The 140,315-nt window shown below is 39.6% G+C and overlaps 16 protein-coding genes and 1 long non-coding RNA gene across 30 annotated transcripts in view; 10 read left to right on the forward strand and 7 right to left on the reverse strand.

Annotated features, from left to right (window-relative positions):
• The first annotated feature begins 2,468 nt into the window (after positions 1-2,468).
• LOC108659659 (very long chain fatty acid elongase AAEL008004) lies at positions 2,469-37,336 on the forward strand. 7 transcript variants are annotated; one of them, XM_089256309.1, is made up of 12 exons: positions 2,469-2,625; positions 2,718-2,852; positions 26,320-26,505; positions 29,478-29,560; positions 30,611-30,718; positions 31,012-31,092; positions 32,880-32,963; positions 34,011-34,067; positions 34,132-34,237; positions 34,309-34,445; positions 34,522-34,677; positions 35,691-37,336. In XM_089256309.1, exons 3-12 carry the CDS (start codon positions 26,448-26,450, stop codon positions 36,063-36,065), a joined length of 1,245 nt encoding a protein of 414 aa, XP_089112435.1. In that variant the 5' UTR covers positions 2,469-2,625; positions 2,718-2,852; positions 26,320-26,447; the 3' UTR covers positions 36,066-37,336. The 7 variants fall into 7 exon arrangements, with proteins under 7 accessions (XP_089112435.1, XP_089112434.1, XP_089112437.1 ...); XM_089256310.1 differs by lacking the exons at positions 2,469-2,625; positions 2,718-2,852 and adding exons at positions 16,444-16,642; positions 19,833-19,984; XM_089256308.1 differs by having other exon boundaries at positions 2,489-2,852.
• A 337-nt stretch (positions 37,337-37,673) lies between these two features.
• Positions 37,674-42,457, reverse strand: LOC108659658 (uncharacterized). 2 transcript variants are annotated; one of them, XM_089256304.1, is made up of 7 exons: positions 40,522-42,457; positions 39,319-40,340; positions 39,105-39,258; positions 38,918-39,042; positions 38,750-38,852; positions 38,389-38,687; positions 37,674-38,330 (listed from the first exon to the last, which is right to left on the reverse strand). In XM_089256304.1, the coding sequence occupies exons 1-7, from the start codon at positions 42,040-42,042 to the stop codon at positions 38,219-38,221; spliced, it is 3,336 nt and encodes a 1,111-aa protein (XP_089112430.1). In that variant the 5' UTR covers positions 42,043-42,457; the 3' UTR covers positions 37,674-38,218. The 2 variants fall into 2 exon arrangements, with proteins under 2 accessions (XP_089112430.1, XP_017968173.2); XM_018112684.3 differs by having other exon boundaries at positions 39,319-40,358; positions 40,522-42,455.
• Positions 42,458-42,736: 279 nt separating this feature from the next.
• Lipt2 (Lipoyl(octanoyl) transferase 2) lies at positions 42,737-43,626 on the forward strand. Its single transcript, XM_018112946.3, has one exon. It carries the CDS (start codon positions 42,886-42,888, stop codon positions 43,570-43,572), a length of 687 nt encoding a protein of 228 aa, XP_017968435.1. The 5' UTR covers positions 42,737-42,885; the 3' UTR covers positions 43,573-43,626.
• Positions 43,586-45,331, reverse strand: LOC108659831 (tRNA (guanine(10)-N(2))-methyltransferase TRMT11). The gene is made up of 4 exons (XM_018112943.3): positions 45,150-45,331; positions 44,299-45,091; positions 44,036-44,234; positions 43,586-43,978 (listed from the first exon to the last, which is right to left on the reverse strand). The coding sequence occupies exons 1-4, from the start codon at positions 45,276-45,278 to the stop codon at positions 43,618-43,620; spliced, it is 1,482 nt and encodes a 493-aa protein (XP_017968432.1). The 5' UTR covers positions 45,279-45,331; the 3' UTR covers positions 43,586-43,617.
• Positions 45,332-45,333: 2 nt separating this feature from the next.
• Positions 45,334-49,545, forward strand: eIF3a (eukaryotic translation initiation factor 3 subunit a). Its single transcript, XM_030391170.2, has 4 exons — positions 45,334-45,615; positions 45,761-46,845; positions 46,908-49,155; positions 49,225-49,545. The coding sequence occupies exons 1-4, from the start codon at positions 45,567-45,569 to the stop codon at positions 49,272-49,274; spliced, it is 3,432 nt and encodes a 1,143-aa protein (XP_030247030.1). The 5' UTR covers positions 45,334-45,566; the 3' UTR covers positions 49,275-49,545.
• Positions 49,546-49,962: 417 nt separating this feature from the next.
• On the forward strand, positions 49,963-57,359 carry srl (PGC-1 family member spargel). The gene is made up of 7 exons (XM_030391136.2): positions 49,963-50,319; positions 53,159-53,281; positions 53,348-53,456; positions 53,529-54,350; positions 54,423-56,413; positions 56,485-56,630; positions 56,690-57,359. Exons 2-7 carry the CDS (start codon positions 53,184-53,186, stop codon positions 56,911-56,913), a joined length of 3,390 nt encoding a protein of 1,129 aa, XP_030246996.2. The 5' UTR covers positions 49,963-50,319; positions 53,159-53,183; the 3' UTR covers positions 56,914-57,359.
• A 5,496-nt stretch (positions 57,360-62,855) lies between these two features.
• LOC108659168 (serine/threonine-protein kinase 32A) lies at positions 62,856-96,917 on the forward strand. Of its 3 annotated transcripts, none has more exons than XM_089265521.1 (9): positions 62,856-63,141; positions 89,693-90,071; positions 91,682-91,737; positions 91,797-91,962; positions 92,258-92,328; positions 92,426-92,552; positions 93,819-93,944; positions 94,604-94,785; positions 94,848-96,917. In XM_089265521.1, exons 2-9 carry the CDS (start codon positions 90,017-90,019, stop codon positions 95,442-95,444), a joined length of 1,380 nt encoding a protein of 459 aa, XP_089121647.1. In that variant the 5' UTR covers positions 62,856-63,141; positions 89,693-90,016; the 3' UTR covers positions 95,445-96,917. The 3 variants fall into 3 exon arrangements, with proteins under 3 accessions (XP_089121647.1, XP_089121648.1, XP_017967456.1); XM_089265522.1 differs by lacking the exon at positions 62,856-63,141 and adding an exon at positions 63,574-63,717; XM_018111967.3 differs by lacking the exon at positions 62,856-63,141 and adding an exon at positions 76,987-77,361.
• Positions 87,171-88,687, reverse strand: LOC108658927 (ubiquilin-1). Its single transcript, XM_018111608.3, has one exon. The coding sequence runs from the start codon at positions 88,523-88,525 to the stop codon at positions 87,311-87,313; it is 1,215 nt and encodes a 404-aa protein (XP_017967097.1). The 5' UTR covers positions 88,526-88,687; the 3' UTR covers positions 87,171-87,310.
• Positions 90,640-91,262, forward strand: LOC149092042 (uncharacterized). Its single transcript, XM_089265523.1, has one exon. The coding sequence runs from the start codon at positions 90,757-90,759 to the stop codon at positions 91,198-91,200; it is 444 nt and encodes a 147-aa protein (XP_089121649.1). The 5' UTR covers positions 90,640-90,756; the 3' UTR covers positions 91,201-91,262.
• On the reverse strand, positions 96,903-100,994 carry lost (methenyltetrahydrofolate synthase domain-containing protein lost). Of its 2 annotated transcripts, none has more exons than XM_030386140.2 (6): positions 100,719-100,994; positions 98,865-99,050; positions 98,081-98,796; positions 97,950-98,018; positions 97,674-97,890; positions 96,903-97,605 (listed from the first exon to the last, which is right to left on the reverse strand). In XM_030386140.2, the coding sequence occupies exons 1-6, from the start codon at positions 100,780-100,782 to the stop codon at positions 97,241-97,243; spliced, it is 1,617 nt and encodes a 538-aa protein (XP_030242000.1). In that variant the 5' UTR covers positions 100,783-100,994; the 3' UTR covers positions 96,903-97,240. The 2 variants fall into 2 exon arrangements, with proteins under 2 accessions (XP_030242000.1, XP_017967453.1); XM_018111964.3 differs by having other exon boundaries at positions 98,865-99,035; positions 100,719-100,988.
• Positions 100,995-101,111: 117 nt separating this feature from the next.
• On the forward strand, positions 101,112-104,385 carry Suv3 (Suv3 RNA helicase). The gene is made up of 7 exons (XM_018111962.3): positions 101,112-101,345; positions 101,628-101,957; positions 102,018-102,521; positions 102,576-102,885; positions 102,949-103,083; positions 103,141-103,770; positions 103,831-104,385. Exons 1-7 carry the CDS (start codon positions 101,315-101,317, stop codon positions 104,243-104,245), a joined length of 2,355 nt encoding a protein of 784 aa, XP_017967451.2. The 5' UTR covers positions 101,112-101,314; the 3' UTR covers positions 104,246-104,385.
• A 548-nt stretch (positions 104,386-104,933) lies between these two features.
• Positions 104,934-110,097, reverse strand: Syt14 (Synaptotagmin 14). Of its 2 annotated transcripts, none has more exons than XM_089265520.1 (6): positions 109,500-110,097; positions 108,777-108,938; positions 108,383-108,712; positions 108,062-108,315; positions 107,317-107,517; positions 104,934-107,259 (listed from the first exon to the last, which is right to left on the reverse strand). In XM_089265520.1, exons 1-6 carry the CDS (start codon positions 109,537-109,539, stop codon positions 106,489-106,491), a joined length of 1,758 nt encoding a protein of 585 aa, XP_089121646.1. In that variant the 5' UTR covers positions 109,540-110,097; the 3' UTR covers positions 104,934-106,488. The 2 variants fall into 2 exon arrangements, with proteins under 2 accessions (XP_089121646.1, XP_089121645.1); XM_089265519.1 differs by having other exon boundaries at positions 107,317-107,520.
• Positions 110,098-110,317: 220 nt separating this feature from the next.
• trus (programmed cell death 2 like trus) lies at positions 110,318-112,421 on the forward strand. The gene is made up of 3 exons (XM_018111966.2): positions 110,318-110,512; positions 110,817-111,889; positions 111,947-112,421. Exons 1-3 carry the CDS (start codon positions 110,405-110,407, stop codon positions 112,200-112,202), a joined length of 1,437 nt encoding a protein of 478 aa, XP_017967455.1. The 5' UTR covers positions 110,318-110,404; the 3' UTR covers positions 112,203-112,421.
• On the reverse strand, positions 112,404-114,175 carry LOC108659169 (F-box only protein 9). Its single transcript, XM_018111968.3, has 3 exons — positions 113,889-114,175; positions 113,160-113,829; positions 112,404-113,097 (listed from the first exon to the last, which is right to left on the reverse strand). The coding sequence occupies exons 2-3, from the start codon at positions 113,819-113,821 to the stop codon at positions 112,455-112,457; spliced, it is 1,305 nt and encodes a 434-aa protein (XP_017967457.1). The 5' UTR covers positions 113,822-113,829; positions 113,889-114,175; the 3' UTR covers positions 112,404-112,454.
• Positions 114,176-114,424: 249 nt separating this feature from the next.
• On the forward strand, positions 114,425-116,413 carry Polr3C (RNA polymerase III subunit C). The gene is made up of 6 exons (XM_018111965.3): positions 114,425-114,816; positions 114,881-115,382; positions 115,437-115,542; positions 115,597-115,946; positions 116,001-116,168; positions 116,225-116,413. The coding sequence occupies exons 1-6, from the start codon at positions 114,542-114,544 to the stop codon at positions 116,390-116,392; spliced, it is 1,569 nt and encodes a 522-aa protein (XP_017967454.1). The 5' UTR covers positions 114,425-114,541; the 3' UTR covers positions 116,393-116,413.
• A 7,659-nt stretch (positions 116,414-124,072) lies between these two features.
• Positions 124,073-131,219, forward strand: LOC149092043 (uncharacterized). The gene is made up of 3 exons (XR_016197662.1): positions 124,073-124,807; positions 127,626-130,175; positions 130,259-131,219. It is a non-coding gene; the product is annotated as an uncharacterized LOC149092043 (long non-coding RNA).
• The window catches only part of side-IV (sidestep IV transmembrane protein), a 16,658-nt gene continuing 4,929 nt past the window's right edge, over positions 128,587-140,315 (reverse strand). Inside the window, exons 3-17 of one of the 3 annotated variants that reach the window (XM_018111961.3) lie at positions 136,901-137,427; positions 136,482-136,801; positions 136,183-136,386; positions 135,937-136,088; positions 133,780-133,924; positions 133,508-133,638; positions 133,259-133,418; positions 132,497-132,666; positions 132,212-132,335; positions 131,986-132,146; positions 131,260-131,401; positions 131,059-131,182; positions 130,574-130,995; positions 130,267-130,496; positions 128,587-129,073 (exon numbers count right to left, since the gene is read on the reverse strand). In XM_018111961.3, coding sequence (XP_017967450.1) covers positions 129,023-129,073; positions 130,267-130,496; positions 130,574-130,995; positions 131,059-131,182; positions 131,260-131,401; positions 131,986-132,146; positions 132,212-132,335; positions 132,497-132,666; positions 133,259-133,418; positions 133,508-133,638; positions 133,780-133,924; positions 135,937-136,088; positions 136,183-136,386; positions 136,482-136,801; positions 136,901-137,301 — 2,937 coding nt within the window. In that variant the 5' untranslated portion in view covers positions 137,302-137,427 and the 3' untranslated portion in view covers positions 128,587-129,022. Of the gene's footprint in view, positions 130,187-130,262; positions 130,497-130,573; positions 130,996-131,058; positions 131,183-131,259; positions 131,402-131,985; positions 132,147-132,211; positions 132,336-132,496; positions 132,667-133,258; positions 133,419-133,507; positions 133,639-133,779; positions 133,925-135,936; positions 136,089-136,182; positions 136,387-136,481; positions 136,802-136,900; positions 137,428-140,315 lie in introns of all 3 variants that reach the window. The other 2 variants (XM_030386132.2, XM_089265518.1) reach the window with 2 other exon arrangements.

Genomic DNA, 140,315 nt, shown 5'->3' on the forward strand with positions numbered 1-140,315 from the left:
TACCCACTCATATACACATATGTATACACATGCTAGGCATTAACTTTTATATGACCATTTTGGATAACATAATGAGACGTCAACCTAACGATAAAAAATATTACAAAAAACTATGCTCTTAAGCCTGCTTTAAACTTAAACGTTAAACTATTTGTAGCTTGTTTTTGTATATTGAGAGTTGGAGAAAACATTTGTTGCAATATTTTGTAAATGGTCTAATGATAAAAAAGAAACCCCTATATATAGTGCGATGTTGTAGTTAGCTAGCAAAACGAAGAAAAACCAAACAAGAAACATTTAAGGAACGTAGCACAAAATGCAAATGCTGCGAAAAAAAAAGCAACAAAACATTATGGAAGAATAGCTTTAGACTTTAAGTTCGAAAAAGCTAAAGGAGCAGACAATCGGTTCGGCGTTGAACCCCATTTAAAATTTAATGAAACAAACTAAAATTTAATGCAAACTCTTAACGATAACAGCAAAATCATTGATACATCATTGTTTAAGTTCATGATTCATATATTGTTTTTAAAAAAGAATATTTCAATTCTCGGTGTGGCTTATGTGCGTATATCCATATATATATATTAATATTTTTGTATATTTGTTAATCTATGTATTTTGGTTTTGTAAATGTTTAAAACAATTTTTAGAAGTTATTTGTACTACAGTCTGTTAATCTGTGCGTTGGTTTCTTTGTTAAGTTGTGGTTTAAGCTGACAAGTTCAAAAACTATGGAAAACATGAGAAAAAAGCTTATTAATTTATATTAAAGAAATATGAACGGAAAATGTGTTTTTATTATGATGAGTGGCGGAAAAGGATTTCAGAACTTTCAAGTACTTAAAATAGGCATTTATATTGAATTATATTTCAAGAAGTTAGTTAAATGTTGGATGTGCATAACTGAATTCCTAGATATTTTCTTACCCAACTTCAACTAGATTTATTTTGCTAAGGCTCTTTGGATTCCATTCATATTTTCTATATGTCTTAATTGGATAACTTTTGTCATCTTATAGATGGCTTATAGAATATGAGAAATATATATAGTCCATGTTATATAAATTATTATTAATTTAATGCATAGTTTTAGGCATTAAATATAATTGCTAAACGAAGGGAAAACCCAAACTAATTTAGTTTATAATTTGGTCTGGGTATTTCATGCGTCGAGCATACCCTACTTATCAGTCAAATCACTATCATTAAACAATTATCATTGTAAAAATCTATTCACACTACGTTTCAGCTAAACCCAAACGTCAAGCTATGAAAGTGCCAAGTTTTAAGTACAATTACCCAAGTTTGAAGATGATTCGATTGCCTGCAGCGCGACAAGCAACACCAAGTGGGTGATATCAAGTGCACCTTTGTGCGGGGGCTGACTTGCTGCGGACTTGCTGACTTGCAGTAAATAAACAAATACAAACAAATCTATTAACACGTCAATATCAAGTCAATAAAAATCGGAAATGTGCATATATTGTTGAATTTTCACAATGCTGCCGTTTTCACAGCTCGTGGCGTCTAGCTGGGGGACTGCACGGGGATGTACATTGCACCAAAGTGCAATCGGGATGGGCTAGTAGCTAAGTAGGTAGACAGCGTAGGTTATTCAACGTGCTTGACTGGCCGCGCGACTGATGGAACTGAATTAAGTAAAAGTTGGTCGAAAAATAAAAAACATTAATTTGTTGGCTTAACATAAAAATTAATGATTACTTCATATACTAATTATTGGCAAACACAAGTGTAATTGTTGGCGGCAGCTGGCAAATATTTAACTCCCTATTTGACCTTGACGACGCAACTTGTCAAGCGACGCGTCGCTCTGGCCGCAGTTTGCCCAGTTAACATTTGCGGCACGAGAGCGGGTGGAGTAGCTGCGGCGAATGCTAATGCTAATGCTAATGCAGCATTACACTGCGTCATACTCCAAGTCAATTAGATAATCGCTAGAGGCTGACCTGCTGGCTGGTGAAGCTCCATAGCCTGGGTTGATTGGTCTGATCAAACACTTGACAGGCGTTACGTCGTGCGCCACCTGTTGTTGTTCACTTGAACTTTAGTTGCCAGTTCGGTCGAGAACAGGAGCGAACCCTGGGCCAAAGCAATTAGCGTGTATTTACACTGTCCCATGTGCACTTAAGCGGGGGCTGCTGGGGCTGGCTGCGGGGTGGGACAACTAACTTAACTGGTAGTTGCATTACGGAAAGTTTTCAGTGTTTTTGCACTATGCATTTATGCATTTTGTTGTTGTTGTTGTTGCTGTTGTTGTTGTGTCGTACGTTTCCACATCCAGAAGCTTTTCAAAAGTTTTCGGCTTAAGTTCTGCGCCTGCTCGCCAGCTGTTGCTGCTGCTGTTGCCGCTATGCAGCTTTGGCAGCGCTGCCAACGCTGGCGTCACAAATCGCAAGTCTCGACGTCGCCGTCGCAGTGACTGCGCAGTGTCGTCCGTCGCATTGCGCGTTTAACAGCCGAACCGCTCAATTTTTGCTCAGTTTGATTCAGAAGTTTAGCTTCAGCACGTCTCGGACGCTCGGTCAACAGTCCCGCTTAGCAGCTCATTAGCCAATTGCGAAAGAATTTGCGATTTTAAAAAAGTTCTTGTGAAACATTTACGTATGTTTGCACATTCAGCCATACATATGAGCATATAGTTATTTCTACCTTGTCCGCGCGTTATTTGTGTTGTGGTTTTTGCGGTTTTTCAGTTCCAGTTTCAATTGCTTGCAGACAGGAGCAGCGGCCCCCAGCAGCAGTAGCAGCAGTAGCAGCAGCAACCCCCCAACACTAGCGCAGCAGCGGTCGATCAGCAGTGGTGGCAATAGCGAACACTGAAATTGTTGGTAAGTTTCCTCACATACGTTTTGTGCTATTACTTCTTTTGCAACTGTTATTGTTGATTTGTTGAACAGACTGGCAACACTGTGCCGAATATCGCATTGCCAAATATTATAAAGCAATCAGAAATCTAATACTCATACACAGAGGCAAGAGTAGCGAAAACAAACTTGATGATAAATGATAAACTGAATACATAACTTATGTACAGAGAGTACTATTATAACTAGGTACATTATATTCAGGTTTCCAGATATACGTAAAGTAAATTCTAATTAACAAATACCAGTTTTTTTCTTTGCCAGTAGTCAACTTGCAAGTTAACCCATATACATTTCGGTTAGCAAAACAGATCTGAGTTATGGCAAAAGAATGTGTAAGTCAACAATTTTCGTGTATAGTTTGCAGTATGTATTTGTTCTCTCTTTTATGCTCCATTTGCATGGTAATTATTTCTTTTTGTGCCGCTCAACAGCTGACTTTTGTTTACATTGATCGAACCAATCAGGGCTGCAATGCATTTCCTATGTTCCTTTTTACACGCCAGCAGCCATGTTAAGCCTCCGATTTGATTACATTATGTTAACCTTACATGTATATTTATGTAATTTACATAAAGTTCAATTCGAATGTCTGTTAAACTGCAATATGTATTTTTTGATATCTTCATAGAGATAAACAGCACATCAAAACGAGGTAATTAAAAATTAAGATTGCATGTTGAAATTACCACGATCATTATATTCCATGCAGTAACAACATTACGAGTCGACAACATTCTAGGGTTAAGAGATATGAGCAGCTCTTGTAATTGCCAACAGGCCAACTTTAGCAGATTGCTTACATTATGAACTGCAAAAAATAAAAAATAAAATAAAAACAACAAAGCAGTAATGAAAAAATCCCGCCACAAATTAACCTGGGCTCCACGCACAACCTTGGACTTGACTTTTGCCTCTGATGGGCAACTGATTACCTGGTCTCTGCCTTACCTGTCTGTCTTGCCCAGCCTGCCAGCTCGATGTCACATTATGTCTTTTGTTGTTGTGCAGCCGGGGGCTGCTGTTATAGTTGTTATTGTTAACGCCATGTCTTAAACAACTTTTGGAACAACTTTCAAGCATTTATTATGATGGAGCTGGGAGGATCGTAGAATATTTTATGGCCATCACAGCCCTTTTCTGTGCTCTATCAATCTGATTCACTTTCAGTTCGATGTTCACTTCCGTATTGCTAATTTAAGCACAGAATTGATTAAAATCCTTAATGGCTAGTTAAGGTATGCGCTGCATGTCTTTACGACCGGGTTCCTGGGATTTTTCCCCCCAGAACTTTTTATAATAAACACAAGGCCCCGACGCGAGAGTTCGTACGGGGCAGATCTCTTCTGGTTAATAATTGCAAATTATAGTCTGTTGCTGGCAAATTTTCGCTTTCAAATGGTTACAAATGCAAAATATTTTCGCTATGCCGCGTGATTCTTTTTTCAACTTCTTCGAATGCCACGCACGTAGATCACATTTCATGCGAATTTACAGGCTTACCCTGTAGGCTGTGCCGTCTGCTGACAAACAGATCGTCACTGGCAGATCTAAAGCTTGCGCCACTACCGATCGGCAGAGTAACGAAAAAATAACAGATATGGTGATTCGAGGTGTTGAAAAGTTAATGCTCTTAAATACAGATGGTAGGGTAATTGAAGGTAGTCTGAAAAGTTTGTTCATTTTGGCATTTCACAAAAGTTGAATGAGTATATGGGTATATACACAAATTCTTAGTTATCCCTACAACGTATGTGTACATAGTATATATTATCTGTATGATATGTATATATTGATAAATACAATTGGAAACGTTAGGATTACAGGGAGAATGAATTGAAGGAGTAGTGTATAGCATTTACCTCATTTGGAGTTACCAAAAGCATATATTTATATAAACTGATATTTATTTTCAAAGCTCAACAGAGATAGAAAGGCTTAAAATTAAAGGTCATGTAAACATTTAAGATTTTACATTCAACTTGTTACAAATTGCACAGGAAATTTTATGAATAATCTTTGTTAGAGTATTCTGAGAACATTCAGCGGTCAATGTGCCGCAGGTTTGTTTAGCACGGCGAGAAAATTCCCCAAACATAAATATGTTTAGCACTCAGTCCATGGTCCGAGTGCTTCACTTGCACATGGCTTATTTGCTCACTGCCACACACACACCCACACATGCACACACACACACACACACACCCACACATGCACACACACTCACTGACACCCTCACTCATTCACTCAATCACTCTCTATAAATAATTCAAACGCACGTGTTGTCTAGAACAGGATCCGCGCTGTTGCAGGGCGCGGGCGTGGCCGGGTGCCCTCTCTCGGCTGGCATGCTAATTTATAAACACAACAACGCACTGACATTGACAGCCAACTGTGATTTTGGGCATTCATAAGTGATCAAAAGATGGCTGCAGACTGAGATCTTGGCCAAAAGAGAATGTTTAAGCTAAACGTGCCAAAACTTATTATTATACATATGTACATACACGTATATATACATATATGAGAAAACATTAGAGATTGTCATCTGTACAAAAGCGTAAAAAACATGCATAAAATACAAAAATTATACATGAATTCCGCACTCAAACGTAACTGAAATCAAATCAAATCAAATCGCATGACTGTCAAACTGTAAAATGTGCGTAGTTAATAAATGAGTCATTAAACATTTCATTAGAATGCAAACTTCAAATGTTGTTTAATGATCCACTGTTGTCTCCTGCCGCCTCCGATGAACTGTCCGCACGTGAAGAACCCGGCTGTCATGATGATATGGTAGTAAATCTTGCAATCGTTGTATAATGTGTAAATATGTGCAAATTCCATTTGCCAACACTGTGAGTGTGACTGTGACTGCGTTTGTAACTGTGACAGTTCCTGTTTTCTTTTATGAGTAATGAAAACAATTAACAGAGTTTTATCTGCCTCCGCCTACGTGTTGCGCATATTTATCCAGCAGATCCAGCAGCATTAAATCGTATCAACTGACAGTTACTACCAGAAGTTCTAAGTTAATGCAATGTTTTTAATGCTAGACTACAGCGCGACGAGTTGACTTTATAAACAGGCCTCGTGGGAGAGTTGGCTTGGTAGATTTAGGTAAGGGGTATATTGGTTTTGGGGCTACATATTTGAAACTCGTTGTACACGCTTATCTTATAAGGTGCTTGGCTTTTTATAATACACCCACTAGGGGTGTATAATGTATGTCCCAAATTGTCCTATAGCCAATTTAAGCCCTGGATTATGCCTTTTTGACTCGCCAATGCTCTAAATTGATCCGCTTTACGAAATGGATCAAAAATAATCTGATCAGGGCCTCTAGGTGCGTGGCTAAACGGGATTTCTTACAGATTACAGCAATAATGATCATTAAATGCGCTATGGTAAATTACTTTATCTTTTATAATCTTTGGGCCTAGACCTATGGAATTCGAAAACAAAGCGTCTACTTATTGAAATTTAACCATAATATTATTAGATTCTTTTCGCATTTTGAATGAGTATTGTGCAGTTGGCACTCGACTAATGCATCCTTGATCTTTTAATATTCACCTTTTCCCTTAACAAAATTATCTTTTGGTATTTTCAATTAGTTTAGTTTTTGCAGATTTGTACATGGGTGAAAGATACAAATGGAGACATGCTCACTTATTAAGCATTAATTGAAGGTAATTAGTGCGCTAAATGTATATAAAAACGAGCCACTCAATTACAACAACAACAACAATGGCAATGGCGATAAACAATGTCAGCAGCAAGAGCGCTAAAAACAAAATGCAGCAAATTGATTTCAAAATTGTTGCGATAAATTCAATATAAATTACATGTGAGGCTACAGTGAAAGTTCGCTTGATGAACGAGCAGAGTTTTGATACGCTGGCAGTTCGCTCTAGCGGGTATGCACTGTACTTGCACATAGTTTACTCTGCTTGACTTGCGGCAGTCAGACGCATTATTCACTTGGCTGTCGCTCTTTTTTTTTTTTGTGTGGTTGCTCCAACAAATGTTTGTTAACCTCTGACATGATTAGTGCGCTTTATTTTGTTGTTGTTTTTTGTTTTTTGCAACATTTGCAAGTTGTAATTTTGCAGCTTAAGTTGAAATTAACAACTTTACAGTTGATTACGGCAGTGTTTAAGCATGTTTAAGGTTTTTAAATGATCGCAAATGACTAGCCAGTCTATATGATAATCGTTTCATGTTCAACTGGTTTTATAGTATTATTTCCTTTATTTAACTATACGTAGTTTTTATTAAACTCTCATGACTCATCGGCCAATCAGTAATGGTTGTCTGAATTCATTAAAATTCTTCAACTTGCTTAAGGCTTAGCATTAATATTCTATATAGAGCTCAGATCTTCAAAATACATGTACATATCATTTGTTTATAATTTTGTCTAAATTTGAAGTGATTCACAGGATTTTTGCACTTGTTTAGAGATAATTGAGAACCTGATTTTATTTTTGCAATGTATAACAACGATATAAAATTATTAATTTATTATGTTTTTCCAGAAAATGTTTTCAATTCATAAAAAATAATACAAATGGACAAAAAATGTTAATTGAGTAGAGTGTACTAATTGCATTATACACATGTGACTCTTATGTCTCATTATACTTCTTATGTCTCATTATAATACAAATTGACAAAAATTGTTAATGCTAATTACATTATACACATGTGACTTCTTATGTCTGTCTCATTAGTTAATATTAAAGTTTAATAAATTCGATTGACTTAAAAAGAAAATGACGTCAAAAACATTTGCTAATTAAGCCATATAATATAGTTCTATATATTTGATCGCCACACTATAATTAACTGGTTACTTTCATCATATCAAGTCTCGTTTGCAATTCCAGAAGATCATTTGTTTAAATTAAAAAATAAATAAATTAAGGCAAATTAATGATATAATTGAAGTGTGCTGGGATATATCAATAATAAAAGAGCGTAAAATTCGTGTGTTTCTAAACGTTTTGCCATTTGTTTACAATTTCATTTGTTCGATTCAAAAATCCTAAAAATAAATTTTAGATTTCAGATTGCACTCAATTTTTTTCCATATTGAAATTTTGCTTACGTTTTATTTGCGACGCATATTAATTGAGCAATAAATTCACTGGTAATTGATAAAAAGTACGAGATCAATTAACAAATAATATGATTAGGCAAAAATCGATTATACAAACAGCTCAGGAGGAAGTTAATATAATACTTTCACACTGCTTTCATTTATTAAGTGAACGAGTGTTTATGCAATCTGTACTGAAGGCTATGAATCTCTAGGCATAAAGATTTGTTCTTACGTCTACCAAAATCACGTCATGATACTTCATTCTTACATAATATGATAGATATACTATTCTGGAATAGTTCAAGAAATATTTTTTCTATGTGATGTGAAACTAGATATATACATATGTAATATAAATATCTTCTTAAAACTTGCTATCTATATCGAATATATATCGAATATTGTAAGGACTGGTTCAAAGTCAACGTTTAACAGTCACTATAGTATATTCTAAAATAATCATTGAATTAAATTGTAAGGCCGTTTTAATTCATTGAAAATGGAAATTCAGGAACAAATTTATGTAATTGTCAAAAAGGTTGACTCCATAAAGTATTCACATGAATATACACATTTATTTACTTGATCAGGATCCACTAACCTTGCTCGCTTTTACGGCGGACGTCACGATATCGAAAGCGACAGAAGCTGGAGACTTGATATTTAAAATGTAAATTCCTGTACGCCTTACGTAGTAGGAGGCGATCTGGTTTTTGTTGTTTACAATTTTAACCGGTATAAAGTGTACATTTGATTTAATTTTTAGAATCGAACAGGTCCCACCAGAATTCAAGGAATTTCCTAGTCGAAAAGTCCCGTATAACATTACTGGCTCGCACTGCACAGTTTATTATACTACGCACTTTGTTTATACCATTACCGAATTCCGTGCGATTTCAGAGAATTTCTCAGATAAACCAAAATATGACTTATAAAATATGAAAAGGTCAGGCAATAGTGCTAAAATTATTAAACATGAATTCATTACCATTTGTTGTTAAGTACCTGAATGTTAGTTGTTTTTTTTTTTTAATGGACACTTTGTTTATGAGCGCCTACATTGAAGATGTTATAATGTCAACTGAAACAAACGAAAAATACTTGAAAACAAAAGGAAACTTCTCTGTTTCTTTTAGAGAAGTTTGGCATTGAGAGACCACAGCCAGAGACGTTGATTGAGTTGTCAAAAAACAGCAACAATTGAAAACTACATTTTCTGAGCAATTCAGCTCAGCCCCTTCTACTTCTTCTTGTTATTGTCTTGACATTGTCTTGCTGTCAGTTGTGGTTTATGGGGACAACAAAGTATTAAATGCGTGTATTGTAATTTGATGGAACTTGTGAGAGACTTTGCGCACGGATTAGTAACTTATTAGCAGTCGCCTTGAGATGAAAATGGATGCTGCCTGTTGAGCATTAACTTGGCCTTAAGCCTTCAACAGCTTAACAGGTACCAAACACCAAACACAAACACACGCAGCGTTAAGCCTTCAACTTGCCCATTCCTTTTGTTATATAATTCAATTAACATGAAATGGCTATATGGAATATACTAGATCTAATGCTGACTCCAGTCATATGCGAATATCATCAAAAATAATATATAATATGCATATCAAGTATTATCCACACATTACATGACGATTATTTGCAACTATATATTACTTTGTAAATCCATAATTATTGACACGTTTAGAAAGTTACCTAACTAGTAATATTTATCTACTGGAACTAATCTATTCTTTCAAAGATTTGTATAATGCAAGTCTCAAAGTGTTTTCCCCCTTAATTACAAAATAAATATCGGTTGTGAAAATATCGGAAACGTTAAATATTTGCCATGTAATTTGCCCAACACTTCGGACATTCCAAATTGCAGTCTCCCTTCGATATTTGATAAATGCCCACCTAATCATTAACTTTGAAAATTTCTCCCTTCGAATCGGAACCTCTAACGCCCGCACTAATTAGCAGTCCAGCCAATTAACGCCCTTAATAATATAATTATCAACTGGCTACGAATGCTACAAAGTTCAGGCATTGCTGTACCTTAGGGCATTGGGAGTGACCGTGCGATCTGTGGCGAAAAGTCAGTCGAAAAAGCAATAAGTCGGCCAATACCTCAGTCGAAGGTCCACTACATTATGCAAATATTTACATATAATCTCGGCTGATCTGTTCTATACGCCGCACACGATACTAAAGATAAATTGAAGTGTTTTTTAAAAATGAAAATATGCCAAGTACGTTGTGCGCGTTTTCAAATAGAATTGTGTTTATCTTGTGCTCAGGTACATAAACTAAAAAAAAAACGCTCCTTGTGTGGCCAAGACCTTAGCATTTACTTTCAATTATATTCTCACGCACAGAAAAAAAAATTATTCAACTTAAATGATTTAATCAAGAGTGCTCGACTAGTAGATGCCATACATAAGTCGGTACCGCTAATTAATGAATGTCGATATTTATCGCATTTGTGTTTATTCAGAAGCACTTTTATTGAAAGCTTTGATAAGCCTTTTTTGTATTTATATTCTCAAAGTTCAGTAGCTTCTGATGGGAAGCCAAAAAACTATGTTAAAGACAAGAATGGCATATCGATATTTATCGATTTTTAGCACAGCAAATTGTAGATCAATAGATTAAGCATTAACGTATATAGACTATGGATTACGATAGAATGATGGATATAGATGGCTAGAAATCCATATCTATTGACTCCACTTTAAAAATTACTTAAAGGAGAACCTACATTCACTCTTGAATAAATAGACCATAAAAATGTTAAGGTTATGTTAAGAACCCATTGTTAGACATGAGTTCGAATCGCATATTTTCTGTCTACCAAGCCTCGACTTGAGTGCTGAAAATATATAAATTAAATTTTTTTTTATAGATCTATGCGATTCTGTTTGCTTGGCAATTGCGAAATCGTAACGCTTGAGCGCCTTTTATATACAATGTGTGTTCGGACGCGACTTTTTCGATGTTTGCAGTCGATGTCCGCCAATTGGACAAACAGCTGGATTAGTTTTGGGCGTGTCTGTTAAATATATGTATGTATATGTATGTGTATGTGTATGTGTATGTGTGTATACCAGTTATATATAGTGTTTTTGGATGGCAGCTAGAAGCTCATTGTGTTTCTTATTATCATTTGGCGATCGCCGACTTTTGGCCAAATTTCACGCTCACAGCTCGTCAGCTTGAGGCTGACAAACTTAGAACCCGTTTCGGTTAGATCGCTTGAAAGATATCAAATGGCTCCAGCTAGACATTTTCAGTTCATTGGGAGCGTTGTTACCCTCTCGTACTTTTAATGAGCATTGAGAAAGCAGCGCGCTGGCCTCTCAGCACTTTCAATGCTCACGAATAATATTTGGTCTGTTTGCCAAGCTTAATCATTATCATTACCACACATTAGCCAACTCTGCGCCTTCAATTTTTCGAAAGGTGTCTTTGTCCAGCCCAAGCCATTGTGCAATTGCAATTGCCCCAGCACCGGACACGGGCCGCATTAGCCACTGCCACTGCCAGCAGCGGGCCGTGCCCCAGATCAAAGACCCAAAACCAGGCTTCGGATTTTAATTTAAATAGTTTTCGTTTGTTTTATGTGTACGTTGGCTTTTGTCTTTGGCTTTGTTTACAGCTGTGCTGCATACATAATTCAATTTATAGTCGTTTGTCATCGTGGCGGTCACACAATCGCAATCACAATCACCAGCCCAGAGAGAACTGCAACAGGCCCAGCCCCAGCCCCAAGCCTAGCCCCAGCTCCAGAGCAGCCATCAATCTCTTAATGAGACGCATTTCACTTGGCTGCTGCCTCGGAATTCTCTTTTGTCATTCAAAAAGATAAAGTTTACTGTCTGTCGGTTTGAGATGTTGCAATGTTTGGCTTTGGCCTGAACATTTTGTAACATCATTTCAAATGATTTTGCCAAAAACTTGAATATTTCATTATCCTTTTCCAACTCATATCTGGAAATTTCCGAATTGCTCAGATATAGTTTCTAGAGGCTTCCATAATGTATTTTTTTTTTAATAACTCACAAAATAATGAGATACTATTCATATAAATTTTAAAAATATTTGTTATGATCTGTTTTCATTCTTAATAAAACATCATAACAATAAAACTTATTTTATATAAAACTTTAAGGTATTCTAATAAATCCTTAAAAATTTACGGATTATATATCATATCATATATTATATGATTAATATATGATATTACCATTTAGTTAGATTTGGTTTACTAGCTTCAGTTCTTATCTTTTTATGGCTTACTCAAAGACCTAATTTATATCATATATAACTAAGTTTGATTTTCAAGCCACTCCGACGAGCATCTATGATAGGAACAGTAGTGCTCCCAAGAATGCTCCATTATTGATGAACTTTACAATCAAACATATATCATATCATGTAAAAACTTCAAGACTTTAAGGACTTTCGACTCGCCTATATTATTGATACACATATTACATATCATATTATAGTACTCTGAAGACAATTGAAGCTCTATTTTAGAAAGTATTTGATAAACATTTTTAGTTTCGAAGTATTTTTACTACTTTAACAAACCTAGATTACACTGTTATATATAAAATACACGGCAAACAATTTAAGCGCTCATTTCCCAAGCGTTAGAAAGCGCTTGTCAGAGCTTAAATCTCTAATTGGGCTTTCCAAGAGAGAGATTTCCAGTGACAGCTCGCATTTTCACTATTTGAGCACCGCTTGAGAATGCAGTCGAACTGAACGGGAACACGATGACAACAATGGGGGCTGCTGGCCTGGCCTATTACAACATTTCGGCAAACATTTCAATTTAATATGAGCAAGAAAAAACAAAACGAAAATTCGAAAAATCGAAAATTCATTTCGTTGTGGGTTTACATAAAATTTTGAATTGTTCGATGTTGACATAGATTTTGTTTTTGTGTTTTTACATCAGTTATTGGCTTTTGCCAAAAGCAAAGTCAATTGCTGGCCTCTGTCAACGGCCACGCCCCACATGGGCGCATTTTGGGTGTACAACAAACAAAGTACGTGTCGCTGTTGTAATTGTTGTTGTTGTTGTTATTGTTGGATATGTAATGTTTTATTGTCAACACGTTGAGCGACGCAGCAGCGCAGCGTCGCCCGCCCTTGACTCAATTAGCTGGCCTGGCCGTGGCGCATGCGCAGAATGCAGAGCGAATTTATGGCTTAAATGGATGGGCACATGGCCAGAGGCTGGCTGCGAAGACATTGGCCTAGGCAGAAGCCCCATTAGAGCTAACAGCGACTTAACTTCCAGTTGACTTCGATTAAAGTTTAGTTAATGGGCTGCACTAACTAACGCCCACGCTGCCAGCGAGCGGCAAGTGTGGGCGGGTTTAATTGTGCAATGCACTGTCTTTAATTAAATGATCGGGTATTTAATAATGAAAGAGAGCAGCGCGTTTCTTGGTCATTTTTTTTTTAATTGCGCCTGGCGAAGTTGTTGCGCAGCCAGCGGCTGCAAATTCCCGTTTGGTTGTTTAGGCAACGCTGGCAGAGCGGCCGCTGTCGGCGTCGCTGCCAGCGCTGATAATGGCGTTTCATTTACGAAACTTATTAATCGATTTATATGCGCCGGCACAGCAACAGCAGCAGCAACAACAACAACAACAACGAATACTCGGCCAATTTCTTTAACACAAACACACACGCACACACACACATGCACACACACACAGCTGCATTCGTGTGCGCCCAAGGTGAGATGTAAATGTTGTGCGTGTGCGTATGCGTGTGTGTATGGCTAACATAAACCGTTAGCGTTTATGCCATGTTGATGATGACACAAAATCAAACAAATAACAACAACAACAATAACAGCAACAACAACAATAACAACAGCATTTTGGTTACGCGCTCGGCACGTTCAGTTTTGACATTGTACAGCCAAAGCCAAAGAATTTTGGCCAACAGCCAAAAGCCCAGTTTATAGGCCCGCCTCCCTAATGCCATTTCGCAATCACAAACAAAAAGCATTTGCGCATGCGCAATGTATTTTAAATATAATTATTGCTATTATTATTAATATTATTATGCGCGTGTGTGTGGTTGTGTGTGTTTATCTATTGGCCAATATTGAAAATGGTCTCAATTCAATTGCAGTGATGTGACTAGGGCTGGCTGACTGCATCTATCAGCCGCCATAAATATTGTATTTGTATGCCGAGAGTCAGCCAGTTGACATGAGCCTTGCAGCTAATGAGCTAATTAGTTTGCCAGCTAATAACCGTTTTCAGTCAACTGCAGCTGTTTGGCCAGATTTATGGCACTGTTAACTCGTCGCAGTGTGTGCTGGCTATGACGAACGACAGTTTATGATTGTCACTTACAGTTCATAAAAGTCTATAATAATGCCATAAACAAAGTGAACATTGTATGATAAATCAATATGACGTGCTAGTTTTTGATTCAGTTTTTCGTGAAATAATACTAATTGGAATTACAGAAACAGACGAAGAAATGGCAAACTAAAACACGATGTATACCATGTATGTATGGGTAGCTATAATATTTATTATTGTTCAGAAGACAATTTCTTAGCTATTGCTAAGTAATTCCATACTCCAAAAACAAAATAAAACATTACTGAAAGTTCCTTCACCCAAATAGGAACTATTTGTAGCATCCGCCCGAAAATTTGGTTTGTTTTCCGACTCTTTTCTTAGATTTCATAGAGAGGCTATGAAAACCTAGATAGTATTGTCTTTGTATGAGTTTTCCCAAGATTGATCAAATTTTGGTCAAGACTTATAACCTTCATTGTCAGGGCAGACTGTAATCGTAAGATAACCCAGTTCTAGAACAACTTCCTTGAATTAGTTTTAGCCATACGAAAACTTCTATTCAGTTCTTATCTAAAATCCAATCTTCTCACATTTGTAACTGTTAATCCGTGGCCGGAATTTCGTTGTTAACCAATTTCATGGTCGATTCCCCACATTGAACTGTTAATAACTTTGCAATTTTGTTGTAGCTGTGCTGGGCCAAAAGCACACACCCACACCCACACACACATATATATATACATACACTAACTGAATGGGGTAAAATCATTTCCGGTTCATATCCGCACACCTTCGAGCGAGGTGCGGCCCAGTCGAACGAAAGGGCAAACACAGGACTAACAAATATCCGCCTATATATGTATGTATGTGTATATACATACATGTCCTGTCTGTCTTTCTATACATTTAGTCACTGAGCCATGTCCTGTGCGACTAAAAAGGGGTGGCTTGGCAACAAATTGAGGAACACAAAAATACAATGCCAAATAAAAGACAACAACAACAACAACTGCGACTACTAATACTACTAACAACAAACAACAACTATAAGCGCCAGGCCTCTCTCAACTTGGATGACATAATGCCAACTGGAGTATGTATCTTAGATATGTGTGTGTGTATCTGTGTACATATGTGACTATGTTCAAGTGTAGCTGTATGTGCAGCTGTTGTTGTTACTGTTGTTCCTGTTGTTGCTATTGTTGTTGTTGTTGTTAAGCACGCTTACTACGCTTAGCGCTGGGCCACTCGTATTTATTTTGCGGCATTTACGTGCGACGACAAAACAAAAAAAAAAAAAAAACAACGAAAAAGAATATAGGCGACAACCCTCGGAATAGCAACAAAAATGCACATATCCCATGGATACACGCTGCCAAAGAGCCAAAGAGAGCGCGAGAGAACGAATGCCTTATCAAAAGGTACACGCACCGCACCAAAGAAGAAGCCAGAGAGAGCAAGAAAGCGGGAGAGCGGGAGAGCCACAGAGCTCGTGCCTGAGGAGAGCGTGAGCGAGAGGCCGGTTAGCAGCCGGCCTTTTTGCGCCACATTCACATCCACATCCACGTCTGGATTCGTGCCTGTCGGGCTCGGGCTGAATGTATCTGACATATGCAGAGAGGGCGGGCGCGTAACTAAGTGTGCGTGTGTGTGTGTGTGTGTGCGCGTGTTCGTATTCGTATTCGTTTTTGTGTTGGCGCGTGACGCAACGTGTGTAGTAAACGCGAATGTTGCCAGCGGCCATTCTGCTTCTGCTTCTGCTTCTGTTTCTGTTTGTGCTTCTGGCTCTGCTTCTTCTTCATCGTCTAGCAGTCGCTGCCGCAGCCGCAGTCACAGCCGCTGCCACAACGGTGCGACGGCTGATTGTCGAATGCCGTGTCGTCTGCTTCTTGCCGCTTGCCAGCCACAAGATACAGAAACACAGCACTTGGCACTCACTTGCTCAGTACACACATACACTCTCTTGCTCTCCCTCTCTCTCTCTCTCTCTCTATTAAACACTCTCTCTCGGTCTCTTGGTCTCATTCTCTCTCTCTCTTTCTCTCTCTCTCTCTGGCGCTGGCACTCAGTTTTTGCTTCTTTGTGGGGTTCGCGCGCTCTTCGCCCGATTCGTGCGCCTCAGTTTGCATTTCGCTTTGGGTTGTGTCTCGTCTGGTTCGCTTTTGGGTCAGGCTAGACCAAAAGAAAAAAAAAAGAAAGAAATTTCAATAAAAATTTACCAAGTTTAACAATTTGAACAAATTCGCATTCGATTCACATTCGCACCACAAATGAATTCCTAAGCCAAGCCTGCCCAATCGCTGCTAAGAAACGTAATTAAAACATAAGAATTTGCAATGCAAATCGTCATAATAATAATAGTAATAATACTAATGCTAATAAGAGCTCTTTTCAATTACACGTGACCCAAACAAACAAAGTAAATAAATGTACAGTTTGATTAATGCACGCGCTGCGTCCTCGTTCTGTTCCTCGTGTCGCGACCAAGTCGCGTGTATCTCACAGATACACGTAATGGCAAAAAAAAAATAGATGCATATAAAAAAAAAAAAAAAACAGTTGTCTGCCCGTTAAATGTTCAAGTGCCTGTTTCCGCCTGCAAACAAAAATACACAAAAACAAAAATAAAATAAAACAACAAAAAAAGCATTAAAAAACGTAAAGCGTCTAATCTGTGTGCAACGCTTTTTGCCAAAGGCCACTCGATGAATAAGTTAATGCCACAGATCTGTTGCATTCTGTGTATCTATGCACATCTACGTAACCAGGCCCAGCCGCCACTTGACAGAGGCAGCGGGCTGGAGGGTGGCAAACGCGTGCATCATCATGCACTCAATTAGCCTGCCGCCGACCTTTTCACAGCCCACAGTTACCAAATGTGGTGCACTTGGGCCAAGTTAATTGAGTCAGTGCGCTGGCATTTCTCAATATATTGGAATACTATCACCTGCCAATAATCAGTTCGGCTGGCTAATTAATCAACAGCGATAACACCAAAGGCAGCCAACAACAACAATGACAACAACAGCAACAAAAACAACAACGGCGACCGACACATCCGCAGCCGAAGTGCACGTTTTGGTGGGCAAGTGTGTGGCATTGGAAGATATGACATAATTCCAAGACATTCACTTGCCCCCCACACACACACACACTGCACACAGACACACACGCACGCACGCACACGTATGTACATGTGAAGAAGGCACCCAAAAGAGCGCGCGCTCTGCCCATACGCTCTCGCTCTCGCTCGCACCCGAAAGAGCGCTGCCCGACCGAAAGAGTACATCAGGTGCGCGTGGGGCGACCAATGATCCGAAACCGAATCCGAATCCGAATCTGAATCGGTATCCGAGTCCGAATCGGCATCAGAAAAACCCAAAAGCAAAGATGCTAGCAACCACCCACACCCCACACCCACCCACACCCACATCCACACCCACACCCACACCCACACCCACACCCAGCCATTCACACACGCACAATCCACAAGCATCTTGGCATTGCGATTGCAGCCATTGAATTTAATCTGTCTAGCAGAAATGTGTGTAACACAATTCCTAAGCCTCCACACGCCACACCCACCACTGGCAGAAAACCCTTTTGAATAACGCCCACCAGCCATCAATTAATTGAAATGCAAGCCAGCATCGTCCGTTTCTATATAACTATTGTGGAGTGATATATGAGTTTCGGCTCTAGCTTGAAATACATTTATTTAAATATTCGCGGGGGTTTTCATATACATACATATGTATATGAATATGTTCATATGCATATATCTATTATTACAAAATTGCATTCTGCGATGGCGACCTAATAAAAACACACACACACACACAGCTATCTACATGCTTATGTATGTGTGCGTGTGTTTTTCTATGCTTGTATAGATATGCATAATAGATAAGCAACAACAAATTAGATGATTGCGACAAAGGGCGGTGCGCGTCTTAATTTCCATTTCGTCAAGTTTACCTGTTAACTATTGTTGTTGTTGTTGTTAGTGTAGTTGTTGTTGTTGTTTGGCGACACACATCGTCGCTTTGACCATGAATTCGATTTTAATGCAAAAGTCCCAAAAAAACGTGAATTTATTTTCGGGCGAAAGGAAAACAAAAAGGCAAAAACTATAAAAAAAAACCCAAATACCTGTGCACCTCTGCGCTTGTGTGTGTGTGTGTTCGTGTTCGTGTATGTGTGAAATGCCGTAATAATTAATTGATCGACAAGTGCGCAGCTTTGGCTTTTTTTTTTTCTTCTTTTTCTTTTTCGTTTTTGTTTGGTATGCGCCGCGTGCGCCACTGCGCTTCGTGTCTCGTTGCCGAAATCGAAATCGAATTCGATCTCAGCGAACAGCCGCTGTCGATGCCAGTCGCGCTTGTTGTTGTTGCCGTTGTTGTAATTGGCTTTTGGTGGGCCCTTGCAACATCGAACCAAAGCCGCCAACTCAGGCCGCGCCGCGCCGCGCCGATCAGCGCTCGAGCTTGCGACAGCGACGTGAGCGTCGCTGCCAGCAGCATTCACCTGTTGTTGTTATTGTTGCTGCTCGCTGCAGCCGTGGGCCGCGCCGATGCATTGCAATTTACATTTCTATAATCTCATTTTAATGATCTAAATAAATTTCAAACACTACCTGCAGTATTTTATATATATAGAAATATATATATCGCGCCACTTTGCATTAAATAATATCAAAGTTTAAAAATTCGTAATCAAATGCGAAGGCGACGACGACGTCGACGTCGACGACGCTGACAGTGCGGCTCGCCAGCTCGGTCAATTCACGAAAGCGACAGCTGATGGTGACGGCGACGTCGACGTCGACGTCCAGAGCAGCGGCTTTAACGGCGTCTTCGGCCTTAGTTAGTCAGCCGTTGCGGCAGCCAGTTAGTCGTGCTTTGCTAGTCGCTGCCATCGGTTTTGCCTCTCTCGGTTTCTCGGTCAGTTCGCCTTGTCCCGCGTCTCGTAATTGTCCCCGTTACAGTTACCCTCACCGTTACATGTCCAGTGTCGAGCGTCGCGTGGCCTGCGTCTATGATCTTAGCAGCTATCGCATTGCATTCGAAGTGTTTTCGAAAAGTGTTCGAAAGGACACGCACGCTTAGCTGCCAGTTTTGGCGAGCTTGACAACGCTGAGCAAGCAAACGAGAACAGCAAAAACGCGTGCACAAACACCAACACACATGTATGTATGTACACACATGCATATTTACATAGCGGTGTGATAAGCGAGCCCAGAGAGCGAACCGTGCGCCATCGAGTAAATGTGAATTTTATGGCATTCATCGATTGCCAGGCAAATGCCAGCTGCCGCAGCAACTATTTCAATAATTGATAACAAAACAACAAATGCAACAGACGCGCGCACACACACACATATATGTACATGTATCCTTAATGCAAGCGATATAGCTGATGTATAACGATAACGATATATAATTATAATCAATCAATACGAATCTGAACTAAATGCAACTGGTTTCCTCCCAATTTCGATAGCCACAGTCAAATTGATCACGTTTCCACTTGCATAAATAAAACAGTTATTAATAAATTTTTTCGAAAAAAAATTAAAAATAAAAACAATATCGATAAAAAGACAAAACAGACAGCAAAACAACTGCAACGCACGCACCAACTGGGAAAACAAGGTAATAAAAGATTGTATATATTAATATTATTAAAAAAAAAAAAATGATTAAAAATTACCTAAAAATAATATAAAATTTTATATTAATAAAAAAAAAAAATTATATAAATTTATACAATGGGAAAACGGGGTTAAAGTTTTAAATCAATTAAATGATTGCTAAATATTATGAAAAGTGCATACGAGCAATACTTAAAGAAGCAGGTTAAGCTTGATAATAAAATTATGTAAAGTATTGCAGAATTTAGGCTTATAAATACCTCAATATTAATATTAATAATATTATATATTAATATTCTCAAGAAGACCCAACTTTTTATACATAAATAAATAAATAAATATACATAATGTCTCATTTATTTAAGCTCAATTCACGATTGATTTGAGTCCTGAGATAGTTCCTTGAACTTAAATCTTAAATCTTAAGACTCAATGTATAACTCGAGACAATACTCAAACAATATTTTAAGCTTAAGCCATTCTAAAAATAGTCTCACAAACAATAAATTTGGTTCTTTAAAAATTTGACAGTTTTATGCAAATGAATTGAAAGGGCTAAGAAATGCTTTGTACTCTTCGCCATTCTCTGCCTATATGGACTTTTCTAGAATCCAGTATGCCCGAGACATATGTAAATTTTATTTCTTGGATTACATCATCGTTCAAGTGATAAATGATAATGAACAATTGTCCACATTGTTCACAGTTTAGGCCCAGTCAAGCATTCACTAACCATATTTCAATTCATATTTTGTAATTATACCCTGAACCCATTGAAAATGGGAAATCAGGGTATAATGTTTTTGTGTAAAAGTATGTAACAGGCAGAAGGAATCATCGCAGACCCCATAAAGTATATATATTCTTGATCAGCACGACGAGCTGAGTCGATTTGGCCTTGTCCGTCTGTCCGTCCGTCCGTCCGTCCGTCCGTCCGTCCGTCCGTCCGTCCGTCCGTCCGTCCGTCCGTCCGTATGAACGCCGAGATCTCAGAAGATATAAGAGCTAGAGAGCTGAAATTTTTTGTGCATACTCGTGTATACCATACGCAGTACGAGTTTGCTTTATTTTTTCGATAACTCATCCGATAACTTTTTTATCGAGAATAATCGAAAAATTGATTTTGTTTTTTGAGCCTCATTGGAGCACTATTAGACATAGAGACTTCAGATTTACTGTGTATATATATATGATGAATACAAACATTTTATCATTGTTGTTTTCTGTTAAAACGAAATTTAGTTTTGTGCGCTTGATGCGTGTCGGTTCGCTATATTTGAGTGATGCGATCGTATGCAAATTGATAATTAAATTCGCATCAGATTATTTAACAAACGTCGACGCTAATTCGACACACTTATTGTTAATTTATTACGAAGCTTAACGGTTCGTATACATAATATAATGTGGTTGATGAACCGTTCGAAGCTATCGTTGAATTTCCGTCAAAATCTATTCATAATGCTTAAGATATGTATAATATTTATTCACTTGAGTAGGACTAAATGGGTGTATATGTATCTAAATAGATATGATTCTTTTTAGACTATAGAGGTAGAGTTGCAGTGCATATATAGACTGAGGCTTTACATGATCTGTCTTGAATATAGATTTCAATGTAAACTTTGAGCACTTCACTTGCAGAATCACAAATTTTCTATTTATTCTCTTTTCCATTCATATTCTTTCCACAGGGTATCTCATAGTGGTGCCTAGTTTTTGTTGAGATCAAGTGGGGAATTTTAATAAGTTTCTAACCTGTTTTTTTTTTGTTTGTTAAGTTATCTAGCAGTGCTGTCAAAAGATTTTGTATTTTCGTATTGTTTTCATGATTATCGTCGGCTGTCAGCGACTGATCTACAAATGTCGCAATAAATTGAAATTAATTGGCATGAATAAATCTCAGGTCAACAGCTTGGCTTAATCGCACACACACACACACACACGTACACACGCACATAAACAGCTTAAACGTAAATAGCGCATAAACCTTCGTCTAATTGCCGCTTAGATGCCCTTTACGCATTCGATATGGTTAATATGTACATAGATCTCATGGATGCACGTGAGCTATGAGGCTCAGGGCTAGCAGCAAGAGATGGACAAATTTATTTAATTACCATCGCCGTTGTCTGTCAGCCAAACACTTCAGATAATTGCGAGTGTAGGCCAAACAACCTTTGACTGCGCCTCCATTCATTGACCCGGCCCGTTGAGCACTGTCAACACTTGGCCAAACACACACACACACACGACACACACACACACACAGACAGATGCTCACACATACAGTCACGAAAATCAATAGGAAATTGAAAACGCGAGCTGCTTAACCAACCACCAGGCAACCAAACAACCAAACAACCACCTCCAACCAAATCCACTCAATGCCTGGCTCGCAATGCACGTGACACCTTTCGGTGGGCCAGAATTGAGGCGAGGCCCAGCCCCCTAGCTCACGCTGATGCTCACAGACACACACACACACGCATACAGTCATAGACACTGCTTACTCACTGGCATAATACGAGCAGCCGCAAAAAACAACTAAAACAACAACTACAACAACAACAACAACAATTACGACGAGGCACGCGTCTTTTAGGCGTCATTCATGGCGTGTTGGTTGCACATTAAACGCGTTTTCATCGTGAATGCTTTGGCTTTAGCCTTTTATTTTCGCGCTGGCCGCATAGTGCTGGCCTAGGCTTAGAGGGGCAGCAGAGAAAAAGCTAGTTAGAGTTTTTTAGAAAAAAGGCTATATTTTGGGTAATTGAGATTGAGCTTATTAAAGTTATTATCTACTAGATAATATTGTATATTTATATTTTATAGATATATATGGAATTTTTTTTATTATTATTCTTTTTTTTATACAAATTAGGAAACAAAAATTAACAGAGATAGTATGGTATTAACAAAATTTAAATAAAAAAAGTTTTAATAATTATAATCCAAAATTCGATTGTAAAAATATTTTCTGTTTTTAAATACATTAAACATTAGAAATTATATTTGAGGTAGATAAAAAAAAAAATAAATCAATAATTAAATAAAATAAAATAAAATTAAATAAATAAATAAATAATTAAAAAAAAAAAGAATTATAAAAATTCCAAACAAAAAACATATTTATATATATAATAAATAAATAAAAAAAAAAAAATAAACAATAATAAAAAATAAAAATAAAAAAATTTAAAAAAACATATTTTATTAAATTATAAGTACAGTGAGTAGAGTTTCAATCCCAGACAAATATATATAATCTTATACATACATACATATATATGTACATGCAGTGCAATGAATACTCATGTATAGCCAATTAAATATGTTTATTTCTTAATAATTTCTATAAAAATGCACAAATATTAAAATTGTTAAATATATATGTGTCATAAAAAAAAATAATTAAATTATATAAACTAAATAATTATAAAAATGAAAATCTGAAATAAATAAAATAATTATAAAATGAACATCTGAAATTATAACATAATATATTTAACTATAATTGTACCATAAGTTACTACTATAAGTCTTAAAATTCATACAGCTGCAATATCGCAAGTTTTAACGAGTCAAAATAAAAAAAAAGCTGAACACACAGCGGCACTGTGTGTGTGTGTGAGTCATGCCAGTAGGAATCCAGGCAGTTCCCATTGCCCGATTTTCATTCAAGAAAATTGCTGAGCGGCTCTGCGCAAAAGCGGCCCAGAAAGAGCGACCAAAAGAGAAACCCTAGCAAGGAGGGCTAAGGTTTTTCAAAGTGGGCCCACTGAGGGGATAAAGAGCCGCCATCACGTGATATTGTGTGTGTGTGTGTGACTGTGTGTGTGTGTGACAACGTGGCGCCGGTTAAGCGGCATGTTGCTGTCTGAATTCGGCGCCCTGGAAACTGAATTCGTTACGGGCTCGGTTTCAGCTTCGGGTTTGGGGCTTGTACTTGGTTCGTTTTGGGGTTCGCTATTGCTAGTTGTTTTTATTTCGCTATTATTTTACTTTTCTCTTCTGTTTTGTTGTTTTTGGGTGTCGCTTTACATGCTCGTGTGCATTGTTGCTTCATGGTTTGGCTTTTGTGTGTGGGCTTACATGGAGCACACCACAACAACAGCAAGCACGCTGTGAAATCAGGTCAATGAAATAGCAATATTTGGCACGGCTTTAAAGCGTCGTCGCTGGCATCGCATTTCGTTGGCGCTTCTTCTGGCTGGGCGAAGGTGAGCCTGAGCCCCAGTGAGTCGCCTCCGCCGCCACCTCCCCTCTGGCATGTGGTGTTAGACGTCGGGCTGAGCCATTGCCACCCACCCAAAAACTTATAGACAAAGACTGAAGAAGAAGAAGAAGACTAAAATCAACACTTACTGTATATAGCTTCTGCTACTCTGTTGTTGTTGCTTTGTTGACAACATTTTCCGCTTGCACGTCTTGAGCTCTATTTATACTGTGTGTTTCTATTATCCGCTTTTGTCCTCTGACTTTGAATTTATTTGTATTCAGCTGGCATTGGCTTAGTTTATTGTTGACGACGTGCAACACGTACACGCTCGATAATTGGCTTCGTGGCATTAGCACGCTTTGACCAATTCATTAAAACTGGAATCAAAGTATCTCAGTTTGTTGTTGTACATTTTCGCAAGTGGCTAAAGGGATTAATTATTTTTTTCTTATATCTTAATCAATTTTATACGCTGTCACTTGCGACATATTTACACTGTTAGCAACTTATTCGAGTTTTGGTAAATATGAAAGGAAATTCCAATTCAGCTTAAGCATTACGAATGATCAAAGTCGAAGATTCCTCATACAAATTTCCCACTGTGTGTTGTCATAGCTTAAATGGACTTCAGTCCATTTCTCGTAATGATGAAATGTGGAGAGTCCATAATTTTATTTTTCTAGTAATGCCTACCTCTTTATTTCGCTGTATCCGATCAATAGTATAATGAAATTTGTCTGAGTGTAATTGTGTTAACAAGCTGGGACTTCGATTTTTACATCCGCCGCAGCCAGACTCGAGTCCATTAGTTCACTCACCCAATGAGGTAAGCAATTAGATAAAAGAGAAAGAGAGAGAGCGAGAGCGAGAGAGAGAGAGTCAGATTCCTTTGAGCGGAATATTATTTAATATTTACAGTAGCACACGGCGTATGAGTAATGTCGTTTTGCGTGCGTGTAAATGACGTCAACAATTGCTATTCATTTGGGTCTAGTTATTCATTTATTTATTTATGCAGAGGCCTGTCAATTGTACTAACATGGCTCTTGTTTCGGGCCAGATTCGTATTCGTACAAATATTGCTATGCCAAGTGCGTCTGCCAGAGGAAGGAGCTGCCCTGGCGTGAGAGGTGGCGTGCGGGGAGTGCACGGCCTGCAGCTCTGAAAATGCGCTGTCAGCAGCTGCGGCTGTTGCACTTTTTGTGTGTTGCCAAAAAAAAAAAAAAAAATTTGTTTGCACTGAGCCAATTGCAAAGCTCTTACGTGCTGCCAGTGTGTAAATGTATATTTAGGTGCAGTGCATGTGCATGTGTGTGTGTGTGTGTGTGTATGTGCTGATGTATTTGCTTAGTCAGTAAGCTTGTCTGTCCTTGAACTTTCGTTGCACTATGCGGAGAGTGCAAAGTTTTCTATTTACATTATTTAGTTAATGCCTTTAGACAACTTTGTGCAGTCCAATATTACTTTCGTTTCTCTCTGTAAATATCTATACATTACTCATACGTCCAGTGCGCTGCAAATGTTATGTAAAAATGCCCCAAAATAAATAAACATCTATATCGATTTCAGCTTATCTAGATTGATATGCGCTTGATTAGGGCCAATATCGTATCTTCAGTTTGAGCTCAAAGTCTACGCTTATCGTCGCTTGGCCACAAGCTAAAAGCCCGAAAAAAAAACCAGAACATCAAATTATAAACAACATGTAAATATGCCGCTCAAATGCTGACTGGGCACTTTCATGTATATATATAAATTTTATATACATATATATGTTTTATTTCATTCTTTTTTATTAAGTTTTAGTTTATTAACCTCATTTTATTGCTGTTGCCGCTGGGCTGGCTGTCAGTCAGTCAGTATATATAACACATATATATGTGTATATATAAATGTATGTAAATGTATTTATTTTATTTATCGCAATAATTAGTGGGTTGAAAGGCAACCGCGCTGCTTTAGTGTTCTCGTTTCTTTTTCAATACTAAATCAGCGTCTAGATTTATAAATATCAAGCATAATTTATGGCTATACATATACTTACATTCATAAATATATACATTTGTGTATTTTACATAGTTTTAATTTGTGTTTCTTTTCTTTTCTCATTGCAGCTCGACATCTTTCGCATTGCACTAGATGCATTGAACTATTCGGAACAAACCACCAAGAAAAACAGCAAGCAGCACACATACACACACACACAGAATCCCACTCACACACACACACACACAGCAACAAAATGGCCTTAATTATGAAATACATCGAGAGCATAAACAGATATATGGACACACATAGTGGTAAGTTGTGCCAGCTACTAGACATGGCTAACACTTACATATCTCTCTCTCCCTCTCTCTCTCTCTATATTTATATGATAAATGTATGCGTACAAACATGCATACCTATATACATATATGCATACATACATATATGCATACATATATGTTTAGGCCCGCTAATTTGTGTAACCTTGATGTTTCGTATTTGTTGTTATTATTGTTGTTGTTTCTGTTTGTTGATGTGCCCGCTGCTCTTCTTTCTGACATTTCTCTGCAAAACAGCAAAGGTTTAGCAAATGATTGAGTAATTTTTGACACCAGCTCACTAATTGCCCCAAACAGAGAGAGAGAGAGAGGGAGAGAGACAGAGAGAAAGAGAGAGAGGCGACAACTTTAGCTCAAATCAAAATTTCAATGTCAGTCAGTTTCTTGGCTAATATCAAATTTAGCCGGAAGCTCGCTAGGAAGCTCTTCCTTTCTCTCTCTCTCTCCCCCTCTCTCTCGTTCTCTTCCAAGCTGCATCCTTTATAGCATATATAGGTAGAGTATACGCACTCTCTCTATTTATTTTATTTATTATGCCACACATGCAGTATGCCTCCCCATCCTCCCCTCACTTGTAGAATTGTTTAGCGATTTCGACGCGCTAAAATTATGTTTCAACATGACATGGATACGTACTGGCATACCATAATACATATTCGACTTTAGATATACCTTATACATATGTATGGAGAGAGAGAGAGAGAGAGAGAGAGAGAGCTACCATAGCTGCTGCTGCTTATTTGACTGTGCGTGTCAGCATTTCTTGGGAGAGACAGACAGAGAGAGAGCGCGAGAGAGAGAGAGGGAGAGAGTTTGCTTTGGTTTGGTTATTTTAAGGGCGAACGTATAATATGTCTTATTTGCGCTATATCGGAAGTAAAGTAGCCATCAAATGGCGCCACTATAACAAAGCACGCACACATATATAATTATTATAACATCAGTCTGTTTACAAATATTGCTGAAAGAAGCAGTAGAGCACTCTATAGTAATTCTAAAGGGAGTTTAGTATTGGGATTTGCTTTACCATGTTAGGGCGATTGAAGTGCTGATAATGTTTTAGTACTATGTTAAGAGAGGTTCTTATTGAAGAGACTCATTAAGTTGTCTTACAGAGGTTTTGTTCAGCTAGATAGACAGATATATAGATAAAGAGATGAATATAAAGTAGATAGATAGATAGATAGACAGGTAAATGGATAGATACATGGGCAAATATTTGTAGATATGTAGATAGATGGATAGTTAGATTGATGAATAAATAGATAGGTAGATAGATAGATGGATGTTTCCATTTATGGCTCATTATATCTAGTTAATTTACTTTAGTAAAGAACTTCTTGTGCTTAGAATATATTATATATAAAATGATACCTTGTATGTACTATGTTAAGAGAGGTTCTTATTGTAGAGACTCATTAAGTTGTCTTAAAGAGGTTTTGTATAGCATAAAATGAATGATAGATGGATAGTCGGATATAAATATAAAGTGGAGAGATAGATAAACGGATAGGAAAAAATATAAAAGAGATGAATAAATATCTGAAATTGATGGATAAATAAATAGGCAGATATATAGATGGAGGTTTCCATTTATGTCTCATTAATTCTAGTTAATTTGCTGGAGTAAAGAACTTCTTAGAAGATGTGCTTAGAATATACTCATATACAATATATTCTATGTAGTTGAATAAAAGTCTAACCAATCAGAGCCAATATTGGATACCTGCTCTACTTTTCCGTACTTCTATATTTCTGTTTCTTCATTTGAGCAGAGATTTAACAACAATGTTACTAAACAAATTTCTAAATTGTCTTAAGCAATTGAGAAACTTGAACATTGCCCAAACACTTGAGACTGACAAAAATTGATCTGTCATTCAGACACAACTCAAGTTGTTTCAGAGTTTGGCACTTGGGCGAGCTCGTGCTTCATGATTAGCTAATGTGATAACCGGACGAGTTACCCTTTATTTTCGCAATCATTCATTCATTCAATCCATTTCGGTCACAATTTCACTTGGCACATTTGCTCAATCAAGTTCGCCTGCCTTAATTAATATTCGTTTATTAATTTTTTGTTTTTGGTTGTTCGAGCTTTTTCTTTTTTTTTTTTTTTTTTTTTGTTTCAACTCATAACTCCTTATGATTTGCTAATCTATTCATCAGACTGCGGACTGGGCCGCTGTTCAATTTCTTACAGTTTTATCATCTATCTATCTTTCATTGTTTTGGCTGCTTACGCATATATATTTTGTTATTGTTATTATTGATTTATTTATTTTGTGTCTTCCTTTTGCCGCTGTGCTTGAGCAATCGAAATTCGCGTGATTATTCGTCTGGTTGCATAAGTTATTCATGAGCTAAACAGTCGACTTGAGTTTACGCATTTTTATGACAATTATCGCTGCTAAACTAACTGAATGCCAAATGAAGGGAGTGAAGAAATTCCCAAAGCCATGCAAAGATGCATATAAATATTTTATAAAAAAATATATAAGTAATTAGATAGCTAAACTTGAACTCTGTAATTGTTGTGCATTAGCCGGGATGTGCTGCATCATTATCATTACCATTACCATTAGCCTCGCTAATGAGCGCAGCTCTGTGACATTGTCTCAGCACACGAACTTGCTACAAATCAGGGCCAATGCCCAATGCCCAATGCCCAATGCTAATGATGTTCAGATGATAACGCTTGTTTCGTTATCTTATATAGATACTTACTATCTAGATATGCGAGCATGTAACTGCTGTTTTACACAAGATAATAACAACAACAACAACAATAACAATAATAATAACACTTTATAAACAAACTTTGGAAGTAGGAAAAACAATTTCAGCATTAGCTAATGAATTGACTTATTTATATTTAAATGATTTATACACAATCTAGCTTAATCATTCTTACTAACTTCTCTCCTTTCTTTCCAATTGCCCAGATTCAAGGACAAAGGACTGGCCCATGATGTCATCACCCTTCCCCACACTGGCCGTTTGCCTCACATACGTCTACCTGGTTAAGGTAAGTCGTCACACTGGCCGCTATACAACAGGTGTTCTGCTGGCTTTATGGCCACTTGATTTGGCCATATGGCTAGCCACTTAGTACACAGATTTGGGTCGTACTCCAGACCAGACCAGAACAGAGCAGCCGCCACTCCGACGTAATCTCAAGTGTTATTACCATGCGGCAAGCACACACAACGTGGGCGTGTACTCGCTGATAGAGTCTACGCTTTTTTATTTTTTCTGTCCGTGTTTGTTGTTTGTCGCGCTGAGCACGTTATATTTATGATTCAGTTACATAGAAACTAAACTCAGAGCGAAAATGAATTTTTAATCATAAGGCGTTTTTATAATCAACCCGCTGATAAGGCAGACAGTGCAGTGACTCAAGTCTGTAGGTATGAGAAATTCCAGTAGTATTAGACGACGATATCTACAATAGAACTCTGATTATATACAACTTTGTAGAAAGTCAAAGAAAATGCACCTGAAAACGAGGCCAAAAAGCGATTAGATCGAAAGCAATTGATAATGAGTTGAGAAAGGAGTTGAATAACTTTAAATGGAAATGCTTCTAAGATCGTAAATTACGTAAATATATAGATATATATAATCTTGTTTAGTCACTAGTGTCTGGCTCATAAAGCCAAGCTGATAAAGATAGCAAATGTTTGTCTGCAGCATAGACGCAGTAGTTTATCAGTTAATGATTTATCAAGCTAACACGAAAACACATATACAATATATGCTTTCCAAAAAGGAAATGCTCTAAGCGGCAATCAATCATAAAGGCATTTCTAATCAAATACAAACTTATAATTTAGACATATGTCCACAAAAAATTTGGCAAATTATCGAGCTTTATCTGCGCGCCTTATCTTGGAAATGGCGAAAATAAAACGCACAAAATTCGCCCCTCTACTGACCTATAATATATGTATATGAAATATTTCTAAAAAAATTCACATATCATTAGATTCCTATCTAGACAGATCGACAACACTTCTAGCTGTTATCTCTATTTAAACAGCCTTGCCTAATCAGTTGCTTCTTCTTTGTCACTCAGGTGCTTGGGCCGCGATTAATGGAGAACCGAAAGCCTTTACATCTACAGAACCTGCTGGTCTTGTATAATGCGTTACAGGTTGTATTTAGTGCGTGGCTCTTCTATGAGGTAAGTGTCGATTACAAGCATGAACACACGAACAAACATATCATCATCAACAACAACAACAACCACAACAACCACAACAACTTTATGGCTGGCGTCGTCGTCGTTTTGGCTGCTTGCTTAACTGGCCCGCAAAGCGTTTAAATGACAATCAACTTGCAACTTGCAACTGGCAACTGGCAACTGGCAAATGTTACTGCGGCTGCTGGCGCTTTTAATGTGCACTTTATTTTATGTTTTTCTTACGTTCTCTCTATCTCATTTTTCTTTTGGCATTAATCTGATTTTGTTTTTAGTGTTTAATGGGCGGCTGGTGGGGTTCGTACAGCTTCCGCTGTCAGCCGGTGGACTATAGCGATAGTGCCACATCTAGGAGAGTAAGTGTCCAAACAAAACAACAACAACAACAACTCAAAAGCCCCTATATATAACTCTGTGTATGCAGTAGGAAATGCCCCTCTGAGTGTCTAGTGAAAGTGAAAAGCATAGGGAAATTGTCTCATCCAGAGTTCCCAGTTTAGATCACAGATCTTATATATTTCTCACATATATACACATATATATATTTAAAGTTGTGTCCAGTGAAACGGTACTTACTCCGCGTATATAGCTACATAAGTGGATTTCATATTTAACTATTTATTTCTTTATTTATATGCAATCGCTTCTGACTCAGTCACAAATCAAACGATTTTAACCAGCATTGCTTCATTCAACATATATATACATATTTGTTTATTTATTTTTATTTTCCTATTATATATTTCTCTTATAATTTATAATCACATTTAATTAGCTTTTTAATAATGAGAAATCAGGGTATAATGGTTTTGTTAAAATGTATGTAACAGGCAGAAGGAGGCGTGGCAGACCCCACAAAGTATATATATTCTTGATCAGGGCGACGAGCTGAGTCGATTTAGCCCTGTCCGTCTGTCTGTCCGTCCGTCCGTCCGTCCGTCCGTCCGTCCGTCCGTCCGTCCGTCCGTCCGTCCGTCTGTCCGTATGTTTGAACGCGTCGATTTCAGAAGATACAAGAGCTAGAGACTTCAACTTTTTTTTAAAATGTCCGTATATATCACGCGGATATCGAGTTTATCACTAAAAAACGATAACTCATTCCGATACTTTTTTATCGATAAAAAACCTTATCGAATATCACTTAAATAATTATATCTCCTACATCTTTCAAGCTAGAGTCTCCAAATTTAAAATGTATATTAAGACGCATGTCATACAATTTCGGTTTTTGTTAAAATTTACCCCCCACCCCCAAATCCACCCCCTCAGCCTCATCTTTGTAAAAGTCGTATATCAAATACTAGAGACTTGTGCTTCGGTATACACATACATTTAAACAATATGAATACGTTCTGAAAGTTTCATTACGATCGTACGTCTAGAAATTAAATTATTCAACAAATAAGTTCTCCTAATATTGCCAACACTGCAGCGCAACCCAAGCGCAATCTCCTGTATATGTGAGTGTGTGTGTGTGCGTGTATTTGTTTGCATGAGTGCGTGTGTGGGTGCTAATTATTATTGAAATATCAGTTGCTTGTAGGGTTCAGGGGATCTCGTAGTCGAGCAGTCTCGACTAGAGCTTTCTTACTTGTTAATAACTGCGTCGCATAAAAACAATTACCAAGCGAGCCGTGCAAAAAATTGTAGCTGGTTTCTATTTAGCGCCCTTAAATACACATACATATACAAGCATACATGCGTATGCGTATATGTAGTTCTATATACATGTTCTGTATATAAGAGTATGGTAATTAATTTGTGCAAAGAAAACAAAAACATGATCGCTTTAAATAATTTTACTGCTTATTATTTTTTAATTAATATCATTTAAACGCTGTCTACTAACCCCCCCAAAAAAGAAAAAACTCCAACTATGTGTGTGTCTGTGTAAATATCAATGTGTGCGTGTGTATCTGTTGTATTTGTGTGTGTGCCATGCCCAATTCTTTACAGCTTTTACACCAATTGGAAGCCGCTAAATAAAAATGCCAAAACGCCAACGCAAAATCGATGCCAGCAAAAAGAAAAAAAAAATCATCATAAATCACAACAACAAAAAAAACATTTTCAAAAAAATCCAAATTTGATATATGAAAAGAAAAAAGAAAACCAAAAACGAAAATAAACTCTACATTTGCAGATAGGAGTTTCCGGTTGGCTAACAGGACATTATAGCTTCCGATGTCAGCCAGTTGACTATAGTAATAATCCTAGAACGTTAAGGGTATGTGTTAAACTGACAAACGACGTTGAATAACGATATTGATTAGCTTCTATTGATAACGATAAACTAGTTGATAAGAATACATTTGGTGTGCTTGTGTGGGTGTGTGCGCCTGAATTGGTTTTGGGCTGATAATATAAACAACAAAATACCTAGATACTTACAATACCAATATTCAATATTATTATATAAATATATTTTTTATCAACTTTGGGTACACAGCGATAATAAAATGTTGCACCTATTCGTACACCTAAACAATAACCCAATTCTGTATAATATATAATTACAACTCATGCTAACCAACAACAACAACAACAACTAGATCCTAATCCAGATCGGAGCATGTGTTTGCCGTTTGCATAACTGTCCGCACCCTAAAAATTGTGTAACTAAAACAGATCGATAACAATCGTTATCGATACCCATCTCTCTTACAGAATGTAGAAAACTCTGGACCCCAAAATAAAACACCTACCCATCCAAAAAACTGGAAACTGTTTACAAACTATCTATATCTCGCTAAACCCCCATATATCTATATATATATATGCAACCCCCCCAAAAATATACATATACCTAAGACTCTATTTACCGATGGCCAGGCAACTGATTTCTTCAAATTTTCTCAAAAACCGTTAATCAATTAATTGAATGTTTATACCCCCCTCCAACTCTACTATATCTTTTGAACTATCTGCTGCATTTTGACAATTAATATACTTATTAAAGCGTGCGCATGAATGACTGAATTGAATTGAATTGAATTACAAAATAATTTGATTATGATTTAAAAACAATAAACATAAATTGAAGCCTCAAATTGAGTGTGAGTGATGGAATAGAAGCAATGGCCAGGCCGTGCTTGGTGGATACCCTAATCGACATTTGATCAAGTGTTTCATACATGAAACATACGCAACTTAGGGTATTCAAAAGTCTGTGTGTGAGTTGATTTAATTTCAATTTTCGCCTGCTCAAAGCCTTTGCTAATCGATTCTCTAATATTTTCTCTGCTGCTGCCTCCTCCCACTCCCGCCCACTCAGATGGTTCATGCGTGCTGGTGGTATTACTTTTCCAAGTTCACAGAGTTCATGGATACGGTAAGTGTGCTGACGCCCATTCACAATGTCGCCCAGATTCACAATATTTGTTGTTCGTTTGCAGATTTTCTTCGTGCTGCGCAAGAAGACGAGCCAGGTAACAACTCTCCATGTGATCCATCACGGCTGCATGCCCATGTCGGTGTGGTTCGGTGTTAAGTTCACTCCAGGTGCGTTTCCTGAAAACGGCCAACTGTGCTGTCAGATACCCTATAATGCGCCATATATATGCATCTTCCAGGTGGTCACAGCACATTCTTTGGCCTGCTCAACACATTCGTTCACATTGTGATGTACACGTACTACATGTTCTCGGCCATGGGTCCACAATACCAGAAGTACCTCTGGTGGAAGAAGTACCTGACTACGCTGCAAATGGTAAGCGGATTAATCATATCAATATTGCTATATAAATCAGTTTATTAAATCTGTGATTTATGGTCGCCCGGTGCAGGTTCAGTTTATTCTTATCATGGTGCACGCCTTCCAATTGCTCTTTATTGACTGCAATTACCCGAAGGCCTTCGTCTGGTGGATAGGCATGCATGCTGTCATGTTCTTCTTCCTGTTCAACGAGTTCTACAAGGCAGCCTACAAAAACCGTCTAATGGTAAGTGCCAGAACACCCTCTCAACTGAGTAAACAAAAGCCAGTTTTGCCTCTCTCTCTCTCTCTCTCTCTCTCACTCCACCTTTCCATCTCTCTTCCGGAAATGAGAGCATTTTGAGGTGCAACAGCTTCTCACGTCGCCCATTATGATAATTATCGGCCATCAAGGCGCATAGTTGAAAGGCCTAACCGAGGCCTACTCGCCCCGCCGTGGCTTCCCACGTTGCTTGAAAGCCATTTAAAGCCACACAAAATGTCATAAACATGAAATACGTTCGCATCGCTCGTATTCCAGATTCCGGATTCGTTCACGAATTCATGAAAACGAAAACCGTGCGAACGCTTATATCACATACGATTACATCCGATCTCTGTATGTTGCAGACGCCTATTGCAAACATCTGTGACTCGCTCTCGCTCTCGCTCTCGCTCTCTGTGGTCTAAATTCATTAACGAAATTTCGTCAAGTAGGTCTCGGGGGAATTGGGTTTACATTTAAGTCCGCTTTGTCCAACACAAAAGCGCCAAAAATGTTGTCGCTTAATGATCTTCCACGCTCATTGGGCCAACGTTGATGTCGACTGCGGCGGCGGCAGCGGCAGCGGCAGCGACGTTGGCGGCGACCCACAGCATCCATTGAGCAGCGCGCAAGTGAAAGTTGAATGAAAAAAAAAAAAAAAAAAAAACGCGAGACAAAATACGAATGAAAAAGCAAAAAAATAAAAAATATAAATAAAAATAATAAACAAACGCTGACAAAGCGTCTCAGCTGATTGCATAATATGTATTTCTGTTGTTGTTGGATATTTTATTTTTTTAGTGGGCCGCACACACACAAACATAAACAAAAGAAAATCCAAATAATGGCATATAATAAATTAAAATATACGTGTGTGTGTGTAATCACGCGTCGCATGCGCAACATTCATATCAATCATACGCACCGTGGGTCTGCAATTACAAATTAATATTTCCTTTATGTTTTCGTTCACACGCTTTTATTTGTTTTCGCAGAAGCAGAACGCAGCGCTGGCCAACGGACACGCTAAGCCGAACGGCTACTGCAAGAGCATCAATGCCCACGACGATCTGTTCTTGCCACAAACGACGACGACAGAGGCAGCAGCAGCAGCAGCCGCAGCAGCGTCAGCAACGGCCAAGGCCAACGGCAATGGCAACGCGGCGCTCAGCAATGGCCATGCGAATGGCCTGAAGAACGGCTATAAGACGCTGGCCAATGGCGATGCGGTGACGTCCTTGACCAATGGCAGTGCGCACAAATCGAACGGTGTCCTGCTCGCCAATGGCTATGGCAATGGCAACGGCTATGCCACCCAGCTGCTGGACGATGTCGCCCAGGAGCTGAAACACCGGAAGACACCGAAATAATATCGGGATAATGTGGGTCGGCGCCAACATAGAGCTTAGAGGAGAGGTCAAACAGAAGAGAGCACAGCCAAGCGCCCGGAGCAGCAATTCATGCTCCAACAGTCATAAGCACACACACACAAATCCACACATATACATCCACACATTCACACACTCACACTCACCCTCTCACACTCGAACAGCATTCATTTACATCCACATAAGCAGATATACATACAAGTTTCGGATATTGTATTGACATTGAAATAACTTTTAGTAAAGCATAAAAAAAAATATATATATATACATAAAAGTGAAACACTAGGGGCATATTGTTATTGGTACTAATTATTATTAAACAATTTAATTAATAATAATTGTAATGCATAATAATAATATTAATAATATTTGTTTTTACGGCGAGCATTCGCTCTGCATACTACAATCTGATGCATACATATTCGTTTTGTATATGTGTGTGTGTGTGTATGTATATACAGCGTATGTGCGCATGTATGATGCATCCATATATATAAAATACATTTTTGTTGCTTTTTTCTCTTTTTAACTATTTTAGTTGTACAAAGCTTTGTATAGAAAAACAAAAAAAAATACAAAAAAAAAAAAACAAAAAAAAAAAAATAAAAAAACCAAGAAAACAATTTATAAATTGAGCCTAATGCTTTATTTCACTAAATTGTATGTGAGCATGGAATTAATCTATGTATTTAAGCATAGAATTTAATTTATATACTTATATATATATATACTTATATATAAATGGCGAAAAAAACAAAAAAAAAATTTATAGTAATAAAATAAGTTGGTTCAAAAAAGTTTTGTAAATGTATAAAGAAAAAACAAAAAATAATAAATTGTAATTTAATATTAGTCGCAATATTTGTTGAGGAATTTAAGCAAAAGCAGTCAGAACTATTTAAGTCAAGCAACAAATACTATAAACAAACAACAAATTTGTGGAAATTCACAAATTTAAAAAAAAAAAAATCCATACAGAACAATTACATGTTTCATTAATTTATTACAAATAAATTATGCCACTAAACTACAAAAATTTTTGAAGGCATGCAACATTAGCATGCGACAGCAACTTACGACAAAATCAACAAAAAGAAAAAACCCCACAAAAATATACACATACTATATATAAAATATGAATAAGATAAAATCAACAAAATTCCCAAAACAGCAAACTTTGTTGGCAGAAAGAAAAAAAAAAAAAAAACAAGAATAAAAACAAAACAAAATCGAAGCAAAAAACATAAACAAAATAGACTCTAAGTCCCACACAGTCTAGGTTCCATAGGTATTCAATTGCAATACATTTTGTATGCGTAGTAGCCATTTTTGTGGAGCTGGAGCAGTATGTAAACACTATGAATGTAATTGTAATTATTATTATTATTATACAGAGAAAAAAATACAAACAAAAGAAAACAAAAATAATGTGTAGAAAATTAGGCGGAAATGGAGTGGAGCATTTTTTCAATAAAACACTAAAAAAAATACGCTTATGCAAAAACTCGCTGTTCTTTCCATTTTACAATTTACAGAACATTTCAATTTATTTCAGGAATAATAAATAAAAGAATTGTTGCCTTAGGTTCTTCTATATATGATGATTTTTATTAACATTTATAATTCGGATGTGTTAGATTTTACATATATATTTGTCGGCTTATACGCCATGGCGTGGCGTACAAACCGTTTACAATCTAGAATTTTAACTTAGACTTAGGCTTGTTTTTGCTACGAGCTAAGCGTGTTAAGCTGTCCATATGCGGTAGGCAGAAAGTAAAATGTAGAACACAGACGTCAACTACTTAAGTGATGGGCAATCGTAATACCCTTAGACTTATGCAAGACCATTATTAACACAAACATTCACAAGTATAGTAAATCATACATAATTAGCAATTGGTAGTCATTGTACTTATGTCGAGTAGAGTGGAGTTATCATAGAACTTAATCTGTTTCAATTGTGGTCTATTCGTATGTTGTGTGTGTGTGTGTGCTAATTTGGGAGATGGTTGCGCTGATGTTGGCCTATTAGAGTTTATCTATGTGAGTGGGCAGCCAACGGCGCAATGCTTATAAGAACTGTAGATTGGAGATTTTAAAAACACTTAAGTCTATGCCACGCATAGCTAACTTTAGTTGCGACGCGTGCGACGGCGTGAATTGCCAGCGAAAGGCGTGGCATTGGGGGCACCCGGATGCTGACCGCTATACAAATTGTCCAAGAACTCGTGCAGCGTAGCCTCACTGTAAATGTATACGAATTGAAACATGAATTGATTATATATGATCAATGTGGACTTACCTGACACCACTGGCTGGTCCGCCAGGATGATGCGCATGTGATTGCGTTTGCTGTTGGTGTGAATGTTGCTGCTGCTGCTGATGATGGTGTTGTTGTTGCTGCTGCTGTTGCTGTTGCTGCTGTTGCTGTTGAGCGCCGCGCACAATGCGATACTGTACCATATGAGAATTGGGCTCCAGATGCGACAACGCGCCCTTCTGACAGTTGGCCCATTCGGTTATGTCGTAAACTTTGCCATCCATCAACGCCAAATATTTCCAGCGCAAACCCAGCATGCTTGTCTCCGCCCAAATGTCGCCCTGCCATATGGAAAATTTGTTACTAACAGTAGAATGCAATGTCTACGCGCCTCTCTACTCACATCCTTTGCCGAATGGCGTATCTTACAGGAAGCGCATTCACGCGCTGCATAATGAGGACGCTCAGTTAGCTTGCGAGGATGACGTTGCGCACAGGTGCTACATCTGCGGATGCATGAAATTATTACTTTAAGATTTAGTTGCTTTGGTAAGTCACTCGTGGCGCTCACCTTATAGTATTGGCTGCCTCGGTCATTTTGGTTTGCAGTTGCGATAGCAAGTCGTGCAGCTCCGTCCACGCCTTTTCCGCGTGCAATGCCTCGGCAATGCTTTGGTCATAGGCAAGACGATTTTCCTGCAATTATCAAAAGCCATTAAATACATCATCTCAACTGAGAGGCTGTTTGATTTATATACCGGTTCACCAATCAATTCGAATGCACGCTGCAGCACCTTGAACGCCTCCTCGGCGCCCGCCTGCTTATTTTTATCCGGATGCACCAGAACGGCAATTTTCTTATAGTGTTTTCGTATCTGCTCCTGTGGACTGTCCGGCGGCACGCCCAATATGCTGAAATAATACAATGTAATTATAACTAATGTTATTGTTATATTGTTTGTTTACACATACCTATAGGCATCCTTTCCCTTGCAGTTCAACAGCGAGTACATGGCCTCTTCACCCGTCTGCGGCAGTCGACCCGTTTTGAATGCTTCTGCATTAGCCTCCGGCGGCTTTCGCTTGTAGAAGCGTCGCCAAAATGCCCAACGAGAGTTCTTCTTGAAGCGCGCATCGAAGCGACGCCAATAGTTGCGCCACCAGATGCTCGGCTTTCCCGAATTCTGCTTCAGTTCCTTGTGCAGCTGGCGTGCATAAGCGACGCCAGCCAAATACGCTGTGGTGAGGCGCTCATACGCCATGCTGCAGCCGAGCACAACAATGTCGTAGACCAAATAGAACAGCCAGGTGATCAGCTTGAGCGTATAAATCCACCAGGTGTGCAGAATGCGTTTGGCCAGCTCATAGTTGCGATTCGAGGCGCTCGCATGAGCTGGCGAATTGGATGAGCCATATCCACCGCTTCGATTGCGCTTCGAGGAGTACGAATACGAGCCAGAGTTGGAGCTTAAATTCGCATTCGAGGAGCCCGCATAGCGCTTCGACGACGACGAGGAATTTCCATTGTTATTGCTGTTGCTGCTCATGTTGTGGTGGCTGTTGCTGTTGTTGCCATTGGAATTATTCGAATTGCCATTCGAGTAATTTGCATTCGAGTTGCTGTTGCTGCGATTGTTGTTGCTGCCATTGTTTGACTTGCGGCTTGGATAGTTATTATTGCCGCTGCTGCTGTTGCTGCTGCTGCTACTGCTGCTGGGTGCACTGCTGTTGTTGCTGGTAGCCATGTTGGTGCTGCTGCTGCCGTTGCCGTTGCTGCTGCTATTGCTGTTTGCCTTGTTGTCATTCGTTTTGGCAGCGAATCCATTCAGATTGTTCATGCTATTCGTGTTGTTTACAAATTTCGCTTGGGCAGAACGCTTCTTTTCCGCATTGGCTTTACCAGATTTAAGTGTTGGCGGCAGCTGTTGTTGTTGCTGCTGGGGCTGGGGCTGGGGCTGGGGCTGTTGTTGCTGCTGCTGCGGCTGTGGTTGTTGCTGTTGCTGCTGCAATGGCTATCGAATTAATTAGAACAGAAATATTAATATACATCTATTTATATATTAAATACTCTAATTATATATTAAATATGCTAAATGTAACTAATGAATGCTGATGCTTCTAGATCAAAGCTTGTTTTATAAGTATTCTCTAAACGGATTTCTCCCAGTGCCTTACCGCTTTTGGCTGTGCTGCTTGATTGGACTGCTGGCGCTTCTTGCTGCGATGTCCTGTTGCATTGCCAGATTGCCCATCCTTGATTTCGTGCAGCGGCGAACGCTTGGCATTATTGCGCATCTCCCTATTCCCATTGCCATTGTTATCCTCCTTGCCTGATCGTCGCTGTGCTGGATGGCCATTCTCCAAATTATTAACCGAGCGCGGCTCGTTGACCGCATTGTTGCTGGCGAGCATTGTTGCCGCGGTGCCACGCAAAGTGCTGCCCTTGCTCAAGACATCGGAGTAGGACATGGGCATGGGCTTCACCTCGGCCACAATGCGCTTCTTGCCTTCGGTAGGACCAGACACCACAATCGGTGGCTTCTTTAGGGCAGTGGTTGTGGTTGCTGCTGCTGCACTTGTTTCTGCGGCACTTGTTGTTGTTGTAGCTGCTAATGCTTCATTTAGTTTGACATCTTTGGCGCCTAAGTTAGCCGGTTGTACCTCCACGCTATTGACATGATACTCAACTAGTGGCGGCGGCGACTGCACTTGTGACTGCTGCAATTTAACGGGCGACGGCGGCTGTTGAGGTGCTGTCGCTGCCGTCGGCGTTGCTTCCACATACGCGTTCGTTTCAGGCGCTTCAGCGCCGAACTGTATATAACTACTGCCCGTTAAATTGGGCGACCAGTTATTTACAAGGTTATTTATAAACAAATTGGCGCTATTGCTGCTTGCCACAGCAGAAGTGACGCCAGTGGGGATATCATCAACCTGATGGAACTGTGAAGGTGTTTGCTGCTGCTGCTGTTGTTGTTGTTGTTGTTGCTGTTGCTGCTGTTGTTGCTGCTGTTGGTTTATAATATTCATCTCTGGCTTCGGCAGCAGCGGATTGGTGGCAAACAGTTCATACAGTGGCGTTTGCTGTGCTGTCGATGGCTGTGGCTGTGCCTGATTCTGCCCAGCTGATGCAGCTGCCTGATGATGCTGGTTCGCTGGTGTAATATTGATATGCGAGTAGTTAGCTGCTGCAGCCGCTGCTGCATGCTGGGCGTAAACATCATTGACGGCATTCTCTGGACAGTGATACACCTTCAGGAAATTTCCATGGCCTACAGGCAGCACAGAATACGTTTCGGTTTGACCTGGTGGTCCGGAGTACGCTAGATTGTATAAATATTCATTGTAGACGTGAGGAGAAGGAGCTGGCTGCGGTTGTGGTGGCTGATGATGATGATGGGGTGGAGGCGGTGGGGCGTGCGGATGGTGCTGTGGAAATTGGACACCCATATGCGGTGGCCACATTAATGGCCCCTGCCCCTGCTGCTGTTGCTGATGTTGATGCAACAAATGTTGTTGATGGTGCTGCTGATGCTGTTGCTGCTGTTGTTGCTGCTGCTGATGTTGCTGGTGTGCCAAAAAATTGGCAAACTCCGGACTGTGTGGTGGCAAATTGTGATAGGCGGCAGCAAAAGCCTCATCCTCGACAATACCACTCGAGCAAATGCGCTCATCCTGACGTGTCCGCGTCGTCATATCCTCCAAAGAAAAAAAAATTTTTTGCCAGTGCCTTTTGCTTGCACTGACGCTATGTCCTATTAGAATTTCATGCGTTTGTGCGTTTTGTACGCTTGGCGCTCCATTTATGAGTTACTGCAATTGTTTGCAAATACTGATTGCAAACACTAATTGAAATACAGTTGCTACACTTCTCTTTTTGCAATGAGTTTTAACACAAATAATATATTATGCTTGCGTGTGTAAGTGTATGTGGCACCAATGCCACTCACAATAAACGTAAACAGGGCTACATAGATATAATCGATCTAACGCGAGTTTGCGAAATAAATACTATTTTGGCATAATTATTGGAATTTGTTATTGTTTATTTTTAGCATTATAATTTGCTAATCTAATTTTGGTAATATATGTGATTTACTAATATACGAAACAATAACAATAATTTGGGCGATGTGGCAACTGCGATATGTTGGCAGTAAACATGCAACACGCTGGTTATTTTATACCTGATCCAACTATATTAGCACGATTGAACAATATATTCGTTAATAGTTTTCAATATACAACATTTTTGAATACTTACAACACTATTACAATCAAGTAAAACACTTTTGACATTTAATATTTTTAAGTACCCGCCAGAGCCTATAAGTACTTCATATCGAACACGCGCCACATTTCAAGAGGTATGCATTGCCAGACCCGGTCACACTATTTGTCAGTGACATGCTGAGCATTTATTGGTGGCAGGTTGGCGCAAGTTCTATATAACGCATAAAATGAATGTTTGTCAGACACTTAGTTTTCATCTGTTTAGCGAACTGATGAGAACAGCAGCTCTGTTAAAATCAACACGAAATGCCAGCAGCTCGGCCCATAGTAACTGTTGTACGCGCTGGGCGACAAAGTTATGCAGCAGGTTTACGAATACAGCAGCAATTGGCTAAACAAAATGTGTCACAGTATTCGGACTTTCGTAATTTCCTGTTGCTATTGGAGCATGATCCAGTCTACACCATTGGCATACGAACCAAAGGCTACACAGATGAGGACGAGAAGAAACTGCGCAAACTGGGCGCCGATTTCCATCGTACAGATCGCGGCGGTCTTATAACATTTCACGGTCCCGGCCAATTGGTTGCTTACCCTATAATAAACCTGCGCCAGTTCACGCCAAGCATACGCTGGTACGTAGGCACATTGGAACGCACTGTGATCGAAGCTTGTCGTCAAATGGGCTTACCAAATGCGACTACCTCAAAGGACACAGGGATTTGGGTAGATGATCGCAAAATTTGTGCTATCGGAGTGCACGGCTCTCGTTACGTCACAACCCATGGCATTGGCCTAAATTGCTCGACTGATCTGAAATGGTTTGAACACATTGTGCCGTGCGGCATCGAGGGCAAAGGCGTTACATCACTCACAGAGGAGCTTGGACGACACACCAGTGTAGCCGAGGCAACAGATGTCCTGCTGGACAGCTTTGGGAAGATCTTCGAGTGCTGCGTGCGGACAGAGACACAAGCGCGAGTCACAAATTAATAACAATGAGATGTTTAAGCTTATAGTTATGTATTAGTAAATTATTTAGTTAAACCGCGCTTTGTTTAAATCACATTTCTTGGCCCGCCCATCGCTGGGAAGCTTCCCGCGCATCTCCATCTCCAAGCGACCCTGCTCCCTTAGAGCAGCCTTTCGCATGCGTCTTTCTTGACGGGATTCTATTTCACCATTTGTATTAAAGTATCGTTCTCTAAAGTTCTGCGAGGCAGCAGTGGTGAGCTGTGTGTCATTGGAATTCTCATTGAGAGCGTCTTCCTTGATGTACTCTATATGCTTCTCATATGTCAGCAAACGTCGCGCTGCATTTCCAGCTAGTGGCTGCTCCGAGTTGGCCACAAGGCGCAGATGCGTGTGTTGAGGTATAATTGATTCATTGTAATCCTCACTAGAAGTAGTTAATATCAGCAGCTTGTCAACTGTGGCTTTTGCCTCGTTTACTTACCGATGGAAGGGCAGCCAGCAAACAAGGCGCCCGCCCAGCTTAAGATGCTTTGCGCCAAATTCCAGTAGATCTGCATATAAATGGTGCAGTGCGTAGTGTGAAGTTGACGGATAATGCGCCATATCAGCTGTTCGGGTATTATCCTTGGGATTAACTTTAGTCTCCACCTTTTCCGTTGCCTCACGTATCCCATATGGAGCTGCCAGTAAAGAGAAATTTGCGTAAATTTCGATTGATGACTTCTTAGAAAAGGCTGTACCCACGATCGGTGATGATGCTATCGAAGGTAATTCGTCTGTGCCACAACGGATTTGAAAAGTCAGCGACCAACACGTCCATGTAGCGATCCGCACATCCATACTGTTGCAGATTAGCGCGAATGCTCTCATCTTTCTCACGCACCTTCTGGCTAATGCGACTGGGCCGGCAGCGTGCATGCACCATCATGAAGTCAATGTCGGCGCCCAGCACATACCCTCCAAACTTCGCTGCACTTACCAGCAGCGAGCCGGTGCCTACAAAAGGATCGAAAACGAGGTCGCCGTCACGCACCAATGCCTGATTGGCCATCAGGAGGCTGAGCTGTGCATCCATGCTTGTGTTGCCAATGAATTTGCGTTGTTTCAGTGAGAGCTGCTTGATTAAATGCCGCTGTCCGTGCACCAACATGCGTCCAAAGAGAATATCTTCGGGTTCAGCAGGTACAGCTGTGGGATCCAGGCCCCAAAATTCCAGATACCACCATTCGACTTGTGGATTCTTTAGATTAACAGCTCCTTCGATCGGCAAATAGTCCATAGTTTCGATCTTTTCCACCTTCTCGCGCTGGCTAAAGTGTTTGTTGTATGTCTCCACGGTTATCTTGAAGCTGGTGGCCTTAAAAAATTCCTTGAGAGCTCCTTGATGCGAATGCACGTGATTTTGCAATTGTTTATGAAATTCAGGAAATGTGTGGGCATGCGAATATAACTCGATGATAGAGCGTAGTGCAATCGACCGGGATGCATATTGGTGTGCTGTTTCATCATTTGGAAATTCCACTAGCCAAAAGGGTTTCTGTAAAATATATTTTATACTGAAATTGGCTGGAATCAAGTAGGCCGATGTCTGTTACCAAACGATGTTCTGAAAGGTTTCGAAATTGTAGACTAAATAATTTAACAATTGATTCGAATTCCGCGACACGAAAGTCAACGTGCTCCTGGGCAAACCAAAGTATATATTTTTTCCATAACTTTGTCATGTTTCTAAATTGTAAATATCATTATGTGTATAAGCGTGTATATTTATCTGTTCTTTTAACTTTACAGAGGTGTTAACATATCGATTATTTTGTAATTTCTATCGATTGGGCCGATAGGGTGCAACTCTGTGAAACGTCAACTCGGTCATTTTGCATAAACTTCGGAGGCACACGTAGGCGAGCTGAAGATTTTTCTAAATTTTCTGCTACAGCAAGCCTCATCGCTGTCCAAAAACTGTGAAAAAAACGGTATAAAGTGTCAGTGCATTAAATTGTAATCAAGTTAAAATGGCACGTTACACTCAACGTCCGGAAAATGCTCTTAAACGAGCCAATGGTAAGTGCGAGAAAATTTTCCATGCGGCAGCGAATTAGCTGATCAAAGCGAAATGTCAAAAGTGACAGGCGCTCAATTGTGTACCATTGTGAATGAATTTTTTTTTAACCGTTTCTTTTTTGTCTCTTTTTGTCCTGCTATGCAGAATTTATTGAGGTTGGAAAGCCTTTGCGTGCCCTGGATACGTTGCAGGAGGTTTTCCGCAACAAGAGGTGGAATTATGCCTACTCCGAGACGGTCATTGAGCCTCTCATGTTCAAGTACTTGTACTTGTGCGTGGAGCTCAAGAAGTCGCATATTGCCAAGGAGGGTCTCTTCCAATATCGTAACATGTTCCAATTGGTGAATGTGAACTCACTGGAGAATGTTATACGCGGCTACTTGAAAATGGCCGAGGAGCATACCGAGGCGGCTCAGGCGCAATCATCGGCCGCCGTGGCTGTGCTGGAGCTGGATGATCTTGATAATATTGCGACACCAGAGAGCATTTTGATGAGTGCCGTTTGCGGAGAGGATGCCCAGGATCGTTCGGATCGTACTATTTTGTTGCCATGGGTTAAATTCCTTTGGGAATCCTATTGCCAGTGTCTTGAGCTGTTGCGCGTCAACACCCATTGCGAGGCGCTCTATCATGATATTGCGCGCATGGCTTTTCAGTTTTGCTTGAAGTACAACCGAAAGAGTGAATTCCGTCGCTTGTGTGACAAGCTGCGTAAGCATCTTGAAGACATCTGCAAGAGCAGCAATCAAACAACAGGCGTGTCTATCAACAAGGTCGAGACACAGCAGCTGTGCCTGGATACCAGGCTCTACTTGTTAGACTCGGCCATACAGATGGAGTTGTGGCAAGAGGCCTACAAGGCAATCGAGGACATTCACGGCCTGATGGCCATGTCCAAGAAGACGCCGGTGCCAAAAACCATGGCCAATTACTATCAGAAATTGGCAATGGTCTTCAGCAAGGCTGGCAATCAGCTCTTCCATGCAGCCGCTTTGCTTAAGCTGTTCCAGTTGACTCGTGAGCTCAAAAAAAATCTTACTAAGGATGATCTGCAGCGTATGGCTGCTCATGTACTTCTGGCTACACTGTCGATACCTCTGCCTTCTGCTCATCCGGAATTCGATCGGTTCATCGAGGCGGACAAGAGTCCTCTAGAAAAAGCTCAGAAGCTGGCCGTGCTGCTGGGTCTGCCCCAGCCGCCAACGCGTGTCTCTCTAATCCGAGAAGTTGTGAGTGGAAGAAATGCAACAAAAATTTGTATATATATTTATTAATTTATTTTAATATTTAGGTGCGCTTGAATGTGCCGAATCTGGTATCCGAAGACTTCCGTAACCTATACAACTGGCTCGAAGTGGACTTTAACCCACTCAATCTATGCAAGCGTATTCAGTCTATTGTGGATACCATTGAAGCCAGTGAAACGGAGAATACTCTGCTCACACCTTATATCCAATCGTTAAAGGATGTGACTATAATGCGTCTAATACGTCAAATCTCTCAAGTCTATGAGAGCATCGAGTTTAAGCGTTTGCTGGAACTGGCGCCGTTCTGCAATATTTTTGAGCTGGAGAAACTGTTGGTGGAGTCAGTGCGTCACAATGACATGCAAATACGCATTGATCATCAGCGCAACAGCATTTACTTCGGCACCGATCTAACTGAGAGTCAGCGCGAGTATCGTCCTGACGGACCCACACTGCAGTCGATGCCCTCGGAGCAGATTCGTTCCCAGCTAGTCAACATGTCCACCGTGTTAACTCGAGCCGTATCTATTGTATATCCGAATCGGGAGCGTGATCAGAGGGCTAAGCTGCGTAGCCAAATGGTGCAGCACTACCATGAGATCAAGGATCGTGAACATCAGCGCATTCTGCAGCGCCAGAAGATCATTGAAGATCGTAAGGAGTTCATTGAGAAGCAGAATAATGCCCGTGAAGAGGAAGAGGCCCGGCGCCACGAGGAGGAGTCACGTAAAGCCAAGTTGGCCGAGCAGAAGCGATTGGAGCAGGAACAGGAGGAGCGGGAGCGCAAGCGTCATGAGAACGAAATCCAGGCGATCAAGGAGAAGAGCCTTAAGGAGAAGGTGCAGCAAATATCGCAGACTGCGCACGGCAAAAAAATGCTTTCCAAATTGGATGAGGAAGGCATCAAGAAGCTCGATGCTGAGCAAATTGCTATGCGTGAAAGCGAAGAGCTGCAGCGAGAGCGCAAGGAGCTACAGTCCAAGCTCAAGTCGCAAGAAAAGAAGGTTGATTACTTTGAGCGTGCCAAGCGTCTTGAGGAGATTCCGCTCTTTGAGAAATATTTGGCTGAGAAGAATGTCAAGGACAAGGAGTTTTGGGAGGCCACCGAAGCCACTCGCATTGAGAATGCTATTGCCGAACGCAAGGATGCCGTTAGCCAGCAGGAGCGCCTTAAGCGTATGTATCCCGATCGCGATGAGTTTCTCGAAGCACTCAAGAAAGAGCGTGCCTCGCTCTTCGTTGAGAAGCTCAAGAAATTCGAAATTGCTCTTGCGGAGGAGCGTAAGAAGCGTCTCGCTGAGCGTGTGGTGCGTCGTCGTGAGGAACGCCGCCAAGCCTACCTGCGTGCCAAGGAAGAGGAACGTTTCCGCAAGGAGGAAGAGATACGTCTTGCTCGCGAGGCCGAAGAGCGTGCCGCTGCCGAGGCTCGTCGTCTGGAACGTGAGGCAGAGGATGAGAAGCGTCGTCAGCAATATGAAAAGCAACGTGCCAAGGAGGAGGAGGCCGAACGCAAGATCCAGGAAGATCGCGAACGTCTTGCCCGCGAGGTCGCTGTCGAGCGTGAGCGCAGCGAAAAGGAACGCGATGTCTGGCGTCCACGCGGTGATCGCAGCGAACGACCAAGTGCTGCAGCCGGCGGTGCCAGCGAGTGGCGTCGTAATGCTCCTACAAGTGATCGCAATGACCGTAACGATCGCAATGACCGTAACGATCGTAGCGATCGCAATGACCGTAATGATCGTAGCGACCGCATTGAGCGTAGCGATCGCAATGATCGCCCAGAGCGCAAGGATACTGATGGCGGTGCTGATTCGTCATGGCGTGTGCGCCGTGAACCTGTCGAATCACAGCGTGGTCCAGGTGCTGCTAACACTGGTATGGATCGTTCAGAGCGTGGTGGCGGTGCTGGCGCTGGTGGTCCGTCTGGTCGCGATGACAAGTGGCGTCGTGGTGGTGATCGCTCCGATCGCCTTGGTGGTGATCGTGATCGCGATCGTGATCGTGATCGTGACTCATTCCGCCGTAATGATGGACCACGCCGTGATGATGATCGCGGTGGCTTTCGTCGTGACGATCAGCCCCAGCGTGACACAGGCAGCAACTGGCGCGATTCGCCCCGTCAAAACGATCGCGATAATCGAGATAATCGCCGTCCGGCTGGCGACAGACGCGATGTTCGTGGCGCTGGACCCAAGGAAGGAGGCGGCGGTGGCGGTGGTGGTAACTGGCGTACGGCTCCAGCTCCACGCGATGAAAAACCTCCGGTCAAGCGCGATCAGCCACAGGACAAGGGTGAGTCGTGACTATTGATAACAGCGACTTTGATAGGTAATTAAAAATGGAATTCAATTCTCATTACAGAAAACAAAGCTGGAGATGATGGCGAATGGACAAGCGTCAAGCGTCGTTAATTATTTATATGAATATCTTCCGCACACAACAGATTACACACGTAACCAAGTTTTTTTAATTTAATATATGTACACAGAATGTATTGCGATTGAGTCGAACTAAAAATTTGTATGCTGTGGGCAGATTTAAAACAAAATTTTGTCTCAGAAACTTCTCTTTAACAAAAGAAAATAAAATCAATATATATGTATACCCGTATTTCAGCAGATCCATATTGTCTCTCTAGCTGCTAATTTAAAGTTCATTCATACAAATAAATTTGATAACCAAAACCTTTGAATTTTTTTATACTAGATCAACCAGTGGAATAAATCGTGGGAAGTGAACGTCTGGAAAGTATCGGAGATCTTAGAAGTTCAATGCTTCTACAACTGTAATGCAACGTAAGCAACGATCGGAGGTTATCACCGTAAAAAGAATCGATGTTGAATAAATCGACAATTGATCAATGTAACGGCCACTAAATATTTTCTTCGCGTTTCCCGTAATTTTTGTACATAAAAAATTATTATAGTTTCTTTTTAAGCACCGGTGTAAGTATTGACGTGCTATGTAAGTTCTTTTATTTATAATTTAAAAAATAAGTTTACTGTTAACGGCAAAGCACGTTATTTCTTTTTCGTTTTGCTTATGTTAATAACAGTTGCGCCTATGTTATTAAATTGTTCGCTGTTTAAGAATCAGCTGTAATGAGAAACAGCGACAACGGTCACATTCTTCAAAAGAAATTATTCCCCGCGGTTCGCGTCCACGTGAACACATTTCAGCAATGTGATTCATAAAGTTATTAGATAAAAATAAAGTTAAATCCGAGTTTTATTTGTTCAAAAATTATAAATTTAATAAGAAACAACAGCAGCCCTAAACTGCCAATAATAACAAAATCAGACAGTTCAAACAGTGTTTGTGCGTTGGCAGACGCGCCGCTGAACATGTGAGGTTAAAGCAGATAAACAGAAAACAGCAAAACAAACTTTCAAGACAATTTAAAAACAGTGATCAGCTTGAGAACTGCAGCATAGTTTAGTGCAGCATTCTTTCAAGGTAATATACGATCGGTGTTGCAGATCAAAGTGTTCAAGTCAAACACAGGCGCTCCTCCCGCCAGCAAGTGTAAATGATATGCGAGCTAAAACATACATATGTATGTGATTATGTACACATGTATGTAAAAAAATCGCGTGGAACTGGTGGGCTCGCATTTCGCCGTCTGCCATCTCGTGTCACTTTTTATTTTTATCAAGAAATTGCTTTTTAATCAAAACATGCGTGCTTCGGAAGTGTGTGGGTGTGGATGTATATGATGTGCGAAATTCGATAGTAAAGTTTAATAATATATTTGAAAATATTGTTGATAGGCATGAGCATATGTACATGTATACGCGTGCAATATACGCACACCCTCTCACATACGCTCATAGCAAAAGCACATGGCGCGGCGGCGGCACTCACACACACGTGGTCGCGGCTTTTCCGTTGTATATGTGTGCGTCTATGGGTGTGCGTATGTGTGTGTGTATACATGTACATTGCGCGGTGTTTGTTGTTATTGATATTCGTGAAGCTGTATAAATTTTGTTAAAATGCAATTTATGAATTTAACCAGCTAGGAGCAAAAAGTGTTATCAGTTTGCAATTTGCGCATACCCACAATCATTGAAGCGGCTTTTGACATGCGGCACATTGAGGGTGGCAAAATAACAGCATGTTGCTTGCTCACAACGTGCCACGCTGCTTTTTGCCGTTTTGCTTTGTGCTACTGTTTGGTGCACTTCAGTGTTGCCAACTGGCTAAACTGTGTGCGCGAAATAAAACATGTTATCGATTGTGGGTTCAAATGCACGTGGATATATAGAACAAGTCTAAATTTGAGTAAAAGCCGCTGTCAAAACAAATATTCGTTATTTTCTATTTACTTATAGTACTACCTAAATTTTTTGGTGACCAAAAAAAAAAAAAGGGAAAAGAAAACTTAATGAATATACATAAATGTATCCAGTTTGCCAGTGACCATATGCATATCTGTTAACAATTTGAAAGAGTAAAAATAATATTTTTTTATTGTTTGCTTGTGTTTGACATTTGTTTTAAGTAAAAACTTAATTTTCTTGACCAGTCATTCTCTCTTAAAGTCATCTTCCATTTAAATTTATGTATATTTGCTGGGTTCCTTTGTGCGCTTTATTCTGCGCGGAGCCATTCCGTTCTGCTTGTCTCGCATGCGCTGAAGTATTTGCCCGCGATTCTGCATTAACTGCTCCAGTTGTTGCTCAATTTTATCAGCAACATCTGGCTGGAGCTCCACATAATTTTCAACGCGCACGTTGCGAGCTTCCAAATCTCTGAACTGAGCGGCCAACTGTGCGTCGGTGCCCGTTAGAATAAAATAACCCGTGTTGCCTAAAACCTTAGGAGGAGGGGCATCTGGAGCAGCAGAGAGCTGCTTTACGGCACTCGAAAGCTCTGCCTTGGCGGGCTGCTTGGACTTGATCACAGGCTTTGGAATTTTAGTAGGCTCGGATGCCTTCTGCAAAGCTCTGGCAACGGCAACTCTCGGCATAGTCTTTTTGGCAACCACTGGTGTCGGTTGTGTCTTGGTCACAACTGAATTGCTTTCCTTTTGGTCGACTTGCTTGACATCGGCTTCCTTAGTTTGCTGCTCCGTTGCCAATATTTTGGTGCTCTTGTTTAGCTGCTTGATTTTCTTCTTCACATCCTTCTCCAGCAGTTTCTCCTTCTTCTCGAGCATTTGAATAATGCGGCGTCTGGATGCAATCGACGGTGTCTGCGGAGTCTTGCTCTCATCTTCGACCTTCACCTCCGTTGGCAGAGTAGTTCCTACAGTTTCATTTCCACTGGCTCGTTCTGGCGATGGGGCACGCACCGCATTGGGTGGAGGACGCCTGTTGGCGTTCTTGCAGGCTTTCTTATCGACTGTGCGCTTCTTGCCAGCCAAGAGCTGATTCAATACCACTTTGCAGAACTCACAGCTGCAGGTCTTATTGCCTTTATTGTCGCTGCCCGGATTTCCATTCATCGCATCCTTCACAGTTTCATCCAACTCAACGTTAGCCAAATTCATTGGCTCGGTCACATTGCCCGGCGGAGCCGTGTAGTTCATCTTCTTGTTGAACACCTTCGAGAGCTTCTGGATTTTGCTGAATGTTGCCGCAGCACGTCGTGATAGGGACTTGCTGAATGATCCGGCCTGTTCATTGGCGGGCGCTGATGACTGTTGAGCTTGACATTCTGCCGTATGACCGACTTGCCTCTCCAAGTTCTCATCGGCAAGCAGGTCGAACACATTATTATCCGACTGGGTGGTCTTGTCCTTAACGGTAACTGTCACAGTTGCCTTGTCCGCAGATTGTTCTGGCAGATTTGCCGCTTTTTGCTCTTGATGCGGTGCGGCTGTCTTCGTATTGGTTGTCTTAGGAGCTGAATTTTGTTTGCCACATTTTGGGTCCTGCTTAGCTACATTGCTGCCGCCCGGCTTCACAACATTCGATGTACTCGAGGTAGTTGCTGCTGCGTTGCCGCTTTGAGCCTCACTTGCAGCAGTAGCACGTGCACTCGATTCTGATTGGCGCTTCGCCTCGGCAGCCTTGCGCTGACGTCGAGTAATTACTTTCTTTGGCATTTTAAGTATTGTTTTCTATTTATGCAATAAATTTGTTACAAATTTTGATGACTTTCTTTAAAAACTGACACAGCTATTCAATAGTGTTCCTCACTGCGGGACGATTTTCTCACATGTGAAATGTCAGAATTCAAATTTCTAGGCTAACTAGCGACAGTTTTCTTAACAGTGTTAACCAACACTGAAATTTTAAATTGCATAGCTATGTTGATTAATGACAGTTTTTCTTAATTTCCATTGCAGAGACGTTATATATGAACACAACATTATGGATTCACGTATGCTAAATGTGTTTCACGAGGATCCTTTCGAGGGGAACTTTGCGAAATATGATCCAGAGCCCAATTTCTGGTCAACCAGTGATGAGTACGTTTAACTAACCTCAAATGTTTAACAGTCGCCATTAATTGTATATATTGAATTCTTAAATAGTTTACAGTTAACTGATACACTCAATGGCATCCTGCCCATTGAGCCGACAGATGAATCGTTGCTCAGTCAAAATGAGGCCGAGCAGCAAATGCAGAACAGAAAAAACTTGGTAATGCTTGTAGAACTATGCGCTTCGGAGACTTTTTCTAATTAACTTTTATCTTTACTTATATTTTGGCAGCTCATCTACAGTGACTTTGTGGAGCAGCAGCTGAGCGATGATACCAATATGCTCGACGGCCAGGTCTATAGAGGCATCACAGACTGCGATGCTGAGGCGGCCCTCGAGCAGCAGCGGCAGATCAGCCTGCTAATCAATTCGGATGATGAACATCTAGATCGAGACAATCGCGGGCTTGGGGACGATGATGTACAGAGCCAGTGCAGCAATTCCACATTTCGTACGCGCACCGACAGCTCTTCTATAGGAGACTATGAGTCACACTCCAGTGACTACGATGATATCGATGAGCGCCTGATGCCCACAGATGTGTTCGCAATGGACCGCGCGGAGCGTAAGCGACGTACCCTGAGCACAAACACCGTTTGCTCTGAAGCGGATGCCCTGGGTCTGAACATTGATGTTAATAACTTTGATTTGGCTGACTTTATCACCAAAGATGATTTCGCCGATACGATTAATTCGTTACGTCCGCGAAACATTCAACATGTCAAAACTGTGCCCGTGGCGCCAGAAACTCCTATTAAATTAAACACCGAATTAGTCCAAGCTAAGAAGCCGCAAGCTCTTACAGCTGAGGGGCCAGTCGCAGCGCTGCCTGCTCCTGTGATTATAACATCCAAGAGTCGTGACTCCGATTACGACTCGGACTCAATCATCGATGTAGAGACGGTCGATGTGGTTGATGTGGATGAGTCTCTGTGGATGCGCAGTCAAGTGGACAAGCCCATCGCCACTGATGATTTGTGCTATGTGGACAATGTTAAAGCCGATCCGTCCTGGTGTCCCAAGCAAGCGGCTAAGCGTATAAGTAGCGCAGAGGTAAGTAGAAATTGGTGTGCGAAAAGCAGTTTGAAGTGTGTTACTCATTCTTCAAATGATGTCCCCACGTAGCACAAAGCGGCGTCGGCTCAGAATCAAAATGCAACCAAGGCAACGAGCGTTGTAGGCAATCGTCCTACTCAATCAGCTCCGACTTCACATGCAGTCGCTAGCACAGCGAAGCCAAAGGCGAGCCACAATATTTGTCTGGTGCCCAACAAGAAACAATGCGATTTCCTAAAACGCAAGGTGGGCAACAAGGCGGCTGGCACAGTCGCGGCCAGCAAGTCCAAAGTATCGTCTAAGAAAACACAAGAGGCTACCATCAAACCTACCCCAACTGGGAGGCAGCAGCAGCAACAGCAGCAGCAGCAACAGCAGCAGCAGCAACAGCAGCAGCAGCAACAGCAGCAGCAGCAGCAAGCAGCAACCAAACAAACAGAGACGAAACCAATTAATACTGGTTTGGGTCTGGGGGGCAAGAACTTGGCTTTGTTAAAGCATGAGCGCGAAGCGGCCAATACCTCTCTCAATGCAGAGGCCGCAACGCCTGCGCCCAAGCGCAAACTCAATTTAGAGGAGTACAAGCAGCGGCGCTGCGGTACAATTGTTACATCCAAACCGGTGGCGGCGCCGGCTGCCATGGCTGCCAAGCAAGCAAAAGTGGAGCCTAGCAAGGTGGTGCCCTCAGCGACACCTATACAAAAGGCGCAACAATCGCCGCACAAAGCAGCCATCAGCAACATTGTCAACAGTCTGAAGCATCCGCCATGCGAGGCAGCAGTTCCAACAGACCCAATCACTGTGGCCAAGAACAAGGTGCTGCGGATGCTGGAGATGAAGCGAGCACAGCAGCTAAAGATTATTGATTCACGGGTGTCGGCAAAGGTGCCAAGGGTGACGAAACTGCCGCCTCTCAAAGATATTGTTAAGGACACCTACTGCATGGAGACTGAGCCCGAGACGGACGCAGCGCCCACGACGCAAGCCGCGGCCAGTAGTAAGCTGCAGGCGGACTATGAAGAGATTATCATTGTTTCGGTTAGCTGTAATACGGACATTACGATACCGCCGCATCAGGCGAGTGTTGCGCTTAGAGACAACAGGACAACGACAGCCTCATCGCGCTCATTGTTAAAATCCTCGGTGCTGTTGTACAACATCTCCAATGGCACTGATGCATGCAAGGACATGACCAACTCGCTGATAGCCAGCATACAGAGTGAGGTGGTTAAGCAAACGAATTGTGAGGCACTGGCCACACCGCCAGCAGCCACAGCAGAGGCAGTAGATAAGAATGGACAGCATGGCGAGGATATGGTCATCATGCATCTGCCCAAGAATCGAGTCCGTAAGCGCATGGTCAGCATGGGTACACAGACTGATCTGCAACCCGAATTTCCATTGCTGACATTGCCGACGGCACGGCAATCGCGTGAGCGGACGCGTCGCTCTTATCGCAAGCGTCACATCGAAGGCTCTGCACTCAAAGAAACCAGCTGCAGCTCATCCTCGTCCTCCACGTGCAGCAGCATGGCCTCATACCACTCACGCTCCAATTCCAATTCAACAGAACGCTTGCGGCATTCGGATGCAATGGCAGCCTGTGGCAGCAGTATTGGCGGTGGCGGCTACTCGTCGCGCAGCACACGTCGCCATCGTAGCTCGGTGAGTTCCTCTTCTAATTCGGAGGCTGGCAAATACGAGCGCCAGCAGCGACAGCGTCGCACGAGTTACAACAAACGCCGATCGAAAAATCAGACGCGCGAGCGTTGCTCCACATCGGGCTCGGAGTACAGCGATCGTGAGCGGAGTCGGAGTCCGCACAGACGTTCGCGTTCACGCTCGCGCTCGCGCTCCACATCAGCTACTCGCTATGGCAGTGGCAACAACAACAATAGGCGTGGCTATGTCGATCGCAACGTATCACAGCCAGCTGTTGAGGAGCGTCGCATTGTCTATGTGGGTCGCATTGAGGCGGACACCACCAAGGAGATGTTGCGTCGGAAGTTTTTGCCCTATGGCAATATCAAACAAATAACCATACACTACAAGGAGAACGGGTAAGTTGATAACAGCGAAAATAAATGAGAAGCATATTCAGTTGGTAATTGAACTTTTTGTTATTGAGCAGCATGAAGTATGGCTTTGTGACCTTTGAACGTGCGCAGGATGCCTTCACGGCCATTGACACGAGTGCCAGAGATGCACAAATCAATATGTATGACATTAGCTTTGGCGGACGTCGCGCGTTCTGTCGCGCCTCCTATGCCGATTTGGGTAAGTTGACAAGGTGTCTAATATAAAAGGCAATATTAATCAAATTTGACTATTTACAGACAATGCAGGTATAAACAACTACCATTCGTATGTGTTTCCCACTGCAGCACCAGCTGCACCGCCGCAGGAGGATTCGTTTGAAGCTCTGCTGTTGAAAGTTAAAGCCAAGTTAAATGCAGGCAAACCAGCTGCAGGAACAGCACCACCATCAGCAGCTGCCACGGAAACAGCGGATGGCAGCAACAGCAACAAGGCTAACGAATCGATCAATAGTCAGATTTGACAGCTTTATTGTAATTTGCAAATGGATTTAGTTTTATACTTATGATTGAACTAGCCAGGCAACAATATTTTGAGTTTCGACACCGTATCCCCATCCCCAAAATATTCTTTGATGTAGATATATATGTATAGAGCATGAATTTTCAAACTGTTCAACCGACAGAAAGCCTGATTATCATTCATCAACACTTTCATTATTTATTGTAAAATAGTTGACAATAGCATTGCAAACCATATGAAACTCGTGCCACTGTGCTAGAACAGTGAACGGTTTCAAAAATCTACAGCGAATTGATAACAAATATGGAAATTATAAATGGAATTGTGATAAAAAGAAATACAAAGTCATTGATTGCATGTAAGTTAGCTGAAGCCACAGACCGCAATTAATGTTGTAAAAAAAAAAAATAAAATAAAATACAAAAAAGAAGGAGAAAAATATAACAATAGATTGGAAATTGAAGTAAATAGCCATAACGAAACAATCGGAACGCATACAGACAGCAAATAGTAAAATACTTACATCATGCAACAGCTATAGGAAATATACAAATGAAATACAATGTATTAACTGTATAGTACTATATAGAGAGAGAGCAAGGCACGCGCATGCTGCATGCGACGGTCACAAATTAAACTGTTGATAACTAAACTTTGATATTAGTTTGTAAAAGGAATATTTTGTACGTACGTAATTTTAATTTACTGGATATGATTAATTTGTAAATCAATTGAACTAATCAATGAACCGTAAACTATATAATAAATGCTGCCTTGAATTAACTATCTGCCTGTGCATGAACATGACAGGTAAATACATGAAATGGCAGCAACAATAGCTTAAACTTACTCTAAATTGCTTAACATACATTTGAATTATAGTTGGTTAATTCATAAAAAAAAAACCTGGCTGGGGCCTTGGGCCTGGCTAACTCAACTAACTAACTTCTCTTAGATATTCTTGTTAGGCATACAGCGAAATTCTTATAAAGATACATGTAAAATTACAATTTGTTTTCCTAATTTAGCTAACTGAACTGGGTAATTAGGCGAAAAGAAATTTTGTTTAAGTTTTTTGTACTACTCTCTTTGAATAATTTAATAAAATGTGCTAGTTGCAACAAATTGAAATGAAAACTGTTTGGACATTTCACTATTTACGTTTAACTGGAATTTCGAATATTTATGTTTGCTTATTACTTGAATAAATATTTTGAAAAGCAAAAGTATTTTGCCAACATTCCAAAAGTTGAATTTTTGACTTTTAGCTAAGGATTTTTTGTAATGAATATTGCATTGAAATATATTTAAGTTTATATATGATATACTCTTGGCTATATTATATCTATATATCAATTATTTTTATATATATGAATATTTGCTTACAGACAGAATGGTCTGCGTCTGATGGTTCCTTCTCCAATCTATTTATAAAAGTTTTGCTGAAGCGTACAACGTCACATATTGGCTTAGTTTAAACAAATAAACTAGCAGAAGTTTTATAGTATCTATACAACGACACGTATGTCGCCTGACATTCGCCTTGACTTGTCACTTGCTTCGGGCTATGGTAAAACACATTTCTTTTTATGGCAGCTAGAGCGTTTGCCCCATTCATCTCTACCTATTTTCTTTGGATTCCGTTATTAGTTGCAAGGGAATTGCGAATCAGCTGTCTGTTAGTATGTTTAGCCTTGAACTCGTATGTACGCAGGTATACGCACACACACGCACATACATCTCAACAGCTGGTGATCGCAAAATTCGTTGCATACTTTTAGGCGGCGCAATATAAATATGTCTCCACATATATTATTGTTTGCTGCTCTCTCGCAATGTTGAATTTGAAATGATTTTGTTTTATTTATTTTCTGTGAAAAATGTCATAAATATGTATGTAAATGCTAAGCACTGGCTGTCAGCGTGCATTAGCTGTGGCACTCGAAAATTGCCTTATTAATTTCATTATAAAATCTCTCCTCCTGCTCCCAGCAAGACAGTAGATGAAATTGCCTGCAAAAATACTTACATGTATATAATAAAGAGCAATATCGATATGTACATATAAGCGCTCTTCAATATATCTACCTTATTTCGTTGCTTATTTTCTCAGCCGGCATTGCGCCAGGAGATTCGCAATGATTGCGCCAGTGTCTGCTTCCAGTCAACGGTCGCAGCCAAAATCGATACAAAAATAAGAATGCAAAAAAAAAAAAAAAAAAAACATCGTGAAATCATATTCAGTCAAGCAAAGGATACATCAGCGGAATGAAATGGCAACTGTTGTTGGCGCCATTTACCGACGCCCAAGGCCCAACGCCCAGCGCACATTTGCATATTTAATTTCAAATGTCAAAGAAATCTCAACTTTTTGTCCCTCGGCCATACTACGCCACGACTTCAATATGCCCTAAATATGCGTACTTAAACAGACTTCAATGAGCGTTTGGCGACTGCAGGTGCTTTTGGATTTCATAGAAACTTAAAGTTAATGCAAATTGCTCTTGGCTTCATTGTCTTGCATGCATATCGATGATATGTGCTCGTGTCTTTCATAGTCCGCATCGGCAGTGACAGGACGATGTGAGTCAATTCCCATGCCTAGCAGTCAGCCAGGCAGACAGGCAACCAACCAGTCCGTCAGTCCGTCAGTCAGTCAGTCAGTTGGCGTCGTCCTTGCCTTCGTTGTCGCATTTAACGTCACTTTTGCCTCATGTGCATATTTACGTGGCTTTTGTCTTGCTTCTGGGAGCAGGGCTGCTCTCGACACATTCACGCCAAGTTAGACAGTTATAAGACTGCTCTGCACGGTTTTGATAAGGATTCAAGAGGCATTCAAAATAAATATTTTAAAATTTTCTGCCAAAACATATTTTATTGTATTATCCAACTGCTTTTTTATCCTTTCGCATTTTGTGTTATGCAAATATATGCCCATATTCCTGGAATTTATGTTATCAATTTCTCAATCTAAATTTTTTCCAAGAATCTATCGACTTGGCAGTCATCATGCTCTATTTACTGCCGTCTAGTCAACAGGTTGAGCCCAGCTCGGCTGCATTGCTGTAACCACTCCAGCCCAGTATCCATGTCTATGCATTTTCCAGCACCTCCTACGCGTAAACACAATATGAACACGTTCTGGCAATAGTGAAGCCGCAACGAGCAAAAAGTCCTTGCTACACTCTTTTGGCATTAGCGCTGTTGCCATGTTATGGTCCTAACTATGGTAACCCCGTACATTGAATGTGCCTTTGAGCGCTGCTTGCGTAGGATTGATATGTCCTGTCCGTTACTGTCCTGTCTTTTTCTGTCTGTGTCTGTGTATGTGTGTGTGTGCCTGTGTCTGTGGTGAGCATTCACGCAACGATAGAGGTTGGCGTGTTTAAAGTGCGCTTAGCCAACATCAACAACAATAAAGAGGAAAGGAGAAAAAATGCTGAAGCAGAAAAACAGTTTTAAGAGTGGGCTAGAGTTGGAGATACTCAGTAAAAATGTTCAGTAAAGAAGTGAAATTTAAAAAGGAAAAATTATAAATAAAATATATATGTATAAAATATAAAATATATAATATGTAATGATAATTTAAATGATATTATTTGAGGTTATTGTTTATTGTATTTAATTTGTTTTTAAAGCTACATCAATGCCATAAGCTTTGGCATAGTAGACCAATCAAATAATTGCCTAAGATTTATTTGCAGCATTGCTATAGATTCGGTCTTATTCTCTATCTCTTTCTCTTCCTATTTGTAGCTCTGTTTCCCTGTCTCTCTCATGCTTTTCGTTTCTCTGTCTATACCTCTATATTTCTTGTAGCTTATAACGCAAGTATAACGCAAAAAATATATATATTCATCAATTCATAATTCATCATGACATAATAATACAATTTTTAAATGAATATTTTATTCCCTATTTACTAATCAACCGCAAATGTTAGAGGGTATTAACTGCTTGCTAATGTTGATATTAGAAAACAAAGCAATGTGAGCCAATTTGTAAGCTTCAGCTGCCATGAAAAGCGATTTTCGCTTGTTTTTTTTTTTTTTTGCTCGCAATTAAACGAGGCGTGTCGACCTTTTTGCCGTTTGGCTCAATGGTAACTAATGAGCGCGTCAACAACACAAACACAAATAGGGCACACACATACACACGCATACAGATCCATAATCAAGGACCAATAGCAATTGCTTGACAATTTATATTTATGATATTTATGCAACAATATTAAAAACAATGAGACACATGAGACGCAGGAGACATGCGGCATGGGACACGGGACGCCCCGTCTCGCAATCGTGCCCGAGCAGCTGCCACAGTTCCCATGCAATGCTATGTCATATTTTTTTAATTTTAGCGCATATTTGCCATTGAAAACGCGTCTATATGACAAACACAAACGATTGCCATTTCAGTTCAGCAATGGTCTGTCCGAGCCAACACACACGCGCACACACACACGCACACACACGCACACGGGTCGTATACGCAATGAAAATGAATGGCAGCGTCAGGGCGACCCTTGTGCCACTGTAATAACAAATTAATTGCATTTGTATTGTGTTTCAAGTGCTCAATAAATAAGCAATGACATATACGCACAAGCATATATGTATGTATATATATGTGTTATATATACTATATTATATACATATAAACTCACACACAAAGGTGACAATGCAATTGTTTCTTTGTTTTTATTGTTGCACTACGTAAATAAAGTATTTATTTGGAATTCATTTAATTATTTTTCCATGTGTTTAAACTAATTATATTTATTGACAATTGTAGCTAATTGAAATAGAAAACATTTATGCACTTTGTGCTTAAATTAAATTATCGCCTGCAGCACTAAATAAGTATATGACTTTATTGCTTTTGTAGGCTTGCAACATTTATCACTTTAAATGCAATTAAATATATATAATTTAATGCAGCAACACTTGAATATAATAGGAGAATCAATCAGTTGGACAACAGACTATATAGAACCCATTTTTAACTAACAATACATGATGATACTCTCAATTTGGGTCTGTAGAGTAGGGCTAAGAACTGACTTGATCTACTGATTATTCGACTGTCCGTCTATTTGTATCTCTGTAATGTCATATGATAAAGCGATATCGGAAATCACAAACCACACCATCTAGTTCAGTACTCTCGGCCTCACCCAAGAAGTCGTCATTTATTATTTATTTCGGGAAGATCCATAGACTGACTCACTTGTCTTTCAGCTACTGGCTCTCCACATTAAAAATATGTCAAGCAAAAATTGAGCTTTTGATTATAAATTATTGAATAATTGAATTTGTGTCGACTAATTAGATTGCCGCTCGGGAATACTAATTTTTCCTGATAAACGAAAATTGTATCAATGTTGTGCATAATTGCCTAGCTCTTAAGCTAGATAAGCATAAAAATTTGCTTGGCTTGGCTTGGCTTGGCTTGTCTATACTAAATGCCATATCCTTCCTTCTCATGTGAACAGGAAGGCGGAAGGCGAATAAATAAGAGGACAAATGTAGCAAACAGTAAAAGGAGTCGCAGCTGACTGACTCAAAGATACCCGGCACTTGATACTTGATTTGATGCCAGTATTTCATTCATTAAATGGTATTCCTTGCTGGAAAACAAAAATAACAATATTATTGAATGTGAACTTGTTGACTCTTCGTGTTCTTCCGGCCATGTCAATTGCTGCTGCTACACATGCTTAGCTTCAAATTGGGCGCTCAATGGCAGCTGCCACCAGCACCGCCTACCGCCCACCGGCCGCTTGAAGCCGCTCTTCCACTTGCTCAAGCGCCTGCGCGTGCTCGCCGCGGCAAAGGTCTGAATGTGTTTCCTTTCCATAGGATGCTTTCAGTTCGCTTTTGGACATTGAATGTTGCGGTTGTCGCCGCATTGTCGCGCAACCAACTGAACGTAATCAACAAACAAAAAAGACGTCGTCAAACTGTGCCAGTGTGGGTGCCTGCGCGTGTGTGTGTGTGTGTGTGTTTGAATGAGTGAGTGTGTATGTTAAGTGTTGAGTGCGGCCGACTCTGGCGCCAGTCAGCAAAGTGCAAATAAATATCACTTACACACATAAACAAAACCAGTCAGAGCCAGAGCCCTAGCCAGAGCCAAGCCAAAGGCGCTTGAGACATTCACTGGCGCCGCTCTGTATGTTAAAGCGTCTTAAATACACAATTCCATCTTTGACTGAACGCTATAACCAAATGTGAGTACGAGTTGTTGTTGTTGCTGTTGTTGTTGCTGTTGCCGTTTCTTGTTCAGCTTCTGCGTTTCTGTAGGTCGTCTGAGTAGGCAATCAACAGGAGCTGGTCCAATTTGCTGTGCTCTAATAAGTCTTCTGTTTGCTTGCCTTTTTCTATTTTGTTAGTCAAATTGGCACAAAAAGTTGGCGATTTTTTTTATTTTTTTTATTTATTTTAGAGCAATATATTCTAGGCACTTGGCACAATTTAAAGCACTTGAGCGAGTGGCGTGCCACAAATTCAATTAAAGCCGATATAAGGGGGGGAACGTACAAAAGTGTTGAGTGCCTCTGCCTGCTTCAAAGTGTATATAAATGTGTGTATAGGTGTGTGGCACACACTTTCCGGGTGTGCTACTAATTGAATTTGGCCATGCAGAAAAGTCGCTCACAAAAATAAAATAATGATTTATTTAGATGAGGCTTCGAGGTGGCCTCCAAGCAGCATCCTTTGGCTTTTGAGCACAAAACGTGCTTGACGCTCCAAACGGCTGAGCTACGTGTGACTCGCATAGCCAAAAGCAGCTGAAAGTCGAAAAGGTAAAGCCAAACAATGTTAAAATAAATAATCAAATTTAATTCAAATCAAGCAACATATAACGCAAGCAACAAAGTCTTTAATGTTGGAGCACAGAATACGCTGTGAACGGGTATATTAGCTTCTGGCAAAGTTTGAGTCTCTGATGTCAACTTAACTGGGCATATTACAGTCGCTCTTTGGATGAATTATTAATGTCTAACAAGCCGCAGTCAAAGCGCTGCTGAAAAAGGTCCTGCTCACGCATCCTGTGATTAATGCGTGCCATTAGTTTGAGCTAGCGGCAAGTTTTAAAAATCCGTAGCAGGGGAGGGGCACACGGAACTCATTTCCCGTCGCGACGGGGACGGAACACGGCCCGAACATGGCAAATTGTTTACGGCGTGGTTGCTCCAAAACAGGATATTGCGCTCCTAACTGGAATGGAAATTTAATGCAGATAGAATTTAATGCAGATTTTCTGCCTTGGCCGCATTGTTGTGTTTGGTCAAAGAGCTTTGAAGTTGGCCAAGTCAAAGATGTGATCCATGTTTTTGACAGTTTAATTATCACGTCTCTCGCTCTAGCACTCTGTCTCCAGCTCCATCTCCATCTCCATCTCCTTCAACCACTTAAATGTGGCTGCATTTCCATTTGTGGTGCTTTGTTAATATTCAACTATTCAAATGTAACTTCGAGTGGATTTCCATTGTTGTCGCTGCTCTGTTGTTACGCATGGAAGCTCAAGTGTTGAGCCAACAATACGGAATCAAAATAACTTTGTGTATTTGCTCATGCCATTCGAATAAGGGCAACATTTAAAGTTGCAACAGCAAAGAAATTCGACAAATTCTTGTAGCATCAGCAAAACCGAACCGAACTCCCAGTTAAGACGATTGGCCAAGTCTTTGGTGTATGATTTTCTTTTTTTTTCTTTGGCTTTAGCTTATTTAACATTTTAAGCTCTGGCCGCACGTGACCCAACTGTTGGACGTGTTGCGTGCGAAGCAGTCGACATGGTCGTAAAACCCAATATGAAGCAAGTGAAAATGTTTAAAAAGGAACTTAGTTGACTAAGAAATATCCTGTGGGCAGAGTTAACAGAGGGAAGGTATTACACTCTCTAGAGGAACAGGCATATTGAGAGGGATAGCGAGTGAGAGAGAGAGGGAAAGATTATATGAGCATTTGTGCTTCTTTCGTTAGGAAGATATTTTTTTTATTACACAGAAAGTTATTTATTATGCGACATAAAGTTTTTTGTTATCAGAAAGGAAACTTCCATGTGGTATCTGAAAATACTGTTCAATTTTTGTGCCTAAGTCTTCAATTCTAGACTTAACTTGCTTTGAACATCTACTGTAGAACCCCATTCAATTGATCTTTTCTTTCCTGATCCTGATTGATTAATACTATATTTTTGAGTTATGCATATACTCGGCTTATTATGGACAATTTTCAAGCAACCTGCAGTTTTTGATTATCAATCGCCCTCAGTTAACTGAACAATTTTAAAATCTCAAATTAATTTCTCCAGAGATTCATAAGAATTTGTATTCAAAAAAGCTTTAGCCTGAAATAATATGCATACCCATAAATCTGCCTTTTATAGTCCTTCCCTTATTTTATTTCATTTCCCTTGAACATAAACACAAATGTATTTCACACTATTCGTGCGTATAAATTCTCAAGAGAAAGATAAACATGAAATTATGTCAGTTCAGTGCTGTATATACTATATAGCCATGGCTATATTACGCGACCTGCCTCTCTCTCTCTCTCTCTCTCTCTCTCTCTCTCTCATCATAGCAACCTTGTTATTAATTTTTGATTAACTACAGGGTATATGCACAGCGTATAATTTTTGAGGGTGGCCGCGTGGTGATCGTTTTATGGCCAGTGCCCATACATATATTGAATTTGATGGCCATCAATTGTGGCGGGTGAGCAGACGTTCGATTTTTTGATAGCGCACGTTAGAGCACTTTGGCTGCTAAACAATAACGGACGTGCTGCAAAATTAATGACCGGGCCAACGGTAAATTGACCGAAAACTTAGCCAAATAACGTTTTGGCTATAAAAACTAAAGCGAAAAAAAAAACTTTCGCCTTTGCCAATAAGTTTGAAATTGGCTGCACTTGTCAACAACTTAGATTCAATTGTCTTCATATCAAAAACGTATCAAAAGCATATTTCAATAAAATTCGAGCAAAACTTTCAGCTGAAATTTTACCTCAGTTCAATATGCCAAAACTTTTCGCACAGAAACAGAAATTAATATTTTACTAAGTGAAATGAAAAAGAGGCAGAGACAGAGAGAGAGAGGATGAGAGCTTTGTAAATATTTGTGTTTTGGCTCTTTGGCTACTCTGGACTGGAACTGTCAGGAGCCGTCAGCATTGCGAGCTGAAATATTGACATTGCCTTCAATTACGTCGAGCACCAAAGTGGCCAAAAAATGGCCAATCGTAGCTGCTGTGCAAACAATTTTAACAGCCAAATGAATCGACTCACACTTTGCTTTTGTTATCAACTGTCAAATGGGCTCAGACTACGCAGACAACGACACCAACTCTCTCTCTCTCTCTCTGTGTGAGTGTAGACTAATTGAGTTTGCTCTGGCATTTGACCACCTAATTTGCATAATACGAAACCATGTCAACGGCTATTAAATGGCTCTGTTATGCACTTGTTGGCCACGGCTAGAGTTTGTACCCCCGCCAACGGTTTGAAATGCCTTAAATTGTTCCAAATAATTAGCTTAGATGTCACGTAGTTGCTACAAAATGAGCGTCTAGTCTCTGTCTTTGTGAGGGGCTTAAAGGATCTGCTCACTTGGGCAGCTGAAGCCCGGCCACGCCCTGCTCATTAAAATTGTTGCAGACCAAAAAAGTAGGCATTGGCTCAATTATTCATAGTTGACTAATAATATTTCCCATTGAAATGAGGCGAGTATTCAATGCTGACTTCAAATTTCATTCAGCTCTTCAGATAGTTAGACAAAAAAACCAATTAAAATAAAAAATGTCTGAAAATTTTATTGAATTGCAGCTGCAGTTTATATGAAACGCATTCAAGTGCAAAGCTGCTTCAGTAACTATATATATTCATAAATAATAGTAAAAATAGCTTATCAAGAAACTTGGGAAAAACAAGCAAAAAGGCTGATTGTAGAGATTGCCCAACTCAGGAATACCCTGCAGTTCAGTTTAACTTTCTATGTCGCTGACTTTGCTTTGCCTTAACAACTTATTATGCTCGCTATTAAGTCAAGAGAGTATATGGGTTTCGACTTTACAATCTGGTCTTATACTAACTTCAGACTTTCTTTGCGCTATACTCAATTAGATAATTAATATATCTTGGTACCTCAGTGAAGATGTGGAAAGAAGCTGTTGGTAACCATGCTCGTTCGGCTGCTCTTACTCTGACTCATTTACAAAGGTTAATTGCAGTCCTTTGTTTATTTAGCTTAATTAGATTTATTATTTGTTGATTTAAATGCTGTGACCGTGCCGTAGATGTCGTAAAAGTTCATTTGTCGCGAAAAAGATTACAAAGCAGCTGAGGACAAATTTTCGGACAGACAGACAAAGACAATGAATGGCAATTTGAAGTGGGAGAGAGAAGAGAGAGAGAGAGAGAGAGAGAGAGAGAGAGAGAGAAAGAGAAAGGGAGAGATAGAACGGATTGGTAAGCAGAGCACAGTAGAATATTATATAGTATTCACTTTGGGTTTGCTTAGAGGAACTGAAACGACAATCTGAAGAGATGAGTGATGTTAATCCAAGGATAGATGTGTATGTAAAGCTAAAAAAATTATAAATATTATGTCATTTGAGGGCCTGGTAATTTTTGCCCAGCTGTCGATAAATATGAAATTTTTGATACCCCTAAGAGCTCCCCTCGTCTCTTTGGCAGTTTAAATGTCACATGAACACTGGTAGCAGCAAAATCAAAATAATGTATGAAAATGTAACGTGAAGATAAGCAAAATGTAATTTAAGCAAATTATGCAAATGTTATTCTAAATAAACATCTCATCCGAAGATGTCTCACACGCATAGATTACAATCATTCGAGACAAAAATAATCGGTATGCAAAAAAAGACGAAATTGAATTTAATTTTTCTCGTTCTTAAAATATAACATTGTATCCATATACATCAGTACTTCCGAATGTTGCCTTCTATGATAGAGCTATAAATTCGATGGGCCACCCAAGAGGGGCCAAATCGATTTTTGAATCAATTTTAACGGTAGATTTTTTAAGTTATATTTTTATAGCCTTACGCTGGCGATTGTCAAGAAGTTAAAGGCATAATAAACCCAAAGAATGTGGGCAACCGTAAAAATAGTCTAGAGAGCAAGTGAGAAGTAAATGAATAAAGGGAATAATAAAATGAGTTTTGTAATATGTAAACAATCAAAAGATTTTTTTTTTGTATTTAGAAACATTTTGGAGAACTGCCTAAACTATTCACTTACTTGGCACTCAATATACCCCATTTAAATACTTGATGAAATGCCGGGCATTGGATAAACATGTAGAGCATGATAAGCGTTTAAGTTTAGGCAAACTTTTGCGAATTCGCCAACTTGAAAAGGTAAACACTGTTTATCCCATGACTTCATAATAAGGAAAATATTTTGAAAACGCCTTCAATGCTGTCACAAAATATTTGACTCGATGGGGACCGAGATTTAAATAGTTGAAATATGCTAAACTGAGTTGTGTTTAACAATTTTAAACTGGAACTGAGTGAAATACCAAAAGATATTACGCACTGACTGATGATGCTACTCCTGCTGCTGCTGCTGCTGCTCATGCTCCTGCTGACGTCTTTTAACGGAACTGAAACGCCAGGTGTCAATAAAGTTCGTCTGTAATTTGTCTTTTGACAAAGTGAAACTTTTGACTGGCAGCAAACACTTACGAGCACATATTTATTTTCGTGTGTCGCCCCTTGAGCTGGGGCAACATTTTAAAGTTGCTTTTTGAATGTCTGGCAAATATTTGGGCTGCTCCTTTTCGTAAGTGCCGGGTGTGAGATCTGATACAGAGATACGCGTCAGAGGGAGCAGCATTAATCTTATTTCTAGTTTATTTACTTTCTGCCTTTGCCTTTGCCTTTGCCTTTGTCGTTGCCTTTCGCCTGCGACTTTGACTTCGGCTCTTGACTGCGTTGGGCTCGAAATAATACTCGTTCCAATGAAATTGTATAGGGCAGCGGTACGAAATTGAGGCACATGACATCACGTTCGAGTGCTTTGTTATTTTAGTGGCAGAGCAAACAGAGACAGAGCCTGTCCTAGTGCCGGCGACATATCGACTTGTTGGTATATAGTGTATATAACATGCCCTACAATTGGCCTGGGGCAACAATTACACACTCCACTTGATTTGATGCCCATGCGCTTCATTAGATTAAAAACGATTCTCGACCCTCGGGCACGGTGTCGTCGTATACCTAATGAAGGCAGACTCGGGCACAGACAGATCCATACCCACACCCACACCCACACCCCGCCTCGGGGCGCTGTGCCAGCTGCAATGTCCGGCCAACTTATTAGACATCGCCCAATGTCCATTAGCGCCCGAAATATATGCAATCAAATGCTGTGTTTCAGCTTAAAGTTTCGTTTGTTTGACTTGGATTCTCTGTTGGCTGCATAACATGCAATACATGCCTTAGTCGTGGAGGACTTTGCCCAAAGTTTATCCACTTCACCTTGGTGGGCTCATTATTAGTTTGTCCGAAACTTGGCCACAATACAGCGAGTGTCGTGTTTATTCAAGAAAGTGTATTTCCAACAAGCTAAAGGCATTTTATGAACAACTTGCGGGCTTCTTACATTTGTGTTATATGTATATACATTTTGTGGGTATTATGTGGCTGCAGTCGATACTTGATTTTTTTTTTTTTACATATTTTTTCTCAAAATAAAATTATAATTAATATATGGAGTTTAAATTTGTTTCCGTTTTAGACATACATATACATATATCTTTTAACAATTTTTAATAAATCCGAATACTGGGCAAAATATTAAAAAGACAACAAATATTTTTGTTTATATATTTTTGGTCTTTCATTCCATATATGTAAATAATGTAAATATTGTATGGTGAAAGTTGCGATTGGTATTTTTTCTACATCATTTTTTCCAACATATCAAATAAAAAGTATTTCGGTGAAAAAAAAAAAAACAAAAATAAAATTTAGTCAGAATTTCTGCAATTTAGTTTGTTTTTCATTATTATTACAAATAATCCATGGTATGACCATAGAAAACGAGAATGATGAAATATTTCCCGAATGTATTTTCAATGCAAACGAGCATAATGAAAGATTTCCCAAATGTATTTTCGATACTCTTGTCCGGTTGTTTGCTTGCAGAGCATTCCCCAGTCGAACAGCTCTGCGTGAACCTTTTCTTAGCGCGTTTTAACAGCTTGAATAAAAAATACATCACGACTGCGAAATTGCTGCTCGTATTTGTTTGTGTTTATAGTTTCAAGAGCGTTTTTTATTGGCCAGCTTGTTGCATTGGGGCGTCTATACACTTAGCGAGGGTAACGCTAAAATCTGAGCAAAGGAAGGAAAATATTGAGAAACTCAAGGAAATGTAAAACAGCAACAGTATGAAGTGAAGTAAAGTGAAGCTATAACAGACGTTGTTAGTCTTATTAAATTCCACGTATTTAATCATAATTTTATGAGCATCAGCTATAAGCTAACTAAAACTATAATATAGTGGAAAATTATATTATTATATGAATGCTGGTAAGTGTATCCAGTTTTCAGCTTGCTCTTTTTCTGTCTCTCTCTCTCTCTCTCTCTCGTTCCCTCTCTCTCTCTCTCAGTGCACTGGCGCTCTTTTGTGTTGCCTACTTTTGTGCGTCTTAATTGTATGCCTCAAACAATGAAACGCCGCATAAGTTGCCCTCGTATTCAAGGGGCTTTTAGCAGTTCCGTCTCACAAACGTTGAGGCGGCTGCACTCAGATGCAACAGTTTTTGAGTGGAATAAAATAAGTAATTGATATTTGCATGCTTTTATGGGGAAAGGCTGTTCAAAGACGACGCATTCGGTCCGCCATTAATGAGACTCAAGACTCAATCCCTTGCCCGCATCTGCATCTGATGATGCGAATTCACTTCGTCGCACTGCCATTGTGTGTGTGCATCTCATTAGCAGTGGCTGCGAGTGGTTGCTGTTGCATCATGTGGTTGCATGTGCCGCCAGCAAGCAAACAAATTACATTCGACATTGACAATCTTGCGGCTGCCAAAGCCGACACACAAATGGTTAATTAACGGTACTCAGGCATCAGTTGATGTTGCAAATCGGGTTTAGATGTGCGGAGTAATCTGTTTAGTTGCGTAACGAATATGCGAATCTCATATGTGTAAATCAAATTCAATCAATGCTCGTATTTTATTCAATTTAATCTGTTGCCTAAACCACATTATTTTGGATAGTAGTTACTGAGCGAATATATACAAATAAAATACTTATATGTATATAAAGTATATATTTTTCTATACCGTTATCTTTGGTTCGTTTTGTAGGTAGATTATTACATTATTAAAGTTGAAATCTAAATAAATTTCAACTGTTTTTATTATGCATGTTTAGATTTGCACACTTTTCATACCAAATGCTTATTTGCTAAACAAAGTGTATTGGCTTTTCACAAACATATACTCAAAGCCCTAAGAAATGGATAAATGGATGATGGATCCCTTATTGCTAATAGGCTTATAACTGAACTTAGCATGAACAGCTGAAATAATCTTGCCTTGTCCATCCAACTGGCTGTACAAGAAGTGTGAATACATTAATCTTAAAAACCACATGAGCTAGAATATTCATGAATATTTATTAATTATATGAAATCGATTAAAAACTATATATATGTTTATCAGAATTGTGCAGCAAACGAGCTCTGCTGGATAGTTATTTAAACGGGCTCTAGTGACTCGAAATCTATTTCTTTGTTCGAAATTTATTTGAAATCTATCAATATCAATATTCGATTGTAGTTTTCTTAAATTTTTTATATATTGTGTAGTTTCGTCTCTTTAAAAAAACGCGATTTTTTTCCATATTTCGAAATAAAATAAATAAATAATAGGGAACTAGTTAACTGTAGAGAACTCTGTAAATCCGGAAGAATAATAAATCGACTATAATTAATGAAATTAATTTTAATAAGCCCATGAGAGCCGAATAAATAATATAGTAGTTATCTTAATTACGACATATATGTGTATGTGTGTGTGTGTGTGTGTGGAAACATGTGGAAAAAACATGTTTGGCAAACTAACAATTGCATGGCGTCGCAACACTAAATTAAGTATTTAAGAGCCAAAAAAAAAAAACACAGCAAGCAAAACAAAAGCAAAACTCATTCGATTCGCCCGTTTCGGCTGGCCTTTCAATTATGCATGTGAAAGTTGTGTGAGCATTGCGTGTTTGCGGCCATGGATGGCTTCTGTTTTGGGCATTGAGGGCATCCAGCCGACATGGGATGGGATTGCATTGAAATTTGCGATAAGTGTCTTTAATGACATGACAGCTAGATTGATAGCTGGGCAGCAATTTGATGTTATAAATGCCAGTTCACGGATGCCGGCACACACTGAATTGAGAATCTAGTGCATTAGGGCAATCAACTGAGCAATGACAGCGGCAGCCACTTGGATATACTATGTATGTATGTATGTGTGTGATACGGGTTAGCCATGGCTAACAATTCTGCGGGCTTTTATTATCAAAGTTCGCATCGCCTTTTTATGGACGTCGTTGTCGCAGTCGTTTGTTTGTCGCCGCCGGTGGCTTATTATTACATATGCTGTTGGCTGTTATGACATGTGTTTCGGCCTGACGGCCCGCCCAGCCACAGCAAATTCCATCCATCGTGGAGCAAAGAAGATAACATAATAACAGCATGACCATAAAAAGGTTTGTTTGCTCTCAGCAAACCGCCATTGCCACGGCCACCCACAATTTATTGTCCATGGGGGCCCTGTCCCCACTTCAGGCATTCACGTGACCATTGCCAAAGTCCAAAGCGAGCAACAACAACAACAACAATGCAAAATTTCAATCATTATTTGAGGCCCAAAACAAAAATGTTGCCAATATGTGCTGAAGGAGTCAGAGCAGAAAATTAAGTGCCACAGAAAATTATTATTTGCCTCAATTTTCAGTATTCCAGGGTTGAATGCATTGCACATAAATGTCAAGTTGTAAAATTTTGATAGGGTCTAATTACAGTTACTTTGAGATAAAACAAAGCATTCATTTTGCAAATGAATTCAACTTGTGTTAATGACACTAAAAACTGGAATAATTTGGCATGCAAAAAACGCCTTTTGTATGGCATACGTTTTTATCATCAATCTATTAAAATAGATCTTTAAAACATATTTTTATTTTACATTTAAGTTCGATTTTAAATTGTGAATTTTTTGTTTTAAGAACCAACAACAATATTTTTTATTAAAAATTATATGATAATTAGAGAAATCTTTTCACTTCAATATTTTCCCCAACCAAAACTATTCTTCAACTGAGTATCTGCTAGTTGAGCATGACCGACTGCTCACTTTAATTATTCAGATTAAATTTACGATGACGCCGCAAAAAAAAAAAAAAAAAAAAAAAAAAAAAAAAAAAAAAAAACCAAAAAAAGACCAAGTCCTTTGGCATTAATATTAAATGTAATTAAGTCCAATGAATGTAAATGGTGATTGTGAAAAATTCAACGAATTTACAATAAGCGGATTTCATTTCAACTTTGCCACCGTCAAACGGTCGCTGAATATAACTGAAAAGTGAACGCATTTATTTAAGTGTTTCGCTCGGTTCTAGTATTTAATGCGGTTCGTTTATTTTGCTGTCATGAAATGGGGGATTGGCTGGCGCTAATGCATTCGCATTTATGCGCCATAAGCTGCTAATTAATGCAATTATCTTGACAACATCAGCTCATTTAACACTTTTAGGCCTAGCGACATGCCGTCAATGATTTTATGCGCCAGACTTTCTGTTTAATCGTGCGTACATCAATTCATATTCCATTTATTGATTGCTTTTACCAAATTTTACAGGGCTGTTCGGTTGATTAAATATACAATAGGTATGGCCACAGTTGCGCTTAAACTGAAGCGATGCTGTTTGCTTCAGTGTGTGTGACTCTTAAATACCCTGTTTTCTTATAGTCTGAGATAACAAAAGACAAAAAATATATAATTATTAAAGGGAAAGAAAGCAACATCCTTTGAATTTGCTCCTCAATTTATTAACCTAGCTACTATGTCTCTTGTCTAACTATCTGTCATGCCCTTAATGGGCGTAGAAATAGAGAGAGACTCGAATGAACATGTTTAACTATTTTACCTTTTTTCAATGATTAAAAATTTTTGACTTGAAAATAAGCAACATTATAGAAGCCCTATCTATACATAGGTACAGCTCTTTGCTAGAATTAAAAAGTACTCTACTATCTAGGTAGTACCTCTTAAGTTCGGTGAATCAGGTCGACTATAAAAATCAAACACCCCAAATGCACTTACTAAATTTCTATAGGGTAGTAACAAAAATTGTAACATTTGATTGATATGAAAAAAAAGAAAAAGAAACCAAAATAAAAAATAAAAAAACGAAGCAATATTACAAATTGTTTCATTGGTATTTTGATGGGTGCTGCTTGTCTTTGGAGCTGAACGTGTGATGGGCAACAGCATTCGAAATTCCCACAGTCGCCTCACATTGGTCCAATTGATTCAACAATTCCCAAAACGAATTTGCTTACAACAACGCCGGCATTCTAGCAAAATCAATATGTGGTGTGAGAAAGAGTTGTGTGTTGTGTTTCTTCTTCTGGATGTGGCTTGGATTTGATAGGATTTTCATGTTTCGATGTATTCAACTGGATTTAGGGCGCAGCATTGTACATAATATTTCTTTTTATATTTACCGAGTGGAGCATGGCAAATGCAATTGCTGCTGCTGCTGCTGCTGCTGCTGCTACTGTTGTTGCTACTGTTGCTGCTGTATTTGAAATACGCTTTAAAACCACTCAGAAAATGTGGCGCTTGCAGCGATAAAACTTTGCCAAGGCAATTTAAAAGCAACATGTAACTTAATTGGTATTTTGCTTTGAGGATGCTCCTGTTGGTTCTTTTTCCCCATTTTTTCCATTTTACTTCACTGCGTGTTTTTTTTTGTATTTTTTTTTTCTGCTATGTTGCGGCTGTCATTTTGTTGTAGCGCTCAACAACATGCAACACTTTTTGCCAGCTTTCAACAAGCAAAACAAATTTCAAAGGCGTGCCGTGCCCTGTGTTTGACTTGCCCCACCTTACAATCGACCTGCTTTCTCATATTTATGCAAGACAACAATGCCAGAATATAGTAAATTAATTCAGTTTTTCTGCATTTGACCAAGCCTCAAGCTTGTTAGTTCCTTGAATAGCTGAGAATTTGCTATAATAGAGAGAATGCTTGCTGCATGAACTGTAAAATATTCCTTGAATTCAATTCGTTCCAGCTAAAATGCTGCCTTAAGAGATTCCTTCTCTAATTGATTTCGACTTTAGCTACGTTCCAGACAAACAACTCGTTAGAGCCGACAAAGTGCAGCTTTGTCGTTGGCTAAACACAAAAAAAATGCCTTATCCCGTCCCCCCTCCCCATCAAATTGTACGTCAAATCTGAGTGCAAGGAGGCGGAGAGAGCATAAGTTCCATGTCTTTCAACTCTGCTCTATTTGCATTCATGACAACAAAATGAATTAATTAAAACGTAACTCAATTCTAGCCGCTTCTGATTTATCAGCTCAGCAACAGAAAATTTGAAAATTAAAATTTTACTTTCAATTTTTCCTTTTTTTGCCTTTCCTTTTGCCTTTGTTTTTTTTTTGCTTTTTATGCCACCTTCCATAAAAGGCCCAGAGACATTCACTGCCGTCTGCCAGCGACGTAAAAAACAAAAGAAACAACGGCAATCGACCTAAATCTAAGGGGAAAACCAGAAAACCAAATAGCGCGTAATAGCTACGCCTTCTTGAATACCCTACATTCCGACAATATCAATTTCTAGGTAAGCAAACTTCTTGGCGTGTTAGTAAAACCATTTTTTGATACTATATAAAGCTGGTCAAATATATACACTTGAAATATTTTATAGAAACAATTATTGTTATTTTTCATGTCATGTTGGGTTAACCAACTGGCATTGCCATGATTGGAGAGGGTAGCGCAACTTGAGAAAGCCTCAGATAGAGCGGTTTCATGGGCGGCGCACACAGACGCAGGCCAATGCCACTTTGCCCAAGCTGACAAAATGGCGCTTTAAGGCCCTTTGTTGACACTGGTACCCACACACTTACCCACTCACACACACACACACACACACACACAACGCAGACACCCATGCATAGCTGGATAGACAGCCGGAGAAAAGAGTGTGATACACTTTAACCGCATTGGATTACTGGGCTTGGCAAACAATTTTGACTTTGCTGAAATTAAATTCCACTTAAAGCGCCTGAGCCTGTGGAGAGTACTTGCCTTATTTTTATCGAAGGTTGCGGCTTATTTTCATTTCTTGATTTCAGTCGGAGAGGAAATATCCCAAAGAATAAACAATGAAATGTGTGTAAACAATGCGCGCTACGCACAAAAGTATGCTAATAAAATAAAATACAAAAAGCGAGAGAGGAAAATTATGAAAGACAAAATAAATATTTTCGAAATAAATGATGACACACCTGAGCTTGAGCTGGCATGCCACATATCGCATTTACAAAGACAATATTTTCAAGCAAATAGAGCTTACAACAGCTTAGCACACACACGAAAACACACACATACACATGTAACGAGAAAATCCACTCGATGTGCTGGAGGATGCTGCCCTCTCGCTCACATGCGGCTAACTCAACAAACGTCATAAAATATGTTCGCAATCAATTTGCGTTTAAAGATAAGCTGGCTAATACAATTTCTATGGCCGTCTCGCAAAATAATAATAATAATAATAATAGTCATAATGACGATAATAAAGCATTGCCCGCCAACTTGGCTAATTGGCGCTCATTCATAAAAAAAGCAAGCAGCAACAGCAACAGCAGCAGCAACAAAGCCACACCATCGAAGCTCATCTCTTTCGCTCTCTTAAAAGCTGAGAGTCTGCGTGCTAAGCTAACGTATTCTGTTCGTAGTCTGGCAACGCCGCCAGCATAATAAATAATAAACCGTCAGCGTGGCAAACAACAGTTGTTAGCTGCGTTAGTTCAATTTTGGCAGCGCTGGCTAACGGTATTGCGTTGCGCTAGCTAAAAGCAAACCGTGGCAAATAACGGAACTCTTAACGCCGCGTGTGCGTGCGTTCGCCTCTGTGCTTGTGCGTGTGTGCGTGTGTGCGTGTGTGTGTGTGCGTGTGCGTGTCTGTTTACGTAGCAGCAGCGTGAGCTGCGTGTTCTTAGCTATCGCGTGACTTTTTAGCTGGACAAAATTCACAGCTAGAGTTAGAGGCGCCATTCAAAGGGAAATAACCCGAATATGTTTACGAATTGTTGAGGCCGCATCGAGACCAAGTGAACATGCAAAAACAGCGTCGAATTCGCAACAATGTAGAGAAATACTAAGGTACACTCGAAGAAAATGTGTGATTTGAAAGTCATAAACATAATAATAATCGACACTAAAATATTATATTTAGGTATTCCTCTTTTTAGTTTATTTTATGATGCTTCTTAGCTTAGCTTATGTACAGCTTATGTACAAAATCAGTTTATGTATTTCTTAATTTTATGATTAGCCTGCAATTGTGTACAGTGTACTTATGTACATATCTGCATGCACATGCATACACAGTTCAGGTTTAATAACGCATAATAAGCTTAGGTCATGCTATATTAGAGTATAGTACACTCAATGCTTGCGCTCACTGTAACAACATATCAGCATAAGCTTACGCATATGTATGTATATACATAAATATCTGATTTGTGGTAATAAAATATAAGCTCAACTCATACCAGCAACTACTACTACTACTACCTAAACATAAGTCTAATAATAAAGTCTAAGCTCAGGTCATGCTATATTAGGCTATAACACACTCGATGCTTTCGCTCAGTGCACTCACTTATCTGCATGCACTCGCACATAAATGGCTAAAACGTAACGAGTGCAATTTGAATAACTTAACTTGTGCAATTTGGCTACACGCTTTATATGCATATGTGAGTGTTGGCCCCGATCCCAAGCCCGATCCCGATGTCGACACGGCAAATCGATAAATACTTAAGGAAAACCCTTAGCCAGTATCACGCCACAGCTATAGCTACAGCCACTGTCAGTGCCAGTGGCACCGCCGCAACCACAGTCGAGCACCGTTCACGCATATAAGCTAAACGTTTACTCAAATCCTAAACAGCGGAATTTTAAATGTAGCAACTACCAATATACATACATTGTGTATTAGTGTGTGTGTGTGAGTGTGCGTGTGTTGCTTTTGGTTCATGTTTTCTGTTCATGTCATTGAACCCAGTGCCCACTTTTCGGTTGTCCTCTTGATTCCTAGATGGCTGGCTGATGGGGGGTTGCTTTGGCCTTTCTTTCTTTTGGGGGTTGCTAAGTATTCTAATGCTTGTTGTGGATTTGCTGCTTCTACCTTTGACGCGCGATTAATCGAGCATCTCTCAGCCAGAGATACAGCTGGCCAGCAGCTGACAGTATATCTATATATATATGATATATATTTATATCTATGACTCTTTGAAATGTGCTTCAAGTCAGCCACAGATTTGAAGATTGATAGCCTTAAAGTGGATTTATTTTTATGCAATTCCATTGAAAATCAAATACAGTCTGAGTGAGCTCAACAAAATCAAATGACAACCTCAAAGGAGCTTTCATACTCACACATACATATATGCTTATATACATACATACATACTATATAAAAGCATTTAACTTTAGCTCCCTGATGATGTCACAGCCAACTTCCAGCAGAAGCAAAATATTGCTAGAGATATATGTACTGAAATGTATGAAAATAGCTCTAGTAAAATTCTTAAGAAACAAAAATAGTACAAATTAAATTGCTGAATTTGAAATTCATGTTAGTTCATGCAGCTGGCAAATGGAATTTTTATTTGCTTTCAAATTATTTAATTTTCATAAAACTTCTGCGTTTCATTCATATAAAAATAGGAAACTTTTCTCACAATTAATTATATTTTGAGCATGAAGCGAACATATGTATTTGAAAGCTTAAAAGCCATTTCAACAATGAAAAAAAAAAAAAACAGTCAAGAACGTTGCAGTCGGGCATAACCAACTGCCTGATACTCTGTTCCCTTGCTGTGTTTATGCCTTGATCCCACTGAAAGTGGAAATCTAAAAGAGCTCAAAAATAAATAATGTCACGCCTCTATATCTGCTTCTGCTTTATAGGTAGAAGCTTCAAAGTTGTATACTTTAGTTATTTATACTTTAGTTATTTACTATAGACTGCACAAAACCAATATACTTCTTGTCCCATTGGCAACAAGGTATAAAAATAAAGTCTAGAATGACAAAATATCATGTCTGTAGCTTCAATGATTGCGAGATAGATTGCATTCATGCGGGCAAACTGACAGACGGACAGGCGAACAGAAGGACATTGCACACAACAAATACATATAGGATAAACGAATATAAAAAGCAACAACTTGCGCAGTTCATAATATATACTGAGTAAACTCGAATAACTGAAATGCTTATGCACTTATTAAATATTCATATTTAAAATGTAAATGTGTAAGTAACAACAAAAAATGAAAAATTTATTTGTTTATTTATTTATATATTTTTTTTTGCATCAACTTTTCATTTTTGCATTGATTGATGTGCTCTGCGGAAGCCGGACACAGATCCGTGGTCAAGACAACCAACAGCTATAAAATTTTCAAATAATAAATCGCACATGTCAAGAGTGTCATAAACAAGTACGAATGCCTTTGTTGGGGAGTGCACGACTTACAGATATTCTATAATTTGTAAGAACTGCAAATAACTTATTCTTAACATAGAAAGACTTTTCATTATTTGCAGATTTTCTTTTATATTGTTGCCCAAAGTTAGGAAATTTTAAAATTTTTCAATTCTTGCAACATTTAATTCAATATAGTCAAAGTATCCAGCCAATTACGCATTATTGTAGGGTATCGAAGTGACAGAAATAATATAAATGCCCCGCTGAATCGTAAACAGAAACTGTCATAAAATGTGCCCATTTACGAGCGAATTATAGAGTTTTTTTTTGTGGTGCCGTTAAAGATGGTTTTTAATGTGCCATTAATGTCTTCCGTCTGAAGTATCGGACTTAACCGCCAATATCAGTGTACATCAAGTTGTTATAAATAAGTAAAAGGAATTTGTATTCATGCGCCGCAGTTAGTGTCAGATAATCTTCGTATAAATTCCAATTCGAGTTGTACATTTCGTCTCGATTACGATGTGAAAAGATGTTCGCCGTGTGCCATATGATTATTAGCATGGCAAATCAGAAATTGCCATTGGAAGTCTAAAGAAACTTATGAGGAAGAAAAATTGGAAAAAAATAATAAGTCTGCTGTTCCATCAAGTTAATATATTCTATAGACTTACCCCAAATTACTTATGTGGAACTGTCTAATTGGTAAAATACTACTATATAAACGATTATAATTTATGTACAGACATTTGCATAGCTCGGTCAATCTCCTTCAAAGCCCGCTCACGTTATTGAGTGATTCCTTCACTGAAACGTAATAAATCCAAAGATTGCTTATACAAAATGCCTTCGCAATTGTTATCAATGCATTTGACAATAACTTCAAAATAATTCAATATATATATACACGGCTTAAACATCAATCAGAAATGTCAATGGAAAATCTACAATATTTACAGCATTTTCTGCTCAAGTTGTTTGCTGAAGTCGGCCAGATGGAAATGTCAATGTGCGTCTGTTTGAGCTGCTGTAGTGGCCGTTGGGGAAATGTAAATTTTCAATAGCGATTTTCAGCTGCCAGACACCGCTTTCATACCTATTTGCTGTCAAAAAGGGTTCGGCCACGGCTCGTTGCTCACCATTTCAGCTTGAACTTCTGCTGCTGGTGGCGCCAACAGCTGTTTAATTAGTTTTTCCGGCAAGAGCAACAGATTTTTCCACGCCGCTGCCGAGCGTCAAGTAAATATGACCAGAAAAAAAATATAATAAAAATAAAACTAAATAAAAATACAAAACAAATAAAAACAAAATGCAAAGCTGCCATTAATTAAGAAGTCCTTTCCAATTTGGGCAGCCAACCGGAATGACAGAGGCCAATGGCGGAGCATAGGACCAAACAAAATTGAGGAACTGTGCCGTCATCTTGATTGATGTGCTGCTGCTGCTCCCTTTCGTTTGTTTTGATAACAGCAGCCAAATCTAGACTAATCCTACTCTCTACTAGCAGTTGTTGTTGTTGGGCTGCATACTAATATGGGGCATGCTGTCTAATCTTTGATTAATGAAGCGCCGACCCATTTATATCAAATGTCTAATGGCTCAAATGAAAGCGAAACCCGCTCTAATCAAAGTTTTAAATATCTAAAAATATATATATAAAGTCAATAATATTTTTAATTAATAGTTTTGCTTGGCATTTATAAAATCCCACTTTTATAGTTTGTTGAAGATTCTTTTATAAATTATAAAAAAATATTTAATGTCTACCTTTACATACTTATAAACACTTTTTTCTTTTGACACCTTTAAGACATTTCTCATTGATATTTCTTTGACTGTCAATACTTTTTCTTTTATTGATAGCCTTTGCTCTGTTTCTTCACTGAAAACAAGAGAACTTTTTGAAATTTAATATTTTTGTTGTTGCTGCAGCTGCTCTAAAGGATCAAAGATGTTTGCGCCTCTTTCCTTAAATTATCTGAGCACGACTTCGTTATGCCCTTTTTGACCCATTCTTTAATGAGTTGAGGGCGTAATTACGCACAGGCCTTGTGGGTCGTCCTAGGCCCATTATTGAGCTATTTTGGCGTACCCAAATCACACAATTGTTAATTATGTAAAATCAATAGGCCAGCCGCAGCAGCTGGCGAAGGCAAACAAAACACAACAAAAATAAAATAAATAAAAAATAAAAGTGAAAAACAACAAAAAATGGCCAAGTTAAGATATTTGGGTCGGCAATTAGGGAACCGTCCATTGATTTTAGCCAGGCACTGTGGCGTAAAACACTTTTTGTGTATATGTATATGTATGTTGGTGTATGTGTGTGTGTGCATGTGCCTTAATTTAGGCAAATCCAACAAAACTTTGGCTTTAATCCAGCCATTCAAAGTCTAGGCATGAACGAAATATGTTTACTCACAAGTGGAATTTCGGCTTGAAGTGGAACAAAAACCAATAAAAATATATTGGACTCTCGGCCTGGGTTTGGGTAAGGTAAGTTACGGTAGGAATAAGCTGAATGCCTTACCTCGCCCGGCCTCAAATACAAAACGAACGAACAGTGACGAGGTCCAAACAAAAAGATTTGAGGCAAAAGCCTTTAACTTTGCTCAGCTGTTCTCTTCAGCTCAACTGCTCAGCTGCTGCTCAGTTCATCTCTTCGGGCATGGAATGTGGTCGTATAATGAGTTTAGAAATCGACTGACTTTGTCTGAAATCAGTTTTATATGCCAGCCTTGCCAAGCGTGCGTAAATGCGTTTTATGAGTCTTTTGGGGGATTACTTATGGCTTCTCACCTGCCTGCCCCCAAGCAACCGAATAACATATGAAGGAGGCAATGTTAAAACAAGCGCACAAAAGGATTTTCGTGTACGCAACTTGAGTTTAGGCAAGCATGATAAACACATATTTACCTACGCATAGACACATACAGAGATCTCTAAAAATATAAATAGGAATCTTGTCACTTGTGTTTTTTTTTTTTTGTTGTTGTTGCTTATCAGCTGAGAAAAGGTTGCTGCGTAATAAAAAACCGTCAGAAGTGAGAAGGGCGAAGGTAGAAGGGAAGAGAAGTAAAGGGCAAATGGGCTTACAAAAGGATTTGCATGTTGACAGATTTAGCATCGCGAAAAAAATACTCGCGAAAGATGTTTAGAGATAGATAAACATGTATAAATACAAATATTCAAATATATATTTTTATGTATATATATCATAAAACCTTTCATTGTTTTTTTGGTTTTTCGATTTTGCTTTGCCTTTAAGTTTGATTTTTCGCTCTTGTTACAAAAATGTAATAGATGTAAATGACCATATAAGAGCATTAAAAATCAAATGTCTGGCATTCTCCCTGATTTGAATTGTAGGCAATATTCTAGCTATTACGTTTGGATCATTATCATTCAAATGAAAGCGAAATTGTAGGCTTGGCTGGCAGAGCTTCGAGCTTAAGGTCCGAATTTCAATATCTCTGCCTTGCATATTGGCTTTGAGCTCATTCCAAAAGCAAAGCGAAATCTAACGTTTGACATAGGCCCAGAGAAAATGCAAAATTCCAGGCTTACAAATCGTATTCGTCCATTGATAACGCACAGTGGAGCCTTTGCTTATTAACTGTTGAAAAAATTATAACTTTTCAAAATACTAATACAATTTTTAATGAACGACAAAAACATTAATTATTTTCTTATTATTTTTACAAAGAACTGAAATCAATATTTTATATATTACAAAAAAAAAAAATAAATAAATAAATAAATAAAATAAATAAATAATATTAATATAATTATATAAAGATATATAAAAACACATGCCAAATCATTGGTAATATTTTATCATAAATTCTCATTGATAAATTAAATAAATGCTTAATTACTCTCTTATTTGGTCAACTCAGTCAGACAGTTGGTCAATACTTTGCAAACTTTTTCTATATGCTTCGCTTAGTTATAGTTCAACATGTTATGTCAACTTAAATTAGTTTCAGCTGCAATATGCTTATGGCAATATTCACCATTCAACGTTTATAAACAAAGAAGAATCTGTTTCATCTCAGTTTGCTCAACTAACGTTTTTCTTTAAGAAACTGCAAATAAAGCATGACATAATAAATGACTCACTCTCACTCTCTCTCTCTCTCTCTCTCTCACTCTCTGTTTGCAACGGAAACCCAGATTTAAAAACTTTGAAAAACTTTTGCTTATCCCAGTTTTACTTGTGGCAAAAGGAAAATCCAGCGTTTTTATGATGTCCGGTTATAAAAGCCACACGCCGGAAGCTGTTGCTGTGTGTGTGTGGACACAAGAGAGCCCACTCGCTCTCTGCTGCCTGCTCACTGCTCCAATGCAGCCATAGGCTGAATTGCTGCTGCTCCAGCTGCAAATGAACTAACTCTATAAAAGATTTCAGATGGCAAACATCTGCCAACGCAGCAAATCAAATGTTCCCTGATTTAACCATAGAACCAGGGGAACGTCAGTTAAATGTGTCAAGGTGACATTTGGCCTGGGTACGAGTAACCATGCCCACTCAATTGCCCCTCTGTGCTTTCCATTAACCGTTCTTCCTGGCCGGAACCGGGCTAAGGCTTCCCGCCGCTCACTTTCTTAGGCAATCACATTAAGCAAGTGCTATTGCTGTTGTTGTTGTTGTTGCTGCCGCTGTCAATGTTGCCGTCTGTCTGCTGGTGATACTCTGTCATTTTCATAAAATATTTAAATACGTAAAATGAGCGGTGTGGCTAAAAAGAACAACAACAAAAAATCAAGTTTCATGTTTTCAACTTAAAATTCGCTGACTGCGCGATACACCTGACGTCATATAGATACACAGTTATCATTTTGTGTAATATATCGTGAGAATCGATTTAAATATTTGAATAGTATACGAAAAATTAAATTCAAGAATATTTACATATTTCTAGGAAACAGTCTGAATTTTTTGGTATTAAATCTCACTTGCAAGACAATTTTATTAATAAATATTTGTGTTAATAAAAACCAGAATATACCAAAAATTTTACAACATTCGGGAACTAGAGCCTTAAGATTTTTTTTTATATTTATAAATGTTAAATATAGCACACCACTTGTTAGATTTTTATGAAAACATCAGCCACCAGAATATATTTTTAATTCAAGCATAGAAATAGTCAATAGGACGCAAATAGAAGCTGGCATTTACATAGGGCATTAGGCCCTATATTTCTCTTAATTTTCTCTCTCTCTATCTCTCTACTTGGCTTTGTCTTTCTCTCAGTCGCCTCTTATTTGTATCCATTTTTCGCACCTTGTATTTTTATATATCTATCCCCCACAGCTCTGCTATCTTTCTTACTCTGACCCCTATTGCGCTCTGCTCTCACTATCTCGCTGTCTCTCTCTCTCTCTCTCCCAAATCAATCCCTATGGCTGCATCTCTTACTCTGTTCCTTTCTCTATCACTTTCTCTCTCTCTCTCTTTCTCTGCCTCTCCCTCTCTCTAACTCCGTTTCTGCATCTCTCTGCTTGCCTCTTCTACACTCTACGCGTCTTTCTCTATAGCTTACTCCTTTTCTCTCTGTTTCTCTCCCCCTACTTGTCTTCCTTTCTCTCTCCCTTTCTCTCTTTCTCTGTTTCAATCGTCGTTCTGTATTTCTACCTCTCTCTCTCTCTGTCTCTCTCTGTCTAATAAGTGCTGAAAGTAAAGCGAATATGCCCATTTTCACTGAGAAACTGAGTATAAGCAGCAGTAAAACTGTATACATAAATATACACAAGTATATATGTATGTGTATATATGTGTGTATATATGAATGTCGGCTGTGCGTAATGAAACAACTTAAACTCTGCAGCTGCCGTTGTCATTGCTGTTGCTGTTGCTGTTGCTGTTGCCGTTGCCATTGTCGTTGTTGTTGTCATTGTTGCTGTTTTTGGACATGTTGCTTCCATGCCATTTTGTCACCTCGATTCGCCTCCCTGGAGATGTATTCTGCTAATGTGCGTTTTTTGTCCCTCTTTGCTGTTGTTGCTTCTCTCTCTCTCCCTCTCGTTCATTTGAATATCTTAAAGGTAAGAAGTTTAGCTGGAATTATATATAGAAATTAATTAAAACTTTGACCAACATACGTGTGACTTATAGCCATGGATATATATATGTATATACTCCATTTTATTAAATTTCTATATACACCCATTAAAGTCTTGCGCTGAAACTGCTTGAGCTCCACTGAGTAAAAATTACCTGCAGCAAAACTTTATGCAATTATTTTCTGCCACAGAAAATATGCAAAAGGTGAGCAAACTTTTTTCACATTTACCTCACACTATGCAATGCAGGCTGTGCCCGTAGACAATGAAAAGCAGGTGCTAATTGGCAGCGGCACTAATTAATAAGACTCTGAAAGCTTGAACCTTAAGCAAAGGCAAATGACTTTCCCAATTCACTCAATTCCCAATGCCACGCAGCACGAAGTTTACGCAAATATTTTATATATACATATATGTGCTTATACGTATATCGAAGGAAATATATGTATAAAAGAAGTGCCCCACACGCAGAACGAAATGGAATAAAATTGATATGTTTACAGTTGTGGGCGGGCGGACAGAAAAAAAAATGGCTAGGAAACGGAAATCGCTTACGGGAACCTGCTGATGGAAACTGTCAGCCAATACTTTTGCGTCAGAAGCGCATTGATGGACGACTAAAGGGATGACTAAGCCATTGCCCAGCTTGACAGAATTGTTTCAATCAATCATAAAAGGAATTGCGAAAATGCGAATGGACGAGCCACGATTTGAGCAAAAACAAATTGTACAAAATAAGAAAGAAAATCGAACTGTGATTACTCTGACCATAGGAATTTTATTTGGAATTCATATTTGAAATTTGGAGATCTGTAAACCTAATGGAACATAGTATAGCATGTGGAAAGGAACTGTGTATATATGCGTCTCAGCTGTTGGCAATTCAATGAATCCTTTTCTATAAAAAGAAGAGTTCCCATCGCATATAGTCATCCGTCTAAGCAGGCTTAGACTTTGGATTTGCCTGCAACAAGAAGAGAAACATTTACGTATAATCATAGAGGAAGATACGTAAACAATCTTATTGCAAATTATTATCGATAACTGAAACATGTGCTGAAATATATTTCTCGGAGAAAGGGTCAGCCCTGTTGTTCCAGTCAGCAATACCTACCTTTTTCTAGGCTCTAGGCTGCATGAAAGGTGAAATATGCTCTGTAGGGTGTAAAAATACATCTAAGCCGACTTTCGAGCATAATTTGACAGATGGAGTCTACCAAATGGATCCCATCAAGGATTACGTGCCGATTCCTAGCCTCTATGCTGAGTTGGTTGAGTCTTACATATTTCCATGATTGGCCAAATTTATTGTAGCCCATTTGAAATGGGAGTTGTTTTGTGCGGGGGGTGAGTGCAGGGCGGAGTGAGTGCTACAAAAATAAAGAAGAGTAGAAAACGGATGAATATGATTTTATCTCTTTGAATGCTATTGCAATGATTGCTATCGACTGACGGATACAGAGCCAATGCTAAAATTGAAAACTATTATGAAACATGAGAGTATTAATTTGTTCGATGCTTGATTCCATTGAGGGTTGGGTCCTAGCGATTCCACTGCTCCAAGAGCTTGACAGCCGTCTGTATGTTGCCAGCGGACATCAGCAGAGCGCAGATGTTGCGCTGTCGATCGGTGTGCCCCAAGGTGCTCAGGTGGCGCAGCTGCGACTGGTAGCGCTGCTCCCAGCGACTGTCGTTGCTGGACATGAAGTCGAAGAGATTGATGGACGCTGCAGCGGACGGTGCAGCACTAGCCGCAGTGGCTCGAGCCGGAGTAGCTCGAGTCGAACTGGCCACAGACACTGCACCGGGAGCTGGCTGTGGCTCGGCTTTCGGGGCTCGCATTCGGGAGTTCAATTCATTGCTTGCTGAGTCCGCCATCTCGTTCAGTTGACGCACATGCTCGAGCGTTTTGCTGATGTCGGCCAGCTTGAAGGACGCCATGAGCTGACGCGCTAGATCGTCCACCCTATTTTTTTTAGTAGTACTTGGTGGGATCGGTTCCGGCTTGGGCTCGACGCGCCAAGGATTGGGCAGCGGCATCCTATTTTCGCGTCCGCGCTGTGGATAATTGCTGCAGATGGATGGCTCCGCCTCCAAGTAGTTCATGGCCACGTTTTCCTCGTGTGCCTGGCGCAAGAAATGACTGAGCTTATTCATCAGGCTGTAGCCACCGGGCACCCATTCCATGCGCATGATGTGCAGGTCGCGCTTGCGACCCAGCTCCTGCACCTTGGCCGGATTGAAGATGGTGGAGAAGAGATCACGTAAATTTCGATCACTGCTTATAAAGTGACGAAACGTTGTATTCTCATCGATCAGGGCCTTGATGCGCGGATCCGCTTGCAGCAGATCGCGCAACAGGTTGATATCATCTAGCAGCGGCTTCAACAGGTCGTTGGCTCTCGAGATCCAGTTGCGGTTGTTCGCTGACGATGAGGCGGAAAAGCAATCAGCTGAAGTGTTCTTTTCGTTGTCAATGTCGTTGGCGTTGCTGATGTCGTGCTCATCGGACGGCTCCTTAATTAGCTGGCGAAAGATCACATGGACCGTCACGCCCGATATGATGCCGTGGCTATCGATGGTGCCCACGTCGCGCAGCACGTGTCCGCCAAAGACGAGCACCACGTAGTCGATGGCCTGCTCGAAGCGCACCGCCACCAGGGCGCGCAGGTTGCTGATCAGCTCGTTCTCGCGCACCGAAATCAGCGCCGAGCCGCTGCCCGTCTTGGCGGTTATATCGATGGACTTGCAGCACATGGCCTGGGCGAATGAAGACTCCACGACAGAAGACACACACCAAAAAAAAAAAAAAAAATTATGAAAATCTAACGGCGGCTATCGTCTATTTCAGTTGTGTTTGTATTATTATTGTATAAAAGAATAGATTTTACTGTATGACAACTGGGACTCAGTTGTCGAATGCCAAAATGTGTGAGAAGTGTTACGAGCAAACGCGTGCTGCGGCTACGTTTTTGGTTTTCCGGTCAGTCGAGTCCGAAGGCAGCTTTCAAATGATGGTCACTTGTCGTGCTTTTCAGTGGATATATAGGGCTTACTAGAGAATACAAATCTAATATATTTTTTGAAAATAAAAATAAAATAATTTTTCAATGAATTTAACTTTTTTCACTAAATTTTACTGGCCTTTAAGGTATATATTTTGGCATATATATATAAGGTTGCCAAGCTAAATGATAATATAATGGAAAAGTTGTAAGACTTGCTTTTTTTCATTATCATACATCGAATATGCCATTGATTTGAACTGAAGTACATACATTATACGCGATGATGACTGGCAAGAATTTTTTACGTAAATACATACATACGTGTATGAACATATGTGTAAAGTAGAATCCGCTTAGAACGACTCCGCTTATAGTGTCCATAGGGTTATTACGACAAATTCAGGTCCCTAGACAAACTTATATGAGAAAACTCATGCATATGGTCATAGCGTCTTTGACGGTTCCTTGAGCGTTGCTATATCCAGATTTTACTGTATATTTGTGTGATGTAGGAACATTGTAAATTGAGAAAATTTGTTCCCGAAGTCTCAGCTATGTTTAAGTTTTATGGTAAGCGGTTGTATGTATGCATATATACATACATATACACATGTATAACCATAAACATATACATATGCATGTCTTTAAAGAGCATGTGGTAAGAGCTGAATTGCAAATCATCAGTCTCTAATATATCATAATTATCCCAACAATCCAGTTGCTGTTTCTTAAATCCTAAATAATCTTTACCTAAATAACTCGATTAGCTTTACACAATATTATAAAAGTAAGCTTTAAAAATATGTTATATTGAAAATTTAAAACTCATTTAGTCGAAGCAATTTATGTATTTTATATAGAATTCTATCAATCCATCTATCCATCTATAGCCACACACATTTTACTACTCTTTTAGGTGCGCCGCAATGACTTGCCACTGTCTAACAGCAATATTCTCAATAACGACAACAACAACCTGGACAACAGCAACAGCAATAAGAAGTCACTGGCTGAGCGCCGCTAGTCAGGCAAACCAAGTCTGAGGTCAGGACATGACAGCGAATCAATTGAATTCAATCAAATTGCCACAAACAACTGTCTACGGGCGGGAAGCGGGAAGCGGGAAGCAGGTGAATGTGATGGTGGCAACGCAGTCGTAAACACGCCAACACAAGCAACCGCCACAACAACAACAACTAGAAAACCGCCAGAAAAGGCGAAACATTAATGTAGCTACAAAATGGGCGCCAATTCGTCGACCCGAGCCGACCCAAATCTGCACCAGGATGATGACGGTGAGTAAACTATCAAACTACAATATATTTATTAGCTGCAAACGTAGCTTACTTAACTGATGTGGAAGGAGGAAAATAGAAAAAACTGCTTTTCATATACCAAATAATTTAGCTTTTGATTGATATTCACTCGAACTGTCATACGATAGTCCCCAGCTATGAAGAGCTGATGAAATAGCGAGTAAAGTCATTTCTAAGAGATTAGTTTATATGGAAACGCACAGACAGACAGGAGTAGAGGCTTGAAAGGCTTTAGCGAACCACCTGCTAATACTAATCAATAACACTGTTCAACAAAGAAACATGTTCTTACATCAAGTAATTTGATGCTGAAAGAAATTTAAGATATTGATAACAAAACTTTTGAGAAAGCTCCAAGTACAACACTTTCACAACTGAATTTCATTGTTGCGCAGTGTAATTTATATATGTATGTATACAATTAGTCGCCCCAGAGTCGCTCCTTTTCCTTTGGGTTTCACCTTTCATTCAAAAATTCTAATTGACTTGCGAATATGAAATGAGCTGAGCTCATCTGGCCGATAAAGCAGGGCCAAGGACGACGAACAGTCGCCAGCAGACGGCATAACTGAGTAGCTATGGAATAGAAATTCCAAATAAATGTTGTATTTGCAGCATCGACTCTCAGCACGTGGCGCAGAGTATTTGAATTTGGGAGACAGCCATGGAGCGTCTGGATGAGCTTTGCCTGCTGCTGATATTGCAGTATCTCCGACTGCCCGATCAGCTGGCCATGCTGCAGTGCGACGAGCGTTGCTATGCGCTGCTGGGCAGCCTCTGGCGTCGTCAGCTGACGCGAATCGAGCTGAATCTGCTGCAGGTGCCGATCTGCACTGAGATCTTTGAGTTCCTCATTCTCAACAGCTGTCGCGAGCTGCGATTGCTCAGACTCAACTATGTGGACAAGGAGCAGTTTGAGGTGCTGGTCAGGCATAGGTTTCCCAAGCTCCAGATGCTCCAGATCGATGCGCTGCCTCCCTTTTTCCTCTGTCATCAAAAGCAGCGTCAACTAAAGGAGATAATGCTCCTAGAGAAGCATGAGGAGAGCACCGTTAGCCCGGCTGAATCATGGACTGCAAATACAATAAACAAAATATCCTTAAAGTAATACAAATATTATTTTTTGTAAGCAACAGAGTCTATTAATAAAATTGTATAAAACTTGGCCTATCTCTGATTGACTGATAGATTAAGTGCCGGATTGGCTTACTGATTCAATTGAAAACTGATTGATCGAAATATTGAATGATTGGTGATTGATTGCAAGATATGTTGACTTGATCGAAATATTGAATGATTGGTGAGCGACTGCAAGATATGTTGACTGACTGAATAATTGACGTAATGATTGACCAGCTTATTGACTGACTGACTGATTGGCTGTAGGCCTGTTGACCTCTATGTATTCTTAAGAGAGCTTTCAATACATCTATTAATTGATAGCTGATTGAAAAAGTCGAATTAAATTTCTTTAGATATTTCTAACAATATTAAAAGCTTGTATAGAAAATATTTATTTGTCCATGATAATTCCAACTATAATAATATAATATAATATAAGATTTTTTTTTAAAAATTTTTCCTTTCAGTTAACTTTGATCATTTTCAAATACTCCGCGCCATTGGCAAGGGCAGCTTTGGCAAGGTAAGTCGACGCGTTGAATGCGGTTAAACGAATGTTGTACATGTGCGTGTGCTTTACAGGTGTGCATTGTACAGAAGCGGGATAGCGGTGTCCTTTATGCCATGAAATATGTTAGCCGTTCGGTGTGTGAATCGCGCGGCGCTTTGGGCGGTGTGATTAAGGAGGTGGAGCTTTTATCCTCATTGGAACATCCATTTCTAGTGAATTTATGGTTCTCCTTTCAGGGTAAGTACACACATACACACACACAGACTCTTACACAGTCACTCACACATCAACAGTCACATACAGTCACATAGTTACATATGCAAATGACGAGGCTCACCTGTAGAGCGAGCACCACCGCCGCTGATTGCCAATCAAAATGCAAATTAACTACTCGTATGTGCATTTCTTTTGATGTCACAGCACTCACTTGTTCCACATATCTATCTTCTTGAACTTTTGACTCCTTACCACACACACACACATACATATATCTGTTATGTGTGTGTGCGCTGCTGCGGATTAACCAACACAGATGAGGAGGATTTATTCATGGTCTGCGACCTGTTGACGGGCGGTGATTTAAGATACCATTTACAGAACCGAGTAGGTTGTTACTATTGCTGCTGCTGCTGCTCAAAATGAAACTTTACGATTCTCAACCAACATATGTATTTCGAATTATTCTCGAACATCTTGACAGGTGGAATTCTCCGAGCAGAGTGTGGCCTTATTAGTGTGCGAGCTGGGCAGTGCCCTGGAGTACCTACAAACACATCGTGTGATCCACAGGGACATTAAGCCCGATAATATTCTACTGGATGATGCAGGTAAGTTTAACAAATAAGCAAAACACAAACACATACTCACACACGCACACACACACACATTAACTCACATAGTCAACAGCAAGTTGGCAAGCAGTTTTTTTTGGCCAAGTTCAACAAAAAGCCAAAAAGCATCCATAATTCATTACAATGTGTCCTACGTTCGTGCTCAAAAATTTATTGATTTCATGTGCAAGGGAAAGTTTTGTGCCCAAGCGAATACTTGAGAGCAGCCTCAAATTATTCATATGCTATGTCTGCCTGTCCTGCCCAGCTAAGCAGCATTCATGCCATCTCCCACTTTCTTCCGCCTTCTACCCTCCACCCTCCAACTTCCAGCTGCCAGCTGCCACCTTCCATCTGACACTTGCCCCTTGGCTACTTAACATATCTTATTTATTTAGCTGGAACGTATTTACATTTAAATTTATGACTAGACAAATTAATGTCTTTCTTGTTTTGATAAGAAATAAAGCGTGTTATGGGTGTTATGAGATTAATTCTTATAGTAAATTAAAGCTGTAATATATAATTTAATAAATTTTATATAGCAAGACCAATTTGGTATGCCCAAATATCTATAGCTCATATTTGGGCATTCGAAATTGGTCTCTCTAGAGTCAATGAACGAAATCTGATATATATGTACCATGTATATCAGGTATCACGACAGCTATAACTGCACATAATATATTTTAAAATAAAAATAATTTGTAATTAGAGAAAAAATTAATAGCTAATTTCTTTTACATCGAAATATTTCCACATTCCAGAGCATATTTAGGGTTTCATTTATGCATATTAAATTTCCATTGATTTTTCAATACCTTAATACGAAAATAAATTAACTAATTAAACGCCTGATTGCACTTTAACATAACCTAAAGAATATTTTATTCCCCATTATTCAGCGATTTCATTTAATTGGCTTAATGATATTTAAGAATTTTAAACGTTTCACATACAACAATTTTGTAATTGTTAATCTTGAATTGAATAATATTGACTTTTTTCCGCCCAGTTAAGAATTGATTCAGCTTTCATTAAATTTTAATGGTTATAAGAGATTTTTAGCTTAACAATAAAAATATGAATCTCAATTTATTTTGCGAAAAGAGAATGGCAATCGCCGTTGCAATCGCTGCAAATATTCAATTCAATTAACGGCACACACACAAACATACACAAACACACACACACTAACAGTGTAAAAGTCAATATCAATGGTCTATGGGTAATTGAAAACCAATTACGTGCACTTAATTGCAGGACACGCTCATTTGACTGATTTTAATATTGCAACGCGGTTGCAGAAGGACTCGCTCGCCTGCAGTATGTCGGGCACGAAGCCATATATGGCGCCAGAGGTCTTTATGTGCGCCCTGGAAGAAGTTGGTAAGTGGTAAAACTCACACAGTATGGCACGAGGGTGCAGCAGGGCGCAGTGGGTGCCATGGGCGCTCCATCCTGTCGACACGACAAATCAAATTTTAGCAGGTCTTGCAAAAGTGAAAAATAAGACTGAGAATACTGCAGCTGGGTGTAACGAGCTGCTTAATACCCGCCTTTAGTGTACTCATTTGATTAAGCTTGTGAGAAAATGATGCAATCATGCAAATTATAATGGATTATTCAGGGGTGGGTAAAGAGAGAGTATCCTTCTGATGCCATAAATCAAATTTTAGCAGGGGGAAGCACTTAGATCTCGTTCACTCCCTCTTATCAGTAGGGTGTAAGGAACTGTCCAATACGCGCTTAAATTTATGAACAAACTCAAGGCAACTTGAAAATATATTGCCTATAAATAGATGAACAGTTGAATAGAAAGAAATTCTTAGCTCATTCCTAATCTACAGCATACATATGCATATAGTTTCTCAGGCGGGTGTACTGAGAGCTGATACTCCAATTTTCATACGGGCCGAAATGGAGCAGCTAACCAAAGTCAATATACATACATATATGTAACTTGTTAACTTGTTGAACGAGTGACAAAAAAAAAAAAATCAAGCTTAATTAAATGCTTCCGGTTCTTTGCTTAATCCAATTTGCAGCCGGATACAGCTACCCAGTGGATTGGTGGTCCCTGGGCGTTGTGGCCTATGAGATGAGGTCGAACACACGACCATTTGTGCTGCACTCGCACACGCCGCTGGTGGAGATTAAGAATATATTGAACAGTGCGGTTCATTATCCGCATTACTGGAGTCACGAATTTATTGATCTGTTGCAGAAGGTGAGTGCGTGTCCAGGGAAAACTTCAAAGTCCCAAATCTAATTTGTTTCTGACGTTTCCAGTTGCTCTGCGTACATCCGGGCGCACGGATAAGCACACAGCAGGAACTGCATCAGACGCCGCTGTTGCGGCATTGGGACTTCCAGCAGGTGTTGCAGAAGAGCATAAAGCCCGCATTCAAGCCGCCCGAGGATCATCTCAATTGCGATCCCTGCCTGGAGCTGGAGGAGATGATTGTGGAGACGCGGCCGCTGCACAAAAAGAAGAAGCGACTGGCCAAACAGCGGTCGGCGCAACGGGACAGTGATCCGGAAACAACGCTCATCAAGGAGTTCATTGTCTACAATCGCTTCAAGGAGCTCAAGCGCAAGGCCATGGAGCAAAAGGAAAGCGACTGGCAACGCGAACTGGAGCTGGCCATGGCCAATTCCATTGTCAACAGCCTGGCGCCCATTCAGGAGAAGCCCACATCATCGCAAGCCACGCCCACATCGACAGCCATCAACGCCTGTGGGCGATTGCCCGGCTCGCCCTCGGACGGCCAGCCCAAAGAAAGTGATATCATTGAATTTATAGATCGCACACCATCGCCACAGGCGGCACAGGCGACGACCACGTCGCGCAGATTCTGCTGCAAGACGAACACAATACGGGAATAGAGAATGTAGATTTAATCCAATGCACCAACTAGTCCACAGGTTTCACACCTACGCATAGCTAATACACACCTGCAAAGTCAATCCAGTTACAAAATTGGCATGAAGCTGGTTTGAAAACTTTTCCATATGAATCCGAATAGTAGTATAGCAATATTCCAAATCAAGTCAGTTCAATTAATAGACCAACCAACCAAGACCAGCCCATGTCTGAGCTACCGAAACCTTCTACAAGGATCATATTAAATATTTTTCGAGCAAGCATTGAGCCATATAAACCATATATAATAACAATTTGTAACCACAGAAAACTGGAACCGATGCCGATTTGCACCTTTGTATATACATATACCATATATAAACTATTTTATAAATGTTGCAATTGCCTCTGTTTTCAACTGTATATATACATATATATTAATATTATTATCTAATGTATTTCGATATACATTTACACCTATTTTTTAGATGTTAGCCGAAAATCAAAATAAATGGTAATGTCCCCTTAAGAAATCGTTTATCTTTATAATAATGCATAGGATAATTCAAAAGCTGCGTCAATTCCATTTTTTTGTTTTTTATTTTTATTTCAAGTTATATTTCATTCATGTTTCACATAAGTTTTTTGTTTTAATTTGTTTTCTTTGTATAAAAAAGAGTAAATAATTATGGTTTGTATGTATAAATGTTTGCTTTCTGTTGTTGTTTTCACAAATTTCTTGATCTTCATTGTATGTTAAAATATGTATAATTGTATGGGTTGTGATCGTGTGTATAAATGTTTTGGGGCGCAAACACTAACCAAAAAAAATTACAATAATCATATTTTATTGTTAGTTTTAATGTTTGTTGTTGTTGTTTCTTTCAGCAAAAATGCAACATGTTAATAGTTTGTTAATTCAAATGTTTTCAATCCACAGTTTTCGTTTTTTTTTTTTTTTTTTTTTTTTTGCTTGTTTTCAATTATTTTTATATATTTTTTTTTGTATTTTTGCTTTTTTTTTCTGTAGAATTTACGAATATCAACATTTTATACACAGATCCCTCAGCCATAAAACTATGTATTCTCCCCCGAGACAACAGCTCAACTGCTCTCGTGGTCGTATGCAATAAGCCTTTGGCTGGGGATCGTGTGTTAAAGTTTAGAGGAAAATGTTAGAAAATCGTAAAATATTTAATATATATTATACATATATATATAATTCATTTTTCCTGCCATTTGAGAAAGGACAAGTTAGTGAAGTAGGATTAATACCTAGCTTGAAACGATGATCCACTTGCAAAATGTAGATCGAGTATTTCATAGATTTTATTTGTGTTTGTTATTGTTTTCTTCATTGTATATAACGAATTCTTGTCGTATTGTTTTTCTTTTAAGCAAAAACAAATGCACTTGTTTAGAAAAAGCGTCAGAGTTTTCGGTTATGAAAACGAATTATTGCTGTCGCTTATGTTTTGTTGTGTGTCAGAAAGAGAGAATGAGAAGAAACTACAAGCTGAACATTGAAAATTATTATATGAAAGTGTGTGGGTATGAGTTTTCCTTTTTTTTTTTGCTTTTTGCTTTTTTTTTTTTTTTAGTTTGTATGTATGTTTGTGTGTTTGTATGTGTGTGTATGATGTATGTGTGTTCTTTGCCGATTCTGGAGCTCAATTCAGTTTGTGTGTTTGCTTTGTTTCTGTTACTTTTGTGTTGTGTCTAAACAAAATGTTACTCTTTTTCGTTGAACTCCACATGCGGCGCTGGCGGCGGACATCCGCCGTTGCCTTTTTGTGGCAGCGCTACCGAATTGGTCATACTATACTGTGGTTGTGTCCACAGACTCAATGCGTGAAGCGCCACCCTCGCCGACATTAGCAGCACTGCCGTCCTCGCCATTCACATTGGCATTACCACCCTCACCGGCGCTGGTGTTGCCACCAGCATTCTTTTTGGCGCCAAACTTAAGTAGCTCCACATTGACATTGATGGTTTTCGTTTGCAATGGTGCATTCGCTGTCTCGGCTGGTGGCTCTTCGGCTCCCGCGGCCGGTGCTGAGTCACCACCGGTGGTGATGGTCAGCGAGAGATCGTTTAGCGACTTGAGCACCTTGTCAACATCATCTTGGGTGCTTGGAGCGCCATTGCGATTTCCAAAGTGCAAGAAGCACTTTCCAAAGTGACCTGCTCAGCAAATTGAACAATTTAGCACATTTATTGTCTTGAGAGTTTGTTGCTTGTTGTCCACTTACCCTTCCATGTAATCGACAATGGATTACATTCGCGTTTACGCAGCTCTGTCTTCAGATCCTTAACGCGAATGTCGCGTGTCAGGTTTGTCAATTTAACACAGAAATCACGATGCGGACGATTCTTCTTCTTGGGGCGACGTTCACCCGCACCACCCTCATCAAATTTACGATCTTCACTCTTAGCACCAACCTCGACTCCAGACTGGTCGCCCTCAGACTGCAACGAATGACATTTTTAGCAATAGATTCCAGAAAAAGTAATTAATTATTCTTTACCTTGTTTGTACGTCTGCGGCGGTTGATAAAACGACCTTTGCGGCGTGGTGTACGCTTCTGCGTATTATCCTGCGTTAAAAAGATATTTGTTTAATAACAACAATAAATTCAAACATATTTAGCGAACGTACGCCTTGTTGTTCGTTGTCAGTCTGTGAGGTGGTGCGTCCTGGGTTTCCTCGTTGGAAGCGACGACGCAACGGTCCACGACGGCGTCTACTATTCTGATGCTGCTCAATATCGGTATCCTCCTCCTTCAATGTTATCTTCTTACCCGATTTCTCCAGCTGCTCCTTAAGTTGCTGCAGCACAGGCAAAATTTTCAAACGACGTTCAGACAACAGTTCCCAGAAAACACCACTTGGACGTGGCAAGCGCTTGGCCACACGTATCACCTCGGTTGGTGTTACAATAATGTCCACTGGTGTATCGTATTTTTGGAACAAGTTAACGGGCAGTGTATCAACAACCTGCACGTCATGCACAATTGTTACAATGGTCGTTTCTGGGGTTATGACGCCCAGCTCAATGAGCAAACCAATGTCCAAATCGGCAAAACCATTGCCACGTCCAATGCGATAGCCATCACGTGACACGACCACCGAACCAATGACAACCAGATCGAGCTTTAGATTGGTGTCTAGACCAATTTCCGAACGGAATTTTTGTATATCCTGGACACGCAATGCTTCTTTCTTCTGATCATCGGTGGCATCGGCTGGCACATCGACTTTAAGGCAAAGCGCGGGCGAATCGCGAGTGCTCGGCAAATATACGGATTTATTGGCCAGCAAAGACAATTCCTTAAAATCGTGCAAGGCGCGATCAATGTTCACTTTGATGTGCTCTATAAAAACGTATGCACATAATAGAGTATATCTATTGTTTGGCTATTAAATAAGAAGCATTACTTACGTGCTTTCTTAAACTCCTCCTCCTGAATGAGCAATGCGGCGGCCTTATCGGCATCAACAAACGCAGGAATACGGTTGAATATACCATTGAAGCCGACTCCAACTTTGCCCTCCTGGATTTTCTTCCAAGTTTGAACGCGCAGCGAGCGCTTTGTTGGCTCTGCGGGCTGAGCTGTTAATGACACGACTATACATTAGTTAGCTGTTATCAACAGGTATATATAAGATTTTTATAACCAATATCGGTTAGCTTTAGATATAGGAATTTTGTTATTTTCTGAATGTATTCAAAACTTATATACTATATGCATGAATCAACTTAGCGTGCTGTTATCGTTGTTCATGGATGGCGTTCAGGGGGGCTAAAAATAAACACAAACAAACGCGACTGCCACGCTAGAGAGCAGATATGACTGAAAGAGAGCACGAAGCACAAAGCTGAACGAGCGCCCGTTACATGAAGAAAGTGAGTGCAGCAGAAGCACATCTCGCATTACCGGCAACAAGCGAATTCATTTTGATTTGTCAGCAGTTGTTTTCTTATCGCTGACCCATGATTAAAGCACGTCTGTTATCACATCAAGTTCATGTCGTACTATACTTCTATGTATAGCTGATAAACCGGTTTTCACGCCCAGTAAAAAGATATTCGCCGCACTTATTCATTTAGAATAATAACTAAAGGCAATATGTATAACGAACAAAACAACTTCTAAAAACATTTGCTGTCGCCACTAATAAAAAAAAAATTAAAAAAAAAAAAAAAGATAAATAATGTATCTAAAATACATACATACATGTAATCAAGACAGTAATTAAAATTGCAAAGAGCAAAGCTAAAATTAAGTGCTTTGTATGTGTGTGTGTGTGTGTCCAAAACATTAAAAATATCGATATTGACGTATGACCAATAAGTTGGCAACTCTGCGGCGACTCACACATTGACACACACACGCACTCAGTTCCAAACATACACTCACACAGCATTTCTCAGCGATGAGCGCATCAAGACGCGCGAATTTTTCAATTAATATGTATGTAAATGTATATGCAAAGTGTAGTTCTGTTGCTGCTGCTTCTGCTTCTGCTTGCAGGAAGAGGAAGGGAACAGCAACACACACGCACACATACATACATACCTCGTAGTTCGGCTAACTATGACATTACCGCGAGATCAAAAGAAAATAGAAAAGAATGAACAACATAGTCATATGGGCCAAGAGCAGCCAAAATGGTAGCCGAAATGATTCATTGCGTACTATTTTGGAGTTTAAAATAGTAATTGCAGCACTTGAAGCATTTTGAGCATAAAATTGCGCGCTCCGATGACGTAATGAACACGAAAAAACACACAAATTTATATTGAGCAACAAAATAAAAGCTTATACATACATAGGTATGTAGAAACCTTTATATACATACATATGTATTTGTGCACTTCCATACATACACATTCGTTAATTGTTGTTCTTTTTGCTGTACTTCTTTTTAGATTCTTTGCTCGTTTTGCTTTCCGTTTTACAGTTTTCTAATAGAGAAACGACAGACAGTGTGTCAGCTCGTATTTACCGCTAGAATAGGCAAAAAAAATTCAAGGAAATATGGCGGCAATTTGACAACTTTTGTCATTCGCTATAAGAAAAATGGCCGTACGAAAAAAAAATAGGCAGACAGGGGTGCTCCTTTGCCCTGGTTCCACTTTAAATGTTTATAGGGGCAGATCGCAAAGCACGATATTGCAAATATTAAGCCCGGCAAATTTATACTTAAATACATACACATTTATATATCTATACGTACATGCGAACGACTAGCTCGCAAACAGAAAATTCTATCCCTCACCCCGAAAACTTACTTGTCGATGATACCTCCGCGGCGGCGGCAGCGGCAACGGGAGCTTCGTTGCTTTGATTTTCCATCGTTTTTCGTTTATAAGTTGTGTACTTAAACTGTTCTTTCTGCCTTTTTCTTTTTTTTAACAATTTATTTTTCTTTCACAAGTTTACACAAGTTACAGAGCAACGTCTACCTTCTCCGGCTGCTTCCAACAAACCACGTTTCTCACCCGATGAAATTTTACTATATCGATATTGCAATGTATCGACAATGTCTCTTCTTCACCATGCGTGAACGATTGCACTGTTTTGCAGTATATTTTTACAATTATTATTATTTTTTTTTTACAAAAACGCACAATCAGAAATTAATAAAAAAGAGAACAAAAAAAAGTCAAAATTATAACCAGAACAATAAATCACTAACACGTATTGCAATGTTATGAAAAGCTAGTGCAAATCCAAATCATCTTATGTTGACAAAAAAGTCAATGATGAAATGTTTGATGTTATTTAGAGTTATGTGGATCAACTTCAGTTCATAAAGTAAACATATATTTTTAGTTGAATCATACTACCAATGAGATAAGAAATTTTCTGTTTAAAACGAAAATACATGTTTGTATTAACGGGGTGTCAATATATGGGTATGTAGGAAAAATTTGAATAAAAATACTGTGAGCAAAAATACAGGATGGCGGTAAAATGTCGACGAACGTACGATACCGATAGATTTATGTACCAAATACCCGACTTATTGGCAGTATTTTTCAATGCTGGTATTTTAGTACAAAAAAACAAACAAAACAGACGAAACCGCGAGTAATGAACAGCGTACCGCGTACATTATGTCACAGCTGTTTTTTTACACAACGTGGAGCGGTCAGTTGCTCAAATTTATTTTTTAAATTTCTTCAATTAAAAATCAGCCGGTGGTCGCTCGATGCACAACTCGAGAAACTATGCAATTTTCACTGGTAGACGACTGCTCTGCGCAGCACGCTCCAGACTCGCCAATGGCTCTGGCATTGAGGAACGTTCATTTCAGCGAGCTGCAATGCAGCTATCGCGTAATAGAAAACATGAGACTAATGTCTCGGCGCTATTTAAGCCGGTTCAAGTGCAGGCCAATGCTGATGATGATGATGTCGGCTCCGAGCTGGTGGGTAAACTAGAAAAGTCCGAATTGTTGAAGATTTTAAATAAATTTGCACAACGCCGCGAAATCAAAGCACTTTGCAGCGAAAATGGACTGGATTGTAAGTAGTAAAAGATGTCCTTCAAATACTGATCTTTGATCCTAATGCTCAGCCTTCCAGCTTATCTACAGCAGCAGGCCTTCGGCTCATTTCGTCGCTATTGCATCGAGGCTGAAAATCTGCCAGTTGACGTCCATATCACTTTCAGCGATATAATGCAAGGTGCCGGCCATATTGATGACATTTTCCCCTATTTTTTGCGCCATGCCAAGACCATGTTTCCCCATCTTGACTGCATGGATGATTTGAAGAAGATATCGGACTTGCGGCAACCGGCCAATTGGTACCCAAATGCTCGAGCCATAACGCGCAAGATTGTGTTCCATGCCGGACCCACAAACTCTGGAAAAACGTATCATGCGATGGAAAGATATTTAAGTGCCAAGTCAGGTGTCTATTGTGGACCACTTAAGCTGCTGGCCACCGAGGTGTACAACAAGGCAAATGAACGTGGAACACCATGTGATCTTGTTACTGGCGAGGAACGCAAGTTTGGCATTAGCGAGACCTCGCCAGCAAACCATGTGGCTTGCACCGTGGAAATGACCTCAGTCAATACGCCTTGTAAGTGCAAATGATCTGTGCCTTATAACTTTCTCACTCCTTGCATATCACCAGATGAGGTGGCTGTCATTGATGAAATACAACAGATACGCGATCAGCAGCGTGGATGGGCTTGGACACGCGCCTTTCTGGGTCTGATTGCCGATGAGGTGCACGTCTGCGGTGAAGCGGGCGCTCTGGAGTTGCTTGAGAAAATATGTGAGACCACTGGCGAAACGGTCGAGGTGCGTCGGTACGATCGTCTCACTGAGCTAACGGTTGAAGATTCAGCTCTGGCTTCCTTAGACAATGTTATGCCTGGAGATTGTATTGTCTGTTTTAGCAAAAATGACATCTATACTGTTTCGCGAGAAATCGAAGCGCGGTAAGTGATCCGTTAATCTTAATCTAATGTATTTCGTTAATTGGTGCACTTCGTATCTTATAGTGGCAAGGAAGTCGCTGTTATCTATGGAGGTTTACCACCTGGTACAAAGTTAGCTCAAGCTGCCAAGTTTAATGATCCTTCGAACAGCTGTAAAGTAATGGTGGCCACCGATGCAATAGGCATGGGCTTAAATCTGTAAGATTATCATCGCTTAGATATTCAAAAGTATTTTATGACATCCATTTATTGCAGAAGCATTCGTCGCATTATTTTCTACTCGTTGGTTAAGCCCACAATGAATGAACGTGGCGAACGTGAGATCGATACGATTTCGGTGTCCTCTGCCCTTCAAATAGCCGGACGTGCTGGTCGCTACCGCACCCAATGGGAGCATGGCTATGTGACAACCTTTAAATCGGAAGATCTGCAAACTCTGCAACGTTTACTTAGCCAAACGCCAGAGCCTTTGAAACAGGCTGGCCTCCATCCCACCGCTGATCAAATAGAGCTGTACGCTTACCATTTACCAAACTCATCGCTGAGTAATCTGATGGATATATTTGTGAATCTCTGTACTGTTGATGATTCCCTTTACTTCATGTGCAATATAGAAGATTTTAAGTTCCTGGCAGAGATGATAAATCACGTACCGCTGCCACTACGCGCACGCTATGTTTTCTGCTGTGCGCCCATCAATCGCAAGATGCCTTTTGTGTGTTCCATGTTCCTGAAGATTGCACGGCAATATAGCCGCAATGAGCCTATTACGTTTGAATTCATTAAAAGAAATTGCGGCTGGCCATTCAAGCTGCCCAGAACTATTTTGGATCTAGTACATTTGGAATCCGTGTTCGATGTGATGGACTTATATTTATGGTTGAGGTGAGAGGCAGAAATTGATTTGTTTTATTAAGCTCTTTTAAAATTACTATTTTCCTGTAGCTATCGTTTTATGGATCTGTTTCCTGAGGCAGCTCATGTGCGGGAGGCCCAAAAAGAACTGGATGAGATTATTCAGCAGGGCGTTTTCCAAATAACTCGACTGTTGAAAAACACTGAGGCAGGCGTAGAGAGCGATAGCTCGGCTTCCCATATGCGACGCACAACTCACATAAAGGAGCCACGAATACCCAGTGCATCGCGTGGCCGTCTAACGGAAAGACTCCTTGCACAGGGTCTACTAACGCCTGGCATGCTCAGCGAGCTGCGTAAGGAGTGGGATGCACAGCAACTTGCACAGCCAAATGCAGTAGGCAGCTCTAAGGACTCGCAGGATGCTGCCACAGACAGCGATGACGATGATAATTATGCGGCAAATACAAAAAATACAAAAACTCGGCGAAAGCGCAAAAAGTAGTAGAAATAGTAGATGAATATATTTTTTGTTTTAGGTAACATTGGTCGACATTAGATCGACGTGTCTGTTGTTTATGTTATCAATTTATTTTGTAAGTCACAATTATGTAATATTAAAATTATTATTTTAATAATCAACAATGACAATTTAATTGCTTTAAATTGAAAAATAGAAATTTGTAATCTATTCCAGGAAAATCCAATCACTTCATTCATTATTTTTCTTGTTCATGCTCTTTCTTTCTTTTTTTTTTAATGGAGGGAGTTACTACAAAGAGTCTGAAGTACTTTACAAATAAACTTCAATTTATTTGCATGACTTTCCACTGATGTATCATAATAATCATAATAATAATAGATTCAAGACATGCACACATAGAAGCTTATATAATAAATATGTTTTTATAAAAATGACTTGACAAGTTTTAAGTGTGTTTGTTTATCCATTTCCCCAAACATTCGTGTCCAAAATTAAATTTATATTTATATATGTGTATATATACATATACATGTATATATGGATTAACTTTTATATCGCAAAGTTTAGTAACAACGAACACATATTCAATTTGAATTTGTGATTATAAAATATTGGACATCAAAAACATACAGATTGTTAAAAAGATACAAATATATATATGTATGTATATATATGTGTATGTAATAAAATATTTAAACTAGATTTAAGGTTTTAAGGTTTCATGTTCTTGTTTTTGTTTTTTGTTTTTTGTTTGCATATGAGCAATTGTTGTACATAGTTTAATACTTGCTGTGACAATTAAAAAATCAATTTAGTACAGACATTCTTTAAAGCTTTCCATTTTCTTGCTATAGTTTAGATAGTTCCGTTCCGCTTCGCACAAACCCCCTAGCTATATATAAGTATATAGAATTTGTTAACAACATTAAATGTTGCCTTACATATACAATTATGTATGTTCCAAGCAACCCGCATATAAATACGATTAAATGTTGCTGGTTTCAAATTTCCAAATTTCTTATCAATATCAACTTCTCTCTTTACTCTACCTCTATCTCTCTGAATCTGGCTCTGTCTCTGTTTCAACTTCTGTTCGGTTATATAATAGATTTTTGTTTGTGCGTATTTATTTAATTTGTATCCAAAGGTACGGGAATTTATTTATTCATATAAAAAACTGGAACAATGCGAATGAATTTTCTTGTTGCTTTTGTAATGTTTTATGCGTTGGCTACAATTGTTGTTATTTTTTTTTTTTTTTTTGTGTTTTGTTTTGTTTTCTTATTAATTTGCAGATTGTTAACCAGAACAGTCTGTATTTGGATAGGATTATGTTTTGATAGTTGTAAAAGTTCTGATTAATAATTCATCAATATATTCTTTTCGACACTTCCAGATGTATTGGGGCCCATTTCTTGGCCCTTATCGCATAGCAAAATGTTCTGGTTAAACTGTTCAACTGTTTAACAATGCTAAGTAAGGTATTTTATAATTTTTCCATTTTTTTGTTGTTGTTGTATTTTAGTATTTTCTATTTATAATAATGTAATAAAAAAGTGCTAGTCGTGTTAGACCGTCAAAACCTTTGCGGTTAAATATTTGCGTTTGAGTTGCAGAGAAATAGTAATTCCAAAAAATTCACATGCACCTGACATGTCTCTCCCAATGTTTCTTTGTTTTTCTTTTCATATCGTATTCATTATCACAAACAATTATAGAGTTTAAATTTTTCATCTGTTCTCTTTCCTTTTTTTCTTGGTTTTTCGTTATAGTAACAAGTTATGCTTATGCAGTTGCGTACAAAAATTTTAATATTCTAATTAATTGGTTTTTTTTTTTCTCACACTTTATAATAAAAATGTGTGCTTGCCAAATTTGATTTGTGTCCAAGTTTCCAAGTACAAATACTCTTTTGTTGCCCACCCGTGGGCTCATATCTGGTCTAGCCAGATCATTCAAAAATTACAATATGTAGTCCTTGGGGGAACACAAAGTTATCGATTAGCGATCAATATCATTTGGTTCTCCCCTTCTTTCCAAAAAAAAGCTCCAATCGAAAAGTTGAAGGTAACCTTCGAACCTTTCTACACAAAATCCAGCTCCAGGCCGGGCTCAATGTCGACTGCAACCGCATTGTCTGCAGGGAATTGAGCCTCGTCTGAGTCCTTTCGCGCTTTATCCTTGGACCGGTCCTTGAACGCAGCAAAGCTCAATTTCTTGAGCGCTCTGGTGCTGCGTCCTGTGGACTGGCCCAACTGCTCGAATCAGGAATCCACCAGCACATGCCAACGCGCCAATATCTCACCTTTTGGCATTTCACAAACATCGGCCCAATGGGCACATTCTTCCGGTCCGGATGAGTTTAGTCCGAGGCTAAACCAACCGACCATCTCATTTTTCTTCATATGCCTCTTGGCATACACCGAGATCATCAGCGTCACATCGTTCAGCTGAAACAGCGCCACTTGGAACGCAAAAGTCTCCTTGAATAGCGGATTAGGTCCTCGTCTTATGGACGTTTTGGCTCTCGAGATCTCCTGGCCAATGCTGCTGACCATGCACAGCTTCACATATGTATCCGGCGCCTTGTTCAGCGTCAGACTGCGGAACTGACTGCCCTTGATGATCTCGACACTGAGGCGGCCCGTCACTCCGTTGTAGCTCAGACCCAACAGCAGCTCCGAGACACCGCCGTGTTGCATGGAGGATGTGGAGCCAGCACTGTCCGATCGGGCCAGACTCAGCAGATCACTGGTCGAGCCCAACAGTGACGTTGTCACTCGTGGCTCCAGCGGCAGCCACAGATTTGTCTCCAGCTCCAAGTCGACGGTGGCAAAGCTCACGTAGGCCTCGCCAATGAGCCGCTCCTTGCGCAGCCGTTCACATCCATAGAGACGCACACGCAGACCCATGTTGTTGACGTCCTCTGGATTGACACGGTGTAGCAAAAAGCTCTCCATATACTGCGGATTCTCGCCACTGCGTATCTTGGTCTTGTGCTTCTGCTTCTTATTCGGCAGCATCAGCATGCGCACCTAAAGGGGGAATTGAAGAGTTATGACATTTCTCTATATTGCTCTCTCGATGCTCACCTGTGTATGCGTCTGCTGGCCATTGGGCAAAGGTGGCAGACTTCTCGCCTGCATCACATGCACCGTCATCTTTCTCATTGGCGCATCGTACAGCAGCGACATCTCCAGCTCAATAGGTCCACGCGGAGCTGTGAGCTTTGCATCGCTGACCAGCATATCGTCCGACTTGATCGAACGCAAGTCGCTGGTATCAAAAAGAGGCTCCTGGTTTTAAGAAATGAATAGAATGAATAACTAAGTATGTAGGTAGAGTTGTAAATGAAATTATCTACATATGTATATAGTGTCATCCGAAAAATATTTATCAATTAAACATTTCGCTATTTTTTTCCAGTGAGACCTTATATTCGACTATGTAGTAGTTCGTATTAGTTAAAAAAAAAATATGGATTACATTTATATACATATTTACATATAAAGTATATAATTTTATACCCACTCTAAAACACGAGGGCCAACTGAAAAATTTTCCTATTCAATTAAAACTTTCTTTCCCTTCATCCCACAAACAAATCAACAAACACGCATATCATGCTAAGCAACTAGTACACGCATTAATAATTAGCAATTCACACATCCCCCAATGCAGAGTATTTCCCCCTGATATCCTCGCACAATGTCACAACTAACTCAAAGCATTAATATTATTTTTCAAAAATTATGTAACACATTCTTTTTAAAATAGATTCTCGCTAAGACTCGAAATGATAATTTATGAAAATTTGTGATATGATTCAATACTTACATCATCGTTGTTGTTGTTGCTGTTGCTGGTCGTAGCTGTGCTATTGATGTTGTTGCTGTTGTTGTTGTTGTTTTGATTGTAATTATGATTTGTTGTACTGCTATTGTTGTTGTTGTTGTTGTTTAAACTAGTAGTAATTGGCACCACAATCACACTATCTCTATCCTTCTCGACCTTTTGTGGCACGTCGACTTTATGTTGATATTTTTGTGTCTTGGCATAGGAGTGTCTCAGCGCTGACACAGCCGGCACAGCTGAAAAGGTAACAAGCATATACATTATATACCCAATATCCATGTCTATTAGAGTCACTTCTTTTACCTCTGCTGTCGGCTGTCAATATGCCCGTTTGACTGTCGACAGATGCCTCGATGGAATCATTGGAACTGCACTCGCTATGAGATGACGGTATGCCGACCTTGCCCCGTTCAGCAATGGCCAAAGGGTCACGTGTCACTGTCACCCTCTGCAGGTCAGCCTGATGATAATTGAAATTGTGGCCAGTCAACGGGTTCCGCTGATCGATGCCTATGCCATAGCCTACAAATTTGCCATTCGGCAATATGTTATTGTTCTGCTGATGCCAGCGCAGGCGTCGCAGCATATCCTCCTCCGAATCGGAGCTGGTGTTCTCATAGCGACGTTTGCGTGCTAAGTGCGAATAATAATTTGATAATCAAATAAATATGCACAGTGAGTCAGCGAGTCTACTTACTAATCTTCTGCACACATTTGGCTGCCAAGTGTCGCTCGTCACAGCAGTTGATGCCATGGCGATGATGAAAGCAGCATCTGCGACTTATATATAAGAAGAGCAACAACAGTAGCACCAAGACACCAAAGAATGCACCCAATAATGTTGTCACCTCAACAGTACCTGCAACAGATTTTTATTTATTTATATGTAATTATTAAAACTGAATTAAGCCAAGCTGGAACATTGTAAGGACTCGCAGAGATCTATCTGTGGATTCTTAATCGAGTTCGTATGCAATCTAATATAGGAAATATATATAATTAATTATATAGAAGATACTCCATATCAAATATTCATTAGCAATAACATGGAATATAATATAATTCCATTCTGCTTATATGAAACTTTATCTAATAGGTATTAAATGAAAACAGGACAAAGGGCAGCCCTCCCATTGACCATAAAATAGAGTCAACGGGAAACCCCATATTTGACTCAAACAAATATGTACCTTCAAGTCTTTAGTTTCAACTTTGTTGTCTAGCGGCCAACCATTAATCAAATGGAAGCATTAATCTTGTTAAATGTTTTATGAAAGCTTTTGTAGCCAAGTTCAACGAACACATATTCGAAATTTTCCACAACTAATCGTAAGGTAACAAACTGTTCGTCCTATCCCACCATGCCCCACTCAGTTGGTCATTCAGTAAACAAATGAAAATTGACATTGACAAAACGTACCCAATGTAGCAGTGCTATCCACACCAGATGTAACAATCATGTTGGTTGTTCATGCGTAGGATTGTGTTTTGGTTTGTTTTAATAGATTTTAAATATTGCTTTAGACGGAAATTATATGCTTATGTTTCAATTGCGCTTTGATTACTATTGAACTAAATTACAAAAGCTCCACATATGACAGCACGCAGTGAAGCACGGTAAAAATTCAATCGATTTTTCACAGGACAATGAATATTTTGTTGACCGAGAATACGAATTGCGATGGAGTTGAACAAATTATATTCTAATAATATATACTAAGAATATTACTACACTTTTCAAAGCCTTTCTTTTTTAATACAATCTATTTACACAGAAAAAAATTAAATATTTTTGAAAAATTGAAATCAACTTTTTTTGTCATTAAATTTTTGCGTTTAAAATATTCAACATTTTTTTGCACGTGCGGCACTGCCTGTAGCTAGTTTATTAATAATTATGCACTGGCTGTTCGAGCACTTGAAATATTTTTTACTTGAAGAGCAGCAAATAAAAGTGAAAGGATTTGAAAGCTTTCCCCCACATCCTGTGTGTGTACAAGTAACAGTGAAAGCTGCAGCTTGACAAATGTCATGCCAAAACAACTGTTGCTTTGTTACGAATCAGATACGATTATGTAAATGAACAACTAATGTATGCATTTGATTTTTAAAGTACATTTTTAAATATTATAAAATAACAAAATATATAATTTGTTTCCTTAATTGATATTTCATAAATTTGAATTTGAGCCTAGTTTTTTGTATATATCGATGTCAATACAGCAGGTGCTATCGATAGATGGTGACCATCTCTAACTCGATAGGATAACGTGTGTGTTACATTTCGTGTGTGTCCAACTAAAACGCGATTTAAACCATGCAAAAATGGCAAAGAATAAATCAACGGTGTATTTAGGCTACGAAGATGAGGAAATTACAGCCAAGCAAGCTGCCTTCCTCAATAGCTGTACAAATAAAATAGGTGGCACTCCAGTAAGTACATGTGACGGTCGATTTTTCAACTCCTGTGACAGGACTCATCCCAAGTATTTTAATGACAGTCAATTTTCTATGTAATTAGCGATGTATCTGTGTTATGACACACAAAACATACATACATCTATCTAATACCATAGGACACTTGACTTCATTAGTCGAATGGGAAAAGTTGGCGTGAGGCAAGTCCTTGTGCGCTGTAACAGCTATGTAAAAATCTATATCCACACATACTTTCAAACACAAAATCAATCAAGTGCTTAGAGACAGTATATAATTAAAATTGATTTTTTTCCAATAGAATTGGCCGAGACATGAAGTGACCGTGCCCGTGTGTCCGCTTTGCGGCATGGTGCGTCCTTTGATCGTCCAAATGTATGCGCCTCTGGATCGCTCGCAGTTTCATCGCAATCTGTATGTGTTTGCCTGTGTGAGCCCGGCCTGCTCGCAGAATCAGAAGAGTTGGGTGTGCGTGCGCACCCAGCATCTGGATAATCAGTTTGACGTCATAACTGAGCAATCGCCCAAGTTGGTCAACAAGCAAAATAAGAAGAAAAACAAGTCCAGTGCCTTGCCCAAGGTGAATTGGTGTAGCGGCGCAGATGACTGGGGTTGGGGCGAGCCAGAAATCGTGGATGAGGCCATGGATCAGACGGCCGATGACGAGCAGAACGAACGAAATGGCAATGTGAGGCCAATTGGTTTGCAATATGAGAAGCCCGACGAGGACTTCGAGATCTCAGGAACAGTGGCGCACGACGTCGCAACGAAGGTGGGCGATGATGACGATGACGATGAAAGTACCTCTGCTGAGAACGATTTGGTCTGTGGCTTTGGGCAAATCGATATGAATTCCCCAGAGAAAGCTGGTGAGGATCCGAATGCCAATTGCGCGGCTGCAGTATTGCCAACGGCAAGTGCCGATGGAGCTGGGGCAGGCGGCGGTGCTACGGCCATGATATGCGCTGAAATCGAGGGTCCAGAGACGGATGTTGTGCTCGTCGATACACCCAAGAAACCGGAGCGGGATCTGATTGCACTGCTAAAGCACACCTCGTTACCGGCTACGCTGGGCCCGTTGTCCCAGATCAAGGATCTAACCCTAAAGTCAATTTACATTGCTGTGGATGTTGAGACAAACGCAAAGCAAGAGGAGTACGATAACTATGGTGGCTCGCTTGCAATGGATCACATTCGCGACTTATATCAAGAGTACAAGGTGCAGGATGAGAATCCAGCGCGTTCGCCAGTCGCCGGCGGCAGCGAGGCGTGTGATGAGCAGGAGGCGTACGAGAAGGCGCTGCCCGCCCATGGGGATTTGGTGTTCCACAATTTTATCACAACCATACAGAAAAATCCAGGACAGTTGTTGAGGTATTTATGAAATATTTGAATTGAAATTTTCCTTTTATTTAATCAAATCTCTTGCAGATATTCGCGTGATGCCCATCCACTGCTGGCGGCACCGTTGAACGAGCCGCTGCCAAAGTGTCAAAACTGCAAAGGCGAAACCATATGCGAGGTGCAGTTGCTGCCAACGCTGATCCCAAAGCTGCGATTCCAGCAGAACTCCTGCAACGCACCAATCGAGTATGGCAATGTGTTAGTTTTCACTTGTTTGAAGAGCTGCTGGGATACGCCAGATCAGATGCGTTACGAGCACGTCGTGGTTCAGTCCGAAACTTAGATCACCAACTCCAGTTGAGGAACGATCAATTTATTTCAATTGCTAATTGCATTAGCTTAGAGAATGAAAAGCTAAGCTTTTTCACTTATCCTAGGATGATTTTATGCTCTAGTTGTTAAGAACGTTGTACGCTTTTAGAGAGCAAATGCCGAATTATCGCATAGTTGCTAACGACTCGTTATTTCCACTCACACTAAAAACTTTTAATTAGAGAAACGCAATGTCATTTGTTTTATTTACACAAAATCAAAGTTATGAAAGCGGCGCATCGGCATCCAGATGATAGCTCTTCACGGCGGAGAACCATAACGGTGGATACTTGGCGGCTGTTAAATCGAATTCCGAGCTTTGCTCGACCTTATTCCGTTGCTGCACCAAGGTATAGTTGGACCAGACCAGTTGGGCAAACCGTCGCTTGGGCGAGTTCATGATGCGTAGCTCAATTACATATTGTGTATTGGAGCTGTCGTCGTCCCCGGGCATCACACTACCACGACGATGCCGTTGAGTCGTGGTCCTGGCGAGCTGTTGCGTCTTCTGCAGTATCAGCGTCACGGTGTTGCCAAAAAGTCGATAGCGGCCGCGCAGCACATCGGGGCGTGCATGATAGAGCTGCTTTAGCTTGTTTACACCCTGAGCTGGCTCATCCGCACTTGTCATCATGAGCACCTTTCCATCGGGCAGAAAACGGATATAGCGATAGTATTCGACTAGCTGCAGCGGCCTGTAGAACTGGTCCTGAAAGCTGTTCTCGCCCATGCGCAAGTAGGTGGTTTTGCTGATGTAGCAGCCATTGAATAGGACACGCTCCCGCCTTATAAACATATCCCGCCAGGACTCGTAGCATTCTCCACCGTCCTTGGTATCCAATGTGCCCACATTGTGGCCCCACACTCTGCCGGATAGAAGAAAATGACGTCAGCTCTTGCCACAAATATATAAAATTTCGTTACTCACTTGACGCAGGCTAAACGCCAGAGCTCCTCGTCTCGCCCATACACATAGAAACCTTTGCATACAGCCGAAAACTGCTCCAAGGAACGCATATCCAGCTGTGAGGACACCACCCAACGTAGAATATTCATTATAATCTCAGGCGGCAGATCGGAAATATGCATTCTATTGCCTGTTGTTAGAACACTTGAATCGCGACTGTTCAAGACGATTTTGCCTCCGTAGATTTCTTCACAGCAAAGGTCACGTAGGAACTTTTCGTACAACCCATCAATCGGCTCCACATCTTTAGCCTCTGCATCGGTCAAATCTAGTTGCTTAGCAAAATCCCCGGGTAGGTTATGATATTTTTTGTTGGCATCGACCATCAATTTTTGCTGTTCGTAAAACTTAAACTCAATATCAGGTACCATTTGGGTGGCTTTGCGGTAGTAGGCTAGAGCATCGTACACTTTGCCTCGCTGTTCCAACTCCACGGCTGTGCGATAGAGCGTCTCAGCTCTGGCTTGTGCCTCAATGTCACGAATGCCGGGTGGCTGTTCGTTAGCCTGCGAGGATTCGGTTTGTGCATGACCATGAAGCTCGCGTTGCCAGTTCACACGGAATTCATCGAGCTCACGGCTTTGGTAACCGGAAGAATCCTCCGGCTTGGACATTTCCGACATTGAGTTGTCTGTGGTGAAATGCGTTTATTATTCATTGAGTAATACCTTATCTAATGAAAATTCTAACCTGTAATTACTTTTTTTGTCTAGTAAAGTGTTCGCTCTAGCTCTATATCCAGTTCCATGTAAAAATCAAAAGCGGTAGACACTATTATGAACGGTCGTGCGTATTGTTGATAACGGCCGCACGCTTGTTTACCCATGGATTTTAAAGTGGCTTTCCGCTGCATGGACAATTTATCAGGCAGTCGAATTGATTGGCACAGAAGCCCCACTTGGTGAATATTTTTAGTAAATATTTTGCTGCGCAATGTTTTTCTTATAAAACTATCGATAGGTCTTCTACGATAGGTACTTCAACGGCGATAGCGACATGTGGTGCATATGTTATTCGGAATGTACACTTGATCGTACAATATGGTACAATTTATAAAATTTAGTCTTAAGAGATATTTAAATTAATATAATGAAAGGGAAATTTAAAAATTTTGTATCAACACATATATATATATGTATAAAAAAAGTCTACTCTACTGTTTATAGTTTCATATACCAAATCATGTATTCTGTGGTACAAATTTTTAATTGCTTTTGAGCACTGGAATATCGAGCTATCGATATACTGTGCGCCAGTTTGTGCTCATGTGGCCGGTCAGTTTGTTTATATTCGTATGGTTCGTTTTTAATGAAAGCTGATTGAGTTATTTGAACTGAATTAATATGTCTGCCGACTATGCGCACCTGTGCTCATCTCTACTAGAGCAATGCTTTGGAAAAGTGGTGCAGGCCGTGGCGGATTGTCTCTTCTCAGCCACCACGCGCACATTGTCGCAAATTGTGAGCAGCACCAATTTCACTCGAAAGGAAGTGGTGCTCGCTCTGGCGGTACTAATCAAATTTCGTCTGGTCAACTTTGAGCCATCCAAGAACAATCCTTTTTTGGCCGAGTATGCGCTGAGGCGGGAAGATGTGATATGCTTGCTTCGATACTCCCGGTCAGTTAGCTATATGCATGATTCTAGATAAAGTATATCTAATTACTCAATGTTAATCTTTTAGCTACATACATCTAGTACAAACCAAGTACGGAAATGTTGGTGCTTCAATAGCGGAGGAACTGCTAAATGCGGGCTCAGAAACGGCCACTGCCTTGCTGCTCAAATGCTTGGCTGATGGTGAAAACAAGGCAGAGAGTGCCGAAACGTATAGGGATACGTTTCTGAAAATGATATCCGATCATTACATCATTAAAATACCCGATCTAGTGCCGGGCGATGAGCAGGATGAGGCGGTGCCCAAGTTTCAGAGAAATGAATGTGATTACTTTATGCTGCCCACCATAGATCTAAAGATATTGGCGCAGATACAAAAAGGCGAGGCGACTCTGTCCAAGGCTTTGGATGCAGCATTCGTGTGGAGCCTTAACTATGATCGATTCCATCAAGAGTTTCGGGATGATATCATGAAACTGGCCATAGAGCGGAAATTGGGTGAAAATGCAGCCGAATGCTTTAGTTTTATATTGAACCTCGTATATAATACCACCGATCCATGGCAAAGAGTAAGTTTTTAGTGCATCCAAGTACTCCTAATAAGAATCCATTATAATTTGCAGAAAGCCTCAAATTTAATCACATTTGTGGAGATAAAACAAGAAATTGAGCGTAAATCAAACAATCTGGAGTTGATTAAGTATTTGGATCAATATATTTGTTTAATAGGTAAAGAAATATTAAATATTTTTGATTATATCACTAAACCTAAATTTCTTTCAGTGGATGATTCACTTGGTTTCCTGCGCAAAGTGGGAGACATGGGCGGCGGTCAGTATCAAGTGGACATGGAGAAGGCATTTGAGTCGCTGGCCTTCGCCTGTGTGGAGGCTGTCATAACCGAACGCTTTGGGTCGAAGGCGGCGCGTATATTTCGTGTAATACGCTTCAAGAAATTCATAGAACAGGAGGATCTGCAAAAGGAGGCTATGATACCCGAAAAGGAGGCCAAGTCGCTTGCCTACAATCTATTCCAGGAGCAATTCATACACGTTAAAGTTATCAAGAAGCCTGGCGGAGGTGGCAGTGGTCCGGCTAAGGCTTTCTATCTATTCCACATTAAGGAGAAAGATGTAGGCAAATCCTAAACATTAAAATGATCAATATATTATCTCTGTTCATTGTAGACTGTGCGTATGCTGCTGGATAATTGCTTCAAGTCCTTGTACAATACAATAAGACGTTCGAACTATGAGAAGAATGAGCACAAAGGCTTGATCGAGAAATCGCAAAGACTGGACAGCATTGTGGAGGCGATGAAGGAGCGTGGCGAATCAGACGAATACATTGCAGAGGTATAAACGAGACTATTACTTTCGAAACATATTTATTTACTGGCACTTTACTGTAGATTGTGGAAACTTTTACACCGCCCGAATGTGAAATTCTAAACAAAGTCAAAAATCGCATAAAGACCTTGTCCAAGGCCGAACTGACCGTGGACGATACGATCTTCTTATTGCAGATGTTTCAACACCACTGTACGACTTTACCAACTGGCATTCAACAGTTTAAATAAAAAAACCAAAAAATTTTAAAATTTTAATTTTTGTATTTTCAATTCTTGTCTCGAATTTGAGCAACAGTTCTGAACTAATTTAGCTTAGACATCAACCTTAACACATATCGTATTGGGCTAACAAAATGTATACCTATTTTGGTCCATTCGATAAAAATGTAGATGGCACAAATGTCTACACTGCATATCGTAAGTCCTTCTGTACTAGCTTAGCATAGATTTCAACCTTTGCGCATATTTAGTACTGGGTAATTTCAAACCTGTATTTATGTTCCTTACGATACTTATTTGATTTTGTTTCCTTTGTGCATAACTTTTAGCTTTTGTTTAAGTACATATCATCATAATTTAAATCTATCGACCTGGCAGCGCTCACTAAATTTAAATTTAAATTTGAAAAATACATATATCAAAGAAATATATCGTAATTAAAAAACTGATTTACATATGTTGTATGGGTATTTATATGTTCTTGTTATTATTAGAATTAAAAAAAATTTTTTTTTAAATACTTATCATACAAAACATACAAGTTCAGCTATGTAGATATATTGTTGTTTTTAATAAATATAATTTTATATATATATTCTTTATTATATATATTTTGTAATTAACCCTCAATAAAGAATAAAATTTTTTTGTTAATATCTGAAAATCAACAAGCTTACAGTTTTTAAACTACAAATTTTAGATCGTGAACCTATTGAAAACTTATCTCTCCTGTTTCTAAAACTAACCCAACTCTCTTTTCAGCGACCTTTTGATTCAGTATATATTTACATATGAGCTCTGACCTGAGCCCAGTTTTGACATGGGCCACATGCATATGCTGCCTGCGGCCCGCCTGCTCAGCACAAATTGCCGACTGGAAGCCAAGAATAGCAATAAAAGCGTAAATTAATTAACAATATCGTATTTCCATATGCTTCACAGCAACCAAACGACCAAACAGGGGAGGAGGCTAGGAGGCTAGGAGGCGAGCAAGTCAGGCAATGCCAAAACAGCCAGCCACACGGCTTGGCACACGCCCACTGAAGTCCACGCCCATTCGCACACCCCACGTTTATTTGCATAAGTAGCTCAGCTTTGGCTGGCGCAGGCAAAAAGTCGCCCGAGCAGCCAGGCGAGTGAGTTGTAGCCGGGCTAACACACACACACACATTTGTTTTTATTTTGCTTCTGTCTTGTTTTGTCCTTACATATGTGTGCGGATGAAAAGAAATTTGTTGGGCCGAAGGAATGCCACTGGTTGAATGATGTGCTTCATAATAAAATCAGCTAACCAGATCCTTAAGTAAACCGAGCAAAGCCTATCGCTTGCCTGCTCGGTCCGCTCGGTCCGCTCGGTGTGCTCGATGTGCTCGGTCTGCCGTAGCAGAATTATTTGCTTTCAGACAGTTTTATCTGGCGGGCACAAGTCAAAGCATATGTCATATTTAACGCACTCTGACTGGCATATGTACATCCCGGTGAAGCTAGGACCCGGGCAGACAGGTGGGCACAGATTGATGCTCGATTCCGAGAAGCATTATTAACAAAGTTTCCAGCCAGACATTGGTAGCAAGCCACTGTGGTTGCGTTTTATGTTAATCACGGCGCACGTCCAATGGTTTGGGCGAAATTCAGCATTTGACAAATTGCCCACAAAGAACGAGAGCTTGAGCAGCATAGTCTCTCTCTCTATATGTGTGAGTGTGTGTGTGTGTGATTTATGTGAATGTGAGCGCATGACTTTGGGGTTTGATGTTAACCTTCGGCGATAAAGGCAGAGGTAATTAGACGATGCCATTGCAGTGCGCTGCTTTTCCTTTCTCTAGAAGCCAGATATGTGATTTTTAGCACGTACAAACCGTGTTGCAACCTAATTAAAATTTAACAAATAAAAGAAGCTGAAGAAGAACAAATTAAATGAAAAAAAAAACTTAAAATGGAGTCCAAGTCCTTGACACGAAATGCCAAGCCCGGCTCGCTAGCAGCTACTCATCTAATGCGTCACACAAAGTCAAATTCGTGGCAGCCCAAAGCCAAATGCCACTCAAACCATTCAGCCACGAACGCAAGTGCGGCCGAGGGTGAGGCAGCGCGGCAGCGCGGCAGAGGCGAGGGTGGGAGCATGAGTGAGCGATGTATAGGGGGCAACCAGACGAATGCAACATACAGCATACAGCATACATTCTATGGGGTAGCTCCTATGCCATGCCCGTGCCCATACCCATGCCCATGCCCATGCCCATGCCACGCGATGCGATGCCATGCCATGGCTAGCATCTCCGTTGTTGTTCTTATGTGCGGGCTGCATTAATAGGGCTCTTTCATCGCGACGAACGCCTGCATATGCAGCGCGCACACAGTTTCCATTCAGTAGGTGTTTTGTCGGTGTAAAGTGCCCACTTTTTCCCTCAACTAAAAGACGTTAATTGCATTTGGGCTGGACGTCAAAGTCAGCTGGCAGCGGGCAGCGGGCAACGGGCAGCGGGTAGCTGGGAGGTTGCCCTGTGACAGAGCAAAGTACGTCTCGTATTCTGTGGCACTATTGGCTATGGTTTTATTGCAAAATAACTGGCATACAATAGCCGGACCTAAAGAGAAATTATTACAAATATTTTCCATTGGACGTCCGTGAAGCGAGAATGTCAATCGAAAGTTTCATTTGGCAATTTCAATTTGCATTTCAACTCTAGTTTACGGCCATATAAAATAGCTATTACTATATATATTAAATGGGTCAATTGTCTAATTAGCACTGTCTAATTGGACGAAGCCTGGCAAAAGGAGTCAAAGAGTTTGCACTTCATTTCGAGCTAAATATAAAATTGTGTAAATAGGTGATTTTTGTAGAAAGTGTAGAATTATTAGAAATTTGCAGGTCTTTAAAATTCACAAAATTCAAGAGTTTTTAGAGACTAGCAATACTTTCATATCTTCACTTAATAGTCGGCTCAATCGACTATATAAAAATGGCTAACAAATTAATTTTTTATTAATTTAATTTTATATAAAATTTGTCGCATGATAGCGAAACAAACATGTTTACTTTTAACACTTCACAAAACTTTTATTAAACATAAATTAAAAAAAAAGAACAAAAAATTATAAATATTTTTTTCATTAGAAAATCCTGATGTTATTTTCTATTTTGCTATGCCCCAAAGGGATTTCATAGTAAGTCTGCTTTTATAAGATGCTGTGTTCCAGCTGCAACTTTATCAAAGTTTTCGAGCTTTGTAAGATCTACTTTTTACTTGCCTTTCACATTTTCAAACTTTAATACATTCCTTGCATACAATGGACATCTTTTCATTTTGCAACGAAAAATTTACCATTTTATTTGATTTGAGTTTTGTGCAACAGCAACAACAACTTTCATGTATACAAAATGAATTTGCTATCTTCTGAGAAGGTTAAAAATAACATAATTATCTCATGTAAAATTGTCATACATTCTACACAAAATTCGGACATTCATTTCATTTCATAAAGAGAAGTCTTTCATTTGGTCTTGTTTACTATTTTCATGAGAGAGAGATATGTATATATAAAATTTATTGTCTATCTGGTGAAGAGGTTAACCGTAACTCAATTATCAAGTACAAAATTGTCACGATGTGAGACGACTGCAATAGAGCGAGGCTATAATTGATATTGATAGAGATTGATATATTTTGCTCTGCTGGCGCTATAAGCGAACATATATTCCAAATTAGAATTGTCTACAAATGAAAGCGTTTACTGCGCCCGCCCAATGGGCGCATATGAAAAGTATTTTGAATTTACGAAATTTGCTTAAAGTTTCCAAGTTCAAAAGGAAATAAATCACTTTGTGTTTATATTTAGGGACCTGCAGAAGGACACGTGGACAGCTAGCATAATAGTTAATATTCGCATTTCACTTTGTGAACAAAGTGGAGAAAGCCGTTTATAAAAGGAAGCAGAACTCGAGAGCAAAAATTTTAAAAATAAGCATCTACTTGAATTGAGAGGTCTCGGGCTGTCTCCGGTAGTCAAAGGCCGTCTGCCTTCTAGCATCTAGAGCAGTTGAAAAAGGACGGGACAGTCTTAAATAGTTGTTCAATTAAATGAAAATTGAGAAACAAGTTGGGAAACGAGACTTTGTTTAAAGTGAAACAACAGAATTTAAGCTAAAATTTGTGTACATATTTTTAAAGTAGTTAGAAAACAATATAAGCAGAGTAGAAAAAGGAATTATAATGTATCATATAACACAAATTTGATATGAATAATTGCTAATATTTTATTAACTATATTTTTTTAATTAGAGAAAAAATGTAGAGTTTCAATTAACATTTCAGCGCATATTCATAAACAATTAACATAATTACCTAGCATATATTTGCTTAATCTCATTTGAAATTAGGTCAGAATTTCCGTTGTTCGTGTTCGATGGCTGCGCCACTTAGACAACGCATCTATCAAGGACTCCCCGGCGCCCAAGTACATACATTCACATATACGCAGTTTTTTATTTGATTTATACGAATGTGTATTAAAAAAAACAAAAAAAAAAGAAAGAAAAGAGAATAAGCCGCATTAGAACTGTGAGCCTTGGCTGGGTTAAAGCTGAAATGAAAATAATAATATATCTTAATAAGTGCTCTTATAGAATGCACACTCGATGTCCATATTTACATACACACACACACACACACACACACACATGCATACTCTTCAGTATATGTATTAATACCATTCAATCTATCAAGTACAAATTGGTTTTTGAGTTCACGTAGCTTTTTGGATAGCTGAACCGAGGCATCGTTGTCGTACCCATTGCCGCCGTTTGTCTGATGCTCTCTCGCTGATACTCGACGCGCATTGTAGTAGTTAGGTGGTTGCCCACTCCCACGATTACAATCAATATAAATCACATTTACCCAAAGCGAAAATGTTTTCTACTTCAGTGGAGAAGCCAAAAAATTCATACGCAACAGGGGAATTTGATGCCTTTTATTATTTTGTTTTTTTTCTCTCCCTCTCCAGCTATCTCTTTCTCTTCCCTACTCTCTGCTATTTTTACATACACATCCGCATGTATTTACTACAACCTATAACTGCAGATAGACGCGAGTGAGCGAGCAAGTGCTGCTTGTTCTGTGGCTCTGGCTCTGGCTCTGGCTCTGGCTCTGGCTCTGGCTGCCACCACCTACACAGCTGGCGACTTCTGCCTCCTATTGAGCACGTCTATTTTTTTCCATTTGGCCAAAAAAAGAAGAAGAAAACAGCAGAAAAAAATTGAAAATGGAATGAAAAGGGCAACCAGGCAGGCGAATATGCAACAAATTCTCATTCAAAACACGCACGCAAATTTCTCCAATTCGCATACATGGCTGGCAAAAGGCGAAACTGAGACCGTGGCCGTGGCTGGGGGCGTGGCAACGGTCACGGGCCGGCGGGGTAAAGCCGAACTGAAACCGAAACCTAAGTGTAATAGAATGAGGATCGAAAATGTACAACAAAGGATGGCATAATAATAAAAAATTTAAGATGTGTACAAAACATAAAAAGAAAATTCATTTGCGCCAAATTTGTGGATTTCACCTTAATCTTTGTGTGTGCCCCAACCCCCAACCCCCAATCTCCAACTCCCAATCCACACTCACAATGTATTCCCCCCCCTAGGGCAGCCCGTCGTCGTCATCGTCAACAAACAATGTATGCGAAAATCGATGTAGTACTGAAATGAGTGGATTCTATGCTAACCGGGCAAGGGTTTAGCCCCTGGTCGTTCCATTTTATAGGTTTGCGGTGAAAGCGCCACGTTTAAAACTCGTATTTGGAGACTTCGATGCCTATGTCTCTATGAGTGGGTGGCTGGGCGGAGCTCAGAGCCATAAGAGCTATTTAAGATGACTTGCTGCTGTCCTGAGTTTCACAATCGCTTACGTGCCTCATCTACAAGAGTGTGTGTGTGCGTGTGTGTGTGTGTGTGTGCCTATTAAATCATGTATGCGCCGTAATAAGGAAGCCACATCTTGTATAATGCATACACTGAATCTTAAATTCACATTCACACTAGAGCGACTAGAGAGACGCTGACCAAATTAATGCCGCTCCGTCCGATCTGGCACGGCACGGCCCCCCACTATGTCACTCACTTACTTACTTACGTACTTGCGCCATCCAACTTTCAATTGAATTAATTGAAATTCCTCCGTCAACTAAGGCAAATACAAGTGAATGCATATGAATACATGTGAATCCAGTTGTCATAAGTGTAGTTCGTTTTTCGGCACACACACACACACTCACACACATAGATAGAGAGAGGGACGTCATATAAATATATACAATTATGTAAATTAGTCAGTTATTATACATATGTACATACATATATACTATACGAATCAAGCCTATTCACAATACATCGGATAGCTTTGTCACAATAATCTCTGCTTATTTTAACACATAGATATATATGTACATACATACATATATATATATATATATATATATATATATATGTTTGAGGATATAAAGAATCCAGAGTCGAGTATGGAATATTTGCTTAAGCTTTTTTAGAAGAAATCTTAAGTTCCCATATAAATATTTTCATTATAAATATATTTAATGCTTGTAAATTTTTTGTAGTATAAGTTAAACTATATTATTTTTGTATTATTTTTAACTTCCATTGTTCAAAGTTGATTAATATAATTTAAACTTTTTTTTTTAAATTATATTAATTTTGTTATTAATATTATTATTATTATTATTTTGTGAATATGTATACTATGTATTCAGTTTCTATACTAAAATATTATGTATTTTTTAATTCTTACCTTTCTCATTTTTTTTATTTTTTATTTTATTATTTTATTTTTATTTTATTATTTTATTTTATTAGGTATTTATATATTTTTTCAATTTTAGCTCAATTATTTCTAAATTTGTTTTTTAATTCTTACCTTTCTCATTTATTTAAAATTATATTTTAATCAGGTAAATTATATATTTTTTTCAATTTTAGTTCAATTATTTCTAAAACCATTTTTATATTTATTTCAACAAATATGTATAAAAGAAAATCAATATCAGTTTATTAGACTATCTAACATTAAACAATTTTTTTTATTTAATATAATTTGGTTTCATTTTTAAAAATTGTAATTTTTTCGTTAGTTTGAAATTTTATTTTTATTATCATTTTCTTATATTCAATTTCAGTTTCTTAACTCAATTAATGTTATTGCATTATTTTGTAGTTTCATTGGAAATTTCTCTATTTTGAATTTAAGTGACCCTCAGTGTGGGATATTCGTAAATTTTCGGATGTTTCCGATTGACCCTCATGCTGCCCTGCGCCAAAGTGCATCAAATTCAATAGAATGCACACGCCCAGCAGCTGTTTAGCAATTGACCAAATGCCTCGAGCAATATTGCTTATGAATTATACATATATACAAAAGAATATATGTATATACATAGGGGATTTCGCACTTGGGCTCAGTCTAATCTATTATATGAAAGGCAATCTGATTCTAAATCTGTACATAGTATGCCTCTCCGAATCTCTTGTGTGTGTGTGAGTGTGTGTGTGAAAAGCCGGCAATGATGGCGATTTAAGATTGAAAAAATAAACTGTAACAAGCTGCATTGAGATAAAATAATCCCATATGAAAAGAGGGGGCTGCTATTTCGACTACATCTATAAATGCGGGACATTTGCCGGGCTTAGTTAATAATCAACTGTGGCTGCCTGGGCTGGGCGGGTCGTTCGTTCTTCCTACTGTTGCGGAATTGAAGTTGATGTAGTACATCATCAGCTACATTAGTGTGTGTATGTATGTATATGAGGGCGGCGTGTCGGACGCACACACTCGCTCGCTTACGCACACAGAGGAGATCGCGGCTCGGTAATAAATTGATGGTTATTTTCAAAAATCCAATGACTGTCCGAGCGATCGCTGCACAAATCAGTTGAAGAATCGCACTCGAGCGACAACGTTCTCTCGGTCGCGCGTTACAAGACTCACAGCCGATTTCGAGCATGGATCGTGCCCAGCCAGAGTATATGAAATATATTACAGTGAAAGCAAATATTAAACTGTGCTTCACATCATTTGCGCTGGCACATGCAATACATATATACAGCTGTATATAGTGTATATACATATATGACAGACAGAGGCACGAGCAGTTGTTGCTCCTACGACTGGTCAATTCTCCGTGCGGGGTTAAGACCCCGCAAAAGGCGCGATAATCACAATCGGCAGCGATGTCGATGTCGCTCTGTCGCCGACTAAACTTGGAAGCAAAGCTGTGCTGAGACCCCCGTGCAGTTGTTAAACGGCAGCGGCTCTGCTCAGCTCTGTTCAGCTCTCAGTGTGCTTGTAAAGATTTGGTGAGATTTGCCTGCACTGCAGTGGGACTTACTCAAAGGAAAAGTTCTGCTAAACGGTATTGTGTAATGTGAAGTGAAAAGCGCACTGAAAATGGCCTCAACTGAGCATAAAACTAACTGGCTATATAGGTTTGTTTGTGTGTGTGTGTGTTGAGAGTTTTAAAATAGACATCTAATTAAATATAGATTCTATGTAGAAGAAAGGTTTTGGCTGTAAATGAATGCGAAAAATTAACATTTACCTAATCACAAGGGAAAGTTGAGGCTAAGTAGAAAATCTTGTTAGTTAGCAAATGAAATACAAGTGTTTTGCCTGCATGATCAACACTGCATATACCCTGGAATTGTTGAAAATGTGTGGAGAGATATTGATTAAAGTTGAAAGTATTGATATGAGCTCTGAGTCTAGTTAGGGGTTGCTAAATGAGAGCTAGAGATTAAAAAATTATTTTTTATAATAGATCGTATTATACATAGATATATTGTAATCGTTTTTCCAAGTTTTAGCAAATTAGAATTCGGTATATGAAGTTTTATTAGTTGATATTTTCCATTTATTAAGAACCTTCCTTGAAATTCCTAAAATTAGCAATTTATATATATTGATATACAGCTGTGGATTGGGAAACTTACTTATTATTATTATTATTACTATCCCTAAAGCCCAATTGAAAGTATATAAAACTTTATATATAAACATCACTTGATATCGATATGCGAATTCGAACTATGAGTATATTTAAAAAGGGATTCCTTTGGCATTGTAGCTCAATCTATGTAAATCAGTCTATCAACTGGCACAAATTCCCTGTGTAGCCACGCTTATAGGGCATTTCTACAACAGCACTCGCTCTTAATCATTTCACATACTACATGAGTACTGCAAGCAGAGCAGCACAGGAAATTGTGTTAGTCATATGCGAAGTGCTATCAATTGATACTTATTCGTATTGTTAATCTATGTTGTTCACTTGAGAATGAAAATGAAAAGTATTTGCATGCATATAGTTGGTTATTTAAATTTGTTGTAGTTATTGTTTGATGCATCTTGCACACACACACACACGCATACACAACACACACACATACAGAGCACACAACAGACAATTTGTTGCATATTTTTGGACAAGCTTTAGTACTTGACGCAGATACAACAGCAGCAAACTCAATCAAATGGAGGCAAGTGGTAGACAACAACAAGAGCAACAAGAGCAACAACAATAACAATAAACAACCACAACAACAACAACAACGAGAGCAACAACAACTACAATAAGATTCCTGCTACACATTGTGTGTAGTTTCATTCGTTTAAATTCAATTGACTTTGAATGCTCCACAATGGAGGCAAACAAGCGACACACACACACACACACACATACATGCATATATATATACACACAGATCCAGAATCAACGTTGTCTTTTTGTTGTTGTTGTTGTTGTATTCGCTGTTGTCTGGGTTGAAGCGCATTGAGCGGCGCAACGGAAAACGAATGAGGGTCAATTAAGCCAATTTAAATTTAATAAACTTATGTATTATGTGCAAGAGGTTACTAGCCACAGCAATATGCCATATATGACTTGTAATGATACGAAGTAAAAGAGATAGAGATGGGCAGAGAGTGACAGAGAAAGAGAGAGTGAGCCAGAGAGAGAGAGAGAGATAAAGAGAGACAGCGAGCGTGTGAGCACAGACAATCTTATATGCCACAATTGTTTCAATATTTCATTCGTTTTCTGTTTTTTTTTTTGGGGGTTGCAAACACGACTTGATATATCCAAGTAGATTTCTGACTCAGCTGCGTATAGGTTATATATACATTTAACATTCGACTATATAAATTATAAAGTGCATAGTTCAAAATACATTAATATTCTGAAGGCATATGCCGCACTGTCTCCAGCATTCATTTCTGAGAGGTGGACGGGGGGGACGAACGAACGTGCGGCTGGGGGATGGGGGGACAGAATGCCGCACAAATGTTTGATGTGTGTGCTGCCATGTGGTATGTAAAATACACACACACTCACACATATGCATGTATGTGTGCACATTTAGATATGGATATGTAATTGTTATATCACTTGCAGCTCCGTAAAATATATAAAGACATCGTTTAATGATGATTTAAGTGAGTCAGATTAGAATTGTAGCAATTTGGGAGGAAGAGTCAGGAGCTCGAAAGACGTAAAATTTAAGCATTCTCGATAAACAGGAGAAAGATTAAAGCTGAAGAAATTGCTATAAATTGAAAATCTAATTCTAGAACTGAAGAGGTGCTTGTCATTCTCTCTCCCTCTCTGCAGTGGAACTTAAGCTGAAGAACTAGCTCTAATGTCAAAAGAATTCAAATCGAAGTGCAGGCTTCAAAACTGACAGGATAAAGTTGTATGCTATACCGCCCTCCTCTCTCACTCACTCTCTCTCTCTCTTCATCCCTCTTCGATTTTTGAAGCAGCTCTTCATAAGAAGATGACGCACGAAATACGTGCGATAATGATGAAGAAGTCGCTGCAATTGCAGTTGGGAAGAAACTCAAGAGCCACCCGTGCAGCCCATAGAATTATCTTCATCTCTCTCTCACTTTTATGTCTCTCTCTCTCATTATGCAGCAGGGCTTAAACTGAAAAGGTTGCGTAAAATACGCGACACAAGGTGAGATGTCGAGATGTCGCTCTTATAGCAGAAAGAATAACACTGAAGAGGATTAAATCCTTCCCTCTCTCTCACGCGCCCTTCAGCCTGCTCTATCTCTAGCAGAACGTAAGCTGAAGAAGTCACGTGAAATGCGAAATGATTCAAGATAAATAACTCTTGTGCCTTATATGTCTGGGTAAAAACCGAAATGCTCGACTTTTTACTATTTTTCAGGTAAACTAAGCCGAAACTCCTATCCCATAATTGCGGCTGAATTGAGGGCAGGGAACTCATTGTTACTGCAGGTGAATTAAAACTGATGAACTCGAAAATCGCAGAGAAGTAAGCTGGCACTCTTTACAAGGAGGTTAAAAGCTAAAGAGCTTTTTCCAACTGCTGCAGGATTACCAGCGAAGAACTTACTTCAAAAGCAAACGGATTAGGGCTGGAGCGCTGCAGGAGGATTAAAGGCGACGAGGTCGCTCACAAAAGGGGCTTCGAGCCATTGTGACAAGTATGTGGTACTTACCTTGAATTTCTGACGAAAAGAACAGAGATAAAAAAACGTATTGCTTTCCTAAGTACTAGTGCCGCAGGAGTTAGGGTTGTGTCCGCAATGCCTCCTGCTGCCCAAGTGCTTATCAAAGCGACGAGTTTTTCAACGGCAACAATTAAAGAAAATTACCATTTTTTTTTTTGTTTTTTATAATTTTATCATTTTATTACTTTTTAATTGATTTAATAGTATTTTTGCTTGAATAGTTATAAATACTATTTTGCTGACAATTTATACTAATTTTCGCCGTTTGTTTGAATTTTTGCTTTCAGCTTAAAATTTACATATTTCTTGGGCAGAAATTGTCTAAAAACACGCACACACACATACATGTAATTACTAATTAGCTAAACTGTGTCGCCAACAGTGTTCTCTTCTTCTTCCTCATTTCTTCTTCTTCGAATACGAAGACTCTATACACACATACATACGTGCACATTTATATACATACATATATAAATATATACATATATATATATATATATATACGTTTATTTAGGAAGTCAGTGTATGTTAATTCATTAATAAATTAATTAATTACTCAATGCAAATTTAGTTGAGGACACATTTAGCATATGTATATACATACATATATATATACATTTATATATGTATATGTATAGTATCTCTGTTTTGTAGCTTATTCACTTAATACTTTGCGCTTAATTTGTCTAGTTTTGGATAGCCTTTCCATATGTTATAAAACTATTTATGCAACAGCATCGTATATAACATATCATAATAGAATTACATTTATTTACAAATAATTCAACACTATCGTTGCGATTCAGGCGTTACACAATTAAATTCCGGGAAAACTTTCATGCTCTATGAAGACTTTCTTTACACAAAACTAAATTGGATACTAAATCAGATGTATATATATACAAGCCTTACAACTAGATATGCCTATATATAGTGTAAATACATACTTAGCTAGAGTTAAACCCGAATTAAAATTAGACGAAAATCAATAGGTAATACTTTTCATAGACTTGCAGAAATCGGGACATACTTTGTACACATGATATATATATATATGTATATTTAGAGTCGTATATGTTTGTACGATTTCTCAGAAATGTGACTCCCGCAGAACTCTGCTGGGTCTGGCAGAGTGCAGTTCCTGTTTAGATAAACGTGATAACAGGTCATAAATTATTAGGTTATTCGATTTTTCGTTTGTTTTGGAAGGGGTTTTTTTCTTTTTGTTTTTGTTCAATCATTTATTGGTAGTCTTAACACTTAACACACGATTTTTGGGGAATAAGCGATATTTTGATTAAAGCGAAAGAGCGTTAGATATGATTGGCAGTTTCTCGGCGTCTCTCCGGGATATGTTGGTAAGGTATGTATAGAGTGTGTGAGAATATGTATGGATTGCATCGAAAGTGGGCTGGTAGTAGTGGTAAATAATCGTACAACGGATATGTGGGTGCAGCCGAGACTTGGATGCTGCATTCAGTATTCACTAGTTGGTGTTGTTGTTGTTGTTGTTGTTCAGCGTTAAGAGTATTAGACTTGAGTACAACAAATGACAACGAGTTAGGTATTTACAAAATGAGTGTAATGTCGGTTACACTTTTGGCATTGTTACTTAAATTAATAATGCAACAATTACACAGAAATGCTTAAAAGTTAAAGAAGTCTTGCCTCAAACCATGCGAATAAATATATAAATATATATATATACATATAAACAAATATATATATATCTATATATCCACATAAGTATATATGTATATGCAGCTGCTTGGGTATTACGATAGTTAATAATACAATTTGCATTTCTTTACCATTTTGTTTATACACTCACGCACACGCACACGCAACTACATTGATCTATATATGGTATAAATATATATATATATATATATATTTAGAGAGAGTATAGAGTAATTATTGTATGCAGATATGTTGCTTAAATGCATATGTGAAGCTTATATACAACTTTCCTGTATGCGATTCGAGGTGGTCACGACCTCGGGCCGAAAACGATATTCGCTTAATGACGAGGTCACCGATGCATTATTCGGACTGAGCAGGCTGACCTCCATTGGCTGCGGTGTTAGATGATATGATGATGAGGGCGTCGATGTGCTAATGTTATATGTCAACGACCCCAGCGGCGGACTACACGTGGTTATGCCCTTCTTATTGAGGGTCGCATAGCTCTGTGGTAAACGAAAGCAGAAGGAGAAAATGGCCAAGCAATAGAATAGAGTAGAGTGAGTGCCGGCTCCAACCAGATAACCAATATACAATGCGATAACACAAACACATCACTTTAACTAATTTCCGATGATTTCAGCTACTCACAATTTGTTTACTTGGCCGGAACGTGTAGTGGAGGACCTCGTTGCCCGAGTTGCTCAGCAGGCCAATGGTGCTGGCGTCCGCGCCGCCCAGTCCCGCCATCACCCCGACGCTCTCCGCATTGCCCTTGAGCAGCTCCGCATCCCGCCCAGTGCAGAAGTCGCGCGGCATCAGCCGCGTGGCCGGACTGGCGAAGCCCGGCGAGGCGCCCAGTGACTTCAGTGGGCGTTTTTCTAAATTGCAATTGGAATGTGAACGATTCGGCATGGGTGGAAGCCTGGAAGCGATGCACACAGGATAATTAACTTACCATACTGATTGGGTATAACATCGGGATCGGTGTCATCTATATCAGCCTGATCGCCCAGCAGCTGTGAATTGGCTCGAGTGCGTCCAGTGGCCATGGTCAGGCTGTGCCCGTGCCCGCTTGGTGAGGTCCTCGTGCCACTGTCTACATTCACTTCGCTCAGTGCGCCTCGCTCGGCCGCACTGCGATTATCACAATTAATTGGAAGGAGACTGTGGTGTGCCTGGTGATTGGACTGCTCGTTTTGCATATGCCCTTGCCCCTGGCTCTGGCTCTGGCTTTGGCTCTGCCCCTGTCCCTGGCCCTGGCCCTGGCACTGGCCCTGGCCATTCGTGTGCGGTCCGGGATGCAACGGGTCCAGCTGGCAATCAGCCGGTATTGCTAATTGTGTGTGCTTTACGGCCTTCAGATTATTATCGTTGCGGCTGCAATTCAAATGTGTGCATTAGGCAAAGCAGCTGCCCATTAAGCTACCCCATTAAACATACCGATTTGAGAATCTTCTGTATATGGCGGCCAATATGATGCAGGATATGGCGAACAGCAGGCCGCACACGAGCGTCAGCCCGGCCAGGAATGGCGAGAGCGGCACACTGAGCCCCGTCGAGTTGCCTAAATGTGTAATAAATTATGATTACGAAACTAGTTACTCGACGCTTTAAAACTCGATTGCAATGCCCCCAACTCACCCGTTAGCTTTGCCACGCCCTTAAAGTTGATGTCGTCTATAATGGTGGGCTCCGAGCGACCCTTTACATTCACGGCAAATATAATCATGCGATAGGTGGCGGCCTGATCCAAGTTCTCAATGATGAATGTGACAGGTGTGTGCTGCACAGAGGGAGAAATTGAGAGGGAGAGATAGAGAGAGAGAGAGAGAGAGAGAGAGAGAGAGAGAGAGAGAGAGAGAGTGAGAGGGAGAGAGAAGAAATTAGATCATATATGTAAAATTGATTAGAGCTATAAAAACTATTTCAAAATCTCAAACTGATATGAATCTTAAAAGTTGTTTTAATTTCAGTTTATGGCTAATTACATAATGACAAATATTGCTCATTAGATAATTTTCTTAGAATTGCCTATCTTTGGATTGCCTATCAGTAATGTCTAATATTTTTAATGATAATATTCCAAAAACCATAATAATATATTTCTTATGTCAGTCGCTATACAAGTATTTTGTAAGCTCAAACATTGCAGAGTCTATTTTAATATATCTTAGGAAGAACTTAATAGAGCTTAAATGAATAATAATTCTAGGAATTTATCTCAATTAATTTAGAAGGTATTCAACATAAACAGAGGAACCCAAAGTTGCGCTATTCTGATGGCGAGCAGTGTGTAAATATATATAAGCAAATATCTATGTATATCTATGTAATATAACTGACTACTTAGTCAGTTAGTTGGCTTACGTGTATTGTTATATTCCTGGCCAATTGCAGCGAGTTCAGTTCCACCAGTTCGAGCATAAAACTCTGCGGCAAGCCACCATCGAAGCCCTCAATGCAATCCACTTGCAGCGAATCCACCGACTGATTGCTGACCGTGCAATTCTGCAGTGGAAAAGGTCGACCTGAAACGGAATATTCGATAGCTATGCAGGCAGCCAGTTAGATATATATCATCATGTCTATCCACCTGCGGCCACAATCTGAAATACACAGGGGCTCTTCTGTACGCCAATTGAGTTCTTGGCCCAGCAGGAAACGGTGCCGTAGTCTAGATCTGAGCTGGGCGTATAATTTAGCCGTGACATGCCCGTCTGCAACGACAAAAATCGAGAATAATTCTCGTTGTGCCAAATGGATTAAAGTAGCTAAGATCCGTAACTGGGTATCCTTTGAAAAGCTCTTAAGCGTCTTAAGCATCTCAATCATCTTAAAATATCTAGCAATTAGTGGGTTGATTTAAAAGCTCACTCACCTCGCTGGTGTGGAGGCGGGCGGGCAGCTCTGTTTGCTCGCCGGACGAGTTGAAGGTCCACTGGAAGGAGTCGGCAGGGGGCGAGGAGTCCACTTCGCACTTCAGTGCCAATGTCTCGTGTTTGAGGGCGCCCAGCAGCTGCTCGTGGTCGATGGCACAGATGGGTGCGTCTATGGGTCGAAATAAATAATTAAAGCATTTTATTGAAATATTTAATGTCCCGGCAGGAAGTGGCTTAAATAGACCGCACAAATATGGCCGACAAAGGTCTTTAAAACTCCAATGAATTAATTTTGGTCTTTGGCTGCTGCCGCTGCTGCTGCTGCTGCTGCTGCTGCAGTTACCATCCACACTCATTTGAAATACACAAAACCATTCAGAGTCGGAGGCAGTGCCAAACCCGCAGCCAGTGCCAAGAGCCCAGGCCATGCATTCATTGTGCCATAATCTTGGTCATTAACGTGGAGGAGTGGGACCGAGGGTGCCACAAAGGGATGGCGGTACTTTACACCCAGTTACGCCCACGACAACGACCACGCCTACACGCCCACACTCACTTCAAACTTTGGCTGCGTTGCAGATTGGAGTGCGGCCAAAGGAGCCGTGAAGCCCCCTTTCCCGGTTAGCCCAAATGCATTAAGAGACATTCAAGCTCAAGGATTAAATTGTAAATTACATAGATGAGGATACAGGCAATGCCAAAAACTGTGGCTCTGGCCCTCTTGAACTCGCAGTTCACAGATTGTCTGGCCATTTACTTACAGCGTATGCGCAATGTGACCGGATTACTGAGGCCTTTGCCCTCCGAGTTGACAGCCAAACAGGTGTAGGCGCCGGCCGAGGCGCGCGAGACACTTTGCAGGACGAGCGATTGATCCGACAGAATGATGCCCACAGAGATATTGTGCTGCAGTTCCTTGCCCTGCGGGTGTGTGTGTGAAGTGTATGTGGTTGTGGTTTGCGTGAGTCGCTTCATCAATGGCAATGGCAAACATAATAATTATAGCTTACATTGTGAAACCAGGACATCTTGTAGGGCTTCGGATTCGATTGTACAATGCACTCGAAGTAGGCATCGTCGCCCTCCTTAATGTCGTCCGGATTCAACGAGGAGCCCATCTTCAGTATCGTTGTGGGTGGATCTGCGAAATGCAAACAGAATTTCACCTATCGTCTCGTATCTCAGCTGGAATCTGTGGTAATTAGAATTCCTAGCTGGCTGGCCCACTCAGCCACCTCGGGCAGCTTCAGCTAGGTCCTTAAATACCTAACCGGCCACTTACAGTGCACAATGAGACGCCATTTGTCCTCGATGGCGCTGCCTTCGATGAATTGATTTTCTGCCCGACATGTTAAATATTTGCCATCGTCGTCCCGGGTGGGTGTGAACGTCAGTATACTTAGGGATTGATTGTCTGGCTCATTAAACTAAAAAAGAAGCGCAAACAGAGTCCATTAGGAAATGAATAATGAAAAAGAAAGCTGAGGCAAGAGCTAAAGCTCAACCAAAACAGAAATAGATACCGAAAAACGGAAAGCGAAAACCGAGAAACCGAGAAAGCGAAAGGCGAAAGCCGAAGGGCGAACAACGAACAACAACGAACGACGAAAGACCAACGCCTGACCGTCAATCTATGTACAGGGAAATGGCAGCAATTATAAGTACACTGAGCTAGAGCGTATCCTCCTGGCCTTTAACGCCCCGAATAGCCAAAATCAATAAATAATGAGCCAACATATTTACTAGCGCAACAAATTATTCAAATTTAGCAACATCCCAAAGCAGACCTCGTCCATAAATGATGTCGTCTCGTTGATTTCTGGCGAACTTATGAAATGCCAAACGGCCGAGCGTTATTAATTATTTATTAATCTATCTTTACAGCATTCAATTGAAGTCAATAGGGTTTGACAATAAACCTATCAGCAGCTAACGGTAGCTCAAGCTGACTTTATACCCTGATTAATCTGACAGAGAGTTAAGGACAGAGATATACACTGAGAGCTATCATTATAGCGACAGTCCAACACGATAATTTGATATACCTTCTATTGTTCTCTACTATTCTTTTATTTATTCTTTTTTAATTACGACAAAATATCAGTTTTTATAAAATTTACATTCTGCCTGCAGAGGTAGATAAATTGATAGATTGATAGCCAGATATATGTGAGATATCTGACATTGATTTGTTTCTCCATCTAACTATAATCATTTGTCTTATCTTTTTAAGCAATGAATTCCTAATGGCCGAAAAGCTGGTTCAAAATGTTGAGCTATAAAATATAGGCTAAACTAGTTAAGTCCACTAATTTCGAATTTGCTTAATAGAAAATGCTGCATAAATCAGAGCAGAAAATATGTACGAGGTTAGCCTAAAAGTTTTTGAAGCAAATTAAAAATAATTTAAATTTAAATTATTATTCACTTATTCAAAATTGATGTTGTGCTTTATAACTTGGTTCGTCTTTCAGCCTATGTTGACCATACTTTTTTATTCAAAATTTAGTATACAAAATAAATAAGAGGGTGGCTTATGAAGTTTTAAATGCAATTCATTTAAGTGTCATGGAAAATAAACAAATATCTTTAACTAATTATTTTTTTGAAAGCTTTCATTTATTCTATAACTAAAAAAAAAAAAATTGGAAAAACTTTTAGCTATAAAAATTTTTTTTATTTAATCAATGTAATTTTTATCTATTTTTTTTCAACGAAGCTCCACATTATTTTTAATTGAATTATGATTCAATTATTTTACTCATTTATTCTTTTCATCGGAAATCACGAACGAAAATTTTATCTACCTACTTTGAGTATGTATAATTTTTATAGCTTATAATTGTTTTATACATAATATATACTGTATTTTTGTAAGCTGGTAAGAACAGCTACAATGCAATTTTATAGACCACCCTCGCCGTCTGATTAGCAAGTGCTCAACTTTATGCTTCAACATACATAAATCAATATCTAGTCTATTCATGTGGCCCCTTTATTCTCCAAGTGTACCCAAAAATGTTGAACGCTTTATCTATGTATGTAATTTGAATCAATTATGCTTTGTTTATGTTTCCGTGGCCTTAAGGCAGCGCTCGATTGCGCTAATTAGTAATTTACTTAAATGCTGTACATATATATGGATATATATGTATATACAGAATTATTTATATGGGCCTAGAAAGGGAAAGGCAAAACCAACCATAACTTTAACGTAAAATATTGATACATATAAATATTGTGTTTGATTGGAAGCAATTTTTGTAGTTGTAAAAATTGTAAATGGGTCAATTAATAATTGAACTAAACTAAGCAAAACACATGCATGTTTCCACATTATTAATAATTATGCTTTATTGTTGCTAATGGGAGCGTTTAGCTTAGCTGTTCGTATCTATTGATTGCTGTTGGCTTTGTTTCTCTAATGCTAAATACTTACGTTCTTGGTTTGTTTCTTCAGCTGCTTATTGGATTTCCACCAGGTGATTACGGCCGCCGGCTTGGAGCCGGAGCTTTTGCACTCAATGTCGTAGGTGCGATCCGCGGATACAAAGCGATCCTTGGTTAGGATGTGCACGGCAACAGGTTTTACTGCAAGCGGAGAGAGAGAGAGAGAGAGAGAGAGAGAGGAGAGAGGGGGAGAATGAGCTTCAAGTTCTGCCTATGACCTAGTGCTGGCACCTACAGTTGATATCCAGTATGACGACCTTGTTGTTCGGCGGCGTCAGATTCGTGTTGCTGGCGACGCACACGAGCCGCGAATTTAGATGCTGTCTTCCAATATTGGGATAGGATAAATGGTTAATGGTCTTGCCATCGGGCCGCTGATCGAATGACTCATCGATGACCGTGTTATCCAAGTACCAGGTAACGTTGGGGCGCGGCCGACCTGTAACCCATTAGGGCAATTAAATATATATATATATATATATAAATATATGTATATGCATAGAGGAGGAATAAAAGTGGGAGTGGGAGCCTTACCGCCTGTAACTTCGCAGGCCAGAACGATATCGTTGCCCTCGTTAAAGGACTCCACGTTGCTGGTCTTGTCATGTCGGTTGGGCTCGTAGATAATGGGTCTATCCGGTGGCACAATAACAGTTAGGTTTATCTTTAGATTACGAGTGGGCGAGTTACGAAAGTCCACACGGCAGCGATAAACGCCCTCATCTTCAATGCGTACATTGTCGATTTTCAGCTGAGCAGGATGCGAGGTGCTGCTGAAGTGGGCGCGTGTCCCGAATGCCAGCGGCGACGACCACAGACGCGCCTGACCAAATTGACGGCCACGCACATCAAAGCTGCGACAGCAGAGAGACAGAGGGCAGAGGGAGAGAGGGAGAGAGAAAACCGTTGTTGTTAAAATGGCACAGCTAGTTGTTGGCTAACACAAATCTCACTTGTAGATGGGCTCGCCGTCGCCCTCGCGAAACCAGAGCACCATATAGACGGCATCGTCCCGTTCGAGCGGCGTTATATCGCACGGCAGCATCGCCTGCCTGCTGAGGACACCCTGCACCGATGTCAGCGGCACCGGACGATCCAGCTCGTGTATAAGCTCGTCCGGCTCCAGATAGGAGCACGCCGCCAGGCTGCAGCAGCAGCCAGCCAACAGCAGCCGGAAAACTAAATGCAGCATTGTCATATATTCAGTCCTGCGCAGCGGGCAACTCCGACAGCTTTGATGGAGCTCTTGTTGCTGTTGTTTCCGCTGCTGCTCCTGCTGCTGCTGCTGTTGATGTCTGATGTGCTCCTGGGGGCAATTGCAATCGTCGTGTTCGTTGTTGAGCTTTGCATCCATTTTTGTGCTTCTTTTGTTGTTTGCTTATTAATTCATTTAAGCATCAAGTGCTTACTGCAGTCGCATTCGAGTGGAGATTAAGTGTCTGTGTCAGGCTGCTGAGCGACCATCTTGGCTGGCTCCTGGCTGTGGACAAAGCGCATATGCATGACTTGTAATACCATTCACAATGTTAAGACCTTGCCATCGCTATTCTCTACCCAATTTAGTTGCATCTCAAAGCACTAATTAATTATATTATTGAGCGAGTGCCCTGCTGAGGCAGAACATAAAGGATAATATGTGCCTACTCGAATGTAGCATCGGCATGCCGAAGTCCTGATTTTCATTAAGTTCCCTTGCCTGGCATTTGCTGCTCAGCTCTCGCATTAATTGTATTCAAATTATGAAGCGCAATTGAAAGTGAAATTTCCAAATGCTTTGCGACATTACAAGCTACTTGGAAATATTAACTTGAGCAATGTGAATTCAATTGTAAATCTCTGAGCTTTGTGTTCAGATGTAGTTGATTAGGTTTCCATAAAGTTGGAGTAAATATACATATATGTACATATATACATATATATATATATATATAGCTATTTATATAATTGGCTTTCATATAGAAGCAACAAGCTTTTGTCCACATAATTTCATATATTTAAAGCGTGTCCATAGAACAGAAATACATTTGCCAATAGCTATAATTCAGCATTCAGCATTTCTAGTTATTGATAAGATCTATGGAATATTTAATAAACTTTGCCATTTCATTGTGAAACACTGCCTTTAAATATATGGAATTAATTAAGAAATGCTACTGAAATATTCGACTCATTTGTTAGTGGAGAATTTCAGCATTCGTTCCGTTTAAGCATAATTTAGATCTTAAGCTCTGTTCGCTAATAACATTAAAGAAGACACAGGAAAAAACGACAATTTGACGGCGATCAGCTCAATTGAGCTTTGTGAGTGAGGAAACTGAGGGAGGGGCTCTATTTGAGTGTTTATGGTCATTAGTCATGATATGATGATGAAGTATGATAATGATGGGTAGTAACGAGGTGTGCTTACAACAAGTCAGCTCTAGACGAAGTTTCACAACTTAGAGAATGACTCTAGTTAACCGAAGGGATTATGTGATTTGATTGCCTTCTCTTATTTCGTCTAGGGCTACATCAACTCTCTAATTTGCGCTTAAAGGGTCAATGGAGTCAAAGAGATGAAGCTTTTATCTTAGAAGAACAGCCTAGTTGAGACATGGATCTAACTTCATCAAAGCAATTACGAGGATAACTAAAATATATCTATTTTAATAATATTTCTATGTATATATGTATATTATATAAATATATGTTATATAATATATCACGTAGTGAATTATTTTATATTTATTTGTATTTTTAATATACATAATTATATAATTAAATTTTATATATATTTCTATGTTTATTTACATATATAATAATGTTGCCATATAATTAATCAATCGCTCTGATGTCAGAAACATGAAACTATTCATTGTGTTTGGCACAGCAAAACAAATCTTTATTATTAACATTAGCTAATAAATAGTTTGACTATCCCAACATTTTATGATTTATTCTTAATATTTTAACAAGCCTGTGAACAAAACAAATTTTTACAAAATTTAGTCACATATATCTCTATTAAAAAATCAATTAAACTCAATAAAAACGAAACAAATTTTGAGGCAGAACGGAAATACCCTTTCAAGTCTGCAATCAAATTATAAATAAATAAAAATAAAAATAAAATCGCCTCACACTAAATTAAACACAAAGAGCAAATCTCTGGCAGCAATTAAGGAATTTGTTGAGCAATGTTTGAAAATATTAATATTTATATGATTGATGCTCGGCTGGCTCTAAATTTCAGGTATTTGTAGCCAGAGCAATTTGTGCCAAGAACAAAATCCTTTTTCCGGCTTACAATTTGCACTTTTATTGCTCTCCCTTTTTTTTCTTTCTAGCCAACAACAATTGCGACTATTTGCTTGCCAGAGCGAAAGCAAAACCAAAAGCAAAATCAAACGCAAAGCTTATCAACTTATGATTTCTGTATAAATCTTTGCTTTTTGATGAATGAGCTCATGGGCATGAGAGAACGAATTCATGACGTGATTGTGGTCAATCGTTCAATAAATATTGGGTAGATTCTAGTTTTCTGTCTTTTTTTTTTCTGCTTTGGCTTTTGTTTCTTTGTCATTTCTAGGTGCTTTTGCAACGCTTAAGCTCAACTGTCAGCATAATATCTTTAAAAATGTAGAGTCATTTATTTGGCACATGGTTCGCATGGCCAAGAAGAGAGACTGCGAACAGCTCACATAAAAAAAAAAGTAATACGTATACACATACATATATATAACTTTGTTAGACTGGGGCTAAGAAAGTGTAAGCATGAATGGTTCGCTTCCTCAATCTAATATAACCCCACCCAGGCATCTCAACTTCTCATCTTGGCCATAAATTGTGCTTGAACGGAATGCGACACAAAAGCTACTCTAGCAAACAACAACAAGAGTAAGAACAACAACAACAACAATGTATGTCTGCTTGCTCTCTATAAGGCTCCTCAGCTCAGATCTCAGCTGATAAGACAAAAGAGTTATGGCGCTTTTCACAAACTTTTGAAGATGTCGTGGCCAATCAAGCATAGCTCATGATTATACGTATATCCACAAGCACTCAAAGTTATGGCCATAATGCCCCTTTATGGACATTTAATATTATAACTTAATTAATTATTACGATATTCTAGACAACGAAAAAATGCCAAAAACGAAAAATAAATAAAAATAATGTGTGGCAGCCACAATTTGCCTATGAATATGAATTCAGTTGATTATTGTTGGCTACCAGCGCAGACAATGGGCCCCTGGGCCAAAGGGGGGCTAGTTTTTCAGCTTTTCGAGCTTGAATATGGAATTTGAAATGCCAGCCAGAGATTTGTACTCAACCGGTTCGGACTAATGTAAAACATGTATCAATGAACTTGAATTCTTGCTCATTGGA

This window comes from Drosophila navojoa, chromosome 2 (genome assembly GCF_054131105.1).
Source record: "Drosophila navojoa isolate 15081-1374.11 chromosome 2, UAZ_NAV_1.0, whole genome shotgun sequence".
Taxonomy (NCBI): Eukaryota; Metazoa; Arthropoda; class Insecta; order Diptera; family Drosophilidae; genus Drosophila; species Drosophila navojoa.

What these genes read in the sequence shown, in the direction of transcription:
- LOC108659659 (XM_089256309.1), top strand. Translation starts at nt 26,448, where the DNA reads ATGGCCTTAATTATGAAATACATCGAGAGCATAAACAGATATATGGAC. An exon ending in ATATATGGACACACATAGTG is followed by an intron (nt 26,506 to 29,477) that starts GTAAGTTGTGCC and finishes CCAATTGCCCAG; the next exon opens with ATTCAAGGACAAAGGACTGG. An exon ending in CGGTGTTAAGTTCACTCCAG is followed by an intron (nt 34,238 to 34,308) that starts GTGCGTTTCCTG and finishes TGCATCTTCCAG; the next exon opens with GTGGTCACAGCACATTCTTT.
- LOC108659658 (XM_018112684.3), bottom strand. Translation starts at nt 42,042, where the DNA reads ATGACGACGCGGACACGTCAGGATGAGCGCATTTGCTCGAGTGGTATT. An exon ending in AAGCAGCACAGCCAAAAGCG is followed by an intron (nt 40,359 to 40,521) that starts GTAAGGCACTGG and finishes TTAATTCGATAG; the next exon opens with CCATTGCAGCAGCAACAGCA. An exon ending in TCGAATTGATTGGTGAACCG is followed by an intron (nt 39,043 to 39,104) that starts GTATATAAATCA and finishes TGATAATTGCAG; the next exon opens with GAAAATCGTCTTGCCTATGA.
- Lipt2 (XM_018112946.3), top strand. Translation starts at nt 42,886, where the DNA reads ATGCCAGCAGCTCGGCCCATAGTAACTGTTGTACGCGCTGGGCGACAA.
- LOC108659831 (XM_018112943.3), bottom strand. Translation starts at nt 45,278, where the DNA reads ATGACAAAGTTATGGAAAAAATATATACTTTGGTTTGCCCAGGAGCAC. An exon ending in CGATAGCATCATCACCGATC is followed by an intron (nt 44,235 to 44,298) that starts GTGGGTACAGCC and finishes CTTTACTGGCAG; the next exon opens with CTCCATATGGGATACGTGAG. An exon ending in TGCTGGCTGCCCTTCCATCG is followed by an intron (nt 43,979 to 44,035) that starts GTAAGTAAACGA and finishes AACTACTTCTAG; the next exon opens with TGAGGATTACAATGAATCAA.
- eIF3a (XM_030391170.2), top strand. Translation starts at nt 45,567, where the DNA reads ATGGCACGTTACACTCAACGTCCGGAAAATGCTCTTAAACGAGCCAAT. An exon ending in TGCTCTTAAACGAGCCAATG is followed by an intron (nt 45,616 to 45,760) that starts GTAAGTGCGAGA and finishes CCTGCTATGCAG; the next exon opens with AATTTATTGAGGTTGGAAAG. An exon ending in CGATCAGCCACAGGACAAGG is followed by an intron (nt 49,156 to 49,224) that starts GTGAGTCGTGAC and finishes TTCTCATTACAG; the next exon opens with AAAACAAAGCTGGAGATGAT.
- srl (XM_030391136.2), top strand. Translation starts at nt 53,184, where the DNA reads ATGGATTCACGTATGCTAAATGTGTTTCACGAGGATCCTTTCGAGGGG. An exon ending in TTCTGGTCAACCAGTGATGA is followed by an intron (nt 53,282 to 53,347) that starts GTACGTTTAACT and finishes ATTCTTAAATAG; the next exon opens with TTTACAGTTAACTGATACAC. An exon ending in TGCAGAACAGAAAAAACTTG is followed by an intron (nt 53,457 to 53,528) that starts GTAATGCTTGTA and finishes ATATTTTGGCAG; the next exon opens with CTCATCTACAGTGACTTTGT.
- LOC108658927 (XM_018111608.3), bottom strand. Translation starts at nt 88,525, where the DNA reads ATGTGCTGCAAGTCCATCGATATAACCGCCAAGACGGGCAGCGGCTCG.
- LOC108659168 (XM_089265521.1), top strand. Translation starts at nt 90,017, where the DNA reads ATGGGCGCCAATTCGTCGACCCGAGCCGACCCAAATCTGCACCAGGAT. An exon ending in TTTATGGTTCTCCTTTCAGG is followed by an intron (nt 91,963 to 92,257) that starts GTAAGTACACAC and finishes TAACCAACACAG; the next exon opens with ATGAGGAGGATTTATTCATG. An exon ending in TATTCTACTGGATGATGCAG is followed by an intron (nt 92,553 to 93,818) that starts GTAAGTTTAACA and finishes ACTTAATTGCAG; the next exon opens with GACACGCTCATTTGACTGAT.
- LOC149092042 (XM_089265523.1), top strand. Translation starts at nt 90,757, where the DNA reads ATGGAGCGTCTGGATGAGCTTTGCCTGCTGCTGATATTGCAGTATCTC.
- lost (XM_030386140.2), bottom strand. Translation starts at nt 100,782, where the DNA reads ATGGAAAATCAAAGCAACGAAGCTCCCGTTGCCGCTGCCGCCGCCGCG. An exon ending in GCCGCAGACGTACAAACAAG is followed by an intron (nt 97,891 to 97,949) that starts GTAAAGAATAAT and finishes CATTCGTTGCAG; the next exon opens with TCTGAGGGCGACCAGTCTGG. An exon ending in ATTGTCGATTACATGGAAGG is followed by an intron (nt 97,606 to 97,673) that starts GTAAGTGGACAA and finishes TTTGCTGAGCAG; the next exon opens with GTCACTTTGGAAAGTGCTTC.
- Suv3 (XM_018111962.3), top strand. Translation starts at nt 101,315, where the DNA reads ATGTTTGTATTAACGGGGTGTCAATATATGG. An exon ending in CAGCGAAAATGGACTGGATT is followed by an intron (nt 101,958 to 102,017) that starts GTAAGTAGTAAA and finishes TCAGCCTTCCAG; the next exon opens with CTTATCTACAGCAGCAGGCC. An exon ending in ATAGGCATGGGCTTAAATCT is followed by an intron (nt 103,084 to 103,140) that starts GTAAGATTATCA and finishes CATTTATTGCAG; the next exon opens with AAGCATTCGTCGCATTATTT.
- Syt14 (XM_089265519.1), bottom strand. Translation starts at nt 109,539, where the DNA reads ATGATTGTTACATCTGGTGTGGATAGCACTGCTACATTGG. An exon ending in GGATAGCACTGCTACATTGG is followed by an intron (nt 108,939 to 109,499) that starts GTACGTTTTGTC and finishes AATCTGTTGCAG; the next exon opens with GTACTGTTGAGGTGACAACA. An exon ending in ATTGACAGCCGACAGCAGAG is followed by an intron (nt 108,316 to 108,382) that starts GTAAAAGAAGTG and finishes TTACCTTTTCAG; the next exon opens with CTGTGCCGGCTGTGTCAGCG.
- trus (XM_018111966.2), top strand. Translation starts at nt 110,405, where the DNA reads ATGGCAAAGAATAAATCAACGGTGTATTTAGGCTACGAAGATGAGGAA. An exon ending in ATAAAATAGGTGGCACTCCA is followed by an intron (nt 110,513 to 110,816) that starts GTAAGTACATGT and finishes TTTTTCCAATAG; the next exon opens with AATTGGCCGAGACATGAAGT. An exon ending in AATCCAGGACAGTTGTTGAG is followed by an intron (nt 111,890 to 111,946) that starts GTATTTATGAAA and finishes AATCTCTTGCAG; the next exon opens with ATATTCGCGTGATGCCCATC.
- LOC108659169 (XM_018111968.3), bottom strand. Translation starts at nt 113,821, where the DNA reads ATGTCGGAAATGTCCAAGCCGGAGGATTCTTCCGGTTACCAAAGCCGT. An exon ending in TGGCGTTTAGCCTGCGTCAA is followed by an intron (nt 113,098 to 113,159) that starts GTGAGTAACGAA and finishes TCTATCCGGCAG; the next exon opens with AGTGTGGGGCCACAATGTGG.
- Polr3C (XM_018111965.3), top strand. Translation starts at nt 114,542, where the DNA reads ATGTCTGCCGACTATGCGCACCTGTGCTCATCTCTACTAGAGCAATGC. An exon ending in TGCTTGCTTCGATACTCCCG is followed by an intron (nt 114,817 to 114,880) that starts GTCAGTTAGCTA and finishes TTAATCTTTTAG; the next exon opens with CTACATACATCTAGTACAAA. An exon ending in TCAATATATTTGTTTAATAG is followed by an intron (nt 115,543 to 115,596) that starts GTAAAGAAATAT and finishes AATTTCTTTCAG; the next exon opens with TGGATGATTCACTTGGTTTC.